At 35.0% G+C, this 127,225-nt stretch overlaps 2 protein-coding genes across 3 annotated transcripts; one reads left to right on the top strand and one right to left on the bottom strand.

Moving 5' to 3' along the window:
• The first annotated feature begins 352 nt into the window (after positions 1 to 352).
• LOC149803014 (uncharacterized) lies at positions 353 to 37,178 on the top strand. Its single transcript, XM_089952568.1, has 27 exons — positions 353 to 455; positions 666 to 1,126; positions 4,490 to 4,589; positions 6,250 to 6,707; positions 7,070 to 7,193; positions 9,567 to 9,988; positions 10,794 to 10,829; positions 11,259 to 11,285; positions 13,127 to 13,226; positions 13,632 to 14,077; positions 14,886 to 15,006; positions 15,426 to 15,841; positions 16,232 to 16,285; positions 17,634 to 17,736; positions 18,272 to 18,723; positions 19,663 to 19,828; positions 20,288 to 20,700; positions 21,052 to 21,169; positions 21,839 to 22,233; positions 24,150 to 24,173; positions 24,626 to 24,793; positions 30,410 to 30,622; positions 32,092 to 32,256; positions 32,616 to 32,968; positions 34,287 to 34,398; positions 36,552 to 36,631; positions 37,082 to 37,178. Exons 1-27 carry the CDS (start codon positions 364 to 366, stop codon positions 37,136 to 37,138), a joined length of 5,676 nt encoding a protein of 1,891 aa, XP_089808694.1. The 5' UTR covers positions 353 to 363; the 3' UTR covers positions 37,139 to 37,178.
• Positions 37,179 to 40,112: 2,934 nt separating this feature from the next.
• LOC149803015 (protein HID1-like) lies at positions 40,113 to 117,052 on the bottom strand. Of its 2 annotated transcripts, XM_089952569.1 has the most exons (22): positions 116,932 to 117,052; positions 112,561 to 112,774; positions 110,719 to 110,828; positions 105,553 to 105,597; positions 103,374 to 103,427; positions 102,533 to 102,547; positions 101,339 to 101,507; positions 95,039 to 95,096; positions 93,868 to 94,090; positions 92,448 to 92,504; positions 90,679 to 90,819; positions 89,722 to 89,812; positions 88,621 to 88,772; positions 87,504 to 87,582; positions 87,022 to 87,083; positions 77,461 to 77,563; positions 74,395 to 74,619; positions 61,097 to 61,272; positions 58,406 to 58,525; positions 56,961 to 57,052; positions 55,545 to 55,703; positions 40,113 to 51,070 (listed from the first exon to the last, which is right to left on the bottom strand). In XM_089952569.1, the coding sequence occupies exons 1-22, from the start codon at positions 116,995 to 116,997 to the stop codon at positions 51,007 to 51,009; spliced, it is 2,475 nt and encodes an 824-aa protein (XP_089808695.1). In that variant the 5' UTR covers positions 116,998 to 117,052; the 3' UTR covers positions 40,113 to 51,006. The 2 variants fall into 2 exon arrangements, with proteins under 2 accessions (XP_089808695.1, XP_089808696.1); XM_089952570.1 differs by lacking the exon at positions 102,533 to 102,547.
• Positions 117,053 to 127,225: the final 10,173 nt, after the last annotated feature.

The raw sequence follows: 127,225 nt of genomic DNA on the forward strand, positions 1-127,225 counted from the left end.
TCGCTCTTCCTTTACTTTGCTGTCCTCTTGTTTTCATACCGATGCAGTCAATATGGATCTATCTGGCTTACAATGTATTAAATTCAACATTTGCTTAAATATCAATCATACTGATTTATGTGTATGAGAAAGTAAATATGATATATCCCATTAAACAATAATGAAGTTGTCGTCGCATCTAAATAGCAGTGATAGTATCTAAGTTATTTCATAAACTATCCTTTCACAGCAATCCAATCATGTATGAATTATATACCCAATGTTTTTGCTTTCTAATTTTGGATAAATAAATGCCGTGCTTTTCTTGCATTTTGGATTCATGCTACCATGACACATTTTCTTTCAGAACAATGCGACATTGATATGGACATTGGAGTCATTGTTGATACCTCCAACAGCATAACTGAAAATGACTTCGAAAGAATGAAACAGTTTGTTCGAGATCTTATACACAGGTAAATGTGATTTGCATAATTCTTGAAAGAACACGAGTTTAAGGAAACGTTTAGAAACTATTTATTATATATAATGAATAAAAGTTATCAACTAGAGTATGTCAGCCTTTGTTTTTAAGCAAATGATTTTCCTGCAAGATTTAAAAGACATTTTACATTGACAATGAAGATTTTGTGCCTTATTCTTATTTCTTGTGTCTACTGTTTCAGTTTTGATATTGGTCAGTCCAAAACCAGAGTTGCTGTAGTACCGTATGGGAGCTATGTGGATGATGCAGTCGTAACAACTCTTCAGTCCTCTCTTTTTGTTGAGTACCTTGATAGTGTAGTGGCCAGTCGCCTTCAACAAAATCCACTGAATTTTGGAACTAATACAGCAGCGGCAATTGCAAAGGCAAGAGAAATTTTTCAGCAAGAGGGAAGACGAAATGTGCCAAAAGTTGGCATCCTTCTCACAGACGGAGTTTCAGATGACCGAGAACAGACTAAAGAAGAAAGCAGAATAGCCCGGACAGAAGGCATCCGAATGATTGTCGTCGGAGTTGGAAATCGAGTTCAGAAGGATGAACTGGATGCCATTGCGTTTGCTCCCGAATACTCTATTGGTCTAATGGATTTCGGCAAGTTGAAGGAGACGAATATTTTCAAGGATAGGATCTGTAGCGTTATAGGTAAATGATTTCATTGTTATCTTGCAGTAATATGTTTACTAATTATTAACTCACATAATGTTCCTTACTTCCTTTCAAAATATGGCGTGTTGATTAAATTGTCTGATTGGAGTCCTGTTATACATATGAAGAAAGCATGTTTATTGATATAGATGATGCAGCAGAGTTAGATATTAGACTTCTCTGGAAATTGTATTGTAAACAACATATTAGGGACAGAAACTCTAAAACCTGTTGCGAACTAAAATTTGACAGAAAAACAGCATCCAGTCTTTAAGAGATAGCTAACCTATTTGCCAGATACTTTAAACATCTATAGACACCAGTGAATGTTTCATTCAGTACATCATTCATTACTTTATTCAATAACCCTATGATGAGTAAAGAAACCAATCCTCAAGACTCCGTTCTAAATGAAGATTTTACAGTTGATGAAATAGCAGCATTTATAAAACAACTACGTAAAGCACTGGTGATAGATAGTGTACAGAATGATCATATAAGATATGGGGACCAAAAACTGATAGAAGCTATAACATATTTATTCAGTGCGATACTAAAACATTGCTAAATACCATTTGACTAGAAAGTACAAAGGGGGAGGAAAGTTTAAAAATGACAACTACATGGCTGTATCTTTATTACCTGCTTTGTATAAACTATTTGAAAAATGTGTATATATTAGACATGATTCATGGTACAAAACCAAAATGCTGAAAGTGTTAAAATTTCCCTGATTCTCAACAGCAGCGCTTACAAATGGGATTGAGGTGCATAATAGCATCTTTGATCTTACATGAAGCTATCTTCGCTAACCTGGAATTAAAATTGAAAATCTATGCCGCATTTTTGGACATAAGAAATGTGTTTGACACTGTATGGCACAATGGCCTTTTCATAAAGCTTTCCCTGTTGGGAATTTCTGGCAGACTTCTCACTGTAATTGTATAATCATACTCTAATATCTATAGCATTGTTACTATAAATAGAACTAAATCTGAACCTATACCAATTAGACAAGGTGTCCGACAAGGTGGATTACTTTCCAAGTTTCTATATCTGGTATATATTAATGATTTGTCAAATTTGTTATAAAATTCCAAATTAGGAATAACCGTAGGATCAATTTCTGCTGGAAACCCTGCATTGGCTGATAATATAACCTTTATAAGGACAACCCCTGCTCATTTGCAAGCAATGCTTGATATCGCTTACTTTTACTCGGTAAACTGGAATTTTAAAATCAATGAAAACAAGAGTTGCATTATCATCTTCAAATGAAACAGACAGAAGAGAGATTGCTACTTTAAGTGGAGAAGTGACCCACACATTGTTTTCATTTCCCAAACTATACCGAACACGTAGGTATCCCTATGAGCGCTAACATGAGCTGCGTAGCACAAGTGGAAAAGGCATGCACAAAAGGAAGAAAATCACTATATTTCCATATCAGGATTGGGAAAGCGGAATGTAAATTAAACTCCTTAACCACCACATGTCTATATAAGAACATTGTTATCCAACAGCATCAGTGTGTTAAGCACACACACACACACACACAAAATTTCTCGTGAGCAAAAGCATTCTTGGACTAAACTGAATTGTCCCCAAAATTGATAAAAGAAAACTATATTTCCTTTGCAACTTACGTCATATGCCTGAGAATATGTTATCTTAAAGAATATTTATAATAAGATTGTATACCTTTCTTGCCAGGAATGACCATATGAAACAAATGGGATTTATTCCCTATATATATGGAATTCTTCACAAAGATGACTTGATATAGTTTTGTACAAAATAAGACATTTCCGGCTAAGACGGAATGGAAGCACATTGTATGGAACACCATAAATGAATATGAGAATAATCGCTTTATGCACATGTGCTTTAATGATCCATCTTTTCAAAGATTAAAAAATATACATCATTGCATTAGATCCCCCATTTTTGGCAGATACCTAGGTCAAACAAAGAGCTTAAACTGGTTAATGTTTTGGCCAGGTTTCTGGTAACTCTGGACAATATGACACTTCATACCTGCCATTATTGCAATAATGCGTACACTTATGTTATTACTCATAGACATAATTTTTATATTGTTTACATTTAGAAACATTTGTTATACATCTTCTGAAATTGCTATTTTAAATGTAAATTTTCTGATTTCATCATTTTTGTTCCATATACTGTGTCCATTCAATGTTTGTTTCCGCGTTCTACCTGATACCACACCTTTAAACAATATGAATGGTGATGTGTTCTTTGATACTTTGGTTAATGATTTGTTTCAAACAGTATGATGAATAACAAATATTTTTCCTGACTCAAATGAAAACCATGACATTTCTATTTGAGTGATTCTAAAGTACTGTTTATGGATTAAATTGGATTCTTTCCATATGAAACTACCTACAGTGAATTAATTATTGCTGATTCTACCAGCAAATAGTGGATATCAAATATTTTGCCTGGCTTCGCTTTAGCTTATTTGCTAAAGAAATGATTTAAAATTATAAAATGTCACTTAAAGTATACAGTATTATGAACTGAATCCAAAAAAATCCTAAAATAAGTTATATTATTCAAGTCCAAAAGAATCAAGTATTCAGAATGAATTTCACATTCTCGAATGTACTGGTCTGACAAAAGTCAGGATGTATTGAAATGGCATTGTCCAGAACTCCTTTGAATAATTCACACTAGTTCTAGAATAATATTTTAGTCCAATGAGCACTTTGTGGTTCCAATTAATAATATGAACCAATGTTTTCTCTCGAATAATATCTAAACATAGTTTCAAGATTGATGTTACAACAAGAATTTAATAATGAACAAATATTGTACAGCTCCACATACTTATATACAAACATAAAGGATGAAAACTCATTTCGTTCATACTAGTTATGTGATTATTTACAAATATCCCACATCGTTGAAGAACCACCTGACCTACCTCATCCAGTGAGAAATAACAATTCTTTATAGATCCCACTTGACCCCACCAGCCAGTGTGTGTAAGAAAATGCAAATAGACAATATTGTGGTATGGGTTATTTATTTTCAGAAATTAAATTCTCCCCATCTAATCATGTGATTTTGATCAAACGGTTTTTATTTTGGGGGTGTAACTGCTTGTTTGGAAGAATTCCAAATGAAACAACATCAAAATGAAACCAGAACTCATAGAATGCATTTGCCGCAACTTTCAAAGGATTCAGTTGACTTTTCAACCTGGTATACATCAACGATGAATTTCCTGATGATTAAACAGGTACTTAATTGGTTTTGTATGAATGTGTATTAGTAATAGTAGTAGTAGTAAATGGAAATCTCTTCTGACTTGTTCCTATTTCTTTTCAGAAATATGTGCTGAAAATTTCGATATAATTTTCCTTGTTGATACGAAAAATTCAACAGTGATGCAGACATCAGAGTTATATCTGGAGAAGATTGCTCAAAGGTTTGAGTACAAGTCAGTCATTTGTTTTATGTTAAGTGTTACACAATGGTTTCTTTTAATCCATAAAATTATTTTAAAGTCTTGCTTGAGGAGTGTTTTCTCATTGATCCAGGTCCATGTTTCATTGGATCAGAAACAGTATGCATCGTAGTTGCAGTTGTGCTGTTGTTCCTCCTCCACTTCTGCTTCTTTTTCTTTAAGAGAATGTTTCAGAAAGGAGATAAAATTCTCCACCTGAAGAATAACATCAATTGTAATAACTCCCGAAACATGAAAATGAGATGATTTTTCCCCTTGTACATATGTTGAATTCTGAAGTTGAATTTTATTAATGTCTTTTCATTAACAGATAATTTTTATTTGTCACATATTAGCTCTTTCATAATTTCAGGAACACTCTGTTTCCTGACAATGATTACATTTTTGGTATTTTAGTACATGTACAATCCTATTCACATAGTAAGTTGTAACCTGAAAACATATCATACAATTTAGCATATTATTTATATTTCATTTGCTTTATTTGTTGTCCTAGAAGCCACAGTTGAGACATTTACATCAGAGAACCAATGACAGAAAATTATTTTAACATGAATATATGACAGGGTGTTGTTCACCAAATTCAAATTGTCCTCTACCCACTGGGAGGATGAAGGAGGAATTAACCAACTTTATAAAATGGACAAATAACTAAGCTAACTTAGTTCATGTAAAATGTCTCGGAGTTTGGACGAAGAAGAATTTTTATGCATATTTAATTTGCATTGTGACTTGGCTTTTCTCCGTGATTATATGTTATATATTTCAATATAGTGTGGTTAACCTTGGTCGGTAATAAAGTTTTGGGCCTACCTGATTACTCACATCTTTTTGGGATTTATTTGGTAAACAACATATTACGTAGATAATATTTCTCAATGATTTTAGAGTTAATGTTAAGATCATTATTAATTGCAGGTAAACATATTTACTCCTGTTGAGTTCAAAGTCTAATTTTATTTAGAAATCAAGAATGTTCTAGAAGCAAACTGTTTATGAATTTAATGGAAAATTCCATTAAGATGATGGTGTATTTCCAAGAAATGGTTATTTCAACATATTTCATGTGGGGAGGTATATAAAACTGTTTATATCAGAAACACTCATTTCTACCTTAACATTCGAAGTGGGATCAATTTTTTTAATGTGTTTTGTTATAGAGGATATATTTATGTCAATTATTCACTGGAATTACAAAGCTCTTATTAATACTTCTTGGACTATATAAACGTTTTGGGATTACTATGATTTCATTCAAGGATATTTTGGATTATATCACTGAAACATCAAAACTCTTAGCACATAGCCACCTTCTAGGTTATTGGTATATCAGTACATTCAGTATTGGAATCCATTCATAAAACCACTGGAATTCATTAGGTACTCTACATTTGGACTTGTGGTAGAACTTTTAGGACTATTTGGGATTTAATTCACAATATTGTAATTTTTTTTAAAAAGTATTCTACAGAAATAAGTTATTTGCTGAATTTTACAAAATTTGATGGCTTTCACTCTTTTTGCTACTTAGTTTAAGACTATTTGTTTGTTACAAAAGAATAACACATGTACATTTCTATGAAGCAAGGAGGGTGATTATGCTGTTCTACTTTGTTTTTAGTTTCAATATTGGACCTGATACCACCCGAGTTGGCGTCATACATGTACAGAGTTTGCCAGCCTTATGGAGTGGACTTCACCTTAAAGATACACAGAATTTTACATATCTTGCCACTCTGTTAGGAGAAGGATTACATTTAGCACCAACAAAAGACAACAGTCTCATAACCGGATTGCAGGCTGCCAGGAATATGTTTGATCCCCGTCCTGCTGGTGGATTTCTCCGTAATATCGTTAGGACTTTAGTTATTCTTTCAGACCGATTTCTAGTTAATACATTTGATGTGGAAAGTGAAGTCAATGCTCTGAAACTATCACTGCTAAAAAATGTCATCGTAGTCGACATGGCTAATTCTGATCCGTTTCTTTGGAGATCAATAGCAAGTCCTGGACAAGCGTATGGAAAAGCCAAACTGGACCCATCAGAGATTTCATCTATGCAAGATACGTTATGTAACCGTGAGTTCAAATTTGATACTACAAGATACTTTTGCTCGTGGGCTTTCTTAGATTTCCAGCTTAATTTGTAACGTTTTCTGAAGTGCTAGAAATGTTTTTGTGGAATTTCAGGTATAAGAAATCAAATGTTTCTGCAGTGTTACAACTTTTAATCATTTATGAATATGGCATGATGGAAGGTTTAATTCTAAACACAACACTCTAAACTGTCAAACAAAAGGTATAACATTTTGTAATTTATGGAACCGAAAGAATGGCCTTAACATGCATATATTTTAGTATATGGGTAAATGAATAAATGCAACATATGTTTTAACATAAAAATATAAAGTACTTCTGTCCTATAAAATAAATTTTCTCAGTTTCAGCAAAAGATGTTTGCAGTAGAGAAATAGATGTTCTGTACGTCCTGGATGTAATCAACATGACTAAGTCACCTCTAACAGCAGCTGAGATTAAGTTAATTCTGACCGACATTTCAAAGAGGTAATAAGATATCGTGAAATGCATCCTACCAAACTACATTTGTATCATTCTATGTTTTTGGCAAGTATTAGTGCAAAATTATCTTGGTGAAATTAAACAGCCATAAATGCACGGTCATAGGAATTACTTATACAAACAGTAACACATTTGCCAAATTAAATTGCTACACAGTTGTGTCATGTCTGGAAACCGAGAAACCGAGAAATATTGTTAACGGCGAGACATCTTTCGTAATATTGTTCATAATTTGAATCATCTAATTAGAATATATTGATCTCACCTACATTTTTATTTGCTACTTCTTCTCATACACAATAGAAGTTTTATTTGTGCAATGATGTTCTTTACGTCTTGGGTGTCTTTGAGAGGACAACATCTCTGCTAACAGCAGCTGAGATCAAAATACTTCTTACCGACCTAATCTACTTCGTGTTCTTTTTATTTTTGCATGAAAATCACCCAAGTATCACATAGCAAAATTAAATGAGCAAGAATATAGTCTTACATTTCTATTACACAAATGCAATCAACATCCATTCCAGAGGCAGAATTCACACATTTAATGTAATATTTTAGTTGCAGTATCGAAGAGTTGGTAACTCAATTTGAGCACGAAGCCTCTGTTATGACAAAAGATTGCTTACTATGTATGTGTAGAAAAGATATAAATAATTAGTACCATTAGAATGGTCTTTCGTTTGTCCATCTTCCAGTCAGTTGCTTCAATATAAGTGAGAAAGAAAGATTGACTATCAACATTGAATTCGCACTGCCTGTGAAGAGGACATCTGCAACTGTTCTAGGTTTAATGGATTAAGTCTAAATGCTGCAAAACTTACATTCATTGGATTATACATAATTCACTTGCGTAGGATTAATTTTCATATATATGAACATTTCACTTTCTTTAAAAAAAACTTGTATATTTTCAAGATCATAGAAAAATGATGGAATGACTTCCTGGCTTTATGTCTGCTACATACATTTTCTTTTGACCTGAAAGCTCTGAGTATTCTTTACTACAATAAAAGAAGTTATAGATGATCACTGAGAATGTTTTTTGCGTCACGAGTCTCTGTATTCAGTGGCTAAACTTAAAGAGAACAAGCATATTAGTTAAATCATTTTAATCAGTTATTCAGAATCCAGAATTTATTTATACTAAAAAAGTTGGGACGTTTGACATTTGTCATCACAAATTGACGACCATAATAATCCTTAAATTTTAACCGTATGTGACCTGCAGTAGCTCAGTTGGTAAAGCGTCTGAGTTGTAATCCAGGTGTCACAGGTTCGATACCCACCCTGGCCAGCCTGAGTCTTCATGATACAGTCATCAATGCGCTGAAAGTGCCTTAAGAAATTAATTATGCTACATTTGACATAAACATGTTACATTGATTTCTCATAAGAGAAAAATTTATCTCTTCAGATATTGGCATTGGAAAGTCAACCACCATATTCTGTTCTCCATTATAACTTAAGGAGATTAATGCAACCAGCCTGAGTCTTCATGATACAGTCATCAATGCGCTGAAAGTGCCTTAAGAAATTAATTATGCTACATTTGACATAAACATGTTACATTGATTTCTCATAAGAGAAAAATTTATCTCTTCAGATATTGGCATTGGAAAGTCAACCACCATGTTCTGTTCCCCATTATAACTTAAGGAGATTGTGTGTGTGTGTGTGTGTGTGTGTGTTGTGTGATTTCTAGCACTGAAGCATCATGCCACCAACATGTAGCATCATGTCCCACCCAGTCACATTATCCTGACACCAGGCTGACCAGTCATAACACTAACCTCTTAATGCTGAGTGCCTAGTGAGGATACTGTTAGTATCAGTTTTGATATTGCTCGGCCGGGGTTTGAACCCGTGACCTCCTGCATCCGAGGTGGACGCTTTAACCACAAGGCCACTGGAGTGCTCTTTCTGGAGCAGTAATCAAAAGAGTATTTTACCTTTCCTTACTCTTCGGGCATGTTGTGACAATGACTATTGTGAAAAGGAAGAGACTAATGTATATCATTCAGCCAAATCAAGGTCAATTAAACATCTGAAAGGTGATTTAGTGAACCGCATTTCTGGTCATAACTGACAGATGATGCCCCAGACCCACTTCTTCAATGGTGGGCAGGTAGGTAAAGTCTACTAGGGCAGAAATAAGGGTTTAAATCAAAGAATGACTTTGTTATTCATAATAAAATTTTAGATTTAAAAACATAAATAAGCACGTCATGTGTAGATGCATTTGACACATTAAAATGATTTTGTGTAAAGAAATTTGTATTTTGATTTTGAAATTCACTTTAGCATCCAGTTCATATCCAAACCTTGCTATAATGCTGCCGTTACTCTTTTCTTCAGCTTTGGTCCAGGAACAAGATTTGGCTTGCTCACGTCTAAAACAGATATAACCCAGGGTCCAGTTTTTTACAATGGCTTCAATCCGAACTCTGTCGATGCTGCCCTCGGCATAAGTTCCCCCACCATTGGACTACCTGATCTTCGCCTTGCTATTCAAATGGCCCGAACTGCAATCAAGAACGAGAGGCGGGTAAATGTTCAACCGGTTATTGTTTTAATAACCGATGAGAGTCGACTTAATTCTGCTGATACAGAGTCTGAATTCCTAGAAGCAAATTCTAACAACATATATTTCGTCATATACGCGCCTTGGCAAACAACATATTTTCAGCAGATAATCTTCCCTTCTCAACAAATATTTGATAATAGAAGAAGCTTGGATCTACGAAATCCTGGTGCAATTGGAGTCGCTGTCTGTAAAGGTGGGAAGATTTTCAGTTTTGTATTGTAGTAGCGGTAGTAGTAGTAGTAGCAGTATTCTGTTACATATCAATACCATGAGACCTTTAAGGATATTGATTATTAATTAATTTACCTATAAAGCTATTTTATTTTAATTGTTTTACTAATCAACATTTTGACATAATTCCTGCCCTTTACAAGTAAGCTATATATATGTGTATGTATGTATGTGTGTGTATTCATGTATGTATATATGTATGTGTGTGTATATATATATATATATATATATATGCTTGTGTGTGTGTGTGTGTGTTTTATTGACAGCAGAAGCTGACAAAAACTAGTGGAATAAGTAAAAACAGAAATCAGATTTTAAATAAGTTATAATATGTCAATGGTGTGTCTGTGTTGTGTTGGGTTAAAATAGCAAAAGTTAATGACAGGTAGTCAAAGACAGGGTGTTGGGTGTGACTTATTATGGTGAAGCAGATTGCGTTTTACTACGGGTTTGTTTCAACTAATAAAATTCCTTCGCACATTGTCACATTGCGCAAAAGTTTATTAACGTCATTTTAACGTATAAATAAGATACCTCTTGTTTATGAATCAGAATAGCAAATTCATGTATATGGAAATTATACACCTGGTAGCAGCATAATTTATTTGCTTTATTTTGCAACTTTTAGAGTAGTGTTAATAATCATGTTTGCTGAATATTAAAAGTCTAGCATTTAAAATATAAAAAGAGAAAGAAAAAACCCACTATATTTTAAGAGAAATGAATTAGCTGTTTTTTTAACTCCTTGGTCTTATTTTATCTTACAGCAACTGCAGCCCAGATACAGATAGCAACTACAACAGGTATGAGTCAGGCTTATCGAATCTACAATGTTTGGACATTTTTTTGCAGGTTAGAACACTAAAGGAACATGATAAAAATTCTCTTTACAAAGCCTCTTTGGTGAACGTTTCCTGATATGCTTGGAAAAATTAATGGTATTCTTTAAACAGAGAGCTGAAATAATGTGATTAATATAGCTTAGATGTTGCAGGAACGTTGTAAAATGATGTACTAAACTATGTTTGCAGTGTAAAATTCATTCACAGCTATCTCCTAAATTGCAATTGGCTGAAGCCTTCTGCATAATTCCTTAAAAATACAAGGTGGGAAATTGAAACCATCACAATGACAGACAAGAAACCCCTGCATAAAATATTTCACACAATGGCAACTGTTGTGAGAACAAGTGTAATCAGTCAGTTTTCAGTGAATTTTAATTCCGTTTTCAGTGGTAACGACAACAGTAAAGAATATAGGTATGTATTAAGAATTTTATGTTTCTTTCTCTTTTACAACTTACTGAAATTGCATTTTAGTCAGATCAAAACATTGTTGGTGTGCTATGAATAATATATAGAAGATAAATTATGCTTATATCGCCTTATCTTGGGATATTCTTTTAAATAACTACTGACGTCAATAATAATTCCAGGGAAGGTGACCAAAAGATGGTGGTTGACTATTTCTAAGGGAGATAATTCAGACTTGAATTGACTCTCTCTTTCTGTCTTTCTCTCTCTCTCTCTCTCTCTCTCTCTCTCTCTCTCTCTCTCTCTCTATATTTTGTTATATGCGAAGCATATTATGTTATGATGTTGATTGCCTGTCCATGATTATGCCTGTTTTTAATTTACATGATACCATGAGTTCTAGATCACAGACCTTAATACAAACTTTGAGGACTCACCTGTCTGCGTGAGTTCGAGTCTCGGATTCGGCCAATGTGGTTATGTGAGAAAGCTTGCCAGTAGCTTCTCGTGGGTCGGTGGTTCTTTCCGGGGGTTTCCCGGGTTCTTCCTCCACCATTTATACTGGCCGCCATGTATAGCCTAATTTGTGCTGAAAAATGGCGTTAAACCATACAACAACAACAACTTTGTGGAGAAAGTACCCAAATGATAATTGGGATCGAAGGGTTTAAAGTCAAGGTCACTGTAGCTGAAGAGGATGAATGGCTTCCACACAATTACTTTAGTTTTAGATCCTGTACTTAAATAAACTTTATTGATGGCTTGCAGTTATAATAAAAAAAGACAACTATAACATTTGAACACCCAAAAGTCAGGGTCATTGTGTTTGGAAGAAGATAAAAAATATTCTAATTAAAAACGATAGGTCCACAAGACATATCTTAGCCAAATGTTTGTGTACAGCTTGCACTTGGATAAGAAAAGCACACATTCCTTATTGGTTCAAGTTCAAAACATCAGAAGTCAAGGTCATAGTGGTTCGAAGAAGAAAAGTGGTGTCACACAGTAACCTTGTTCTTCATTAAGTTCCTCGACCAGGCTGTTGATGTCATGCACCATGGGTAAGACACACCAAGAGATTTTGGGATCAAGAAAGCAATTTCACGGTAGGTGAAATAACAACATGGTTTCCACGTTTCATTGAGTTCGAGATTACAAATATTGACCAGACAATGTGGACAGCTTGCACATGGGGGAATGAAATGTTGGCTTTGAAGTCAAAGGGTCCAAGGTTCAGGTCATTCTGGTTCAAGGAAGGTTAATGGTCACTGTACATCACTTTTATTACATACAACATAATGGCACTTAACTTTGAAGATGGTTTATTGATTTGCTGTTGAGAGAAGAAAATACAATACAGAGATTGGGTTAAATAAGGGAAAGGTTGAAATCGTTATTACCCAGACAAGGAGAGTCAGTTTCCTACACCCATATCTTTTGCTCTCCAGAGTCTCAAATACCCTATGAGTGCTCTTGGAGATACTAGGCTGCAGTGTCTGACATTTACATTTTCTGACAGCACCCATCTTTTTGATCTTCATTTCACTCAGCTTTTTGTGTGATTTCTATCCAGACACAATCTGATTATAATATGCATGATTTATATTAATCTTCTACATTGATTTTATCATTAGAGAATATTGTAAAGAAACATTTAAATAAAGTAGCTACATGAAAGATGACGATTAGGGACACTTTCTCCATGCTATTTTCAGCAAATTTGATGCAGATCTTGTATTTGTTTTAGGTGTTTTCATATATGGCTATTTGCCAATCTGCTGGTCACTAATTAAATTTTGTTATCTCATGTGAACATCTTAATAATGTCAAAATAATTGCATTTTTAGAAAGGTGCAGTCGAGATTTCGACGTCATTTTCATAATCGATACAAATACTGCTACCCCTGTGCCAGGGATACAACTTTACATCGAGCAAGTAGCAGAAAGGTTTGTAACATATGTTTAGTTTTACATGATATGTTTATCAAAATATTTGTTTCTTCCAATTAGTTGTAATATACATAATTTTGCATGTGGGCACGCTATATTCGCAGTGCAAGATATTTTACAATAAAACTAGAAGAAAAATGAATGCATTGAATAATATTTTGTCATTTTCTTGTATTAAAGTACTGAAATCAATATTATAGTTCGCAGACTAACAGTTATTGAAGGCATGTGTTATCAAATTTGTACAAATAACTTTATATCAATCTTGTAAATTTATTTTATATTCACATTAGAAGGAAAATGTACATTTATTTTTGTCCTAATACAAATTGATGGAGCATTAACCAGAGGGTGTTTTCAGTTATATATACTTGTAGACTAACATTTATACACACAACACAGTTTCAGCATCGGGGCAGGAAAAACTCGTGTGGGACTGATGAGTGTCAGAAGCATGCAGGTGGAGTGGATCCGTCTTGAGAATGCAACAGACTTTACAAATCTCTCATCTGATCTTAGAAAGACCTATCCCTTCTTGCTGAAAGAGACCAGCTTAGCTACTGGATTTGCATATGCAGTGAATATATTCACGAGAGCTGCACGAGATATTCCACGGATTGTGATGCTGTTTACAAACAGGCAGGCAACCGATGTCACAAAGGACCTACTTAATATTCAGAATGAAGTTAACAGGCTCAGGTCAGAATATGGAGCAAAGGTTGTTGTTCTTGACCTTGAGAACCAGAATGTTTCCGTGTGGAACACCATAGCCAGTCCTGGGCAGATTTATGGACAAAGTACACTGGCATTATCAGATGTATCTCACATGCGGAAAGTTATATGCGATTGTAAGTTATGAGTGGAGTTTGCGATGTTATGTCTGTATGTTGAATATCTTTGCAATAGTAAAGATAATGCATTCGTGCATTTTCATTTTTAAAATAAAATTAGGTCCACAAATGGTAGACTTAATCTGTCGTAGTGTTCTTGAAATTTATGTTGTATGGTTATATTACATTTTACCAGTATTAACATTTGACGAGGTTAATTATTTTTGAATCAACTGATGTCGAAAGTCAGATTCATTTCTTAGTATGTGACTATATTTCCTTGACATTCTTGTGCTTTAATAGCAGTAAAAAGACGATGAAGTTTCACCTGAAAAGAGACAATACATGACAATATTTCAACAAATAACAGACTTGTCTTCATTAGCTGCTTAATAACTTAATATAAATTTATATATTCAAAGACATAAGAAAAGAATTAACATTAATTGTTTTGAAACTATTTTTTATAATTATATGTTATAATGTCTAATTTTAAACCTTCAGATGAAAATTAAAAGTCACATGAGTGTACCTACTGACAGGCAACAGACAAACAAACTAAACACGGACATTTCATCACTTATCAATGATGTATGATGCTCAAAATTGAAAGACAGGATACCAACAATTAGCCGATAAGTGATCCCCTTTATATCACGTCACTGTGTCATTCTTGTGTAATCAAGTCTTGAGGGTCTGTGAAAGTGGCCACAAATGAGGGTGTAGTTTCAGTTACGTTCCTAGAACTAGTTTTCTCTGATTCTGAGTTGTTGTACAATATGCGATAAGTAACAAAAGACCATATATCCTATTTATTTTCTTTCAGTGACAATAACTAAATGTAGCAGGAACCTGGATATTGTATTCGTGCTGGATGTGTTAGACAAAACTGTCCCGACTCTTACAGCCAAATCAGTTAAACTTTTGCTCACTGCTGTAACAAATAGGTAACCAAAGCTGTCTAAACATCGATTTGCCAAGATATTTTGCTTACATAAAATAGTCATCACTCATTTTCAAGCAGAAAAAAATTAATCAAGGCTCTCACATTTCTGTTAAACATTTAAAGAAATCAAATATTAAATTTCTTTGTTTAAATTATAAAGTGGATCGTAGCCAACTTGTATTGCAATTTTATCCTGATAAATTTATACTTTCCAAGTAATTGAACATTTAGCATATAAATAAGGTTACATCGTAATCACATTGTATGTCATTTATGAGACAAACTCAAATAAATTTATCCAATTGCATTTACAAGGTTAAAGAAAGAGCTATTAAGTGATATTTTGAGATATTTCACTATGCAGTATTTGTTTTAATTCATTTTGCATCAATTTGTACTATTTTTTGGTTGCACTTACAGCTTTAACACCAGTTCCAGATTTGGAATCGTCACGGCTGATACAAATGTTCAACTCCCAATCCTATCAAATCTATTCGATTCAAATGCAGTAGATGTTGCCCTTGGCACTGGTTCACCAGTAATTACCTTACCTGATATCAGAATTGCAATTCAAAAAGCTCTACAAGTGATTCGTGCAGGAAACAGATACGGGATACCCGCTGTCGTCGTTCTCGTGACAGACTCAACATTTTTAAAGCAACCTGATGTACAATCAGCAATCACTGCCGCAAGTCAGGCTGGTATTTCATTCGTTGTTTATATTCCAACCCAGCAGTTAGAGTTTGCAAGCAACATCATTCCAAGCAAACAGATCTTCGACCAGAGAAATACATCTATGTCACTTCCAAATGCAATGAGTGATGCAATTTGTACAGGTAGAAAAAACCACACACACACATACACATAAGATGTTATTATATTATTTTTATAATTTGTAGTTTCTTTGAATGATGCAAAAATAAATGATATCCACAAAAGCATCGTTCAACTGAGGATGCATTGTTAAGAAAGCTGACCTTGTCCAAGAAATTAACCAAAAGCAAATGAAGTCGTACCATGTTTATCATGAGAATAATAATTCCAAATCACCCAAACAAACTATAACACACTGTTTTAACAGAATGCTCAAGTGCTTTATATTAAAAAACAGTTAACTTTGTTTAGATTTTTTTCCTCATCAGTTAATACTGGATGTTATAATACCATGTTTCAAGACATGCGGTCATTACATTATGTTATACTAAAGTACTTTTTGCCATCTTCAGCATCACCAGTAATCGCAATGACAACGACAACTCACACGACAACAATACATACAGGTAAATGTTTTGAAAATGTTTATAAACAGAGTAAAAATAAATTTATCAAATCACAGTGACCTTGAAAATCATTTCATTGCATAAGTGATAGGTTATCTCCTTATTGGAATTTCTGCATTTTGATCTGAAATGATCCGTGTCACATTCTTGTGAAAGTTCAACTCTCATATATATCATCAAAAATCTTTTCAGCTTGATCATCACAGATGAAAATCAAAATGTTTGTAAATACGAATGTTCCACTACTCTAAACTCCAGTTGTAGAAATATGGGCCTTAGCAAACCATCGTGTTTGGAGCAGCGAATTGAGCACTTCATATGTCCATTGATAACTGAGCACGTTTTTCTGCTTTTGTATTCTCTCTGCTACATCTAAGGTGGAACCATGGGGTGTTAGCAATGTCTGGACTTCATGTCCATTGTGGATGCCCTTTCCAGTCGTTAACGTTTAAAGGATTTTAAATCTGGTATATAGTTTAACATTATGAAGACCTAGATAAAGTTCGATTTTCACCTTTTTCAAAAACTTTATATTTTTTGTTAACAGCCCACTGTTTGATAAGGAATTATCAATTTTGTATGGAGACGTTTATTGTTTTGATTATGTATCATACTGATAAATGTTATAGTTTTCCGAGTAGCTGTTTGGGTTCTGTATCAACTAGCATTGTAATTGTTTTCTCAGCAAAATCCATATTAGATTCTCGAATGTTCCATAATTTCACTGCGACTAATCAAACAGCTACATTTCTTCCAGGGCAAGAAGTAAAACAATCCTTCATAATCAATACCTCCAAAGAATGTTATACGATCTCTTACCTTTACAGTTTATCATTGGATTCTCTTGCAGAAATTTTGGCTCCAGAGGCTTATGTAATGTATTTAGAGAGTGAACTGTCCAAATGAAACATTACTTGATTTAAACTTTATATTTTATGCCTAATGGTGATGAGATTCTCAAATTGATCCTTATGTTGGCTTTTCTCACAACTATTCACCTTTGACACCAAATGCAAATAAAAGCCATAATTTCAGTTAATTTAATTTAATTTATTCTAAAATACGTTCACATGAAAAGTGATCAGTGATCTTGACTTGTTCGTTTATTTTTCAATCTCACACAATACAAACAAAATAGTCTAAACGACTGTGAAAATTAAACAAAATCTAATATTCAATTATGCATGTCTCTCAAGTACTGTTAAAATCCACTGCAAGGCATGTTGTTGATTTTAGGCCAATCAGGACCATTTTGCATGAACATGCTTCTGACATGTAAAGGGATGGGGTATCACATAGAACTTGGATAAAACTTACCTACAGTACTAATTGAGTCTGTCCATTATAGATGTGAAATGTATGGGTAATTCTGATGTCGTTTTCATGATGGACACCACGGATAATCCGACTATACTTCGAGCTGAGGCATTCATCGTCGATGCTATAAAGAAGTAAGAAACTTCATAATCTATAGGAATAGATAATACTTTTGAGAGTTGGTACAATTTTGAGATAAAATAGTCAAAACCCAACAAATATACAAATAGAAAAAAATGGAGATTAAATACTTAAACAATATGCATTGCATGAACTCATGGTATTAATATTTTGATGTTTTTCTCTTCACAACATATATATTGTCTTCAATCCCCCCCAGGAGATAAAAAGGGGAGATGGCAAATGCACTTGATGTAAGAATATATCTATCTGTTAGCATATATTTATGATGAACAGTATATACATGTTATTGTTTAGGTTTCTAAACACCGTGAACATAGGGATTCATGCCCTAGCAAAATACTAGCTGATTTTTGACAAAATTTTATAGAGATTTTAAGCTTTAATTAAATTGTATTGATTATAGCAGGAAATAAATGAATATATGCGACTCTAATATAGATGTACTCACACAACTTACTTTAAAATAGTCAGGAATATATGTTATTGCCCTGGGATGCTTATTTAATTTTGTCAATCCTTTCATAGTTTAAGTATCAGTGCTACCAGTACAAGGGTGGCTGTGTACAACGTACATACACTCCCGCAGGATTGGAGAGGGCTAAACCTAAATGCTGTGCAAGATTACAACACATTTGTCAGACTAATACGTCAGCCTCTACCAACACCGACTCCTGGGGCACAAGGGACACTTCTGACTGGACTTAGAAAATTGCAAGCTATATTTTCCTCTCAAGGTCGGCCAAATATCCCGCAGACTGCTGTTATAATAACCAATGTACTTCTAGATTTCTTGGAAGTTTTTGAAATCAACACTGTTGCAGATGATCTGAAAGCCAATATGGGTGTGAGTATTATTGTGATAAATATAGGATCTCAGGACAACAGGGATTTTGTAAACATTGCTTCGCCAAGTAACATTTATGGATCTACGAATACTCTACCAGATGCTGGAACTATAGGAAATGCAATATGTGCATGTAAGTATATAACTAAGATATGTTAATCAATTTCACGTGTGGAATCGTACCATTTATAATTTACTATGCAGCTCTCAGTGAATCAAGTAAACATCTGCATTAACATAATGTCTGATGGCTGAGGCATTTGCTGTATTAAAGATGTGCGATTGTAATTGTTGTTTCAACTGCTTTAAAATATAAAGAATAGATATAGAAGAGTTCTTTTCATCACATAACGTTTAAATCCTAACGTTAGATCATAAATAACACAGTATGGCTTGAAAAATATTAGCAATGCCACGTAGCAGCTAGGGTGTCACTTAATTGAAATCGTGTACAATAATATGGTTATAACATTCATTATCAATGCCGTGGAGTAACTATGTTATTAAGTCACATTAGAAAAACGAGAAACGTAGCAACATTTAAGAACTATGCAAAGCTTGTAACGCGTCATGATAAATAGCATCTCTAACTCATATTCATTTCACCTGGTATGCATGAACCTCTTTGAAAAATACTTAGTTGTATAAATTTGAAAAATACTTAGTTGTATAAATTTCATATTATCATCTGCATATTATGTTGTATTATACGTTTATTAGCAATGTCATTGCTTAGTGAAATCCCATGTATAATGATTTACGTTCTTATTCTGGACAAATGATCAAATTATTAAATGCCACTTTTATTATCTATTCCAAAACTTTAATTATACTTGTTTTACAAAACTTTAAAGCGATCATCAATATCTTATTTCATGGCCATTTTTATTTCAACTGCACTATCTAGCTAATAGTAAGACACAAGTCTGATGCCACCAGCAGCAGTGTTATCAGTGATGTTAATACATTACATTTAAGTTGATATAACATAATCAAAACGCCGTTGTTTCACATAAACCTTGTTAAATATCTGTTCTACTGGTTCATTGTCTTCTTTCTTTTCACATCACAGTTTCTTCTAGTCCTGTTACTCCTACAACACCACCAACCATCACGACCCCATCACCGACAGCTTGTAATGAAAACGTCGACATTTGCTTCGTTGTGGAGATATCCATTGATAAACTTGTCGTGCACATTGATCCATTGTCCGTTTTTGTGTCCAATGTGGCCAAAACGTAAGTTATTACAAATATATTTATTTGGTCAGATACTAAAGAAGAAGAAAAAACTGAATTAAATGACACAATATGTAGCATTCATGTAAAAATCAATCAGCAAAATATATGTATGGTGTTGGGACAAATAAATAAGTAAGTGATTCACAAGATTATGTATATTTTATTATTGCTTCAGCAGTGTTAGATATTTTACATCATCATTTGTTTAACATTCAAAAAGATTTATGTTGGTTTTATGGTAATCGCTATGTTTCACTCGACTTGGCTCTTACCTTGGCTTCTGTAAGTGTCCGTCCATTTGTAGTACATCACCACTTTAGATTAACTTTTTTTTAAAGATAAAATTAATTGTTAAAGATTTTTACATTCTAACTTAATATGGGCTCGACAAAGGGTAGTCTTTTCATTTAAACATGTTGTATCTTAGCTAAAACTGGTCCGATTTATTTCACATAGATTTCCTGTGTCCACGATGTTCGGTGTAGTAGATTCAGATCCTTCGGTGTTTTCATTAACTCCTTTTCCTCTCGAGCCGTTTAATGTCGTCAGTTCTCTGATCGACCTCGCACCTGGTGTGGTGGACAGGGACCTTCCAGTGGCCATTCGTGTTGGTAGAGAACTTCTGGTTGCACAGAAGAGGTCCTCTTCCAAAGCCATCATGGTTGTTATGACTGAAAACAGTCTTGTCGACTCTCCAGGCGTTTCAGCAGAAATTGCTTTGGCACAGCAAGCAAACATTAAACTGGTTTTTATCACATTCGGACAAAATGTACCAGCTGTATCATTGATACCAGCCAACCAAGTATTCGCTCCTGGAAATATTGGAACCTTCCCTGGTGTGAATGAAGTATCCTTAAAAATCTGCACTAGTAAGTTTGATCTTTATGGAATAGGAGAGTCATGCATAACTATGTCTTTAAAGACAATGATACCAATCTCGCAATTTGTTGTAAACAAAAGATTGTAACATCAATGTATATCATATCATTTCAATATTCTTCTTGCAGCAAACATAGTATAAGTTAAAATAAATAAATAAATAAATATTTTTGCCTTCATTATTCACACTATAACGATTTATTCATTTCGACAGACAATATATGGAAAATTCATACTAACTTATTTCTCTGCAACTTCATCCAGGTTGTATTTGTGGGTATTTATCAAAACATTGGATGGACTTTTGATGCATTGTTTCAGCCATTTTTTTATATTGCCAGTGGCATTTTCAAGGTGTGACAACACCCTTGCCGTTGTATTCGTCCTCGAACCCAGTGCTCCTTTACCGAACACACAAATTCTTACTACAGAAGCTTTTGTGAAGAATATCTTAAAAAGGTTAGCTATTTAGTTTATATATATATATATATATATATATATATATATATATATATGGCAATACATTTTGGATTTCTGTCACCATAACATCACTGCGGTATGAACCATCCAGGACACAATAGATCCAAGTGCATATGAGTTTAGTCAAGTTTTGTGGTTATTACAATTTTTTGTCAAATTTGCCGGCAATGAGTATAAAAGTTGCAACAATAGTCTTTATCTGCGTTTGTTTTTAAATGCGTTACTTAATTGCACCATGCATAAAAATTCCATAAGCTGGTACTCGCCAATAAAACAGTACATAAAGCACAAGAGTTTGCACTCGCTACTATAAAGGTGATGCTACCCTTTTTTGAGTTTTATAATTGTTTTTGTTTGGGTAGAATGCAAACCACTTGAATCGTGTCATTTTCTGTTACTGAGTTTCACTGATGAAATAGAACATAGTTTGTGGTATATGTTTGTAACGAAAACAGTAGCAATTTACTTGTGTTGAATCTGATATGCAATTCGTAGTTTGTTTACCCAGTTCTATTCATTACGTAAATGTTCCATAAATTTGAGTAAATGCCTTGTAATATTCTTGTATTATAAGCCATGTAGTAATACGAGATATTATGTTATTGTACTTTATCAACTAGACGTACCATGCAATTCTATACATTTTAGTTTTAAACTGCCATCAAAAGTGGGATCAGTGAATTCGATCAAATCAACCGATTTGAAGGATGTAATCGATCTCACTGCAATTGATTTTTCTGTAACTGGAGGTACAGTTCCCAGCTCAGACCTTCAACTAGCCATCCGAAAAATGAGGACCGTGATCAACGCTGCCACTCCAGCTGACACGAAGAAAGTTGGTGTAATAATGACTGATTTATCCTTTAATTCCAAAGATATTCGCCTACAGCTGAATTTAACTGCTCAAGAAAAAATATCTGTGGTGATTATTAGTGTGGATAGGACGGTTCCTTATGTTGGAATTTCTCAAAAACAGATAATTGAAATTTCAAGTTTCGTCGAATTGCCAAGTATTCAAAGCTTGGAGCAAACTATCTGCACAGGTAAATATTAATTCCTTTTTCCAGAAAAAGTACCTTAAGCATTCGATATATATATATATATATATATATATATATATATATATATATATATATATATATATATATAAGAAATAGCAGCTTATTATATGCATTTAGCTGCTATCCTTTAATAGTTAAAACACATAATAATCATGGTCACTCTGATGAGCAAGCTGGTATCTAATCAGTTTTAACTTTTGCTAAAAAAGGATGGGACGATGGGTCCTTTTGATACTTTTTTTAGTAGGTGGTATAGTTTAATCAGCATTAGACGTATAAAAGCCCACAGTATTGTATAAAAAGTATGCAATCAAACCTTCAATTTTTGTGAACACTTGACAGTATAAGAATATTACCCTGCAAAAAAATCACCTAAGTCATTCAATCTATTACATCATTATGCATTTACTTGTAATTTAGTTAAGATAAGTAGAACTCCAAGTAAAAATATAGTCATACTTTGAAGTAATATAAATAATTTATTAGAGCATGATTGTTTTTCAACGTCTTCACAAGTAGTTGTCAAACTGACCACTGATTGAAAAGAAAGGAGTTCAGATTATACCCATACTTAACATTTTGCCTGAATAAAATAAAGATGTTAATATTGTTTTAAGGAGCAATTGGGCAAGCTAAACAAAATTGTTAGATAAAGACAATAGTTTACAGATATACACCATTTCATATTTCTATTATTATTAATAATATTATTATTATTATTTAAGTTACAGAATCGTTAATCCATCACTTACTTTTGAAGAATTGTGTATTTCTAGTACGATTCTTTATAGTTAGTTGAAAATGTGATCGACTACAAAGCCATTTCAGCTTTATAGAAGATCTATTGTCTTCAACAAAACAATAAAGAAAACTCTGCATCATAATATTTTATCAAAAATGTGATTTTTTTTATAACCATATGGAAAATGTTAGTCATGATGACTAAGCAAAGTTTCAAGAATTTTATTAGGTCATGGTCGTCATAATTTCTTTATACTCTTAACAGTGATTTATATTAAATGGGATGAATCAGTGCTGGTGTTCCTTACTGCCACAATATGAGATGTTATGCCATCTCTAGCTTGTTGGAATCTGCAGATTGTTACAGACACACTTCACTTACAAGGATCTATATCATTGGTCAAATTCGAGCTTGTGGGCAAAGTTGTCAAAAATTCAGAGGATGGAGCTGATTTTACTGATTGTATAAAAGTTAGGTTTCTCCTGTTTAATCATTTGATGTCAGCATTGTGGTTTCTGATTGGTCAGAAAGATATGGAATTACTTCCATGTCGAATATTATAACGGGATAGGAGTGCAATACGTACCCATGGACACGTTCATCTTTTGATCATGAAATGGTACTAGATCTTGCATTATGTAAGGGGTTTCTGAAGATTAAGCTATTATGAAAGAAGTTTCCTTCTGGATAAACCTTGTTTTGATCAATTTCAGAGAGCGGGTAAAACATTTTCTGCTTGTGTTTTTGTCAGGAAAACATTGTCATTTCTATAACCTCCTCCACATATCCAAATGCAGTATTTTTCTTGCACATTCACAATCCTTTCACCATCATCTGGTTTGTACATCAAGACAAGTTTATATTTGAGTTTAACTGTCAGCTAGTCATAAAGAAAATCGCAAAAGTAAAGTTTGTTGTGGTTGTTAAAGCAAGTCTTATTTTCAGTCTTTGGTGCTCGATTAATTATCACCAAGCCTAGTAACGTTGGGAATTCCCCTCTTGCATCAGCTGTCTGTGGATAGCAATCTGTCCAATATCAGTAAATTGTCTTTGCCCTTTACATGTGTAATGAGTTAAGGAGAGCTTTATGATATGAAATACGGAATCCTGCATTTAATTATGATTCTACTAATTAACTGCATTATATTTTGAACAGCACAAGTTGGAAATCCCGTGGGCGGTATACATCTCTATTTCTCTCTCTCCGTCTTTCTCTGTCTCTCTCTCCTAGAAATTTTGTTTCTCAAAGCTTCTTGCCATTCAGTGACTCGTGCTTGTAATCATTATTTTAATTTTCTTTAAATTATTCCCTTATTCTCTTATATTTCACTTTTATACGTCTATAAAGGAAGATAGATTGCAGAGAGATATATTTTAAAAAGGCAAATACCTTAGGATCATATGAAAGATATTTGTAAAGTAGGTACATAGTTCCGCAAGTAGAACGGTGCTGATGAAATGAGATTACTCTGTTACAAACGCTTCAGTAGATCTCTTAAAATGAAATGTCATATTCTAGACCAGGTCTTCAAAAACATATATGCGCAAACATTAAAAATTAATGTCTCTATAGTATTTTGAAACAGATAAAACCTGATCGAGGTTTCTGTACATTTCTACTTTTTATATCAGAGTGCGAGCCCGGGACACAGTTGTACAGAACCATGAACGGAGACTGTCGCCGATACGTGATCACCTATTGTGATGGCCGGGAAGAAATAAAGACTTGTGACTTCGGATTGTACTTTGATGAATCCAGAATGTCATGTCGCTTGGCAAAGGATGCACACTGCCATTATGGTAAGATGTCACCTCACACACAATACCGCGTCATAAAGCGTGCCAAGTTTAAAGATCATCAGAAGCAATATGTTAAATGCAAGAGTTGTACGGTGTTCAACGTGCTACTCATGGTATATTAAAGTATCTTTAAAGGAGAGAGTTGTGCAGTGTTCAAAGTGCTACTGATAATATATTAAGGTATCGTCAAAGGCGAGAGTTGTACTGTGTTCAAAATGCTACTGATAGTGTATTAGGGTATTGTTCAAGGTGAGAGTTGTATGGTGTTAAAAGTGTTACTGATAGTATATTAAGGTATTGTTCAAGGTGATAGTTGTACGGTGTTAAAAGTGCTACTGATAGTATAGTAAGGTATTGTTGAAAGTGAGAGTTGTGCGGTGTTCAAAGTGCTACTGATAGTATATTAAGGTATCGTTCAAGGCAAGGGTTGTACAGTGTTCAAAGTGCTACTGATAGTATGTTAAGGTATCGTTCAAGGTGAGAGTTGTGCGGTGTTCAAAGTGCTACTGATAGTATATTAAGGTATCGTTCAAGGCAAGGGTTGTACAGTGTTCAAAGTGCTACTGATAGTATGTTAAGGTATCGTTCAAGGTGAGAGTTGTGCGGTGTTCAAAGTGCTACTGATAGTATATTAAGGTATCGTTCAAGGCAAGGGTTGTACAGTGTTCAAAGTGTTACTGATAGTATATTAAGGTATTGTTCAAGGTGAGAGTTGTACGGTGTTCAAAATGCTACTGATAGTATATTAAGGTATCGTTCAAGGTGAGAGTTGTACGGTGTTCAAAGTGTTACTGATATTATATTAAGGTATTGTTCAGGGTGAGAGTTGTACGATGTTCAAAATGCTACTGATAGTGTATTAGGGTATTGTTAAAGGAGAGAGTTGTACAGTGTTAAAAGTGCTACTGATAGTATATTAAGGTATTGTTCAAGGTGAGAGTTGTACGGTGTTCAAAAGTGCTACCGATAGTATATTAAGGTATTGTTCAAGGTGAGAGTTGTACCATGTTCAAAGTGCTACTGATAGTATATTAAGGTATTGTTCAGGCAAGAGTTTTACGGTGTTCAAAGTGCTACTGATAGTATAAGGTATCGTTAAAGGTGAGAGTTGTACTGTGTTCAAAGTCCTACTGATAGTATATTAATGTATCATCAGAGGCAAGATCTGTATGATGTTCAAAGTGCTGTTGATAGTATATTAAGGTATCATTTTGTCAGAAGTTGCCTGCCAAATTTAAATGTATGAATAGTTCTTTTAAACTGACCGCTTACAATATTTTTCTCACTATCAAACATTAGAGTTGCAAACTAATCCAAAATTTTAAGACGGTGGCAATATGTTCAATCAGGAAAATATGTTAAATCAGCAAAGTTTAATTTTAATAGGTCTCTCCTGCTATTTTAAACAGATCTGGTGTTGCTTTCTTAAAACACATTTCTTGGTCATATGCACAGTTTCTTAGTTTATGTTTATTATTTCATTATCGTACAGAGCCTTCTCAGCACATATCATTTTGAAGAGCTTTATAGAATATGTAGAGAATGCTCTGTTTGATTTACAAGATAGAAAGTAGAACAATCTGGGAGTTCTAGAGAAGTATTTCTATTTTCATAATAACACAATCAGTGAGAATACAAAACACTAAATCAAACTTTGCCATTTACTAGAGATGTTAAACTAGGATGTATTACTTTGCCCAAAATTTAAAAAACTATTCCCAGCAAACACATCATAAATAATAGCACAATGCAACACAAGTTTAACATGAAAGCACCGTTGTTGGTATTAATATATCGTGCCTATTTATTTACGAGGTTGGATGGAAGTTACGTGTGCTCAGAGATAGTTGTATCTAAATGTATTTCAAAGGAATAAAAGTGTTAATGTCTTGATTTTAAACATGCATACAGATATACTCCAGTTTCTCAGAAAAGATACAGAGTTGCGTATTAATTCAATGATGATAACATTTAAATAGTCAACATCAGCCCAGATATGAATATGTTTAATACAATGCAAAGAAGGAATAAATTATGTATGATGTTGCTAAATACACAAATTTGGATTCAGTTAAATTTACAGTACAAACTGAAGACCTAGTTAATTATACAAGTTCAGTCAATGATTCAGCAAAAACAGGGATGGGATTTATGGAAAATAGACATTTACAATAACATCTAGCAACTTAGTACGATGTAAATTGCTGAAAATTGGAGTGCCTGTTTTAGACGTCCTTCCTGTTGCCTTGTTGATAACACCTAAGGAATATTTTTTATCATCCAAAAATTATCACATAAAAATGTTTTCATTTAATTTTAAATGAAGAAAACAGAATATTATACAAGACATCATGACAATGGTTATGTCAATCGAGCTGCTTCAATAAAAGTCTATACAGCAGCAACATATAAAGAAAAAAAAAAAGCAACAGAAACTGATATGGCAGAACGCTTAACAGAACAATGTATTGAACATTACATTAGCAAGCGAGAGAATAAATTCTACACAACGATCTGTGTTAGTCAAATGGATGACTAGTGACAAGCATATGTAGTTAATATGTTTGATTTTTATAACTGATCCAGAGATTTTTCTTTCTATCAACGGCTCGCATTGCAACTAGTTTGGTCATCGGTGCAACGCAACATTAGGCCCACAGAAACATTTGGTGTACCAGTGAACAATGCCAGGACAACACTGCCGAGTCCATTTCCATAATATTTTGTGTGAACGGGTTTTCTGGCATTGACAATACGAATGGGCTTTGCACGTACAAGTGAAATGTAGCATCCCACGAATGTCATTTCATAAAATAACAGATCGACTTTTAACATAAAGTTGTATTGTCAGAGTCTCCCTGTGCAGGTCTGTTTCCACCGTCCTAGTCTAAATTTAAGCATCAAATGGGGATTGTTGCATGGAAGAGATCACCCAGGGTTGCCTTTGCAGAGAACCCAAACAATATGTAAGCCTGTGTGGTCTTGCTTCCATCGGCAAAACATGAACGGTAACTGCAACTGATTGTGTCACATGTGGGATTGACCTGATTCGTTGAGGTGATCCTAACAATGCCCAGCATGATATTGCATCCCATGCGTAACATTTGTTTCACGTTAGGAATCTCAATCGCTTCATGCCAATCAAGAACAGTTCTCGTTGACGACTGTGCAGTTATCAACCTCATACTGTCAAGATTCAATCGAGTTGTATGGGGGCTTGTGTTCGCATATGAACATTTTTAAATCTTTGACAGGGTCGCGAACAGGATTTGTGGTTACTGGGAAAAATTCTCCAGTAGACCCAACCAATGAGTTACATATGGTCACGGAAGTGGGCCCCCAATCCTTTGTGAGCCCCCTGAAATTTTGTCCTAGTTTTCCTACCCTTTTCGTGGCCCTGGTATTGTGGATCACCAAAGAAATCCTTGGGGAGATTTGGTAATTTACTGAGTCAATTTAGTACACACCTGTGGGAAAATCAGAATTGACGAGAACATGTGCAAGCTTTTTCGTGACAATGCCCCAAAATGGCATTAGTTGTATGTTTTACCAACTATGACAAACGGTCAACAATGCTAGAGAGATCTCAATTGTGCTGAGAATTCTGGTTTCATTGACAAGACTGTCATCATCAAGGTGATGCTCGGGGTTGTATTTGTAATGACACACTGCATGGCAGAGTACTGGAAGAGCCTTATAACTCATCCCTGTTGATGTCTATCTCATCTTCCTACAACAACACGCAAATCATCTTCACCGCCATGGTGTGTTTGGTGAGCAAGTGTTGACATATTTTTGTAGGTCATTAGCCCATCTAGATTTCAACCAGTTGACTCTTGTCTCAACATTACCAGCTTTATAAATAGATTACAGTAGGATGAATTGTGTGAATCGGCTGAGACACTGATTTCATAAATGGCAACATTTGTCTTGTGAAAAGTAATTATGTACAGAAATATCTGCTGGCATTGTCCCTTTAGCATGACAATTTAATGTATCAATACAGCTTCAGTCATGAGAATGCCTGTGACCTACTTTGACATTGCCTGACTAGTTGCATTGTCACATAAATTACGACATTCTGTCTCTTAACTTCTCAGAGACCTCCCTCATAAAGATATGTGATGATCTGCTGAAAGAGAATCCTCTACCACATAAAAATAATTCCTAAACTACAGAAAGTGTAAATGTTGTTGTTGTTGTTGTAGGGTTTAACGCCAGTTTTCAGCACATGATAGGCTATAGAAAGTGGCCAGTATTAATGGTGGCGGAAGAATGTGGGAAAACCCTGGAAAGAACCACTGACCCATGAGAAGCTATTGGCAAGGTTTCTCACATACACACATTGGCCGAATCGGTGTGTGTGTGTGTGTGCATGTGTGTGATTTGGATTTTTAACGTAGCTTTATCAATTTTTCAGTCATATCACTACGATGTCTGGAGTGTGACAGTTTATAGTGATATCTAGCACTGGGGCATCATGCTGCAGACATGTAGCATGATGTCCTACCCAATCACATTATCCTGACACCAGGCCAACCAGCCCTAATAATAACCTCTTAATGCTGAGCGCCAAGTGAGGCAGCTGTTAGTACCATTTTTGTAAGTCTTTGGTATGACTTGGCCGGGGATCGAACCCACGACCTCCCGCATCTGAGGCGGATGCTCTAACCACTAGGCCACCGAAGCGGTGGCCAAATCGGAGACTCAAACCCATGCAGACAGAGGTGAGATGGCAATGATCCATAATGGAGAGCGCTTTAGACCACTCGGCCACTCGGGGCCCCCGAAAGTGTAAATGCAAACACCATTAAGAAAATGAGGGTTAAGTATAAAGCTCCATTGTAGGTATCAAGCTTACATCAAGTGTCTCTGTCAAAAAGTGTGTGTGTGTGTGATTTGGATTTTTAATATAGCTTTAACAATTTTTCAGTCATATTGCTATGATGTCTGCAGTGTGACAGTTTATAGTGATATCTAGCACTGGGGCATCATGCCAAAGACATGTAGCACAATGTCCCACCCAGTTACATTATCCTGACACCAGGTCGACCAGTCCTAACACTAACCTTTTTATTCCTGAGCACCGAGCAAGGGTGTCAAAAAGAAAAATTATTTGTAAGATGCTCTAGACTGACAGCAATCATTTGCCATCTAATTATGATATATAGCTAACTAAGTTTCATTAAAATATCTGTGGTTCAGAAGTTATTCTATGGAATATGATTCAAGTCACAGAATTACAGTTTCTATTGCCATAACGTTAACCTCAAGGAAGGATGCATGGCTATAGTATGTGACACATTATCTATCCATGATATATACTTGGGTAAAGGTTTAATTAAATCATTCTAACCACTGCAGAAGTACAATCCAGTCAAGTAATTATTATTAAAGAGATATCACCAATGTAATATGTGCAGTGATGATAACACCAACACTAGCAGCAGAATCAGAAGAGTTAACCAGCACTTGTTGTTATAGAACAGCTTTAGCATTAATACATTTTGCAATAACTTTCTTCCATTACCACAATTGTTTGGGGTGTGGTTGTTCTTGATGTAATTATCATTATTTTTAACAACATTGTTCTAATATTATCATATCATTGTTCAGATCCATGTATGGCGTACACATATGATCATGGGATCATGGCTCTGCCAGGTTCTTGTAATGGCTACATGAAGTGTTTCTCCAACTATACCAAGTACGTCCAATGCTGTTACAACAAGAACATGCGCTACATTAGTGGAATTGGCTGTGTGATTGACAGCAGCTGCACTGAACCATGCCCACCAGTATACCCAGATGTGACAACACAGCTGCAGCGTAAGCATTGTTAGCTAGCAAACCTCAAGAGCGGACAGAGGAGATCAGAGAAGATTTTTCAGTGTACATGAAATCAATGAAACAAAACAAATTTGATATCAACCTCTGCATGAATTTTGGCAAGCAACCAATAAAGTTTTTCAAAATTTTTAATAAATATCGTATTAAATGTGCACCCATTACAATTCTGTCTATAATAGGAAATATGTTGTATACGCTTTTTTACGTTGGTAAAATCCAACTAGTATGTAACATTGCAACACTTGAACCACACTTTGATGCTTTAGATATTGCCTGTATATAAATCTGTGACATCATACTGTGGTATATTTGCTTGTATCCTCTCTGTGACATCATGCTGTGGTATATAATGTAATGTTAAGAATATGAAATGGTATGTAACACTTTAAACCATTTCAAAGTGTCATATTTGGCTGTCATTAATCTAGAACAGTGAATAGATTTAAGTCTTTGAAATGGTTATAAAAAAACTGCATATATTTTGTGTGATGTGGAGTCGACATTGAATAAAACTCTATGCTTTTAAAAGTCATTTGTGTGAACATAAATTACTAAATGTGTCCTGAAGTATAAGCATATCTGATAAAACGTTGTTGTTGTTGTGGGGTTTAACGCCATTATTCAGCACATGATAGGCTATGTATGGTGGCCAGTATTAATGGTGGAGGAAGAACACGGGAAAACTCCTGGAAGAACCACCAACCCACGAGAAGCTACTGGCAAGCTTTCTCACATACCCACATTGGCTGAATCCTAGACTTGAACCCATGCAGACAGAGGTGAGATGGCAGTGATCCCTAACGAAGAGCGCTTCAGACCAATTGGCCACTCGGGGGCCCCGATAAAACATGTATTGATCTGCTAGTATCTATTTCTGAGTCATCTTTGGTAGTTATATTATACCATTCACTTTATTAATTTTAGGGTGACACAATTTTGAATTACTTTTCATATTATTACAGGATTGATAAATTCATGATGTTTGAAAATAAATTACTGTAGATTTTAAAACTTCATGACTTATAAATCATGTCAAATATAAGACTCGGTTATAATAAAGAGCTCTAAAATAATTACCAGTCTCAAGTAATAAATAACAAAACTATATTTTAGCTACTGTTTACAAACACTGTCAAGCACACAAGTAGGTGCATCAGTACATAAGTAGTTCCTTTCTGGTGTTATGAACTGATAACTTCTTGTTTTCTGTGTCGCAAAATATGTTCTTAAGCAGTGTAAATGATTGTTACAATGGTTTTTGAAATTGTTGATATTAATATTTATGTTATTACACAAGCAGTTTAAGCATTGCTGGTAGATTACAGATGACCTTCAGAATGAACTGTTACGTAGATAAATATTTACTTCCAAGTCCTTGTATATATATTTTTTTCTTTTGTAATTTTTACACTTGTTTATGTCTTAAAAGAATAAACTAACTATTGCAGGGGCCCAGTGTTTTAAAAGACCTGTAACAAATGAACTGAATAAATATGATGAAATTGTGAATATAGTTACCATGGAAACCACAAGAAAAACATGTCCAGGCATTCAAATATATCAGCCCAGGATCTGCAGTTGTGAAAATAGTACCACTTCCACACAAACTAAAGGTAAGCTTTGAGATGAGATTCATAATTTATAGGTACTTCAACAAATGGTTATATAATCTTAGCAGTTTTCCTAAATAGGGTGTAACAAAATATTGCATATCACCAACATTTAAGCATTCCCAAGATGGTGATTATAAACAGGTTGGATTGTGTTTAAAAATTGTCACCTGCATTGCTTATGTACATTGTAATTTGATCAAAACTTTAACTACAGTTGATGAAATGTTTAATCTTTGACAGTTTGAAATAATTAATGTGGTAACTAGAATACTGTCATTGCTAATATTTAAGTGCTAATTATGGAATACAAACTCAGTCTTCACATTTCTTACCATTGTTTAATATTTTTCATCCTTCAGACTGTAAGCCTCTCATTGACTGGAATTTCAACAGTGGGGCACCAGTGTTCAATCCTGGAGAACTTGAAATCAAAAATGTCAAATTTGCCAATGGTTTTGCTGAGTTTGTTGGCAACAGTTACATAAAGATAAAGAGCCTTTCAAGTGTGGACTTTGTGAACACCATTGTCATAGATCTCTCCTTCAAATCTGTCTCTGGTGGAGGCCTTGTAGATCTGGTTCTGCTATCAAATTGCCTTGGTGGAAGTGTTGATGATTCCAGTGTATCTATAAAATTATCACCATTTTCTAAAAACCTTACTATGAAGGTTGCTGGAAAGAGGCATGTTGAGTCATTGCAGTTTTCATTTCAGGTATATTTTGAACAATACACATTACTCTCTCATTATAACCATAGGAGGCGTAGAATATACTGCCTTAGAGTGAGACCACTTTATAATGAAGTACATGATACATATAATTTTACTACCAATTAATGAAATGAAACCCATGATGATACTCACCTTATAACAGGAACAATCATATAATGAACAGCCTCTATACTGAGGCAGAGCTCTACTCATGGTCTCAGACACCCATTTTGATGTCTTTGCATCGCACATAATTCATTTAGAAGCTTATTAAACTTAACTTTGATTAAAAATTCCCTTAAGAATTAGTTTTGCAGTTTTTACCAAAATACCCATAAGACACTAATATAATCTCGTAACCTTTCCTATCTCCTGCATCATGCACTGAGATAGATACTTTTAGTTCAGGCTTTTAATTGACATCTACTTGGCTTTTGTGTCTCAATATCAAATTTTTTATGTCAAATGTAACCATTAATTTAAGTCAGCCCATACACTTTTTGTGTAATCAATATTTGTGATAAATTGGAAATGAGATGAAAGAATTTTGCAACTACCTGAGCATTTGATGATCTCGATGATAAACCTAAGTGTAGGTAGATATATGGCTATGGATCAGTTTGAAAATTTTCCATATTTATATATAAAACACTGTTACAGTCTGATAATTTTCACTACTGTATAAACTGACTTGTATGTCAAGTCCAACTGCAAACTGCACAGACCCAGATCTGCAATCACATAATGCACCAGCAGATCAGGGTGTGTGTAGTTTGTAAGGAGTAATTAGTAGAACAACAAAGACCCTTATCTGCAACTATAATATGCTATGGCAGATCAGGATCTTTGTTGTTTGCAGTTTTCCTCAACATATAAGTGAGTATATATAGTATATTGTATTGGAATAATGTGACAACTTTCTTTTTTCATTCAACAATTAAGGATGAAATAGATAAAATACCTTATTTGAGTCAAACAACTGACTCTATCATCCACTATTTCTGCATCATCTTGATGCAGTCTTGGTAGTCCAAATCTCATGTTCAATCAATGGAGAGACTGACAGTTCATGTTGAACATAGTAATTATTACGAATGTGGCAAATTTAGGACAAAAAGTTAAACATAAGGAATGAATTGTTATAAAACTTTGCCTAAAGGTATTATTTAGGTGATTTGATTTGTTCTGGTGTATTAATCAAATATCATGCAAACTAATTTATGATATAACAAAGGCATATAGCACAACCAGAATGCCATCATTAAAATTATTATCGTTCTTTTGATAAAAAGATATAATGTCCGTTGTAAATATTTTGCAGGATTTGGTCTGGACAAAAGTATCAATTATATATGATGGGATGAATTTAATTGGCTTCATGAAAGATGAAAAGATGTTAAGGGGTGAGGAAAAAGGACGATCATGGCTTTCAGGTAAGACTTAAGGGGATGGAATGGAGTCGGTGTGCTCAAACTGAGTGAAGCAGACAATGTGTGTACTGTAATGTAATTTTATGTGCATTTCAAATTCAAACCTATCTTGTTATTTACACATGATTGCATACCTTTATTGTTTTTTCTGTTTTGTTGTACAAACAGTTATAGGGAACAAGTTTATCAAAATTTGTAGTTTTAACATTAAAAAAGTTATGTACAAAAGTTAAAGCCACAAAATAAATTGTGATTTGTATACCCTTTTGATAAAGCTACATGCAGTTATGTTATGACCGTGTCTGTTGCCAATTTCTTTTCTGCATAATGAGACAAGTTGTCCAGCCTCTACACAGTGTTACCAGACATTGTAGATGACTTGTACTTGGGGTCAGTAAGAACCGTATTAGTATAGGTCAAGGTCATTGTGACTGAAAGAAGAAAAACTGTTTCTGTACTGCAGCTCATGTTGACCATCAAAAGTTACCATGGTGGATAAATTGCATTTGAGATAAGGAAGAACCCTATCAATTTTGGGATCAAAGATCAATGTTACTGATTAGAAAGAACAAAAAAAAATCTGCACAATAACTAAACACAAAAGTAATTATACTTTGTCGATGCATTCCACTTCAGATAAAAAAGAAGCCTGTTGATTTGACAGTCAAAAGATCAATGATTGAGGTTGCCATGATGGAAAGAAAAATGGTTTATGCACAATAACTCTAGTTCTACAGTGCATACCTAAAACAAATTTTGTGGATGATTTGTACTATGGGTAATTGTTGTTGTTGTTGTAGGGTGTAATGCCATTTTTCAGCACAAGATAGGCTTTACATGGCAGCTAGTATAAATGGAGGAAGAACCCAGGAAAACCAAGGAAAAAACCACCGGCCCACAAGAAGCTACTGGCAAGCTTTCTCATGTACCCACATGACCAAGCTGGCACTTGAACCCATGCAGACAGAGGTGAGATGAAAGTGGTCCATAACGGTGAGCGCTTTAGACCTGTCAGCCACTTGGGCCCCGTACTTGGAGTAAGGAATGAGCCAATCACTATCAGTGTCAATGTGTCAAAGATCAAGGTGATTGTGAATGAAAGACTGGTTTCTGCACACAATTTTCAGTTACCGACCATGTACCTTCACAAACTTTTTGACTTGGATGTTGATTTTGGTGTCAAGGGTCAATGTTACTGTGACTGAAAGAAGAAAACTGGTTTTTGCATAATAACTTAAGTTTTGGACCAAAGCTAAATGTATAGAAATGACCTCTTGATTTTGGCATCAAAAGATCAAAGTCATTGTGGCTCAAGAAAAAATTAGTTTTGTAAAACAGCTTTTGTTTTTCAAGTTTTTCATTGTTTGTGAATGTTTGCACTCAAGGTGTTAAAAGAAACCTACAGACTCTGGGATTTAAACAATAGAGGTGACATCATTGCAACTTGCTGGTCATTAATCTCCACACAGAACCATGCCCTACTAGTGCCTCCACAAATAACTTTTGAACTGCAGGTGGGCATATGGTGCATTGTTGATTCTAGTTTTGTTATAGATTGATGTCATACGAAAGTTAGAGGGTGTAAAGAGGGTACAAAAATTTACAATTTGGAATTGGTGTATATTGCAATATGCAACTCATACGAGTTATTGTCAGAGAATGTATTCTGTTGTTTCATTGTATAAATGCACATCATGCATATATTATCCGGTTTCTCAATTAGTTTAATACAAATAATAAAAACATGAATTATTCTCAGATTACACATGAACTTAATAGGGAAAGAAGCTGTCTATAACTTAAACATATTTATGTCCCAGATAGGTATCCTTTATTTTATAAAAAGACTTTGTATAAAACCTTCAAAAAAATGTGAAATTTTTACAATTTTCAATATAACACCCAAAAGAAGCGAGTTTTATCATTTTCTAATTGAAGAGTATTGACAAAAATTTAGGATTTTTATTATTCTTTAAAGAAATGTAAGAGTAATCTTTTATTAATGTAAAATGCAAAAATAAATCAGATAAATTAGTTTACATTGGACAAACATCTTTGTTAAACTCTCATTTATTTTGTTCCCAAATAATTCATTCATCACTACTGGTTTATCATTGTGTTGTGCAAGACCGCTAATTGTACAACGTCTCCTTCAGGTGACATAATTCAACGAGCAGATGGAATTGTCATTGGAGCAGGGTGTGGTCTGGGTGGCTATGAAGGTTACATTGATAATGTAAGTAGAGTCCAGTGACTATTTACCAATTCCAGGTCTGAATAATTACAAGTATATAATATCTTGATTCAACTGGGAGATTATTCTGTGGCACAACTCCTTTAGGTCAAGGGGATGACATGGTACAAGTATTGATGTCAGTTAGTAATTATTACAGATTTTATTAATTCTAAACTAAGTATGTGTAATAAGCATTAATGTGTATAATTCAAACTGTTATTCAGGTCTTCTATAGAACAGTTGAAATTTAATGAAGCAATACAAATGAAATATTTACACTAGTATTTCTTAACAAAACGTTTTCAATTATTCTGCTTTTGTATGAGTAGAATAAGTTTTAACCTGGTTTCCATCATATTTATGGCAGACTGATGGATGGACTGTGCTGTTTATGAACCTAGAATTGCTTTAATCCTATAATAAATGCATTTTTTCTGTCTTGTTTTGCAGGTGAAGATCTACAACTGTTTACCTCCTAATGATCTGGAGCACAAAACTACAGATTGACAACTTGTATTCATAAAATTAAAACATCCTTTCCTTATAACTTTTGTTTTATTTTAAAATATCTGAAGACATGAGAATTTGATTTGCAACTTCGGATTACTTTTTACTATTCTCAGAGGCTGTATTGCATCATTTCAAAATTCAAGCTGGAAGGTGATTTAACTCTAATTTAAAAAAATGTCATAAAGCTTAAAAGATAACAAAACAGTAACTATCCAATCTAAACCTTGTGTCATAAGCTTGAATACAGTTCACTAATAACACTCATTTTTGCAACATTTTAATGGAATGCAGGTGGGATTTGCCCTGACAAATTATGGTGAGTTTTAATACATGTCAAGACCCAATTTTGTATGTCTTGGACCTCTTGTCTTCACAGAGGCCAATACAGTCAGCCATAGTGACACTAGCAGAGGTGGGGCTGACATCAGTTGTTCGGTATCATACAATCAATATTGGCATCTTCATTTGACATGGATCCCAATTATTTTGTTAAAAATCTCATTTTTTTTCCCCGGTGCCAATAAGCCCAAGTGTGCCTGTGTTTGCTCGGCTTGCTGACATTTGCCTAAAAACCAAGTACAAAAGCAGTGGCAAAGAAATCTGAGTTAGTGTGATGCTTCCTGTAAAATGTTATTCAGTGCTGTCAATTGAATATATTGAGAAAACAATTCCTTTAAGGCTTTTCTTTTTTGTCTTAACCCCCTTGCAAAAATCTTTGTGCATATCTGTCCATACTTCCTGACCATCACAATCTCAAACTCTCTTGCAAACACATCTAGACCTGCAGTTTTTGATGACCTGCCATAAACGTGGAAAATTTTATGTATATCATATGAAGATGACCATAGACAAATCACTTTGCTCATGCAGTTTTTACAAGAGTTATTGCCCATTTTGACTTGTAGCTGAATGCAGTGTAAATCACTGCTCCTTTGATTTTTTAGTTATTACCCCTTTTGACTTGATGCTGGATGTAGTGTATGACAGTCTTATAAACAGCACTGTAATGAGATTTCAGTGGATTGTCATGAGACTTTGTACATGTTATGGTATTCATCTAAAGATGCATATACTGACAAATCAATGTGCCCCTGCAAATATTTCTTTGTTACTGGCTTTTTGACTTAGAGACAACTTTGCCATAAATTTTATAAAAGTTATGGTACACATTTGATGATGTGTGTGTATATATATATATATACAAATTACTGTCCATCAGTAACTTTTGCTATATTTATTGCCCTTTTCTGTCATTCAGATGAATACAGTATATATGGCAAAATCTTGCGAGTGCAACTAGTCTTGCAGTTTATGATGGATCCCTGTGGATATTTTTTTTTTTACAGCATCAACATTTGATGTGTATAGGTGCTATCTGTACAAATTTTTAGCCCATTTGGCAGTGTGGATGCTGTCAGATTTCATCAAATTCTTTTGAGCAGCCTTTGAGAAGAAGTTATCTAAGTTCTTTCTGTTTTATTATTTTTTATAATTATTTGATAGCAGCTATGCATCATTTGTAAAAAAAATTTTTAAATCTCTTTATGCAATGATGTTTTTTGTCAATATTTGCTCAGATTCAGCTATGGGATTTTGAGATTAAGTAATTTTAAGTTTTTTCTATTGTTAGTAATGGTGGCTAGACATTCTTTTTAACATATATATATATGAAAGACTACATGCCAGCATGCTGCTCTGTCAAACTTGGTGAAGTTATGTTGAGCTGTTTGTCAAGTTGTTGATCAGTTTTGACTATTTAGTAATAGTAGCCTTTCTGAATGACTAATCTGTATCAAATAAAGAAGTTTTAAAGGCCTTTGATGCCAGGATATTTTTATTTAAATTATGTGCAAATTGGTCAAGTGGTTTTTATGAAGCTGTAAATGGATGACAGATGGTTCATATGGACAAAGGACTATAAATAAGCTCACTTTAATTTGAAATGTCAAATCTGGACATGTACAAAGTACCTGGATATACATATTTAAGTAATATATTTTTCTTTTCATTCCTCTAAACTAAAAATAGAAGCAAATCAGATTATATAAGAATAAATGGTGACCACATTTATCTGCTCATTTTCCCAAGAAACCCATCAAAACTCTAACCAGATTTTCCAGCAGTGTAGTGTCATTTCTGATGATCTGAAGGAACGATTTCAAGACTCTTCTGATTAAATTTCTCAATACCTTTTCAGATCAGCCCATTTAAAAGCAGTGCAACGAATTAATAAAAGGCATTTGAGGTAGTTGACAATTAATGCATTTACCATTGGTGAAGTTGTAACCTGATCAAGCCCCAATTTATGTCAAAAAGTCTTGACTTGAGACATTTGATTGGTCAGTTTTAGGCCAGGCATTAATTGTAGCCAATAAGACTGCTGGATTCTAGACCAAAGTTTTAGTCCTGGCTCAAGTTCTTTTGGTGAAATACTGATCAGGTGACGTAAATTGTGCATAGACAAAAGTGTAGTAATATCTTTCCTTCTTACTCTCTGCTGCTGAAGATGCAGTGGCCAGTAAATAATCATGGAAAATTAAAGTAGTCAACTTTCACGAACTTTATACATCAACCATGTTTAAACTGTCCAACCATCATGTGAATTTTGTTTGCCTTGTCAAGTTTTATGCTTTCTATGTCAAGGAACCTGGAATCCAAATGAAACAAATTGTGTTAGGACATTTCGAGCTTTTTTTTAGAAGACTAATGTAATCATGTGCAAAGGGAAAATATAAACTAAAAACTTTTAGAAAGAAAACCCCGAAAAGAATAGAAAATAAATTAAACAGTCCCTTTTCTTGTGTCATCACAAGGCTGGTGCAAGGCAATTAAAATTACTGTCCCAGACATGTCTTGGGGAGGAAAATATATTCTCAACAGTTTTCAATCAAGAAGGTAGTTTAAATTTAACCTCAGCTGGTCACATGATATGTATGCCTTTCATATGACAATACAAAGTTTAACAAGGTAGTGAAATTGCAACAAATACTTTATTTACACCTCAAGATAATAGAATGATGATTGTTACATGCAAATGCAGCTTTACTTCCCACACGATTACAACATACCAGCTAATATATATATATACACTATATCACAACTTCTCTGAAGTCAAAAATTACATATTTATCTCTCTCAAGTCTTTCTTCTAAAAACTACAAATACCCAGCAAAAAAACATGCCTCTCAAGTCGACTGAAACAATAAGCAGAAATTTTTTTACTAATTACAACGGAGCAATACTACAGGAATGAATCCAAAATTTACACACATTTTTGCAGATCTATGCGAAAGAAGTTATATTTACTTTTACAAATTTTATAAAATATACAGAAAATTGTTACTTTTATTTCTGCAAAACTCAATATCACATCAACTGATTTAGCTAATAAAGCAAAATCATACAATTATTGTACTCTTCATTATCCATTTTCTCAAAAACAAGATACGATGTAAGTGGGAACAATCAGTTCTCAATTTGATTCAATTTTTAGAAAAAGTTAAGTCTGAACAGCAACTAAAAAGCTTCTTGAAAGATTAGATTATGGATCACAGATGTTCAGCCATGAAATGCAAAACTTATAAAGGTTTTCAATGGATGGAGCTATTTTGCCAGATTTAAAACTAAACCTTGCCAAGGTTCATGAACAGATAGAAAAGAGTAGTAATACATGCCCCTTCCACATTCGTGCAGATCATGCAAGGTTTATGAGACTCCTTCACGAGTACTGTATTTGAAGATCATTCAACCAAAGTATAAAATGGGATCATGTAATCCATCTTATGTTTAATACTAGCAAGAATATGATGTTAGTATGCAGATCATGCAAGGTTTATGAGACTCCTTCACGAGTACTGTATTTGAAGATCATTCAACCAAAGTATAAAATGGGATCATGTAATCCATCTTATGTTTAATACTAGCAAGAATATGATGTTAGTATACGACCAAAGAAAAAGTGAAAACAGTGTCATAATCTCAGCTGCGAAAAATGGTGAGCCATTCAGTGTAACTTTGTATGCCTATCACGTACACTTCTGCAAAAAAGAACTAAAACAACTACACTGCTTGGCTGTAACAAATCTACCACACTTTCTGCTGCAGATTCCAACACCACCCCTACCATAACCAGGTACTCACTCCACTCTTCAGAGTGACCCAGGGGTGATAATGCAAAATCTGTTGCATAATTGTATCTTCCAGCATGCATATACTTGTCCTAAAATATGGAATTAAAATTTCTGTAAATATGACCAATGTAACCCCTGCCATGCTATCCCATGTCAAAGATAACACCCCTCTTGCAGATGGTCATCCTATGAGCAACAAAACAAAAGCATACATTTTCATTAATTTCCACAAAGTGGTAACAGATGACTGGATGGATGCACAGATGTAACAAAATACATTACACTTTTAGAAAAGCATGGGAATAATTATTCCATACACAGCCTTCTAAATCCTTCACACCTTACTTTCCTCGAATAAAACGTAACTATAAGGGTATTATCAGTCACATGCATGTTTCATTGTTATTTTAATGAAGCACAAAAATATCAGAGACTTGTATCATTCTAGAAAAACACCATCATGTTCCTCTAACCATTTCAGTTGTATTACAGACTGATGCCAAAAACATCCTTAGAAGTCCTGATACAACAAGTCAGTGAAGTCCTGATACAGCGTAAATCATTACAAACATAGACAAGAATATAATGCAATCATAGAGCGGCTCCTCAAATTTTACAACAATTTCACACATTTTTTGACTTGGCACAAAGCTATATTGCCAAAATACCCAAGAGTTTGATTCATAGTTTTGGATGATGTATTCTTTAAGAAAAATGTAATCTTATCATTATTTCTTGCTGAGTTTTGATTAGCTCTTTAAAGAATTGATATTATTTTCATAGGTAATGATGCCAAATAATAGTTTGCTGAGTAATGGTGCAAGATATTAGTTTGTCAAGTAATGATTCCAATATGCTGTCAAGTGGTGCCTAATGTCAAATTGTCAAGTAATGGTGACAAACTGCATGTATCTGAAGAACATGCATGAGGAGAAGCATACTACAAATTCAAGTTGTTGATCTACATGGACTACAATTTGCAACTTCTCTATCAAGATTACTAAATAAATCAAAGATGTAGATATTATCTCAAGAGAGTAATTAAAACATACAAACAACAAAAACCAATACTGTCCAAACAATATCTATATAATAGTAAAATAATTTTTGCATAACAAGGAAACATTTATAATAGCATAAAACTCTTGTGGAAAACCCACAAACATTATGAAGTGTAATGAATTCACATTAAGCCTTCCTTGTTCTACATAACAAAAGACAATATTTCCACTAATTTAGGGATAAAATTAAATCTTTTTAATTTCAATAAATTATGTTCATTAAGGATACTAAAATATAAGAATACAATAAAGATTATTTTGCCACATCATAAAGACAACCGTAAAAACAAAAATGTTAAAGTGACTGATTAATATATTTTCCTATATTCCATGTTTACTATTAGTTTACAACATTTATCGTGCTATAATATTTAAATTATACTTCAGTATGATCTAGAATAACAGTTCATCATAATAATAAATAACAGTAACATTGAATATATTCATGGAATGAATTACACTGAAGAATGAGCTAACACAAATGTAATAGAAATGGAAGAGATGAAAGAAATATACCATATATATACTTACCTTAAGTCTGGTCCAACTGCACATACTGAGATCTGCCATCACATAATGTATGTGCAGATCTGGGTCTATGCAGTTTGGAGTAATAAGTAGTACACCATAGACAATGATATGCTGGTGTATTATTCAATGGCAGATTATGGTCTATGTTGTTTGCAGTTGGTCTTGACTTACAGGTATATACGGTAGTGATGTGTGAGCTATGTAAAGCCATCTTCCATCAAACATTGCCATCACTATACACTGTTTGGGCCTGAAAAGTCTTGCACAAACCTTCCACTATGACTCTTTGTTAACAAGGGTTCTAAAGAACAGTCTTTCTAGCAACATAATGAAAAAGAGCTTGATTTCCAATCACACAGGTCAAACAGGAAATTCTGCCACATCCATGTACAAATTTAAGGTATGTATAGGAATATTAAAGTATCAGTTGAGTCCATTAACTGATAGAAATATATCATTCAAAACAAATCTAATATGGATTTACACTTTTTATGAACATAAAACCATAAGAAAAATGATTTGTATTTCTCTTTCATGGGCAAACACAAACGCTTAACCTAAGCCAGTCATATATGAAAAGTTGAACAATGACTTCTAAATAGGTGTGGTGCAAATGCATACAATCATCTGGTTTAATGTTTCAAACATGAAAAGTTAAAACACAAAATTTACCCCAAATCAGTGAAGCTTGAAAATTGGTCACAGTGACTTAATTTTGTACTAAGACTGTAAACCCCATTAGGATGCATCCCCTCAACAAAGTTTATGATTCTAGGAACAACAGTATGTAAATAAGGCACCAAAAATTTTAGTAATCAAGTGTATGCAAACACTTTGTATAATGCAAAATGTAGGTCACAGTGTGCTTCTTTTGTTGTATGGGTGTGGCACTAAATAACACTCATACAACAATCCAGTTTGATGAATCTAGCTTGAACAGTCTTTTAGAAATAAACCTATAACAAAGAATGTAACCAAAGTCAGTGAAGGATAAAATATGAGTCACAGTGAACTACTTTTTTTGCAGGTGTAGTACTCTTGAAGATTCTACAAGATTTATGAATCCAGTTATAACTACACAAACAGTGTGCAAAAATACCTGAGCAATTAGCAAAACCATAATCAGAATGCACAAGTTATGTACATGTATGTGCAAAGTTTGCCCCCTCCCCTAAGTCCCCTTCCCAGGGGTTAGTTACTAAGAATCCCACTCTAAATTGTTGCCTAAGACCAAGTAAAAAACGAACTGTGGAGATGAAATGAGGCTATAGTAAATGCTTTTATGTGTGGATGTCAACATTAGAAGCTCTCCTTTACTTTGCATAATTGTGGTAAATAGTGGATGTACTTCTTGTCAGATGAAGATACCATCAGTAAATATTTGCCAATTTTTTTTCTTTTAATGGCTGTGGGTGGATTAATAAGCATGGGCCTATCAAATAAGGTATGCAATTGTGGATGTAACTAGTTAAGAGTATACGATTGTATATTTTGAGCAATCATGAAACAAATATATCATTTTAAAAATAAAGAGTGCTACATTCAATTAAAAGAAAAAGAAAAACAACAAACAAATGTAAAACAGCTGACAATGGCAACAAACTGTGTATGTAAGAAATCAAAAAATGTGCACAGATCTGAATAAAAGATAAAAATAGAGAATGTAGAGAACAGTGACAATGAAATCTGAAATTTGTTTCAAATAAATCTTAATGAAAGAGTATGAGAAAATGGCATTGAGTAAACATTCATTTCCACAGGCAATAATATATTTTGTTCTTTCACAGGCAATAATGTATCATTCTTTCATCTCAGCCTTGATCCTCCCAAGATATTTAGAAATTTTAACAAGTGTCACCTGAAAAATTATCCACGAATTTTATGTTTCCAATTTATCTATTTTAAATCATCACCTTTTATTGGTTTATATCAGTACTTTGTCAATGAGAAGTGCCATTTTTAGAAAAAGATCTCAAGATTTCAGGTCAGTTCCAAAATGTTTACAGTTTGCCTATCAAGGTGAAATGTTTAATAAATTCATTATTTCTCTTTTTAAATGAAAATATTTTAGATATATCAATTTTTGATAAATACTTAAGTGCTTAAAGTCAAATTCTGAAAATTCATATTGATGTAAGTAAACATTATATAAACAATTTGTAAAATATCTATCCAAGACAGAATCAAGGATAAATTATTCAAATTCTGAATATTCAAGTATACAAAATCATTAAATATGTCTTATCTTGGTCCTTCTAAAGAGTTTTTTTTAAAGTTACTGTATCAATTTAGAAATCCGTGGGAGTCTCAAAAGAGGGAAGCATGTACATACTTGTGTGTCAAATACCCACAATCAAAACTACTGCTCTGTGCACAACAATATTAACCTTGAGCTCCCTTGATTTTTCCACCTCTAAATTTGTTGCCTTTCTTGCCTACCACAAATAAAGCCTGTTGTTTAATACATACTGCATACTTTACAAACACAATCAAATTTCTGACATTTTGTTACTGGCATGAAAGTGGGTATAAAATGATAGTGACCCCTGTATTTCTATGAACATCAAAAGTATTCAACTTAACACCTTCTAATGCCATCAATAAAATTACCCAGCATGGTATAAGACCAGTAAAGTGAATTTTTCCTTTGTCTTTTTGAATTGGATACCATGTACCGTATTTCATGTTATTTTCCGTACACAAAAAAATAATTATTTATTTCAGTGTACAAAATATTATAAGTAAAATAAATAAATATCTGGCGGTACTGACAATACTACGAAAAATAAAGGGATCGTACCTGAACAAGTTCTGAGGAACACACACTACTTGACAAACCAAATGGTACAAACATACAAAGTAAATGTATATTTTCTGTCTCATTCTACTCTCAACTCAAGAATCTAATTACAATAAAAATAAAAGTACTAAAGATTTTTGTTGTTATTAGTGAATGAGAGAGAGAGAAAGGATTATGTCTCAGTGTGCTTCATTTAAAGCATATGTAGCTGTTATGTTGTGTAATGTTGGCAGAATGATTAAAATGGTTTGAACATGTATTATGGTAGTTAATGGTATTATTTATTGGTAAGTTGTACGCCATGATATGAGAGCACATTGTCAAGAAATTAAGTGCAACTTGTACTTTTACAGCAACAATAATCTCATCAAATTGCAATAAAAACACCAACTTAAAATCATGTTTTAGTTAATGCACATGCATATGTGTGTGAGAGAGAGAGAGAGAGCGAGAGATGAAACAAAATTTTGTCAGTGTACAAGACTATTTATTCAGGGTGGTTTTTATCTGTAGCTTTTGCAAAGAGAAAAGTGACTGTTACCTGATGATTGTGATAATCCTCATGTATTACGACCCTACCATATTCCATTATCAATAAACACCACTAAATCAACAATTCATTCTTGTTTTAATTATGACGTACATTGTCACAACAACCACATGGCTATGAAGTGTTATTTACACGGTAATTAAACATGCTTAGCAGTCCTGCCAACCCTGATGAGTCCGTCTCAGTAAGGCAGCTGTATTTTTTCCATAAGACTGACCAGTTTTCAGTAAGGTGTAACAAAATAACAATAACTGCTATTGTAAACCTGGAAAACATAATTAAAAGTTTGACGCATCGACGATAAACATTATGTTCAAATAAAAAGTTTGTAAAGTACGTGTAGACTTTATTTACCACCAGTACAGTTGTACAAACTCTAGTTCCAAACCCTATGCAGCTCAATGGCTTGTTGCTATCTCTCAACTTGACATAATTCTTGAAAATTCTTTTCCATTTCACATGAACATGGCAATCGTATCTCCTGCCATGACATACTCAAATTGGAATGTGATGTTCAATAAACGTAATTGTGTCATTTCCAGCTTTTATTCACAAAAATCTGAATACTTTTTTTGTTCCTCTGTGTTGATTATTAACACTTTTCTAGAAGCTTATTTTCCCTTTTGTCTTTGCATGCATCACTTTCTGGACGCCATTTAAAATTTTTTTATAATCAACAGTTGGATCATGCAGACGCTTCTCAGAAACAAACAGGTGCAGTTTTGAGCATCGGGGGTGCCGCTGTAAAGTTAGTATGGTTCCCTGACTAATTTCACTAGTTCTAAGATGAAAACTGGATCCAAATAAAACATGGAAAAACCAATTATTTGGATTTTTCGGCAACCATCATTTTTCTGCAGTTTTTGCTACTATGCCAAAAGTCCGTATTTTAAGGGTAATTTTCGTAAGACTTAAGGCAAAATCATAAGAGTTGGCAGGTCTGACTTAGCGCTTTGGTTATTCCAGCTGAAACCAGATTGAGTGCAAAAATCGACAGAAGAGGTCAAATCAGCAAGGCTGCCATTAGGCTCTCTTTAGGGAAATGAAAATCTGTCAATGTGCTATTGAAGCCATTGTCCATACAGCAGATGTTATAAGGACAAGCGATCATAGGCATTACTTGTTATTCAAACTCCCCAATAAAAATACTAGTGGGTATCATAGAATAGATCTGCAATAAAATCTTAATTATATCCAAGTCAAAACTGAAAAAGCACTTAAAAGATAGTATATGTATATATACAAGAATTGATTTAAAGGAGTCCATGACTTTCATATTTATGATAGAAAATGACTAGGCTTTTATATTTTATGTTTGTATGACTATAATGAAACAATAAAAATATTTGACCAGTGGTCTGTGGTCTTCACTTTAGCATGTACTGCGATGTAAATTTTGTTGGATAAAAAATATCAAAGGTCTTCTGAACTCATTTTAAAATGCACGTGGTGTTTTGTTACGGTGATGGACTTAATAAGGAGAACTAATTAACGATAATATTTAAAGGCATGGTCTGTGAAGTCCTTTGTCCATTTGTTAATCAACACCAGTAGATATTATAATGGCAATAAGATAGCAGGATTTTTTGCGGGGGTGGGTAGTCAGTCACGGCCAGGAGAGTTAGTATAGCAAGCAGTCTGAAACTAAAACTAATATTTACTAAGCCTTTTGAACAGAATCTTGTGACGTATTTTCAGCTTCATTTGCACGATTAAACATGTTGGAATTTAAATACATATTTGCATTATGATTTCGGGGAGGGTCATGTGACCCCCCTAACCTATGTTGCGGGCGCCCACGCTTATGCATCAATCATTGCATTTTCTCACTAATTAATTAATTATTAATTTTTGTAAAAACAAAATGGCAATACACTATTTTCAATCTTTTTTGCAAGCCTAAATCTTTTTAGTAGATATTTTATGTTCAATAATTTAATGGATTTTTTTTTGAAAAATACAAAGTGATATGTACGAAAAATTATGATACATTTAAATATGTATTATTTGGATAACTGGATATGTATGAAAAATTAAAGGGTACAAAAAAATACATGAAATACGGTAAGTAAGATTCAAGTATAAAAAAATGATCAACTATAAGAAAGGTTAAGACACATCTGAACTAACCTACACCTCTAAGGTTATGGAATAAGGTACCTTTTCTGATCAATTTCCTTGGATGGTCATTTTGACTTCATTAGCTCTCAAATTATTCAAGGTAGTAACATATACACATTGCAAAGAAATTTAATACTCAAAATAACTGAATAATAAATAAATGCAACATCCATGCTATAGAATAATTAGGCTATAATGACTGTTTTGTAGAGTGCAGAATAGTGGAACACTGGAAAATGTGAGCTCAAGACCTTTGAATGATCTTACACCCATTCTCTTAAATTTTGATGTTTTTGACAAGACATAAAAATAGTTTTTGTGAATTTAAATTGTTCTCTACTCAGAGCTAATGTAATAAATATACATTAAATTGTTAAAGTTTTGTCTGATTTACATGTACATTGGTGTTCTCAGGTTAGATCCACATGAAATGCTTATCAAAAACAATAAAGGTGGCACAACCATAATATATATATAATGAACAATTAATGAACTTGACCTGCAATGAAATATGTTGTATAATGACATTAGATGACATGCTTCAGGTATCCTTTCAATATATACACCCAACAAATAACTTACACATTGCCATAATCAATTCTACAGGTAATTTAAATTTATGCAGCTAAACCCGACTTCACATTCTTCTGCCTTACTCTGACTGTACGTTTTTCATGCTGTGCAATTCAAATTTTTCATCCATACAAATCCATTTAAAAAGGTCTATGGGATTAGAATTAAAAATCAAACTTGCAGCTAGCAGCAATCAGAAAAAACTCATGAAAATACAGGATTTTGGTCTTTATCTTACACTTGAGTATTGCATGATCAAATAATATTTTCCAATGTTTTATTTGTCTTGTATTTTATAGCTAATGAGTGTTTCAATTAAATAAACATATGTATAAATTTCTTATACCTAAATTGTTATGCACTTGTCATCTCTTACCACAGAGGAGTTGCATGCCAATAAACCACACAACAACATGGAATGTGAAAACAGTGAAAATAATGAGCAGATCTAACTTAAACTTTTTTCAATTACTGTGATGAGGCTGACAATTGACTTAACATATTAACGTCGGTTTACACTATTGGGTTTGCTCACTTTTTTGTATTTTACATAAAATAATTATCAGTAAATTTTTAAATTATAACCATACTTGCATAGATGGTAATGCATTAGTAATTATAATAAATTAGTTCTACATTTGTTATAAGCATGGAGACATTGCATTTTGCTTTATTCAATTTACTCTCATGTAAACATTGTCAAGTAGATAAATAAAAATTGTACTTTTGGGGGGTTTGTACTGTGAAATCTTTTCAAGTACTGTTAGGTTATTCAAGCAAACCATGTGTCTCTCAAAGGAACTGATGTTCTACTGGCCAAAAAGAATTTCCAGGAATTCAAGATATGAATTTTTTTTCTTTCCTTTTAATGGCTGTGTACTGAAACTGATATTCATCAGCAATAACAAGTTGTTCAAATTATCAGCTGTGGTGGAGATACTCAGTTTTCATTGAGGACCAAGAAAACATCATTAGGGCCAGCAAGACATCATAAAATGTCTACTGATGGAAACTCCATGCTGATATTTCCTTTTTGGAGGAGTAACAATAACAAGATTTTCAATAAGCTAATGGTGGCCAAATCATTGGTACCATTTCTATTTAGGACCAATCAGACATCAAAATCATCTTCAGTGAAAACAACATGTGATATGACCATTCCTTCATGATGTCTGATAGCATTATTTTCTTTTAGAATGAACAAAACATAATGAGTTCTTGAGTTAAAAAACAACAACTTGGGTATGGCTATTCATTTAGGAGGAATACTGGTAAGATTTTCAAGATGGCTACTATATTGGCAACATTGGATGTGCACGTGGCACCATTTCATTTAGGACCAAACAGGCATAAAAAGTCTTCTGATGAAAACCTAATCGCAGTATTACTTTTCATTCAATAGGAGTAGCAATAACAAAATTTTCAAGATGGCCAGTGTAGGGACCATACTGAACATCAGATCTACATGATCTTTATTTACAATCAATCAAAAATCATAAGAATTCAATTAGTGAAAAACCCATGTTGATACGACCATCCATTCAGAAGGAGTAGTGAAAACAATATTTTCAAGATAGCCATTGTGACGGTCATACCAGACACCAGACTGGCACCATTTTCATTTAGGACTAACTATACATCCTAAGATGTCTTCTATTGAAAACCATGCGTCAATATGACTTTCTATTCAGAAGAAGTGGCTAGTGATATCAAGATTTTCAAGATGGCTTTTGTGGCAGCCCTGTTGGCTATCACAACTGCACCATTTTTACCTAGGATAAAATAGACATCAGTCATTTAGTGAAAATCCGAGTTTGATATGACCATCCATTCAGAAGGAGTAGAGATATTATGATTTTCAAGATGTCTGTGTATCACCATTTTCTTTTAAAACCAACTAGACCATAGGATGAAAGTGATTGCAAAGTTTCATTGCAATCCTCCAAATAGTTCTGGAGAAGTAGCAATAACAGACACATATGGACAAGGAACATATAGGTCATGGATGGTCACTAGGCAGGGTCTTCCTATACTACTATAAAACAATGATGTGAAACTGGTTCAAGAGACTTGCATCCTTAATGTAGCAGTTATGTTTGTTAAACCCTCTGGATCTCAAACAGCTTGACATTCGTGTCATACCAGACTGGTGGGTCCACATTTCTGTAAAACAAGAAAAATATCTGGTATTATGAAGCTAAAATATGATGTAATATAACAAATATTTTCAGAGCTCTGTAATTCTTCAAGATATAAAATGTAATTATTGAGATCTGAAAAGAAATGAATTATCAATAGAATTCCTGAAAGTAGCCTGTTTTTCTTGTAAAATGTAGTTTAAGCCAAGTAAAAGTAATTTTAATAATGTAATACTTACCTGCTACTATTGCACTGTTCTCTTTTTTTCATGGCACTAAGTCCCTAGTCCAAGCTAAATATTCTCTCTTCCAATTAGTAACTGGAGACCCAGAATAAGGGGAAAAAAACATGATCTCTGTCTGATTTCTTGGTCATAAGCAACATATGGAATATCTTCCTCTTTTGAGTTGGACAGTAACTACAGGATATCAGAGTGGGGTCAGAGAGGGAATTGTTGCAGTAGTAGCAACAAAGTATTACATAATTAAAAGTAGCTTTACTTGCCTCCACCCCTCTTTATTTTAATAACAGTGATAAATTACCTTCAACTATGCATTGCTGGTAGATGGCTTTGCTACATGTTTTGCTGTCACAACTGGATATAACAAGTAAATGCTTTCACTCTGGTGTACCAAAGATTGAGATCACCAGAAGGCATTCTCATGTGACATTATCCAAAGGAAAGTGATCCAAGTGAACCTAGGAAGCAGCACTAGTCTTTACATCATAGTAAGGACAATCCACCTGGAAATGGTGGCTACCAAAATATCAGAGAAACCTTTGAGAGGGAGAAAGAAAGGATTCCATCCTTTCATTCTCCTTTTACAGGAAGCAAAAAAAACTGTAACTCCCTAACTGGGCAAAGGAAGCTATCATGATCATCCTCAGCACAGATACACAAATTGTTAATTTCAATAGGAACTGAGACTGCTGAATACAGCTGATTCTTAGCCAGAAACCTGGCCTGACAAAGAAGAGAAATGAGTCATATTAACCACCAAATTGGGAAAACCTTTTTCCAGAGATAAGGTACAGATTTCCACTCATTCTCCTCATTGATGCAAAAGAAACCAAGAAAACCATCTTAAGAATAAGGTTCTCAAAAGAAGTGTCTCATTATCGAAAGAGCTTGAAAATGAGACACCTCCTGGTTGTGATAAAAACAAAGTATTTTCAATGAAATGGGAAGATGAGTATGTGGAGGTACACATCCTTCAGATCTATGGAGACTGCCTAGTTATAGGGCCTTATGACATTAATGAATGAGGCAGCAGTCCCCATTTGTTACTGCCAAACAAATTTAAATAAATCATGACTTGAAACGTTCTGTTTAATTTTTAACACCAAAGAGATCCAAGAATAGAAAGCTGGATGTTGGCCAAACTCTTGACCACACCCTTCTTTTGAAAAGTGTGGACCTTTTCCCATAGCTCAACCAGTTTGGACTGGTGAAAAAAGAAGTAGAGCTCTGTGAAAGGTGAGGTGGTTCCCAGAAATGAAGATGGTATCCATTCTTTAAAGTGGAAAGGAACCATGCATCATCCATGATGACCAACAAAGCCTCAGAAGAGCTAGTCAGGCTCCTATGAGGCCACTGGAAAGAGGAAGACAATGCAGAAGAGGGTACAACTCAACAAGGCTTGCTGCCTCCCTCTTGTGGGATCTGAAGACGTCTTCTCATGGGTTATACAATCAAACCATCTATTGAAGGATGGGTGCAAGAGAGTTTTGAATTATAATTGTTTGTGTGGCTGTTGATGTTAAGCCCATTTAGAAAAAACTTGGAAGGTAGTTCCAATGGTCAATTAGGGTGGGCAACCTTTTTTGCCAGTTCTGATGGGTCTGGAGTCAAGACCAGAACCAGTGTTGTGGGTTTCTGACCTGAGAGTGGGCTACAAAGCTTCTCCAGACTTGAGAAAATCCTGGTGTCCCAAGTCCCCAAAGGCATGAGGCACAGGTATGGTGAAGAAAACAGCAAATCTCATTTAATGCCTTAATAAAATCTGTACTTCGTTATCCTCCATCACCTGACCTAAGTAACAGGATGGAATAGGGAACACTAATGAAGAGAAGACCATTCCACAACAGTTCTGAACCAACAGAATGAACAGGGCATTTGTTGTCATCTCTCTCTCTCCAAAACATTTTGTACTTTTATAGCTATTCCTGCTCTGAAATACTATGTACTTTGCTAAAACTGGAGTAGAAAATCATCAAAATTCTTTGCTTATGTAATCTATTTAACCAAATTTCATTTCTATCCATAAAGTCTTTCAAACATTACTGAACAGAAACTGTTCAATGACAAACAAGCCCCAGAACTTTGCAAAATTTTGTTAGACATTGTCAAAATCAAACTTGACCTATGTCTTCATAATGTAAAACCTCATTACAAAATTTGACCTTTTAAGTGCATGAGGTCTTTCAAATGAAATGATGTGAAAACAACTTTCATAGGCAAACAGGGGATATAACTCTATAAATGTACCAGAAAACATCTAAAATTCAATGTTACCTAGGTATTTTTAATTAAAAGCCTCTTGCATTTAATCTCAGTCAATGAAATCCTTCAAAAATTATTTTGCTGCAAGGAAACAAAAGTGAAGAGCAATGTTTTAAGCCAAAAAGGGGTAATAATTCCATAAATTCTGCTGGAAACTGAAAACTTAATCTGAACTATACCTTTTCAAGGTGAAACATCATATCACAACTTATTTTCAATCCATCAAGTCCTTAAAAAATTAATGACTGGAAGCAAAATTGAAAGCAAAATTTTGCTGAAAAAATGTGAAAATCAAAGTTTACCTAGGTCTTCTGAATGTAAAGGTACATACCAAATCTTCTTAGTCCCAAACTGATTTTAATCCATGGAGTCCTTCAATATTTAATGAGTGCACACAACTGAAGGGCAAAGTTCTAAGTCAAGAGAAGCTCAAACCTCCATAAACGTTTTGCCAGAGAATGATGAAATTCGAAGTTTACATAGGACTTCTGAATGTAAAGGCATATACCAATCTAGTCTGAATCCAGTGATAATGGCATCTACAGTAAAGAAAAGGAAGAGATAGGATGGGATAGAATTTTTGTTGTTGTTGGGTTTAATGCCATTTTTCAGCATACAATAGGCTATACATGGCGTCTAGTATTAATGGTGGAGGAAGAACCCTGGGAAACCATGGAAAGGACCACCGACCCACAAGAAGCTACTGGCAAGCTTTCTCACATACCCACATTGACTGAATCCAAGACTCGAACCCACGGAGACAGAGGTGACATGGCAGTGATCCGTAACAGAGAGCGTTTGAGACCACTTGGCCACTTGGGGGCCCCAGGATGGGATAGGACAGAATAAGACAAAAGGACAATGGCAACAATATATGCTACTGCCATATATATGGTGTTGGCATAAAAAATCATTTTGAAAAGAAAATATCCATTGAAAATTTGGGGATTTTCTGATGCCACTAAATTCAGCATAAACTTAAAACTGATGTCATAACAAAGATAATTTAATTGCTGAAATGAAATCAACAGATATATGGCAGATGCTAGTGATGTCACAGACATGATTCCATCATGCAAACAAGACAAATTTAGTGATATTTATGCCATACAAGGTGGGGTAATAGTAAAAGTAAAAGTAGATAGTAAAGAAATATCCTGTGTTAGTGTTCTGTCCTAGAAAAAACTGCCTTTCAAAAGAAGTAATATGAATCAATTAATTACCGTCATATAGTCAATTATCAAACTATTGTTTTATTTGTTCTGAACCATTCATTTCTAGCTACCAAGAGTTTTCAATCTATTTGCCTTTACACATAATTATGGGCAATAGTTTCAAAGTTTGGAAAATTACCTACAAACTACTGCCTTGTGTGGTAGCACACTTGACAGGCATTTATAACCTTTCTCAGAAGAAATGAGCCTGATCACAAGTACCTCAGTCAAATTTATCTCATTACAAACAGACAATAATTCCTTCTTTTTTCCCCATGTAAACCTTAACAGAAAACTTGTTTTATGCTAGTGTAAGGAAAAATGTTTGGCCTTCATTACTTTTAATAATTGTGTGTTCTATCTATAGAACTCCTGCTTGTCCACAGCAGCTCAAGAGAGTTTGGTCTTTTCTCTGTACAGAAATGAAGTAACTGTATACTAATTATTCAAACATTTATCCAGCTATCATACATCTTTATAGAAAGCAAAAATGGAAACAATTTATTACAAATAATATTTTTATATGCTTTTGGTTAATCTGCCAATTTGATAAAGAAATGGACTAGATTACCACATGACTCACTGATAATCAAATACCAAACAATTCTGGAGAAATACAATGTGTGGGGCCAGTATTATAAGACTTTTGAGTCTATTACTGATAATAGACACATAATTTTGATATCAAATATGTGAGATACAATAACGGCATAAAATTTTAAAGTGTAGCTAGCACATAATTATATTTTAACCACACAGATCAAGTCTATCTTTCTATTACCTCAGGTATATTACTCCCCAGAGGTATGTCCTGAACCACATAGTTGTTCCACTGTTGGCCTGGTATTTCCGGATAAGGATTGGGTGTGGGACAGGCAACAAACCCACCAGAGTGCCATGTTGCAAAAACTTCAGGATCTCACTCTCATCTGTCAAGCCCCTTTATATGAGATATAAATATCAGGATTATCACTTGACTTAAATGCAATGAATATTATTGTTATGTAAACAGGAAAAAAAAGCATTTCAATTCCTATCCTTCTAAGTCCTGATTATGAAAACATTTCTTAATTTCAAGACTTCAATCAAATTTTCTCAATATTGATTTATACTATTTGGGAGGTATTAAATGCATGACATAAAATCTCTTCTTTAAAATATATCCTTACTGTACAACCTAAAATACATAAATTGTACAATGATTATTATGATTATTTTTGTATCAAGATTGTTTCATGTGCACTAGGTAGCAAAAAATAATTATGGGAATATGTTCTTCCCTCTCCAAACCATCCTAAAAATGAACTCAACAAATAAAAATATACATCAATCTAAGTTTTGTTCACACTATAAAACAATATCTGGATTAGTCAGTTGCTCAACTTGCCAAAATTAAAAGACAGTCGGTTTATGTGAAATGCTTGTGATGAAAAGAAATCAACAGAAGTAATAGATGGCTATTTATTGTGACCAATGCACCACAACTTCACATGCCTTCACAGACATATTTTAAATTCTGAATGATCCCTGACCCTAATGAAAAGGGATGTAACTCATATCTCTTCTCAAAGATGAACTGTTTTCTTCTGAGATAGCTTTAATTCACTGGCAAATAGATGAAGACACATATCTATACATGTCACACTGGTACAAAAGGTGATTTCCACTTCTGTTGCAATAACACAACTATTTTTTCCACTATCCAGCAAATGATATGGTTTGATTCCCACCTATAAGGATAAAAAGTACCTTGCTCTTGAAGCCAACATGTAGACACATTGTAGTTAAGACTGACGATATGACTGGAGTACAGTAAGTACAACCGAGATATGTAATGCTTGAACACCAATTCACATGATATGCATTCATCTAATCAATGCCTTCCTCACAAAACAAAACAAATGTTTAATTTGCATACTGCTGATACGCTCCAGTGACACTGTCTGACTAGGAAACATCTGGTTGCTGACCGCTGAAGATAGATGACCATTAAATACAGTCATTTATACAGTAAATTTGCCTGGGGGAAATTAAAATGACCACTGTGACCAAGAGACCACTGAACACAGGTGACCATTTGGACAAGTTTGATTGTATAATAATATAGTAACAGCTATCTCTCAAATATCTACCACCTCCACCCCAATCTTGCTTCTTAAAAAATTCAGCAAAAGGGATGATAATAAGTATAACTTACTTATCAATGCAGATCTTCTCGACCTGAGGCACCAGAACCTGTAACATCCTCATGATTGTCTGCAATGGTAGCTTCTGCTTCCATGAGTGCACCTGGCAGAGGAGAATAATTGATGTCACAGCAGACAAGTGGTAGGTAGATAGGTCGGTACATATGTATGTTATGTAGCATTTTATGTCATCTAAGCAAAATAGTGGCTATATCATACAAACTAAAGGCAACATTTTAGAAATGTAAATATGAAGAATTGCCCAAAAGCTTTCAGATGATAAACCCTTTTAAATAAAGGTAAACATGAAGTGCAACAAGATAAAATATAAAAGGTAAAGATGTTAAAAAATATGTAAAATAAATGATATTGGTACCATGTAAAATCCTTAAAACATATGGTCAACATTTTCATATAGAAACCACATTCCCTCAGAAGGTCCAAGATTTTCACAGGTGGTACATGACCTTACAGTTTGTTCATGTTTTTCACATCCAAATATTTTGGCTGCACTAGGTGGAATATGCAAATAAAGTGTGTGGGATTGAAAAAATATATATATCTGCATGGGTTTAAAGTAAGGATCTGCTCTACAGTTATGACATACTTGTGAAAGTATCTAGAAAGTGAAGCTGTTTGCATTTGCAAACATATCAGCCCAAAGTATACTAACTTTAGAAGTTATTTAAAAACAGAAAATGTTTTGATACACTAGATAATAACAGTTTCTCAAAATGCAATAAACAAATTATAAGATATCTAAACAGTTTAAAAAAAGAAGTTATTGGCTAGTTTTTTTCCAATTTACCTCTGAAGTCCAGCAAGTGAAGATGGTCAAGGAGAACTATCAGTCTTTTGATAAATGAACATGTAAAGAAACATACTCTCCAACCCAAATTACAACCATCAAGCATACACCAAAATAAAGTGAACTGAAAGTTCTTTAAACAATACCTAAGATATACAAAGTCATAAAATGAAAGTTTACAGAAATTTGGAATAATAACTAGGAATGATGGTATTAATGATGGGAGAAGATAGAAATGGGACATTGCTGCTTGTATGTATAGTATGTATAGGCAAATTTAGGATCCACTTATTTAATGAAAAAAAGACAAATATATGTTTAGCTCCTAAAAATATAACCACATTTCATGATCTAAACTCCTCATTACAATCATATTTTACTGTCTACCAATATTTTAAATGAGAAAATAGTTTGGATAACTGATCCTGTTCATTATAGTTTAGTTAGTCTTTTAAATTGGGACAAAACATGGAGTGTTATATAAAATCCAATTTTTGAACAACTAAATTACACAGAATTATTTCCATGATAGCATCATATATAAATAATAATTGTTTTAGAACCTGTCAGAAATAATGATGAAGTATATCTGGTTGCTTCTTTACCACTATGGGCAGTTAATATGACATAAACTGTGTCAGTACTTACCCATTCGGGACTAGCCACCCAGTTACCCCCAGAACTAGTGGAGCCAGCTCTCTTCAAGGGAGGCTTGCCTGCTGCATCTGTTGGGGAAGCAGATAGCGTAGGGCTGCTTGGAGGTGTGGGCTACAAGACAAAAGAAAACATACAATTCAACTCAAGTCTTTAATACAAACAAGGATAAATATTATTCTGCTGTTCATAACAATAATACTGCATTTAAATAGAAAGTTAAATCTTAAATGTATCAGAGCTCAGATATTTTTTCCATACACAGGCCCAAGATACAGTAGTAAACTGGCATTGTAACAGGCCCACCCCAACAATGAGTAACCAAGAAGCTGTAGAAACTTTCTTGCCTATACAATGTCCTGCTTGATGCTTTCTTGGACACACAAGTGATACCTTTAATATGTTTGGAAAAGATGCCAAGTAAATATGTATTAAGAGTTCCATATGTAGATGAACAAAATGATGGGAAGGGATAAGGTCAGGAATCTCTTCATTACCAGTCTTGAACTGCCAATGAGGGAAGTAAGATTATTACATGTGTGTGCCAATGAGCAATTATGTGTGACACATCTCTTGTACATCCTTCTTAATCATTTACACAGCTTGCACTTAGTTCTCACCTCTGTAATGAAGAAGAGGAGTAAGGAAACAAAGTGCATATAACAAATACATGTGCGTGTGTGTGTGTGTGAGAGAGAGATTGATTTGGATTTTTAATGCAACTTTTAACAATTTTTCAGTCGTATCACTACAATGTCTGCAGTCTGCAATGTAAACTCTATGACTGAAATAAACTAGAAATAATAAAGAAATAGAGCCCAAAATTTCACCATATTGAATGTTAATGATTTAAGTCAAGTGTGACAATAATGTTTGAAAATTTCAAAAATATCAGTAAATTCACTGGAATACACAAGAATGTTCTATTCACCATATAAAACAGCATTTTGACATCTATACCACTGAAAAAAGGAAAGTGGATGACTAAATTTAAGTTATAATATTTATCCTGCTGGAGGACACATGGGAATCAAAGTAAAAACTGGTTTAAACTGGATAAAATGGTAGTCACCCAGCAGGTAAAAAGGGAAGTCAACTTGTGTGAGTTGTTTCCCTCTGTGTGTGTGTGTGTGTGTGTGTATACACACACTAATATAGACAGAAAGACATTTTACAGTCTTTCCAGGAGGGCTGGATTCAAATGTATGCAATGTGTGTTCGACATTTGGTCCAAGACAGTAGATTCCATTTTTAGATAGAGCTATAAATAGGTGTTTACTAGTTTTAAGCTCAGCCTTGATAATAAACTTCCTGATAAGACTGGGGTACTTTTCTGATTGGATGGTTGAGCAATGCAATATACATCAGGTGGTCAGTATTTTAACGTTAAGTCTGGCATTGTGACATCATACGGATGAATTGTGAGATAGAGTCACAATGAAAACTTTACTGCCAACAGAACCAAGTTCACTTTTTTCTGTAAAGAAATTCATAATTGATCACTGCCTAGTCTTTCAGAATATTTGGGTGTTTAGTTTTTATTCCAGTTTCATGTGCATGTTGACCTCAAGATATCCAGTATGATCACTGGATTCCAGAAATTTTTGAGTCTTATTAATGCCAGTGTCATCGAGGGAAATTAGTTGATACATTTCTTCAATTTCTGTATTATTTTTACTGTCCACAACATAAATCTTTCTGACAGTCATTACAATCTTGGAATCCACCATTATCTCAAAAATCAGTCCTTGTCCACTGAAAGATTAAGCTGAACATCACTGTCCATATTTAGGCTGTAGCAACATCCCTAATGCAGTCTGTGAGTTCAATGTTCTAATTTGCTGGATGTCCAATCTATTGCTTCGGGATAGCTCCTGTCTGTAGCCAGTATTAACATATATTCTCAGGTGTAACACTGTCTCCACTTATAAAGCAATGATTTTATTCATCCTTATAACACCAATTTTTTACTTATCTAACTGCACTCACAGTGATCATTGCTATTTACAAGAAGTTATGTTGGCTAATATCATGAATGGTCTTAAAGGCCATCAGTCAAGACAGTGATTGGTATTATGCAATGTGTTGTGCATTACTGGAGTGTCTCTATGTAAGTAGAAACTATGATGAGATAATAATTATCATCTTTACTGAAGGCAGCTGATAACTTAAGTCAATAACTGAATCATTCCACATGAAAAAATTTAGTAGATGTTTAAGGTCTGTGACCATTATATACATATAATTTGCACATTTATTAGGTTTTGCCGATGGTAGATAGTCAAGGTGGCATAGGAAAAAGTGGCACTGGAAAAGGGATTTAAAGAACCAATATTCATATTTATCTGTGATAACTGAGGGTGGGAAGACACCAGGGAGTGAGAAAATTGGGGGAGCACTGTTCTTCCAATTTAAGATGTAGACTCTTTTCCAGACTATCTCCCCCCAGAATGCATGGAATAAACAAGACATGCCAACAATGATGTCAAATTATTAGGTAATCTGTAAGAAGCAGTTTCTAATGACATATTAAATCTCAACATTAACAACACTGTATCACTTACAAAAATAGTAATTCCATGGCATTTGAACCTGATATAATGAAGGAATCTACCTCAAAAGACTGTCACACTCTAGCTTTATTCAAAAAGGGAGAAAGTGATACTGTCATACTATCAGTCTTACCAAGCTTTGAGCTCTCTTTAGTTTTTCCTGTTCTATGCCCCTCTGGTCAGCCATTGGGTCCTGAATTTCATTAGGTGGTTGTACATTATGTGTACCTGTTGAGGAGGCCAACTCTTTTAGGGTGGGGTCCTCAAGGGTGTCATCAGGGGGACCCTTCTCTGTCATCTTATCCAAACCTGAAACATGACCAATAACTCTGTCTGAACTGAAGAACAATCTTGGAATTTCTTGAGTCAAAGTTTTATCTTTGCTCCTCTTAGGTATTAGGACAAATTCATCAAAATGGCACAATTCTTTATCTTCCCAACAACATGCATAAAATAAAAACTGCTTATTAAAAGTAAGAGCAACATAATCACAAAACTTAAGTACCACTCTTTATAGTAATCAGACAACATATGCTGACTGAATATCTTAATTTTTCCACATAGGGACATCAAAGTCAGAAGATATATACGAGTTCCTTTACCAATATAACACAATATGGCCTTATGTGGTAATATGGCTTGAAAAACTTAAATACCACATGATATGAATAGGCTGCTGCTGCTGCTGCAGTACATATAAGAATTACATTATTCAGGCAGAAAAAATAGGTTACATTCAATATTAAATGCACCTACTAGAAATATACAAAAAGATGTCATTAGCTTTTTATATGTTACAACACAAACTACAAACTTCTATTAAAAGAGATCCTTAAATGTCAAATTAATGTTAGATTACAATTTATTTTTAACCTTCTGAAAGGCCAAAACAGCAAGAGCTGCGGTTCACTTATTTCTGAATATTACAACAAACTCTATAAAAATAAAATTATAATAGTGATATTCATAAAAAGAAAATACAGATTGTTATATTTTTGTCTCAATGTTTAAACTATGAAGTATGACACTTTTTTATCTAAGTGCAGAATGAAGTTTTACAATCAGAGTTGCAAGTCTCAACTGCTTTTATGTGTGTGTGTGATTTGGATTTTTAACACAGCTTCAACAATTTTGCAGTCATATTGCTATGCTGTCTTCATTGTGGCAGTTTATATTGATGTCTAGCACTGGGGCATCATGCCGCAGACATGTAGCATCATGTCCCACCTAGTCACATTATCTTGACACAAGGTCAACCAGTCCTAACACTAACCTCTTAATGCTGAGTGCCAAATGAGGCAGCTGCTAGTACCATTTTTATCAGTCTATGGTATGACTTGGCCAGAATTTGAACCCATGACCTCCTGTGTCTGAGGCAGAGGCTCTAACCACTTTAGTCACCAGTGAGATTGCTTTATTAGTCCTTAGGCACGTGAAAGTCAAAGTGAAAGTTGCCGCACACTAGTCCTGCTGGATTTGACTGAATTTTATGACCCTGATTCTAGTTTTATTTTTTGCGAAACTGGTACTGTTACTGCTTCAAGAACAAAGGTAAAATAATATGTAATAAAGTACCAAAACATGAATTGTTCTCATAAATACAATGCAAAGAAAGAGGGAATAGCACTGCGGCAACATTGGAAAAACCAAACCTGTGGAATTTCAAAGATATTCTTGAACTTAAACATCCTCAGACTGCTATAAATTGCCTTGGATGGCCAACATACATGTTTGATACATGTTAACTGAAAAAAGCATCCACATACTGCTTTAACTGTCAAGCAAACTAATGTTGTATTATTAGTTCAATGCCTATACATGGATTGTAAATTCTTACCAAAATTATCTTTAGCTAAGATTGAAAATTACCAACAAAAAGAACATATATTTGTGTATACTGACTCGTCAGGTTGGAATTTTTTTCTCTTCTAGCATTTTGGAAAATAATGCAAACAAGAAAGCCTGCATGTTGAGCCTACAAATAAGCATTGATGAAAAAACTGTGACCTCTGCCCCAAGGTCAAAAGGTTGGTTGAGCATGTCACAGAATGAATTGACTCAGCTTCATAATGATTTATTCTAAATATGAACAAAATGAATTACAGAGCAAATGATAAAATTTTAACTACAATCTCAATGCAGATTTTGACAAATCTGCAGCCTTGACTTTAAGTCAAAAAGGGCATGTGATGGTCTGACAGAATAAATTTTTTAGTCCTACAATGAAACATTCCAAATATCAAAGGGTTTAGGAAATATAAGTAAATGTAAAATTCTTAATGACTGTGACTTTAATCCCAATGAAAAAGGAGAGAGCGAATAAGTCACAGAATCAATTATCATAGCTTAGTAATGGTTCATCCCAAATATATACAAATCCATAAAAAGAATTATGAAACATAAGCAATGAAAACATTTGAACAATAACCTTGATGCAAATTTTCTATGACTGTAGCCTTGGGAGATTGAATGTGTTACAGAACAAACTGTTTTAGCTTCACAATGGTTCATGCCAAGCACGATGACAACCTCTCGACAGCTTTAGAAAATATATATAAATGCCAATCTTGAACCAAAACCAAAATGATGAGAACTCCCATACCAGTGTCATAAAAAAACTGCTATATCTTGCAATGACATTAATGTGAGCTCAACAATAAAAATGAGACAAATCAGACACAGAGAAATGTGTCAAAATCTGTGGCAGCAGTAGACAGATTGTACGGAGTGCAATTTTGACATTTCTGCAGCAGGTGAACCTAAATTTAACAGAATTTCTCATGTAGCGTTTGATGGCAACCTTACACATGCTGAGACAAAATCAGAAGTTAAAAAATGAGGCCCAACAGATTACAGAGATATATCTTAATTGAGGGAGTCTTATACTGAGTAATGTTTTAACACAGATATATCATAACTATGCATAAATACATTAAAATAGGGCATACAATGGTTTTAAATCACAGTATAATTGGTTCTCATTAAGAAAAGAACTAAAATTAAAATAATTCAAGCAATGAAAAAACAAACAATTATATGGAATCCATTACCATAACTGTATTAAAGAAGGTTAATAGTATACTGTCAGGCTTTACAGTGAAGGACCACATTACAATGCAATAACAAATGTTTCAGTCTAGCCTCATTAATCCAACTCGAGCTCACTGAACCAGTTTTATCTAAGTTGACATCATATTGTTCCCACCCATAATCTGTGAAAATGAGAGTTGGAAATACAATGAATCAGATCAGTGACACTACACTGTAAGAAAGCAAAGCATTCCACTGTAAGTGTAGTTCAAGCAAACACCCTATGTGATTTGATGAGAAGTAATATAAAAGAAGCAAGCTTGATAAGAAAATTTAGTCACTGAGAGCTTGAATCAAAGTTAGCTGTTAGTTGCAGTATTTACTTTCTTGCACATGTAATTAAAGGCTGATTAAATATTAATGTACATTTGCATTTGTGAGTGTTTAAAATTTATTCTACCTGATAACCAACGGCCAATACTTAAATTATCCTAAGTGCACATTTGTGATGTACCATAATTTTTGCCAGATATGCCCATATTTTTTTTTAAAAGGGATAACAGGGTTTGGCATATGTACTGTGTATGTAGCCAATTTATTCTTTTCTTCCTACAATCCATGCTGAACTGAGTTGCATAAAATCTGTTAGTAATTTACCTAAAAAAATTTCCAAGAAACAATTACAGGGATGACATGAAATCAATCCATTCGTCTTGGATCCAAATCTAAGCAGTATGAAAAATTGCTGGTACTCAATGTATGTGCATTATTTTATGCCCAAAGCTGCACAAAGATATCTACTCACTTGCCACTTGATCGAAGTAACAGCGTTGGTTACATGCATTCTCTGACACTAAGCACTTGTCTGTCAATTATCATGAAATGTCTAATGACTAATATCTAACAAATGAATGTTCATATTTCAGTAAGTGATATGCCTTTTAGCATAGCAGATGCATTCTGATAAATTTACTCAAGTATGCCCTCATGAACTGCTGCCACTATCTTAGTGAAATCTGACTGCTTACAATTTAAAACTGACTGTGAGCAACAATTCCAAAGCTAACTTTTATGGGGCTTGTATTAGTCTCTAGTAGCCATTATAAACATTAAATATATTAATTGTGATCTTGACATCAAAATGTTAGCCCCTTTTATACATCTGTACATTAAAATTGAACATTTAAACTTTTAATCAACACAATATATGAATATACCATTGAATTATGTACATACCTACCATGAAAGTATATAAAAGACAAAACAATAAACAGTAACATTCTTTTCTAAGATATCAAAGTAAAGACATGCTAATGAGATGATAAAAAACAGAAATGTAATTTTGTTTTTGTATTTTTTTAAAAATAATTTTTGAAATCTTTTTGCTAAAGCTATTATCTTTGTCATCTACTAGAAATCAGTTTTGACTGGTTTTGAGTAACCTTGGATTTCAGCAAGTAGTTCAAGTATACTTCATGCATCAATAATTCCCCTGACTATCCACTACAACTCATGCCCCACATGAAAAGCATGCAGCATGTGGTCCACTCATCTAATTCTTATGCTTATTCACATCTACATTATGGAAAATACTAAGGGTAACCAATCACAAGACAAAATGCATAGTCAGTAATATGGAAAGCTTACCATTAAATAAACATATTTATCAGTGCTTCCAACTGCACTTGTCATAATTGGCTGTATACAGCATGGACAATTCTTTGTGATCATGTGCTAAAGACTGTCACTTAATCTATGTAAAGAATAAATTGTTTTCACCATGACCTCTTTTAGTTGTAACCGTGTAGAACTAAGAGAGATGAATCTAATTGAAAAGTTACATGATTATAACAAACAGCATCCATTAAACACAAAATGTCAACAAAGTCCTTGATACATGAAATATAGGTTAATGACACTTTTTTTCACAAAAAGTGTGGGATACTCATTAAGATGCATCCCTCACCAAAATTCATCATACCAAATATAGTAGTATGTATACAGGAGGTACAAAAATATATTTAACATAATCCAGTAAAATGTCAAATGTAGGCCACAGTTAACTTTTGTTATTAGGGTGTGGTACTAACAAAGATGCACACAATCTTGTTTAATGATTCTGGCATGATCAGTGCTCAAGACTGAACCGAAGTCAGTAAAGCACGAAAGCAAATTTTTAAGTAAATTATGTTTCTCCGATAATACTTACCCAATCACATTTACATGAGGAATATTAGCCTGCTATCTCGAAAAATCCAGCCCTACTAACGTTGTTGTTGTTGTGGGGTTTAATGCCATTTTTCAGCACACGATAGGCTATGCATGGCAGCCAGTATATTAATGGTGGAAGAAGAACCCAGGAAAACCCTGGGAAGAACCACCAACCCACAAGAAGCTACTGGCAAGCTTTCTCACATACCCACACTGGCCGAATCCTAGACTCAAACCCACGCAGACAGAGGTGAGATGGCAGTGATCCATAACGGAGAGCGCTTCAGAACACTCGGCCACTCAAGGGACCCCCAGTCCTACTAAAAGATGAAAATCATCTTTTCCTGCCTATTTTCAGTAGACAAAGGGCAATTACTCTTGCCCATTATCTCCCCTTGGCAACATCAGATGTTGCTATTCTTTTTAAAGATGAGTGAGATATTAACGAGGATGTTTGCATGGTGGTGTGGTTTGGAGGATTATTTAAGTATGAGATTGGGTAAGTATTCTTGGAGAAACATAATTTACTTAAAAATTTGCTTCCTCCTTTGAATACATTCCCTGATCACATTACCTTAGGAGAATAAGTAATAGGAGGAAAGGATGCTGAGCATTTGACCTCTACTTTGGGTATCCTTCTAGGGAAGGATAACTGGATTCACCATGTGAATAATAACCCATTCTACTAATTACAAAAGTAACACAGCCTGTAAAGAAAACGATTACTAAAATCTTCTTTCCAACAAAATTTCACTGGCAAATTCAGCGAAACTAATGGGCTGTGTTGATTGATCTAGTTCGGTCTAGTGACCATCTATGCTGCCGCCATCAGACCAACAAGGTAAGGTTTTCCTTTGCACAGATAAATCTTTGAGATAAAATTTGACGTTGACTCTGCATGCCAACCAACAGCTTCTATATTATACCAGATCAAAACATTATGTTTGAACACCAGACTCAGAGATACTGCTTGAAGTTTCTGAGCTGTAATTTTTGTGAGGCAACTCTGATCTAGTGAAATATCAGAGTACACCAAGTGTACATGCCACATCGGCCACAAAGCAAAGGCTTGAGGGGTGATTCCCCCCCCTCCCAAAAGGAAGAGGCTGCTCTTGCTCTTTGAATTCTCTCCACAAGCAATGATTTAAATTATCAGTCTTGCAAGGCTGCTCTGACAAGAGCCAAGCATGGAGAGCTGTATGGTCTAGGCACAAACGGACCATTGTTTATTGAGAAGATTAAGGTTGGCCATAATCATCCTGGGTAGATTTATCACTAGATCAAATAAATCGGTGGCCCAGGGCTTGCCTCATCTGAGAGGCTATCAGAATCATTTTGCAACTCTGACCCCATACATTTTGTATTATTTTGGTATCAGAACCATGTGAGGGTTAGCAAATATGCCCACAACCCTCCCATCTGATTGATAGTGCATCCAAAGCCCAAGCTTCTGGGTCTGGGACTGGAGAGACAAAGGTGGGTAACTTGTGAAGCCACTTTGTCACAAAAGTTCAATCATCAGATACCCCCAAAGTGCACAAATCTTAGTGAAGACCGACTAATGAAGAGACCATCATGTGAAGGACTGGGTTGGCTGGGAATGTGTCTGATTCATACACCGACATGGAGATTGTCACAACAATGTAGAAATTGCTAGATCAGTACACACAGGTCAGGTGATTTTGTTTCTCCCTGTTTGAGCAGACAGATCACCACCAGAGTTGTTGGACCCAATGAAGACTGTTTTTGCCTGAGAATCGATCTTTTCAGAAGTGAAAGGCATTGATGACAGCCTTCATTTCTAGGATGCTGGTGTGTAGAGGCTGTTCCACTGATGGTAGTTAACTCCAGCAACAGCTGGGCAACCCAACTGAGCGCAATGGCATCGGTATATACCATTATTTCTGCTTGGGGCTTCACCATTGGGATTCCCATGGTCAGCCAACCTGATTGCAGGAATTATTAAATCTTGAGTGTGATCATCATGACTGTTGATCATGGGGATTTGAAAAGTGGCACCATTGTACTCACATTGTTATTTCTAAGGGGTGCATAAAAGGACAGCCAAGAGCGATCAAGTCCAATGCCGAATCGAATAAACTGAGGAGTTGCAAAAACTCTCTTACTGAGATCCAAGTCCTACTGGTAATGGGCTCAATTCTAATTATGTGAAAACAAGGAAGTCATACCAGATTCCAGTTGCTTAAAAATTCTATGGTCAAATGAATGAAACTCTAGGATGGACAGAGGTCTGACTTGCCCAGTTCACTAGAAAGCCCAGATAATCTAAAAGGGAGAGAAGATCGTTCCTGCCTTGGGACAGGATAGAACATTGGAGATAAAGTCGATCATAACAGGGTGATTATGCAATCCATAATCTTGGTGAAAGTCCAAGGGCTGACCTTGAGGCTAATGGGAAAACTCTGAACTGACAAACTGTGTCAGGGTAAGCATAATGGAAATATTTTTGTGATACGCATAGGAAAGGGATGTGAAAATATGTGTCGGTCAGATTGAGACTGATGGCATACTCGTCTTGTTGAACAGAGAGGCAGATTTATCTCGCCATCAGATTCCTGAATATGGGAGACACAATCAGTTGAGTGTGGCAACTCAAGACAATTATGGGTCTCAATTTTCATTTGCTTTCCGAATAAGAAACAGCCTCATTAATACCCCAGGGATTGTGGTCTATGCACAAGCTCCACTGTCATTTGTTTTTAATGAGTGACCATATCTCCTGTTACATATATCTGATTTAATATATATATATATTTATTTTAATTTAATTTGTTTGTTTGTCAGTTTTAAATATTTTTATTTTTTTATTTTTCTTACATGCTACGGTATGTAAATTTATTCACTGAAGATGATATTTTTCCAGAAAATTGGTTAACCTGAATTATTCTTTTCATAAACACCAGGTGTTGATCTAAATTATGACCTTGATTCAAAATTAGTAAACAAAGTTCTATTTTATTTTAAAATGATTGGTTGTTTCCAAGGTCATGATGGGCATATATGGTTTAAGATGTAAACAATTTTTAATTTTTTTATTATTTTAGAGAACATTATTGGTCTAATCAAGGCCATATTCTGTGTACGTGATATAAACATGATAATGTAATTCCCCCCTCCCATTTGATTTCGCAGTTCTGGTTTTTCCATAACCCAATATTTTAAGAGTACTTACACAGATTTTGGAAAGACATTGTTTACAAGTTTAATTTGGATTTCCAGCACTGGAGTGCCATTATTTGTATTTCTACATGTAATTGTAGATAAGCACAGTACTGACTACAGCATACGTCATCGTCATCCATCTTGGATTTTCCATCAGGATTTGAACTTGAAATTATTAGAACATTTATTACTAGGACTTTTGTAATTTAATTCGTGGATTATTCTTTGATTATTTTTGGATTTGATTCTTGAAGCCGTAAGTTCTTCTCCTTTATTCATTTTCAAAGAATTATCCAGGAAAATAAATTATTTGTTAAATTATAAGAAGCTTGTTGTTTTCACTCTTTCTGTGTTACTGTTTATTCAAGTCTAAACATGTAACACTCCTGTTGTAGAAAGGCATACTTCTGATCTGATAGTGCATCTGTGAAGAGGGGAGAGGAAGTAGATGGGAGTTGTTGATGAATGAAACCCAAAGTCCCTCTGAAATGACCTGGATCACCCACCCACCTACTCGGTTCTGACAGAATAGGGAGATCCAGTGAGCTCAAAATTTGGTTTCTTACCTCCACTGTACAACTCTTCCTAGGGATAGAAATCTGCCAATGAGGACAAATCCAAAATTGAATAAGCAACGACATCCCAAACCAGCTCTGACTTGGCATGGAGCACATTTTCTCCACCTTATAAAACAGATGAGCTGATATATGAACAACTGCTATATTCTTGTCAAATGCCAGGAGATCAGCACTGAAGGTGTCTATCACCTTAAGTCTAGCCAATTGGGAAAAGAACCAGAAGGACAGCGTCTCTTCCTAATCAAGATCTACCAATTCTTTAGCATTAGATTCTTGAGCAGCAAAAGAGGGTGGAGGACATTCTGAAGTAGCCAACACCTTATAAATGTCCTCAACAGCATCCTGAAAGCTGAACTTCAGTCTGTTTCAAGGTCGCATCTGAGTATAATGTCAAAGATTTGAAGAAAGTGCATAGAGGTAAAATCTGGGTCTAACTGCAGCTTTGGCAAAGATATACAAGGCAGCATGAAGACTAAATTCAATCTCTATGAAAACATCACTAGCTCTCCCTGGTGGACAAGCAGTGAACACATGGAAGTTCAGTACTGCCAGAACTACCAGCTGGTTTGTATGGTGAAGGGTCGGCCTAAAGCTGGTGGCACAGAAGACGGTCTGGCTATTACCAGTACTGGCTGCTCCAACAGTCTGGTTGGACAGGCAGATTTCTCATTAGATAGATGGATCTGTCAATAAAATCCCTGTCCTAGTTGGCTGGACTGATTCAATGCAAAGGTCCCCATGTTGCATGTTGGAATGGCTGGACAGCTGCTGATGGCTGGATAGTCGGCGACGGTGCAGTTTTATTATGCTTTGGATCCAATGGTCTGGTACAAATCCCATGTATCCAGACTTATAGGCCATGCTCAGACATGCGGGGGGTGGGGACGACTTGTGCATACTGGGCTGTCTAAAATTGGGGAACAATGCCCCAAAAGGTCGGATATGCAAATGACAAACTAGCTGCTTGGCCGTCTTCTCAAAAGGTCTCCAGTGCTGGATGGTCAGTGATGACTGGACTGTTGATGACAGCTGTAGAGCTGCTGACAGCTTGAGGATGTTAACAGTGTGGTGGTATAAGGAGGTGGAACCAATGGATCTGGTATGAACCTCACATGCCCTAACTTGCAGACCCAAAGGCCATGCTCTGACATGTGGTGGGACTTATGCCCACTGGGCTGCCTAAAACTGGTGAACATTGCCCAATGAGTCAGAACTGCCAACAATAAATAGTAGGTTTTCTTCCTTGACTTATTTTGCTTTTTCTTCCCTCCAATGCCATGGTGACTATTGCTTTGAACATGCATTTCATGCATTTAGTAGACGTTTAGGCTTAAACGACACGAGAAAAGAAAACAATGCATAGATTTGTAAATTAGTATTTGACTAACTAGCTAATACTATAGTCAAGACTTTCTCTGACCATCAATTACATATGCTGCTGGTTATAAACGATGAACACATTATAGCATTTAGATGACATTCTGCTGAAACAACACAAGAATGCAAAGCATAAATTAGTAATCATCAGGTTACCAACTTTCTAATATATATATATTAGCAAGTTGGTAACCTGATGTATACTAATTTATGCTTTGCATTCTTGTGTTGTTTCAGCAGAATGTCATCTAAATGCTATATATATATATATATATATATATATATATATATATATATATATATATATATATATATATATATATATATATATATATATATATATATATATATATATATTCTGGTTACAATGGAGTAATCAAAAAAGTCATTGTCACATTAGAAACTTACAGCCTATCCTTTGAACTTATGCATTCATGTATTTAATTGACCTTTCTACAGAACCAGCACATAGAGGGAAAAAACAAGCATAAATTAGCAATGTAACATGTAAATAACTTGAAAAACCAACTACTTTACAAACAGAGCAAGTGAAAACAGTTAATGTTTCGCAAACTCATAATGAATTGCAGAGCTCAATGATAGCACAGGTGATGTGGTCTTAAAAGGATAAAGTCCCCAAAGGTGAAGAAAACATATTAGCAGAAGTTGTAAATAAAGAATGTATACAACTTGCAGCAGACCAATTAATCCACACAATAAATCCAAACGGAACATTGGACGAGTCAATTAGAATTAAAAAAATGGCTTTGACTGTCAGAAGATAAACTGTACAATGTTATCCAGTACAGCAGCAAAGCTAAAAACTATGGACACCTGGCAGTGCCAAGTGGAGGTAAGTAATGAAATAAACAAGAAAAGATGATTTTTGTCTTATAGTAGGGCTGAATTTGCAAGGTAGCAGGCAATTATTCCAAATGTAATGTGACTGGGTTACATATTCAAAGGGGAAATATGGTCACAGTGCCCTACATATGGAATGAGCATTTGGTACTCATCAAGATGCATCCCCACATCAAGTTTAATGATTCTAAGAAGAACAGCATATATACAAGGTGCAAAAAATATCTGGTCATGAACTAGGTGCAAAAACTTAACCTAAGCCAGTAAAATATTTAATGTAGGTCACAAATACCTTCTTTTCTTGTAAAAATGTGGTACTAACAGAGATGACTATAATCATCTAGGTTGAAAATCCTAGAATGAACTGAGCTTGAGAAATAAAAACAACATGTAACCAAATTCAGTGAAGCATGAAATATGGGTCGCAGTAACCTAGTTTTGTAATGTGGGTGTAGTACTCGTAAAGATGCACCCCATAACATGTTTTCTGAATATGCATATAACATTATACATAGAGGATGCAAAAAGAACTGTTTGGTTCCGAGCTAAATGCAATAATTAACCAATTGTGATATGTATGTCAGCAACATTCTTTTACTGTAATGGTGCAGTACTAATAAAGCTGCATTCAATCATCAAGTCTGATCAACCTATCATGAACAGAGCTTGAAAAAAAAACTTAAAATGCAAAATTGAACAAAGTCAGTTAAGTATGAAATATGGGTCACAATGTCCAAGTTTCAAGACGAAGGTGTAGTTTTCATCAAGATGCATTTCCTCATTCAGTTTCATTATTCCAGATATAAAAGTACGTATAAAATGTGCAACAAATTTAAGCTAAATGTAAGACCTTAACCAAGAATGAACAAGTAATTTTTTTTGTATGTACAATGTTAGCCCCTTAGCACCCTCCTCAGGAGGTAGGTACAATAAAATCCGCTCCAAATTGTTGCCTAGGACCTATGAAGAATGACCTATGATAAACCAGCTGTGTTTCAGACTCCAGGACAGTCAATAAAAAAGAAACACTTCTATCCACTTATTTCATGTTTATTATGAACTTTAACTGATGCACTGTACTTCTTAAAGAAACCTCAATATGTCAAAGGGAAATCACCTAGCAAATGACAAATAATTACATGTAAGGGGCTACATGGCTTTTGTGGCAACAAGTTTGTGAATATACAGACAGATGAACTAGTACAAAGATGGAAAAGGCAATTTAATCTAGGTTTTCTGCACCTCGATAGGGGACCCAAATCCTAGTGTATGCTAACCTAAACTCAAGCAAGATATGGTAAGAAAAAACCTGTGAGCTTGATATTTTATTGTGGGTATCACTTTTCATGATTTTGCTAAGAAACAATTGTGTTGGTAAATAAATGGATAACTTTGTTTCTGACGGGAAAAGGGGTCTGACTTCTTTATGGATAGATCTTTCTTCATTGGGTCCTTAGATTCATATTTTGTACTTGAAATCAATGAAAACTAATACCCAACAAACACCACTAAATTCACTTGTGATGTACATGCCTGTCTGATGTAAAGTACCCTGAATTCAGTCTTTATAGTGGTGGTATATGGTATATGAAATATTAAATAAAAATCCATTAGCAAAAAAGCTTCCCAAAAGAGTCATTACAAAGAGTGCACCCATTATTACTGTAGGTTACCTGACTTTTCTCTTTCATTTCCTGATACTGCTTGATAGACTTTTTTAGATTTTAAACCTGCCAAAAATATGATAAAATTCCTATGAAACAAATTTATACCAAATAAATAATACTAGTGACTCACATTTAAAGCACCTGATTTACTATGGTGATTATGATCTGACCTAATCTGTTATGGGCATACATTCAAGAATGCTAAATCAAGAATGTCTCATTTTAAAATGAGTAATTCTGAAGAGCAGGTTCTTTCTCTCCCGCCATCACTCTTCCCCTCTTTCTCTCTTTCTATCCCTCTCTCTCTCAGCAATCAGTCATTACTGTCTTGATTCTAAGTTTTTGAGCAAATGGATACTAAATGTGCAACACAAATGATGCATTATGCACATTTGTCTTCTAGACCCTTTGAGACTTACGACAGTGTCCAGTTATTTTGCAAGAGAGTAATATGTAAAGAAATGTTGGCCACATGAAGCACAACAAATTGACCAAAGTCAATTAGTACATTATGTGTAGCTTACGTGGTGTGGCTGCTAGGGATGCCTTGAGGGTACCAGGTTCTGCCTCTGCTGCAGGAATGGCTCCTTCCATGGTCTCTGGTTCCTTGTGATCTGGGGATGGCTGGGTCAGTTTCTTGCTTCGCTTTGTCAGTGCCTTGGCAATGGAGGAGTGATCAGTTGGAAGATTGGCCAGCTGATGGAAGACATTTCTCTTCCTGATGATGGTGTACACCAAGTTGGAGTTTCCTGATGGTAGAAAATATTTGAAAATGTGGAGATATCTGTCAATGTATACTAATTACCCATAACATTTATTTTAGTATTTTAGTCATTTCATAACAGATAGATATTTATTATGGTTTGCTGTCATTATAAATGGTCAAAAAGTTTATGGTAATCTTGTATTTTTCTTCAGATTTACAAGATCTTGGATAAAAGTATTAATAAATAGCACACATACAGACATTAGTTAGTAATTCCCTATGACAGCAACAGCCATAAAATTCTGTCAATACAATGTAAAATCTATACAATTACACTTAGCCCTCATAACAAACTTTTTTTTAGACTGTGTATAAAAGTAGATACATAACTAAAATAAAAAATATTCAGTGCTGATTGACAAACACTTAACAAACTTAATAAATCTGCCTTTTTTGAAATATGAATTATGGTACCATAATCTCTGTTAACTAAGGTACAGTATACCCAGGTCATTTGCAATGGTATTTGCCACCCAAAAAAATCACTTTAGTAATTACAGTTTACTATGATTTACTTGCAACTAAATATAATTGCAAATACATACAGATAAAGCAAAAAAAACACAATGCAAGCAAGTGAAAACTTTTGCCAATAAATATTTTTTTGAAACAACAGGTCCAAGCAGGGCTGATAGTTTACCTGCATTAAAAAAAAAATAGCTGACCACTTAACAAATCAGGCTTAAGTAGTAGTATAAGAACATATACTATATAAACTTTCTTTCAAGCTTTATATTATGTTGATTTTACCTATTTTACTATATCTGATAGCAAAAACTTTCAAAAAATGAAAGCAAAATTAATATGCACAGTTTCTTGCTCATAATCAAGATGTTGTTAATAATAAACCAAAAAGATCAAAAATATGGCTTCAAGAGTGGCAATAAACTCAGGCAGTTTGATGCAAGCTCATGTCATTAATATGCATCAATCTCACACATTACTGAAACACTCCAAGATCCTGATGCTAGACATATATACGTTATGTTTGATCTAAATCAGATCACAAATATGGCTTCCTGGTTGGTAACAAGCTCAGCCAATCAGATGCAAGATTACATCATAAAAAGTGTTGACCTTACTCATCAACTCATCCTAGATCTTGATCATGAGCCAACATTTTAAGTCAGATAAAAATCGGTTCATATATATGGCTTCCAGAATGGTAACAAATTCAACCAATTTGATGTGAGACTAACTCATTAATATTCATGCATCTGACTTGTTATCACACTTGTATAATATCCTGATGATATAATCTTATATTCAAATTTTGATCAAAATCAGATCAGAAGTATGACCTCTAGGGTGGTAACAAACAAAGCCAATCAAATACAAGATCACCTTACAAATATATATATGTATTTCACTCATTATAAAACCCATTCAAGATCACAATGATAAAAGCAGATATCCCAAACTTGAGCAAAGCAAGATAAGAAATCAGAGCTCCAAAGGGGTAACAACTTTCAGTAATCAGATGCAAGATTATCTCATTAATATGAGCATGTAATATCTTTATGATATAACCCACATTTCAAGTTTTATCAAAATGATATCAGAAACATGACTTATACAGAGAGTAACAAGCTCTATCAAGCAGATGCACATTTGTATATATGGATCATTATCATCATGTCCAAAAGCATGATATAAGCATATAATATAAGTCTGATCAAATCTAAATCAGAAATACAACTTCCAGAGTGTTAACAAACTCAGTCAGATGCAATATCACATGATTAATATGCACTGATTTCATTCATTACTGAACTCCTCCAGGATATTAATAAGCTTGAATTTCAAAACTGGATCAGAAAAACTGCCTCCAGAGTGATAACAAAGTTAGTTAAATGCACAATCACCTAAATAATATGAATGCTTCTTTTTCAAGACTGAAATTGTCCATGATATTGGTAATATAAATGCACTTTCCCAGTTTTGATGAAAACAGAAATCAGAGAGGTAACAAGCAATTTTAATGGAAGTAAAAGCACCAGACAGCCAGTGAGACAGAACAGACAGAGCTATACCATAAGCTCCCTTGGGCTAAAGGTCAGGTGAGCTGAAACTGGTCAGTGTGGCCTACAACACCTTGTCGTAATTTAAAATTTAGCAAAACACATATTTGTCCTCCTCGTTAAATGAAGACAATATTGATAATATAATTATTTACACTGTAGGCTATACATTGTGCTCTTATGGAACACAAAAGAGATAGATCAGAAATTCCTACATGTCAAACTATGGCATGTCCCATATGAACATATAGTACGTAACAGAATATTTCAAGAATACCTGTTTGAATACAAAACTTGCAGGGATTATATATATATATATATATATATATATATATATATATATATATATATATATATATATATATATATATATCAAAGAAGGTATTATTACAATGTCTAAATGCCATTACATTTCATTAGTCTGCAAGGTACCATAGAAATCATCTTCATATTGTCACACACTTCACTGAAGCTTCTATTCATGCTAATTTCATAAGAACTTAAAAATATTCAATTATTCTTGTCTATTCTAGGATGATTAATATTAGAATTCATACTAATTTCTCACAAATCATGCTCAAACTCAACTGAATGTGAAAACAATCATGCATCATATGCACAAGCTCTACCAATTTACTTCATTCATTTAATCTGTCCTATATTAAAAAAATTCCCCCTTCCTTTCATATGATGTGAGGGATTCTTCATTGCTAACCATGTCCTGCTATACCAAAATACTTCAGAACTTATTTTCCTGACCTCCATACAAAATGTATAATGATATAAGGTATTTTGTAAATTACCATCAAACTGGTACTGTATAATATTGTTGAAGACTTCCAGTAAGAAGAACACCAGATGGTGATTTGTGGGACTAGCATATAGGAACCATGATGTACTAAATGCCTGGTAAAAAAAAGAGAACAATATATACTTGCAATTAAGTCAAATCCAACTGCAAAGAGCACAGACCCTGACCTGCCTTCACGTAATGGGCTAGCAGATCTGTGCAGTTTTATAGGACTAATCAGTAAAATAAACAACACAGACCCCATTACAGACTAGTAAATTATGGCCCATGTTGTTTGCAGTAGTATCTTTTGCTATGTGAACCGTTTACAAATTCAATTGTTTTAAGAACATCCTTACTTTCATTCTGTATCAAAAGTATTTTGAAAAACCATAAGGAAAAACAATACAAGACTTGAGGGTTAATAACATTATTGCTTAACATGCATTGTGATAATAGAAGAAATAAATTTGAACCATGTAGCAGAATATTTGAATAAATAATTATTATAACTGAGAGTACGGTAAAGATATGGTAAACAAGACATATATTAAAATTTCTTTTTTTCTCATCACGCTGTCAACAAACCTTCTGTTTAAAAAACAAAAACCTTTGTTTTACACACCTTAAATCTTGAACTAAAAGAGTAATACAGCTATCCTAACACTGTAGTCAGGAGTCCGTAACTGCTGACTAAGCTAAGTACTGAACTGCAGTTATACTGAGAATTGTGATATTATCGAAGCATGATATATTGTTAATAGCACTTGTTTAATTGTGGTATACCCAACACTGTCAAATTTATTTTAAATAATGTTTTTTTGAAAGGAAATGAACATAAAAGTTTCAAATTGTTTTCTTTCAATATATGTTGCTATTTGGTCAATGGGTCTAAAATAGGACCATGTTATATCCAGAACCATGTTGTATAACAAGGCACATTATAATTGGGGAGAAATGTAGCAAGAAATTGTACTTGTATTTGTGAACCTTTGTCTTAACAATAAAGCTCTTTTTATAGTCCATCATTTTATGAAAAATATACATGTATATATTGTGCGTACATTGTAACTTCAAAATTTTGAATATCAACACTATAATGACAAGAGATACATATTAAAGTTTTCTACACTATTTTCATGCCAGCTATTACCCTGAATGGATTAATTTGGTTTTTTATAATGCATGAAGATTGTAATGTATGAAGGCAAACAGAGCAAAGTGCCTTGCCTAAGGACACACCATGGTAGCATGTATAGTCTGAAATGATGGGAATTGAACCTGCACTCTCTAGTCATGAGATAAATGACTCTGCCACTGAGCAATTGAGACTCATGGCACTGCAAATAAATGAAGGTCATAATTAACCAAAACTAGCATATAGTGCCTTGTCCAAGAACATGCTATGGTTGCAGATCTGAACTTAAATGATGGTTGGAATCAAACCTGCACCTTTCTGGTCCTGAGTCATATGCCTTAACCACAGAGCCATTGCAATTTATGTATTGAGGCAAGTAGAGTTAAATGCCTTACCCAAAGAGTCACCATTGTAACAGATCAAGGTTAATATGATGGTGAGAAATAAACCTATAACCTTCCAATGCATTAAATGCTGAGTACTGATGCTCCACACCTTGAATGGACTTGATTATACAACAAGGTTGTATCTGATTATACTATATCATGTGATCTGTCTTATTGTTGTAATTTGTTTCTGGAAAGATGTAAGAGTTGTCCATTTAATTTTGTTAACATGTTTATATTGCTGGCAAGAATGTAAAATTATGGAGTTTTTATTTATATGTTACAGACATGATTCTGGTCTTCCATAAAAAAAAGCTGAATTTTTTAAGGGGGGTTTGGGGGGAGCGCCACATGCTAACAACGCATTATACACTCATAAAAAACTGTTCCTGGTGAAACTTATGATCATAAAATAAACCAAAATAGTCATTGAAAAACAAATAAACTTACCAAAAATTTTCAACTTTACTTCAATAATTTCACAATATTTATTGTCACATGAATTTATTCTCCAATACTATTGATGCTGAAGTTATTTCATGTGCACATTAGTGTTCACATCATAATTAAGTCACAATAAGTTCTCAATTTTTGCAGCAAATATATTATACTTCTCTCTTTTCATAATAAATCTGTCTTTTCATAATAAATCTGTAAAATAGACACCCAAGTACATCAACTATATACAAATAATCCCATACATTCACTTGTCTTTTTCTCCAATGGGCACAACCTATTGATACACCAGTCGATCTCTTTTTGCGGCTTTGGCAAAGATTTCTTTAGCATTCCTTTTTGTCACCACTGACCTTTTTGGCTCAATGTGCAATCATTTCATTTCCTTCTCAATGAGAGTCTTTTTCCTTTCTAGCTGGTGCTTGTATTGGCAACATGCAGTATGCATATTCTGACAGAGGGCTACATCTGTTTAATTATGCATGAAAGCAAATTTTTAGTAAATTATGTTTCTCCGAGAATACTTACCCGATCACATTAACGTTAGGATATAAGCCTGCTACCCCTCGAATCCAGCCCTACCAAAAGACAAAAATTCGTCTTTTCTGTCTATCTCATATAGACCAAAGGGCAATAACTCTTGCCCCTTACCTCCCCTTGCCACCGCCAGGTGTCACTAGTTTTTTAAGCTGAGCGATATATATTATACGAGGATGCTCACATAGTGGGATGGTTGAGAGGGTTTTTAAGTAATGTGATCGGGTAAGTATTCATGGAGAAACATAATTTACTAAAAATTTGCTTTCTCCTTCAAATACGTTCCCTGATCACATTAACGTTAGGAGAATAGGTAATAGAAGGAGGGAATGATGAGCATCCTACCCCCACCCCAGGTACCTTCTAGGGAATGATGGCTGGATTCCCCATTTGAACGATAACCCGTTCTCCTAATTTCATCAGCAACACAGCCTAAGGTCCCGTGATATGTGACCCCTATATATGGTTAAGAAGATAGTTATTGAAATCTTCTTACCTACAAAATTTCACTGGCGAATCCAGCGAAGCTGATAGGCTGAGCTGATTGTTTTAAATGGGTTTGGGGTCATCTGGGCTGCCAACACCAGACCTACCAGATTCAAGGTTTGCCTCTGTGAAGCCAAATCTCTGAGATAAAAACTGGAGAAGGTTGACTCTGCATGCCAGCCAACAGCTTCTATTATATCTCGGATCGAAACATTGCGTTCGAATGCAAGGCTCGCTGAGATTGCTCTAATCTCATGAGCTGTAATCTTCATGAGGCGACTATGATCTTGTGAGACCACAGAGTACGATGAGCATATAACCCACTTGAGCCATGAAGCAAGGGCTTGAGGGGTGATATCCCTTTTACCAGCTTTGACCAGAAGAAAGAGGCGCTTACGTGTGTCCTGACATGCCTCTGCGCATTTTAAATAGTGCTTGAGTGCACGAACAGGATCTTGCATGGCTGTTGCTCTTGACTTATCTATGGAAGAGAGCGAGCAAATGACGATTCTTTGATTGCCAATGGATGGTAACCTATTTTTTGGCTACAAAGCCTGGTTGCGTCAGGAGGACCACCGAACCATCTGATCTGAACTGAAGAAAGTTCGGGTCACTGGAAAGGGCATGTAACTCGCTCACCCTGCATACTGAAGCTAAGGCTATCAAGAAACATGTTTTGTATGATAGTAGCTTTAATGAAGTGTGGGCTAAAGGTTCAAATTTGTCTGAATTGAGCCATGTTAAAACCCAGGACAGATTCCATTTTGGAAACAGGGTGAGGGATTTTGGTCGATTGAAATCAAAATTGGCTAAAAGATCTGATAGATCTTTGTTATGCCCAATATCACATCTACCATGATGGCGGAATGTGTCTGATATCATGGAGCGGTAGCCTATGATAGTAATTGGGGCCAACTGTTTCTCCTGGAAAAGCCAGAGAAAAAAGTCGGCCAGTTGAGGGATTGAGACACTCAAAGGGACGATGTTATTGATATGGCACCAGTCCCTGAAAACACGCCACTTTCCCTCATAAGCCTTCAGAGTGGAGGGCCTTCTTGCTCTTGAGATTCTCTCCACAGTCGAAGGTTTAAATTGTCTGTCTCGCAAGGCTGTCTGGACAAGAGCCAAGCGTGAAGAAGAAGACGGTCCGGGCAGGGGTGGAACACCCGTGACCGCGGTTGTTTGAGAAGATTTGGGCTGGTTGGAATCTTCCTGGGTAGATCTATCGCTAGATCGAGTAGCTCGGTGGCCCAGGACTTGGTCCATCTGAGAGTGGCAATCAGAATCATCCGACAGTTCTGACCCCTTAACCTCTGGATTATTTTCGGTACCAAAATCGTGGGAGGGTAGGCAAATGCCCACAACCCCTCCCAGCTGATTGACAAAGCATCCACGGCCCAAGCCTCTGGGTCTGGAACCGGAGAGACGAAGGTGGGCAACTTGCGATTCCACCTTGTCGCAAAATGATCGATCATCGGACACCCCCAAAGTGTGCAAATCCGAAGAAAGACTGATTGATGGAGTGACCATTCCGTGTGAATGACTTGACCTTTTCTGGATAGAGTGTCGGCCAAGACATTGAGTCTGCCGGGAATGTGTCTGATTTGTACGTTGATGTGGAGGTTGTTGCACCAATGTAGAAACTGCCAGATCAGAATGCCCAGGTCTGGTGATTTGGTGCCCCCTTGTTTGAAGAGGTAAGTCACCACCAGAGTTGTCTGACATAATGAGGACAGTTTTTCCTGAGAGCTGATCCTTCCAGAAATGAAAGGCATTGATGACAGCCCTCATTTCTAAAATGTTGATGTGGAGAGGCCTCTCCCCTGGCTCCCACGTGCCGCTGACTGCAGCGAAGTCCGGCAACAGGTGGGCACCCCAACCGTAGGTACTGGCGTCGGTATATACCGTTATCTCCGCTTAGGGCATCTCCAGAGGAATCCCCTTGGACAGCCAACTGGGATTGTGCCACTGATGCAGGAATGATCGTATCTTGGGAGTGATCATTATTGTTTGATTGAAGGGACTTGAAAAGGGGCACCATTGTCCCAGTAATGTCATTTGTAAGGGACGCATAAAAAGACGACCAAGCAGGATCAAGTCCGCCGCGGCATTGAATAATCCGAGGAGTTGCAAGAATTCTCTCGCTGAAATCCACGTCCTGTTGAAAACGGACTCGACGAGTTCGACGATCCGGATTACGCGAGCGCGAGGAAGCCATATCAGATTCAGATCGGTGAGAAACTCCATACCCAGATGGACAAAACAGTGGGATGGATGGAGATCAGACTTTTTCCAGTTCATGAGAAAGCCTAGATGATCTAAAAGTGCTAAAAGATCGTTTCTGCCTTTGAGCAGAATAGAACTTACCATATGTGTCTGGAGGATGTCGTCCAAGTACACTGCCGTCCCTGTAGATGAAGTCGAGCAGAACAGGGTGACAATGCAATCCATAACCTTGGTAAAAGCCCAAGGGCTGATGTTGAGGCCAAAGGGTAGGACCTGGAACTGATAAACCGCATCGCGGTAAGCGAATCAGAGAAATTTCCCTGACGCGGGGCGGATAGGGTTGTTGTTGTGATTTGGATTTTTAACATAGCTTTAACAATTTTTCAGTCATATCGCTACGATGTCTGCAATGTGGCAGTTTATAGTGATGTCTAGCACTGGGGCATCATGCCACAGACATGTAGCATGATGTCTCACCCAGTCACATTATCCTGACACCGGGCCGACCAGTCCTAACACTAACATCTTAATGCTGAGCGCCAAGGGAGGGAGCTGTTAGTACCATTTTTGTAAGTCTTTGGTATGACTCGGCTGGGGATTGAACCCACGACCTCCCGCATCCGAGGCGGATGCTCTAACCACTAGGCCACCGGAGCGGTAGGGTGGATAGGGACATGAAAATATGCGTCAGTCATATCTAAACTGACGGCATACTCGTCCCACCGAATGGAAAGACGTATTGATCTCGCCATTTCCATCTTGAATTTCAGTGGTAAAATGTATTGGTTGAAGCGACTCAGGTCGATGATCGGCCTCAACTTGCCGTTTGCCTTCTGGATAAGAAACATCCTGGAATAAAACCCTGGTGATTGCGGTTTTTTCACAATCTCCACCGCCTGTTTTTCTATGAGCGACCATATCTCCTGTTGTAGAAAGGTATCCTTCTCCAGATCGGATGGTACGTCCGTGAAGAGGGGAGAGGAGAACAGGGGAGGGGGTTAAATAAATGAAATCTGAAGCCCCTCCGAAATGACCTGGATCACCCAATCGTTCTGAGGAAAAAAGTTGGTCCAGTGGTCCTGAAATTGCAGGAGGCAGCCACCCACAGGTAGGCTGTCCGCAGGTGGTGGGGAGGGTATGTCAACTTTTAGAGTTAGGAGGCTTGAAGACGGAGAAACTTTGTTTCTTACCACCTCTGTATGGTTGCCTCCTAGCTTGATTAGACTGTCGTCTCCTGGCATTGGGTTGGGATCTATACTGCACATTTGATTGTAAGGACCCCTTGTCCCTGGTCCGCCAATCATCCCTCCGCTGTGGCAGGGGCTGATTTTTTCTAAATGCCTGCGAGGGTTGGGTGGTGAGTTGGAGGGGCAGTTCCTGAGCTGCCTGCTTCAGAACTTCAATTTTTTTTTTCCTCCAAAGAGTAAAGGCGACCCAAACGGAGTCATCCGTAAAGCCAGAGTATGATGGGGCTTGAGCGACGTGGACCGAGATATGCGTCACGTCATATCAGGTCTAAGTTGGCAGAAGCAGTCAACGCATTAGCCATGGAATGGTGAGCTGCCCTGTTAATAACTCTAGCAATCCGAGCCATCGCTTCCGAAGCGTGGTCACTGTCAAATTTTTCTGCAAATTGGAAAATGGCTAATGAAGCAAAGTCTAACTTTGAAGACATAGTGACTACGTTCCGGACTAGCTTTGACGTGGCATGGAACACATTTTTGCCCACTTTGTAAAACCATGGAGTGGACATGTGAACTGCTGCCATATTTTTGTCCAGAAGATCCGTACTGAAGGCGTCTGAATGAGTTTTGTACCAGCGACACGAGAACGTCACTGGTACTTGGCTTTCTGAAAAGAACGCCTTAGCATTCCCCGGATCACCTATTCATCCTGATAGACGATCACTGATCTCCTTAATTTTTTGCCGACTGGGGAAGGAGCCAGAAGGACGGCATCTCTTCCTCCCCATCAAGATCTACAGACGCCTTAACTTTGTAGTCTTGAGTGGTGGTAGGAGGTGGAGGGCATTCTGAAGTTGCCAACACCCTATACATTTCTTCCAATGCCGCCTTGAAGCCAAACTCAGTCCATTCCATGGTTGGATCTGTGTACGGCTGATTTGCAGGAGTTTCGTCACCCTCACTGTGTGCCGAGTCATGTTCTGGAATAGCTTGCATCTCTGGATAGAGCATACCAGGTGCCATAGATGACATGATTCCGTCATCCTTGACACTGTCACTAACTTTCCCTTGTGGATAAGCCGTGAACATATGGCCGGCTGGTTTGCCTGGCTTGTGGTTGGCCTGAATGTTGGCGATGGTCCTGCTATCACCAGTACCGGCTGCTCCAATGGCCTGGCTGGATGGGCAGATTTCTCACTAAAATCTCCGCCATAGTATTGGTATGTCACTGGCGGTACAGCTTGATGGACGGATTTATCACTAAGATCCCCGTAAATCATATTTGGTCAGACCGTTTTAGCAATAGGGTCCCCATGCTGGGACAGCTGGACGCCCAGTGACATAGAAGTTTTATAATGAAATGGATCCGATGGATCCAGTAAAAAACCCATGCGTCCTGACTTACAGGCCCGAAGACCATGCTCGGACATGCAGGGGGACTTACGCCCACTGGGCAGCCTAAAATTGGGGGAACATTCCCCCAAAGAGTCAGAGAAAGCTGTGTTAGCGAGCGAGGGAAACAAGGGTAATATCTGGCCTGATGTCAATAGCTGCGTCGTCGTTTCCTGGACCAAACGACGCATCTGTTCAAAGGTGGACTATTATACCCTGTCAACATTATTTTCCTCCATTGCCGCTGATGTTACTGTGGCTGACGGTTGCAAACAACAAACTTTAGGTGGAGGGGGGACCCCAACGTCCCCCACTCCCTTTTTCTGCCTTCTGGACTACATCAGCCCACATTTGCTCTGTCCAAGTATTAAACACGCTGCATGGTATAGATGATGTACACTTGGTACATACAATACAAGAGTCATGGTTGTCTTCTTTTGTTTTGAACTTTTTGCATTTCATGCATTTGGTTGACATTTCAACTGAAACGACACAAGAAAAGAAAACAAAGCACAAATTAGCAACTCAGCATGTTATTAATTCGCTAATACCACAACCGTTACTAACGGAGTAAGCGAAATTAGTCAGTGTCGCGTTATCTTAATTGACAACACGAGTTCAGCGATAGCATGTGTAACATGGTCTTCAGTAAATGAAATCCGTAAGGGTGACAAAGTCACTCAATTTTGAAAAAATTGTTAAAATAATGTATACAACCTGTAGAAGAATGAGTGTCCAATGCAATAAATCCAAATTTAACTTGGGATGGTCCAATTTAACGCTAAGATGGCTTGGATTGTTTGAAGGTATAATGTACGTGTTATCAGTACAAGCGAAGCTTTAAAACTAGTGACACCTGGCGGTGGCAAGGGGAGGTAAGGGGCAAGAGTTATTGCCCTTTGGTCTATGTGAGATAGACAGAAAAGACGAATTTTCGTCTTTTAGTAGGGCTGGATTCGAGAGGTAGCAGGCTTATATCCTAACGTTAATGTGATCGGGGAACGTATTTGAAGGAGAAATCTTTCTTCTTATAGTAATTAACTGCACTTTTCCAGATGCCTTCTGAGCTTCAATTTTTCCGTATTCAGCTTCTTTTGTAGGTGCTGTTCCAAACTTTTCCAAATGCAATTACCGTAATTCAGATCTTTCTTACAGAGGTCACAAAATGCCAGTCCTCTAGTGTTCTGTTTTCTTATAAACTGAAAAACTAAACTGCCATCAACATTTTGCTCCAACCATTCAAATTTCCATACATTTTGTAAACTTTTATCTAAACTTTTTGTGCCATGGACTCTCTCAACAACTTGGGATGCCATGTTTTGCATGCATGTTTCCATTACATGAAGATTCAGTGGATAAATTTAAACCTTTGATCAATCAGAATACTCTTTACAAGAGTCATGTGCTAACTAATATATGGAATGAATAATTTGCACGGGTCGTTGCGGAATGAGACTGGACAGACTGTTTTTTAAAAACCGGATTAGAGATGATTACCTACATGTATAAAAATTAATCAAATCAGCTGTGCATATACAAATACCCATTGGATGGTATATCTAACATCTTCACTTGTTTCAGTTCTTTCCAAATTGTAAGTTTTCTAATTTAGATACTACCAGTAACAAATATCACAGCTTTATTCAAAGAAAATTTGTTTCCCCACTTTTTTAACTGATGAAAAACTTCTAAATATATGCACTTTAAAATAAACAATCATGTTAATTGTATAAATTCCAATTATTTGACATATTGTTGCTCCCACTTACCTCTAGAAGATGTAGCAACTTAGTACTTGCAACCATGGATAATGTCTTCAGGTAAGGAGAAACTGACAACACAAAATAAATATATTTACTGAAATAGATTGTCGATCACTGATTATGACATGACAAAAATATTTTGTAATTGAAAATGATATATTTTTTAATAAAATATACTTGACTGTTTAGAAGAAAGAATATGAATTCTCTTTATCAGACCAAAAATGAACATTTCCAACAAGTGCAAGAATAAGATGAATTTTATCAGTAATAAAAAACATACATACATTTAACTGCAATAAAAACTGTATGGTAAATCTGAGTACATGTAAATTATTTCTATTTCAGAATGCCACATGTCCATCAGTTTCAAACATTTGGGATTACAGAGTATTAAATGACAATATTCTTAATGAGCAACTATGTACAAAAAACTATCAATAATATTTAAGTTCTAAAAGTTTATTCAAGCAAATTCTCAACCTTACCATTAACGATAATAGTTAACAAGCAATCAAACAGTGGCTGTAACCTCTGATGACCAGTGGTAATGATCTTGTGGAACACCTACAACAACAAAAACTACATACAGCTCATTTCATAAAACCAAAGTAACGCCTTATCATAATATCGCAGGAGTACAACCACTGCCTTGCAAATCCAGCCCTCCCAGGTAAATCTGTAGCTAAATGCCATCTAACTACGGCAGTCAAATTGTGTGATCTCTTTTAACAAAGGGAATGGTACCTAATTTCAGCCATATCTCAGTTACTACTGCATCAGAATGCATGCTCTCCTAGTAGGACATAACCGCAGGGAAGCACATATTGAAGTATCATCACTTTTCGTGGTTTTCGTTGTTGCCCTGAACCACAAATTTAAATCCACAACAATAAATGTGCCACGTATGATGATGCCCCCCCACCATTTTCTTACAGTGTTTCATTCCTAGAGATTAACACAGCTACAAATCAGTAAAATCATTCACAAAAAGGAAAAAAGAAATAACTGATGCAGCTGGTATGGGGAAAGAGATGATCCCTGCTTGTTGGCAGTATGACAAATGTTGCTTTTATACCGTGTGGAGTGGTCATGGGATAAGGAGTGAAACACAAACTGATGGATAGTCCTATGTGAAGATGCTGGTGTTTGAGCAGAAGATGCACTGAATTAAAGTACTGCACATGTAACATTTTGCTTCTCACAGATTGAGTTATTTTCAAAGTATATTTTTTAAAAATTTGTAAATGAATTCCAAATGCATTCATGGATAACAATAAAAGATAATGACTTGATTCTAGCTGAAACACAAATGCAACAGAAATTCATTTGAAATGTAATTCAAATGCATTCAATTGAAAATCCGTACAAATGAAATACATTACAAATGCATTTTGTGAGTACAGAAATGTTTCAAGGTCAGTATGAAATTAACATTTTTCCCCCATGAATTGCTAAAGAAAAGTTTTTGATTTCACTGTGACTTTATCAACTGGATTTGTATATTTTATCTCCTTCAATTATAATATCCTATTATAGTATATCACATGTTGCATAAAGCTACAATTCAAAATAATTTCAAGGAAAAGAGAAAGAAATACATACAATAATAAGAAAGTCTGCATGTGTCCCTGTGAATACAGGAATGTCCATGGGAACTCTGACAGAGTAGGGTTTGTTCAATCTTACACCAAAATTCCTCTCCCCACTCAGAAGTAGCAAGATGAATACACCTATGTGCATCAGACCAACCCGTGCTGAAATTTATAGAATGTTAGAATCAATGTTGTAGTATATATAAAGATAAAATTCAACACCCATTTCACAAAATATCAAATTCAACTGTGTTTGCAATTCTGAATTACAGTTTGCACACATAAGATGCTACTGTATGTGACTTAACAGGTCAAGTACCAGGTCAGAAAAACACCAACTTCATTAAATGTGAAAATATACACACATAATCCCAATAATGATTATCAATCCTGGACATTTTAACACATACAATTTCATGACTGTTATAGATGGATGTTCAAGATCATTAAGCGTCTTAAAGGATTCAGCAAGGCAATGCTGGGTCAATGTTACTTGTTCCACAGTCAAAGCTTAAATTATTGCCACCAAACAGAATGACGGGGAGGTAACTGGTAAGACTTTCTTCCCTTTGTCTACATGGTAGAGAGATGATGAAAGAGGGCACATTTGCTTTTCTTTGGCTGGATTTAAGAGGGAGTGAAGCTAATATTCAAAAGAGAATGTGATGCTTATGCTTTGCAAACAAAACAAATAATATCTCTGATCTTAATGATTTTACTGAAGATTAAAAATCTTCTTTGTGAAACAAATTTTGGTTTTTAGCAAACACTGCATTTTGTTTCATTGCAACTTTCCCTTTAGATTCAAATCAGGTGATGTTATAATTTTAAAAAAATACTTTCATCCATTCTGCAAAAGTTGTTCACATTCATCATTACCTTTCTTTACTAAGTAAGTGGCAGAAATACTGTCAACTTTCCAATGTCATCAAATTCCTTGAATGTCCTAAGAGTAGCATTTGCAAAAAGTATTACAAATAACCCTATTTTTCAAGGCCATAAGAATGATTACAAGGCTGACACAGGGACAATAATGCTAAATAAGGTCAAAGTACACTACATATACATTTTTAGCTTGAATTAATGAAGCTCATTATACTTGTTTACTTACACTGGTCTGCTCTGGCATCATTCAGAAAATACAGAATAGGAACCAAGATGTCCAGTACATCACTGCTCTTCAGCACATAGAACATGAATTTCTGCCAATCAGATCAAAAACTATTATTAACGTTCTCTCAAGAAAATGTTGAGAAGAAGAAGAAAAAAAATGCAGGTTAATACTAAAATAAATTCTTTAAAGTGATAAAAGATATAACTAATCAAGTGAATTTTTTAAAACTTTCTAATTTAAATCACTAATATGGAAAATGTTAATACAATAGCAAAGTCTCTATCAAATTTTCATCTGCTAATGTTCTTTATATGCTAAAGTTGTTGTTGTTGTTGTTGTTCTAGGCTTTAACGCCATTTTTCAGCACAAGATAGGCTATACATGGCGGCCAGTATAACTGGTGGAGGAAGAACCCTGGAAAACCCAGGGAAGAACCACCGACCCACGAGAAGCTACTGGCAGGCTTTCCCACATACCCACGCTAGCCGAGCCTTGGACTCGAACGCACGCAGACATAGGTGAGATGGCAGTGATCCGAAATGGTAAGTGCTTTAGACCACTCGGCCACTTGGGGGCCCCTAAATGCTAATGTAAATGACAATTCCAAGGTACAAATAAACCTATAACCGATCCATGAAAACTTCTGAAATTCTTCATGTACATTAATACTAGATTAAAACATTGTAAAATAAATTTCTAGCTGATTTTTAAAATCATTTGCTAGTGTGAACAAGAATGTTACAATAACAGAAATAATTTAGCTATTTACATGAGTTTTATCCACAAGAAATACTCAGTTTCAAGCAGAACATCTGAAAGAAGACTATAAGTCAGTAGCAATAACAAGGCAAAACTTTCACACATACTGCAGATGAACAACAAAACTGATCGCAGAAATGGTTTCAATAAACATTTACATTTTGATCAGTATCATTACTACAGACTCTCTCCTACCTTGTTGATGTCACACATTTTCCAGAAAAGCACAAGGAGCTCTTGGTGAAACTGGATCCTTTTGCATGACCCTGGCAAATATGTCTGCATTAGAGGATTATTCAGCAAACGTGTTATACCTTTCAGAATGAAATGAAAGTCCTGCAATATAGAGAAAAGTATTAAGCAAGCAACTTCACAACATGAGCAACTGTCCTTCTGGGTTTTCTTCTGGGATAATGTAAAAACTTAAATTTTTCTCACTGCAAATAAATTGTAAATATTTTAACTGCTCATGGTTTGATTAATTTATTGTTAACTTGAGCAGTAAAAAAAATGTATGGGATCCATGGTGTCATTTTGACTAATAACTATTACATATAAAGCAAAACATGTCTGATTCTAATTGGCTGGAAATTCTGAATCCGATGCTACACATATATTTCTTTAACCTTATATATGGGGGCTTTGATTGTTCTAATGTTCTTTTTTATGTTCATTTATCCACTTGACCTGTACCTGAAGACACAAAACAAATTCATGAGAAAAAATGGACTCTAATTATAATAAGAGTACCATCAACAACACATTATTACATCCAACTTGTGTTTAAAAGACCTCTATGAGGGTACTAATAGTGGCCATGGTTTACTAGAGATTACTGACCTATCAGTCTCCAATATTTAGTCAATGTATGTGGTCTTAACTGAACTTGCAGTGAAGAAACCATTATTTTATCAAATTTACCATGACCCTAACCTCTGACCTTTTGACCCTATAATCCCTAGTTTTTTTTATTACCTTAAGTGCAAGCCATTCAAAGTTTGGTCAAGGATCTTACTCAAGAACAAAAGTTAATTTGCAAAACCAAGTTTTCATTGATCCACAATGACCCTGACCTTTAGACCACAAAATCAATATGCCTCTTTAATATCTAAAGTGCAAGCCCTCCACAAATTTTGGTCAAGGCACATGGTCTAAAACTAAAGTTACAATGCAGAAACCATTTTCCTTCTTTCAGTCACAGTGACCTTGACTTTTGACTGCTGAATTCAATAAGTTTCTTGTTTACCCAACATTTAAATCAACAAATGTTAGTGAAGGTGTATAGTGATGGCATTTTTGTGCAAAACTTTATCTTCTTTCAGTCAAAATAACCATGATGTTGATCTTTTCACCCCAAAATGATAGACTTCTTCTATAGCCCACATGCAAGCCATTCACAAACTTTTGACCAGGTCTGTGAAGTAGAATTAATGTTGTCTGCAGAAACCAGTTTTTTCTTCTTTCAGCAATATGATATGACTTTGAGTTCAATCCATTTACAAAGTTTGATCCAGGTGTGAAATGTATAACTAAAGGTTATTGTGCAGAAACCATTTTTCATGTTTGTCACAAAGGCCATTACCTTTGGACTGCAGAATCATTATCATTCTTTCCTTCACTAAGAAAAACTTATTTGTAACATTGGTCAAAGGCATGTGCTGTGAAGCTTAAGTTGTCATGCAAAAAACAAAACATTAACAGACAGTCAGATGAATGGGGAGATAGCATAATACACTCAGCCAACTGGCAGATATATACAGATTGAAGGTTAAAGCAAAATCTATCAATAATATTACTAATAATAAAGGTAGAATTAAGAGAATGTTTGGAAAATCCTAATATTGTCTTCTCTCCATCTCTGAGTACTTTTATCAGTGCTCAAAGAATTGGTTTGGTTTCTGATTTTGAAGTTAATTTCATGCTTGTATTCAATTTCTGGACTACAGAGTCCATAGATAACTCACCTCTTCCCTGTGTATTCGGGACAGGTAATTTACAAACAGGTTATCTGGGCCACTACTCTGCAAAATGAAAGATTTTCATTTTAGACAAGAAAGGTTCAATGCTCAATTATTTTGTAATTACATATATTCTGACATTTTTTTACTCCAACACTTAACTTTCCATATGAAATCCTTGCTACTTTCTCCAGCTGACACCCACATATGGACAAAACCACCCTTCAGTTATTCACACTGAGGTCCATGTCAGCCTGAAACTGCTCACCTCTCACATGGCTGACATATGCCTAATGGCCAAATGCAAGACAGCTGGCCAAGATATCTTGATTAGAAGGATGCTCTAATTGCATATGTTATGAAAACAACTGTTTCAAGGTCTCTCTGTTTTTATATTTTTTTAAATTTCATCCATAGATGATTGCACATCATGATCATTTGTCAAATACTGAAAGTCATGCCAATACATTTTGCGACAATGTTGGTGAAATTATGTTCAGCAGTGTTTTTAGATTAAGTTTTGTATTTTAAATAATTTTGAACTTTTAGTAATGGCACCCATATCTGATGGCACAATATAATCATTTGTATAAATCTGATAGGCATTCAAGCCAAGACACACACACACACTCTCTCTCTCTCATGTGCTTTGATTCTGATAAACATTTATTTAGAAAACTTTAACTATTTTCCTATTTTATTTTAAACAGCTGCCATATTTCATGACAAAATGATGCAATTTGTAAAAGATTTTAAAGCACTTCATGCCAGAATGCTTCCTCTAAAAATTGGTCAAATTTTGTCATTTAACAGTGTTTTTATTAACAGTAAAGGCAGCCAGTTCTGAAGATGAATCCTCATCATTTGCAAAAATCCAAAACCTCTAATACCAGAGTACTTTCCTTTTAGTAATGACAGCCATATCTGTTAGCAGACCAACATCTTTTGCAGAAACTTAAAAACACTTTATGACAACACAATTTGGTCAAATGCTACTGTGCAGTTTTTCAGAAGAAGCTGTGTAAATGTTTTTCTATTTGTTCGTAATAGTGGTCACATCTGATAGCAGATTAGCAGTATCTATAAAAAAAAAATCTGAAAGCTCTCTAGGATTGGAGGCTTTGTATCAAATTTGGTACAAAAAATTATGTTGTATGGATTTTGTAAAATTGTCAAAGCATTCTGTGACTTTTAGCAATGATGGCCATTTTTGGCATGGGATCAAGCAGTTTTTTAGAAGGTGAAAATAGCAACTACTGAAGGATGGTGGACAGATTTTTATGTTTTTAGTAATGGTGGCCATATATTGCTACAGAGTGACAGTGTATTCCTTATGTCATGCAACTCACTTTTGTATATAAAAAAAATTGGCACATGAAGTAGACTTGAGATAACACCTTTCATCAGGTCATAAATTTTGACTCACATCTCCCTGTTGATCCATGGCTGTGCTACCTGCGGTGCCATCAACTGAGACATTTTGATTGGCTGTCTCATGCTCCATGGTAACACAGAGGACCTGCAGTGCTACTTCGACAAGTGGTTCCCTGGAATCTGTGAACATCAGGTGGTTGTATGGTACTCCATAGCCAATGGGGTCATAGGCGCAAACAATGTTCAGAAGAGATGTAAACAGTGGCAAGGCATGCCTGGAATGTCAATAATGCAGAAAAATACATCATAATTTTTCATAGGAACTATCTATAAATAGGAGGGAACTTTTTTAAATATTAGAAAACTGAACTGCCAGAATTGATAATTTGAAATGAAGTGAAAAAGTAAAAATATGCCTGAAATAATTAGTCAAGTTTCATACTGAAATTAATAGATGTTCAAGCGTTATCTGTCATCAGTTTTTGTACAGCTTAGTTGCACTTGTTAAGATGCATCCACACAGCAATCTTTATTAATCAAGGTAAAATAGAGTCCAAGATATTGAGGGTAACTGCTAAAAATTCAAAGGTCAGTAAAGAGTGAAATTCATGCCACACCAACCTAGTTTGGTATGGTTATTTTTTAAAAAAAATGGAATTACACACTACTTTCATGAGCATTGGTGAAATAATGTACAAAATATTTTGGGTGAAACAAATGGAAATTTAAAACTACAACATTACTGATAGTGACCTAGTTTTGTTATCATTCAAATAAAATATTTACAGGTGTTGGTAAAATAAGGTTCAATATGGAAGGTGTAATGAACAGCTGAAAATATAACAGCAAAAACTGAGTCAAAATGACATGGATAGAGTTTGGTTGAGTTATTTTTAAAAATATGTACTCATATACCAAGTTTCCTAAGTTGAAACAGAGTCTAAGATATTGATGTGGTAATGAAATATGAATTTGCTCAGGGTAACAAATAAATAAGTAAACATAATTAACTATGTGAAGAAACAATCACATGAACAAACCACTAAAATGTAACATTCCATCCCAACTTTGTTGGTGGGGGGATAAATATACAAGTTACTTTGCAGAAACTAAAGTGAGACAGGCAGACTGAAGGCTGGATGGATAAAAAAGACAATTTAATGTCCCTTCTTTTTCTATGAAAAGTGCACAAAAAACCAGTGCAATGCCATTTTGTAATTTACCTGTTTTCTGTAGATGTGAAAAAATGAATCCATTGATTAGGTTGTGCATGGGCGTCAGCTGAAAAAAATGTAAATGACAACAATAAAAATCATTCCGATAAAGGACACAAAATATCTATGATACTGATGTTGCTCTCAATAGAAAGTTGTGTTTGCTTATATGTTTTTATCACAGTCCCCAATCTAACCCTTTCACAAATTCCCTTCGGGTACTGATGGATTCAGGGTAATGTTTGCTTTATATTTTGTCTTTTCATTTCTAGTAGAAGAATCAGAGATTCTGAAATTCTGCTTGATCATGTCTGACATTTTCCAACACCTAACTCATGGGCATTTCTGGTAAAGTCCAAATATGAAGTTTTATTTATCAGGTCTCCAAACAAGCCTTGGAGTATGATAACAAAAGTTACTTGCTGTTGCTAGTATCTTTATTTGTTTTAAATTTGGGCCTAGGCTACTCATAATTTACTCTAAAAATCTGAGGTGCTTAAATACTATGACACAATATAGTTAAAACACACATGATGTGAGAGACTGGTGTAATGTCTACAAAGCAGACCCTTGAACAATTATTCAATCAAAGGATTTTTTATAAGTCCAGGAGACAAGCTACCAAACCTCTTTCATTTTATTTTTTGTGACTTCTTAGTGTTCAAACAATTGGGAAAACATAATGACCAAGCAAATGCATGGCCTAATTATAGGCATCTTATGAACTGTGTCCAACATGTCAAGCCTGCAAACAGTCATCTGATATTTGTGAGCTCATCAGTCAGACCTGGCCAGTAAATATGTCAATCTCTGATCTGAATTTGAAAGTTTCCAAGTAATGACTCAGCAACTAAATCCTTGCTTAGGTGGTAGTGGTGGCTTATTCATTCATGCCTGAAAAATCCTGTTCAACTGTCTATTCCATTCACAAAATTTAATTCAAAGACAGTGTGGCAGTAACTGCATTTTGATCTTCTGACTCCTCCCTAGGACACAATATCAAAGAGGTCTTGAGTTAAAATTGGAAACTATGTGTCACACCACCTTACATCATTGGGAAACTACTGCACTAGATTTTGTTGTTGTTGTTGTGGGGTTTAACGCCATTTTTCAGCAGACAATAGTCTATGCATGGCAGCCAGTATTAATGGTGGAGGAAGAACCCGGGAAAACCCCGGGAAGAACCACCTACCCACAAGAAGCTACTGGCAAGCTTTCTCACATACCCACATTGGCCGAATCCTAGACTTGAACCCATGCAGACAGAGGTGAGATGGCAGTGATCCTTAAGACCACTTGGCCACTCGGTTCCCCCCTAGATTTTGTAAATGTCTATCTATAACTGTAGCAGGCAGTGTGATTGACTGATAGATGGATGGTGGCAATCACAGTATTCCTGAAAATATTTGGAAAAGTGTGAGATATAAAAGTTCTTTAATGAATTTCAGAACTATCCAAATGACCTTACAAATACTGCCATATATGACATCTCTTAATATTAAACTAGTTTCAGCACAACTAACAAAGGTCTGCACATTTATTACTTCTTCAGCTTCTACAACTACAAGTTTCTTATATTATTAATTACAGCAGCATTGTTACTTCCATGAATTAGTGTTTATACCATGTCATAAGTAAGGTACTTTGAAACTACCAAGTGAGTAGTAACACAGCCCAGTGACCTCTTCGATATTCACTACCAGAGGAGGCTGAGAAGAGCACAACAGAGTTTCATCAATTACAGACACTGTGGAGAGGAGCATATTAGCACAGAATACCAGTTATTCATTGGAGTGATGTTGGCAGAGACAGACATGCTGATAATGTCAATTAAAAGTTAACAGAATTTACAAATATATTAGCTGTTAATGTAAATGATTTAAAATTCTGAGATTACTTTACATGCTACCTGTCCATCAGAATTAGAATGCTGTTACTTGATTTTGTCATATCAACATAACTGATTTGTTTCTAGCAGTCCGTTGAGAAAGTTTCACTATTTAGTAGCGCAAACAAATGATTCATTTAGTACTAGATGTTAGGCTAGGGGATTAACTGTACTGCTTTCAAAGAAAATGTGAATGCTCAGCTCAGGATTTAGAGTCACCAGAAACTTAATAATTACATGCATTTCATGATTTTCCATCTTTAAAAATTAAATATCTACACCAGAAGAATGAGGTTGGTAACACTTAATTTTAGAAGCTAAATGCAGGCCTAACTTATAAATGTAGAGCACCACTGAAAAACAATGTAAACAGCTATTACAAAATATAACCATGCAAAATGGTACATTTAAAAATGATTCCACAATCCATCATTAACTGCCTCCAATGATGAAAAAATTTTCTTCAAGAGAAATATATTGAATATTAAACATGTTGAGCTTAAAAGTCTACCATTTACTACTCTTAGTGAAAGCTAGAGATTCTGAATATTTTTATAACAGTTTCTATTTTCCACAATACCACAACTTTCACAACTGCAGGACATTTACATATCAATATGCCAACATGTTAACTTTCAGTAGCTTTTTCTCAGCATTCTTTCTCCAATCACCTTTAGATTTGTTAAATTACTCTGCAGAGCTCATAATTTTTCTGTCTGAACTTGAATTCTAAGGTCCAAAGCCAACACTACAGTAACATATGTTGATGACAGTAATTTTCAAGCACTTGAGAGCTACAACAGCCAACAATCTATAAAATACCATCACTTGTATGTAAATGTTTTCAATGTTAAAGGTTTCCTGCCTCCATAGAGAAAGAAGCAAAATGATTAAGAACACTACTTAATAAACTTTATTCCAATTAACATGGTGTATTTTCTCCTCAGAAATTTATGAAGGCCATGTCCCATCATGTAAAGTAATACAATATGGCATTTCAAAGGTATTGAAATAATTACCTATGAAATGTAATTTATCTAAAGGGAAAAAACAAATCAATAATGGAACAAAGATACCCCACTACAGTACTTTGAAAACTTATCTAAACACTAAAAAACACAACATTTAACCACAGTAACTGAAACATGAAGTACAGTTCACAGTAACCCACTTTAAAGATGAGGAAAAGAAATAATAACAACAGATCGTCTATACTATTTATCTCTAGCAGCCACTGTAAACATTATCATGCAGAAAATAAATTCAGACTAAAGTGATCTTGAAAACAAAACAAGAGTCCCCTTAAAACAAGTTGTTTTTGCAAGTTTTATCTCCTTACATTTTAACTTTTAATCTTTTTCAAATTTGTACATGTTAACTTTTTAATGTTTTTACAATTTAACATTTTAATCAGCACTACAGAGTCAATGTTGTGCTGATATACCATTAAAACTATTGATCTACTTACCAACATACCATTCACATTCCTACTGACATACCTATCCACTAACCTACCTACCTAATGTGACATCACATAAAAGACATAAAAACAATTAAAAATGAACATTCTTTCCAAAAATATCAAAGAAAAGGTACTTTAATGAGTTGATAAAATGCTGAGATTACTGTTGCATCTGTATTAACTCTTGTTTCTTAAAATCTGCTTGCAATCCTATATCACTGTCTGCAAGAAGAAGCCAAATTTTAACAGGTGAAAATCACTGCATTTCAATAATCTTAGAGTGACAGTCAGTAGAACAAGCACAGTTCATGGATCATTAATTACCTTGATCAGCCACTACAGTTTAGGTCTCACACGAATAACATGCATTCCAATAATCCAATTCCAATACTCATTCACATTTACAATACACATCTGACCAACTGGGGGTAACCTATCACAATATACATTGTATAGTTAATAACACTGGAACTTTATTGCTGAATAAACATTTCTCTTTATTACCACTTCCAACTGCACTGGTCAAAAATATATATTTAAAGGAAGAATCTATGTAGTCATAAGCACAAATACTTAACCCATGTTAGTAAAACATAAAAAGTACATCACATTTCACCTTCTTTGGCTGTAAAGATGTAGATCTAGAAGAGATGCATCCAATAATCAAGTTCAAATCGGAACATAAGCAGAATCCAAGTAAATAAACAAAACAAATTTAAATAAAGTCAATGAATCCTAAAATACTGGTCATAGAGACTTCGTTTTGCAGTAAGGATGCAGAATTTATCCAGATGCATTTATACACAAAGCTTGAAAATTCGAGGTAAGATAGCATGCATAAAGCATACCAAAATATCAGGTGGTCATGAGCTGAAAGCAAACACTTAATTAAACCAGAAATTATGAAATTAAGGTCATGAATTTCATGATTCCAGCCAGCATGAATAGCGCTTTCAAAAATGAACATCAAACAAAATTGAACCCAAGTCAGTAAAATACAAAATATGAACCATAATGAACAAGAACTGATATAATATAATAGCGGTTCTCATCCATATATTTCACCACCAAGATTTTATGATTCTAGATAACACAGTATTGGCATGCCAAAATGTACTAAGCTGACAAAAGCTAAATGCAGAAACTTCTGTTGGTAAATTGTGAAATGAAGGTCACAGTAACATTAATTTATTTAGCTGTGGTACAAGAGTGATGTATGCAATCATGTGGTTTAACAATTCAAGCATGAACAATAAAAACACAACATTTAACCACACTAACTGAAACATGAAGTATAGTTCACAGTAACCCACTTTAAAGATGAGGGTATAGTACTCATCAAGATGCAATCCCTCACCAAGTTTCATTATTTTAGGTATAACAGTATTATTCTGGAGGTAAAAAAACTATTTGGTCATGAGCAAAACAAAAAAAGCTTAACATAATCCAGAAAAATGTGAAATAGAAGTCATAGCGATCTTTTCTTTTTGGTGAGGTATTCATAGATACAGCTGGACGATTCTTATATGAGCAGTGCCCATATCAGCATGGAAAATGAAACTATTGTTGATGGGGGTGTAACATGAATAAAGATGCATGCAAGAACTAGTTCCATGATTCCATGTTCAATAGTATTTATGGAGAGTGCCAAACCCATCTGGTCATGAGCTAAACACCAAAACTTTACCAAAGGCAGTAAAATACGAAATTTAGGTTGCAGGGAAGAGTGTGGTACTAGCAGAGAAATTTTGATTCATCTAGGTTAGATCATTCTTGCATGAACATAGATTAAGAAATAAAACATGAAATTCAATCAAAGTCACTGAAGCATGAATTATGGGTCATTGTCAGCTACTTCTGCAATGTGGATGAGCACTAATGAAGATGCATCACCTCAACAAGTTTACTAAATATAACAGTATACATACATGGTGCAGGTTGATCTATGCCAGTAAAATGTGAAATGTAGGTCATCACGACTTTCTTTTATTGCAGAGATGTGGTACTAGCAGAGATAAATACAATCATCTAGTTTAATGATTCTTGCATGAAGAGGAATAGAGAAATAAACATAACACAATATATATAAGAAAAGTCAGTGAAGCGTGAAATATGGATCACAAGAACATAATTTGTAAAGAGAGTTTAACTCCTAAATTTACATCCCCTCGCTAAGTGTCATTCTTCATAGTATTTATAAGTGTCAAAACAAAAACATGGGCTAATGCAATAATGGTACAAGTGGGCATGATATCACCCTGTTTGGCCATCTCTCGAAGCAGGCTTTTGTAGTGCTGTATGAATACATCCTATGTAAACTATCTCCCAAACTTTATATCAAGTTGATTTTACTTACTTTTATTTGAGGTCTTAATGATACAGGCACAAATTCCAAGTCTGATCTAAACAGGGTCATAAATATAACCACTGGAGTGATAACAAGGTTTACTAACCAGATGCAAGATCACATAATTAATATTTATGGCTCTAGTTCATTGTCAAACTTGCCCAAGATTCTGATGATATAAACCCCATATTCCAAGTCTGATTGAAATGAGATCAGAAATATGGACTCCCAAGTGGTAGCATGCATTTGTTGACTGCCTAATGAACGATGAAAAAGGAGCAACACAATATGGACACATAGCCATGCTGCTCCATGCCATACTATAAATTAATGCCTAGGATCTAGAAGATCTAGAGATTTATCATGACTGCATATACTTTCATTTGTGTGTTACCAATGCTGGGGTAGTGGTAAGCTAAACCTTGTCTCTGATTTCCTATGGAGTATAAGGGCTGATCTGGAGTAACATATTTTTTATGGAGAAAGTACACCGTATTTAAAAATTGTATGCATGGTCTAGATGAAATTTGCCCTCTGATAATGGTACTTTATTTTGGAAAAGCTGTTACAGTACCTGAGCAAAAAACATGAATAAAAATTCAGTAAGCTCACCAACTGGGGGGAGGTACATCGTCTCAGAAAAACATGTCGTCAACAATTTGAGGATCTCTGTCCTGTGCAAATCATGACCGACATTGTGTGGTGGTGAATGGGCAAAACCCACACCTGCCTCCCATATGTATTCACAGCTGTCTATTGAGCCCATGTCTTCAGGATTATCCTACAAGTAATGTAAAACAGTTAATGACTAAAGTGTGCTAAAACCACTTGATAAAAGATACAAAAAGAAAAAAGACTGAACAATACAGTTACATGAAAACACTGCCTTTACCTCGAACATTTTAAACAAGCAATATACATCTACATTTTTTAATTTTTTGTATAAAATGATATATTCTTGTATTCATCTTTCACTAGAGTAGCAATCATGGAGTCTTTCAATTTAAAAAAAATGCAAGTTGTTCTTTTTCACAGATTATTCAGTTAAATTTGTTATATCTGTACTTTCTAGAGAAGTTTAAACAGATCATATGTTATTGTTTTATTTCTACAACAAAGAAAAATCTGCCAGATTAATGCAACTCCTTCAAAGACTATCACTTCATTTCTACATCAGATTTTAAAAGTCATTTTAGTCTTTTTTTTTCATCTTTAAAAACATTCCTAAACATAATTTCCTTAATAGGAAACAATAAATACAAAGAAATCAACAATGGTGATATACCTCTACTGAGAAACTTTATTGTATTATTTGTATCTCTGAATAAGGTACATTTACTCAACAATACTGAAAAGAACAGCTGCTTCTAAACCAAATGTTTTAGCCATGTAATATTGAAATATCTGAGGAAACAATTTCTGAATGTGCTGTTACAAACTTTTTCATTATATGGACTAAAATCATCAAGAAATGAAAGCCTGGGTCTTAAAACTTTGTAAATGCAATCCCAATAAAAGAATAGATATGTGTAGTACTGTCTAAACTTTTTATATCACAGATGTATTCTCTCTCACTCATTCTTTTTCTCAAATTCAGGCAAATGGGTGCATATACGAGCGAATAGGGGAGCTTTCATTGCATGGCAATATGTAACTAGCAGTTAAAAAGAATTTTTTTTTGCTTTTGTTATGTAGCTTGCAAATGTTCCGTTCAAAGCAGATGCCCCGAAAACATATTCAAGAAAGCAAAAGCCCCATTATAAATTCAGTAACTGAAATCATTCCTGCAGCATTAAACATACTTACTTTCTCTCCACTCCTCTGAAGAAAATGGCATATTTTATTCATGTACAACATATATTCTTGACATAGTATGAAAGACCAGACCTGTTTTAACAAATATTCACTGACACAAGAAAATTATATTCTTTAAACTTAAGGGCCACATGAAAAAATCATCAGTGTATGTCAATTATTTTATTTTCATCCTTTGTTTAATCTTTTATTTTTCATCTGAATATACATTTAGAAAAGTGATTTAAATTCTTTGCAAGAAAAACCTATGAGCAGTTACTTGTTCTAACTTTCAAGAAAGTGAAGAATTAATTAACAGTACTACTTATCTGAAATGTGGCTATGATTGATGATATACATGAAAGTTTGCTCTCTGCAATATTTTATTGTTACCAACTTCACTGATCCAATATAGAGACACTTTATTTTGCCATAATCGAATGTTTATTTCAAACAAAATAATCTGTAATGAGAGCCTGAAAAGTAACAACATTTGTCACAGAACATTAAATTGAAAAAAGCTACCATACAGTATATCCCTAATTACAAGTAGAGTCCAACTACAAATAACAGACCCTGATCTTCTGCCTATTATTACATTTGCAGATCCCATTCCAAGCTATGTTGTTTGTTCTACTGATCTCTCCTAACAAACTGCACACACCTAGATCTGCAGGCACATTATGTGACAGGAGATCTATATCTAAACTGTCTGCAGTTGAACTCAACTTATAAGCTAGTATATATGGTACTCATTAAGCATGTTCTACATTATGTCAATCTAATGATAAGTAAAATAAAATTATAGCCTAAAGAAAAAGACATGTAATAATTTTACATAAAAATGACTCACTGGTCCTGACTTTCTGCTAGATGCAACTGTAAAATCTGGACAGAACAGCAAGTCCTGAAATGAAAATAAAAGAATTACCAAAATGTTTTAGTAAGCACAAGTGCTTCATACTTACTAGGTAGTTATTTAGTACATATATAATGATGTACATGCTTGGAAATGATACAGACCATGAAGCACGGTTCACTGTCAATGATGCAATTATGGTGAAAGAACATTTCTTTTCTAATACAGAGTTTCCAAATTTGCCTTCCTTGGATAAATTTCCTAGCAACATCTTAGCATTTTTCATCACAAAAGTAAGCACAACTGTCTGCATTACAAGTCTTAAGTGGCTTGTAGCTGTCCTGTAATCATTGTGATAACTGTTCATAATTCATCTGAAACCTAAATTGTAACTTTATTATTTATTTAAAAAACACAAAGGGACAGTTGCTACTGTATCCTATTAATAGAAGAAGAGAGAAGGCTGCTAACAATTTTAGTTTTCCATAAATGAGAACATGCAAATACTATATTTTTGTAAAAACTGAATAAATATCCTTTTAATTTGGTATACCAACATGTCTACCATCATAAAATATAAACTCTGTAGAATTCTGTGTTGCTTGTTTTGCCAAGGCATATTCAGCAATGTTGCTGGAGCATGAAAATAAGCACACTGTAACATCCTTTTGTTTGTGCCTTCAATGATGAATATAAACTATCAAGCTTCATGACTGTACATACAACACGCATGAGAAAATAAGCTAAATGTACAACCACAGATGTCTATACTATCAATGATGAGATAAAAAGTGACATATCTAGCTTATCATTTGTAGGTAAGACAAAATTTGTCTCAAATCTGTGTAGTATATGTGTGCACAACTGCCTTTCAATTAGTGAAAGAACAAACACTGAAAAGGTGCATAAGAAAATTAATCTGACATTGTTTAGCAATTTTTAAAATAGCTAATCAAAGCCAAGAATTAAAAAGTAGTGTATATAAATAAAAATGTGATTTTCATAATAACATAGAGAAGAAAGACTACTGACATAATGTGGATTCCATCACTTGTAAAATACATACTATTAAAATGCAACTGTCAGATAAGAGACATAACTGTATATTTCAAATACCATAGTTATTCTAATAGACACCCTGGGAGCAGTGCTATTTCCAAACAGGGAGGACTGAATACTGTACATCACTGTTTGACTTAAAACATTTGTAAATTAAGTTGTTTTGCTTTTTCTAACAGTCACTGGATTATTCATGTTCTGTTTTAATTATCTGGACATATCATAATGGATATATATATATGGCTCTATAAGCCTCGATAAGGAAGGAATTTCTTTTTCTGTGGAAAAATAGATGTAGGCATTTATTCGAGGCAGGCTTCTATTAGAATAACTAAGGTACTCTTGTTATAAACAACATCCAAGGGCAGCATATTCTCTACATTTTTCTCCTTCACATTGGATTTTCACAACTGCGTCTCTCAAGCAGATCTTGAATGATGCAAAGACTATAAGAAAAGCAAAACTGCATGCTATATTTCAGAGAAAAAAAGATCACTATTGAACAGAAAAGGTACAATCAAGCCTCGTCTAGCAACTACCTGCATAGGGTAAACACCATCCAATAGCAGTCATGATTTTTCTACCACCTCAAAAGTTCTTACACACGTTTCCTGCATATAGCAATCACCTGCTCTATGAGACAAGTGACTGCTACTTGTCAACACTGTAGACCCTGGCACATCACAGCTGTGATTATTAGGTGATTGTCAGCTTAATCCATTATCCAACTTAATCACTTTCATTGCAAAGGACATATTCTCACCTGGTACAAGATTTGTTTTTTTCTGCTTCTCTCTATCCATCCATCTCTCTATGCTTCACTACTTCTTTCCAACTTACATGACACTTATCTGAGTATAAAGAACATCTATCAATAAAGATCACTCAAGTATGACCTCCTGAGCAGTTGCTATGCACAGGTTTTAACTCCCTCTTTCTCAAACATTCTTGTGGGTCGGTGGTTTTTCCCCGGTTCTTCCTCCACCATTAATACTGGCCGACATGCATAGCCTATCGTGTGCTGAAAAATGGTGTTAAACCCCACAACAACTCTCTCTCAAACACACATCAAATTAACCAGAAAAGAGGCATGATAACAAATGTCTCAACCTACCCCTACGGCATTCAACAAAGACTGTGCCAATGGTGGGCTTTCATCCTGAAAGAGAAAAGTTCATGAGATACTTATTAAGATATATCAAAGAAGAAGTTACCATTGATATGGCCATTGTACACCATAGTCCAAAGGCTGTAAAATGAATGAATTATGTAAGTATACTAAGTTAATTCTGCATAATTACTCAAGTAAAGCATGGGCAAAATTTTACTTATAATTAATATCAGCTATAATCTTAATAATATCAAGCTTTAGGCTAATTTGAAAGTGGTAAAAAACAGTCTAAATGCTTGAGTGCATACAAGGCATTACAATCAAAGACCATAAATCTTTAAGATGTGGTCAAAATTTGGTCATCATCAAACTTATTTGACACCAGATGAGGGGAAGCTTCATAGCAAATTTAGGCAAATTCTGTTGTAATCAAACAAACAGGTCCCAAGTGGGTCTGAGATCACTTAGCTGTATCTACCCAAAAACTAAATGCAAGTGGAGTTTTAAAAATTTGGGTCTGCATGATACTTTGTTAAAATTTCTCTTATGATGTTGATTCTGTATCTTATAAAAACGAATGTTTCAAAGTTTCTCTAATATTTTTGTATCTCATACTTGACTGCATCAGCATCATTTGTGAAGACTGAATGGCATCAATATCAGGATACTTTAGGTCAAAATCTGTTCAGTATTTGTTTCACATAAAGCTCAGCTGTCCATATTTTTCTGTATTTAGTAATGGTAGATATATTTGATGCAAGAATTGCATCTTTTGTTACATTCTGAAAGGTGTTCAAACACTTTCTGACAAATTTAGTCAAGTTCTGTTCAGCATATATTGAAGATGTTACTTACATTATATTTTTAGTAACAGCAGCCATATTTGTATCAACTTTAAAGGTCTTGATACTAAGATGATTTCTGTTACATTTATTTAAAATCTGTTCAGCAGGTTTGGCAAAAAAGGCATTGAAAAGTTCTTCTATATTTAGTAATAAGGACATATTTTGGTAGCAGATCAACATCATTTGTATAAACCTGAAATTAATTGATGCCAGGATACTATGTTTCAAGTTTCGATGAAATTGGTCTGGCAGAATTTGAAAAGAAATTGAAAATAGCAACGGATGATGGATACATGTACCAGAGTAAGGGACATGCCAAAACTCACTTGGTCTTACTGCAGGGTGAACTAACAAGAGCCCCAAGTGGACTTAATACAGTTCATCTGGGTGTTAACATGTCATCTTGTGAATGCAAATTCAAAAACCTATTTGAAACTGTTGAGAGGAAAGAATGCCTTGGATATAATGTTTGCTGCCACATACTGTCCATCAATGTTGGTGTGATTTATCTTCTTTGCTGGACCATATAGACAGAAGCACTTTCTCTGGATAAAAAGGATAACTCAGTTATATAATGGACTTTGTACCCTCACTTGCTCCCGCTAATGTATTTGTTGCAGAGATGGCTAAGATCTATCACTGGTCTAAGTTTGTAATTGGTTTTTGACACCAGCCAGAGATCTCGGAAACGCTTAATTACGTGTATTTGGACGCCAATTTTTGATCTGGGACGCAGAAAATCAGTGAGGCGGGAGTCCTGCGTACGCATGTAATAGGTGTGTGGCAAAATTCAAAGACTTGCCAGTCCTGCTTCAGCTACCTGCTTTGTGGGAAAACGTGTTGATCAATTAGCTGTGCTGATATTTACAATGACAGAATTCAGTGACTGAAAGACCCCTTGATGTACATACATGTTGCCATTATAAGAGTACATCAAAAAGAACATGATGCAATAGCTGGGCGGCCAGTTCAAAGGCTTTGACTGGCGGCCGGGTGGGAAAATGTACTGATATTTACAGTGATTAAATTTAGAGTCAGAAAGACCCAGAGATGTACATGTGGTCATCTATAAAAGTAAAAAACTTTAGCTTTTGTTATTGTGTTCATTTCCGAATGTATCGGAATAAGTAGTACACGAGAATCAAGACATGTTGAGACTTAGACAAAATGCCATTCGTAATTTGGATAAGTATTTTGGGGTTAAACGACAAACTTAACGAAGATTGTAACGAGATTCAGAAGAGTGCTAAAGCTGCTAGAATTGATAGTTCTGATAGGACAGTAGCTAAGTGTAAGAAAGTGTGTGATGCCTAGCTTAGTGTTTGGAATAAATCCTTACTTGGATTGACAAAATTCAGTATCACTCTGATGGATGAACAAGAGCAATTTAAGAGGGACATTGACTGACCATACTTTCTTTTTAAATGCCCCTCGCCTTAGCCCGATTAGTTCTAGTGTTTTTAGCGAAATGTATTCGTCAATAGATCAGTAGCTAGGCCAAGTTTTGATATCAATTACGTTGACAAACAAACTCCTGCCCATTCACAAGCATATGCTTTGATAGCTGATTGACCATTAACCCTTTTTCAAGTAAGGTAGCAACTATCAATTTCCTGCATGATATCATTTGATGATAAAACATACAAACATGTTTTTTAAGATCAGAATCGGTGATCTGGATATATATTAACTGCCTATTGTACACTATTTCGTCATAAAATTAGTTTGAAACTGTAAGTGAACCAGTAGGCCTAACGGGAAATAATGGCGGATTTCCTAAGTCCGGGATGTACCAGTTTATTAGATTGGCTGTTTTCGTACATCATCGGGCAAATATTTTCAGAAAAATATACAAATCATTGAAAGCAAAACCAAGGTATTATTTTATTAAAGATTTAACTTTAAACTGCAAATTATGTAGGTCAGAAACTTAGAGGACAATGCTATGTTGTGGAATTCGCAAGATGCGCTTTAAGGTCTAAGCTGTTTTCCGACTTGACACGTATTTTCACAAATACGAGAAAAAAACGCAAATCGGTTACTATTTAACCGTTGCCTAAAATTACTACAAGGATGTAGACAAATAAATAAACCATAAATTTGCAATCCTGTCAATGGACTGTTGTAATGAAGCTATATTAAAGTGAGTGATTACATTAAAGAAACCTCTCCATCTAAAATTAAATGCACTCATGTCTGTGTTGATTCTGTAGGAAAGAAGGGACTGCAACTTTTGATGGTGGGACTCCTATTTTTACCAATCTGGGAGTCCTGTACTCCTTGTTTTAAAATCCTAGCGAGATCTCTGCCAGCAAAAGCCTTGAATACAACTCCAATGAGCCTGCACATACATGTTTGGGGAGCAGAGAATCTCCTTTGGTACAATGTCCATCTTCCCAGGATCTGCAGGAATCTCCATCATGGAATGGGAACACACGAGCGGAGAGATTGGATAAACAAAATTCAAACCCCATCCAACAATAACATTGATTAGTTATTTGTTTTACACACAAAAAACTGATCCAATATTGACAAATATGCAGAAGTCTGGTGGCTACAGATCGATTTAAGGCAGATAGTTGAGGTGACAAGTCCAAAGCAGTTGTTTGGAGCCATGGGAAAGAGAAACTTGGTTTCCTTTCCCTTTATCATACTGCCTCCAAGACTGAGGAGTCGGTTGCTGTCTGGAATTGCATTCTAGTCAAGACTGTCACTGTTGAGCAGGTTTCAGCCAGTGTATACCACAGGGGTAAAAGACTGAGTCAAAAATTGCCTTGGTATCAAAACTGGGGTCAAATGACAAATTAGAGGGTCTATGAAACATAAACAAGGGTAAAGGAAAACGCTATTTTAGTCATCAATCCCTCTGGTCAGAATCATTTCTCACTTGTAGCTGAGACTGATGTGGGCAAAAAAGCTGGAGTGGGTAAGGAGTGCTAGTAGGCCAGTTCTTGCACGACCTGCTTCCATATATCCTCTATAACATGCATGTGCAACCTATGGCTCACAACCTGGTTTTATCTATTTATTTACATCATAGGTTGTGGCTTAAAATAATATTGCTTAATTGGCCCATAACCTGGAGGAAGTTGCATATACCTGCTCTATCTGACCATTAAACAGAACTGACAAACCAATAGTCGAAAAGCATTGGACCAAAGAGAGATGCAGCTACAGTGGCAACAAAAACCAGGCATCTTGTCTTGCAAAATCAAGCTTTAAAAATGCTATAAGATGAAATAACCCAAAAAGGTGTCAACAAAATCAATAACCAAATTTATGGTAAATAAAAATGTTCATATTTAGAATGTACAGACACTGGTATCAATATAACCACTTGTGATATAACAGGTCTGAAAACAGAAATCCACAATATGCAAAGGAATATGCATAAAAATCAATGAAAATTCACAGCTGGATGGAATCTCTTTGGTTAGCCTTGACACTGGGTCAATTAAGAAGCCCTACCATTAGCATGATTTCCAGAACAATTTATGAAACTTTTTACAACCATGAATGCAGAAAGCACCCCACACACATTCACATTTTCTGAAAAACTGGTACAATGGTGCACATTACAGCATTTTCTGGATCAGACTTCAGCTATTTGTATGCTTTTTCTAATCATTTCTGGTACTTTCTTACTTTTTTCTCTTGATCATATTTATGACCAGGCTCTCTGTTGTCATCATCTAAATTTGGACATTTCTGTGGTGGTTGCACACCCTGAAAAATCTTCCACATCTTTATGATTGTAAACACACAATTTGCTGTTTGTCTAACACAAGACTACTTGTTAAATGTTATGACAGCATCTGGTTGAAATTTTCACTGCTCCAACACATTAGTGATGGCTGGGTTTTAGTGATCTGTTGGCAATGTCAATGACCACACATTAACTGACTAGCATTAATTTCAAGCCCTGTGCCTATAGTATGCTCAAGATTTGATTGGTGAAGTTCTTGTTTATTGCTTAGACATTACCATGTGAATGTAATTTTCATGGAAAAAATGCACATATTTTCTTAATCTATGCATACTATGGGTATCATGCCATCATCCACCTTTCTTAAATGTTTTAATATTAGCAATATACACAATATACTACTAAGTTTGGGTTTTATTCTCTACCGGATATGATGCAGAATGAAACAGAAAGCATAAATTATGCATGGATGGATGGATACATGGACAAATTACAGGCATGCAAAATAGAACTACATAGTCTTTGACAATTTCCAGAAGCACAAGAAATTAAATTTTATTACTGTTCAACAATTTTGAAAAATAGAAAGAAAATGTGATAGTTTGAAAGAAAGAATACCTCTGTTTCCTCAGACTGTCCAGGCAACTTAGACCAGAAAAACCCTCTCCAATCTGGATCTTCAAATATGTATGGCAGAACCCTAGTCAGAAGACGTATACAATTCAAGGCTGCAAAACAATATTAGTTGCATATTAATGTTAAACACAGTATAATCTCCTAGATATTACCTCAGATCAGACTTAGGAAAAGTGGTATCAATGGAGAAATGACCTCATTTCTTATTTCATGTTTCCTCTTCTTGTAAAGTAAATTGTACTGACAAAATATGGCTGCTGTTTGAAAACGGTTTTATTTCAGGGGTAGTCCCAATTGGAGTTCTTACTGTTGTACCTAATACAAATATCCATGGATTACATTTTTAATGTTCCATTTAAGTATACAAGGGATTTGGATAAGGAAGTTTGGAATTTAGGTAACCACCCTAATATATGATCAAGGCCTTTCTGGATCTACCCTCATAACTTTTACCAACAGATGATAAATTCTTGTCACTGGAAATCTAATTCATTCACACTTGAGATCTAACAAATTTTATGTGTGTAGCTTTAAAAAAAATTCCTTATGTCACCAGTGTGGCAGCTTATAGTGATGTCTAGCACATATGTCCCACCTAGTTTCATTATCCTGACACCAGGCTGACCAATCCTAACCCTAACCTCTTTATACTGACTGCCAAGTGAGGCAGCTGCTAGTACCATAAGTCTTTCGTATGACTCAACTGGGGTTCAAACCTGTGACCTCCTGCATACAAGGTGGATGCTCAAACCACTTAGGCCACCAGTGCAGAGCAATTTTTAGGTAAAGAAAGATATTCTAATGCAAAGTAAAAACTTATATTTCTACCAGAATTTTTTTATTATTTTTATGTCTTTCTGTACTTTAAAAATTTAGGTTTTGTTTGGATTTGTTGGGTTTAACACCATCTGTCTGTAAATGACAGGTTATGCACAAAAGCCAGTATATGATCTATGCTACTCTCACATGTTACTTTATTGACATTCATAAACTGAATATAAACAGAGATACTGCACTTCTTGATATCCTTAACAATGCCCGAACTAGGTTTACATAGTAATGGTAATTTGGCAGGGAATGACATACAAATTGGCAATGTTTTCTTTACTGAGCATCCTAAATTGATTAATGTGCACAAATGTACTTACCATGACACCTGAAATAAATTGTATTTCAGAATATTTGGGGCTTGTGAGGTTTTTTATCTGGTGCAAGGGTAGAAAAAAAAGAAGACCCTAGGCTGTCCAGTGGTAAAATTCTCAACATTCTGGAGAAGAAATCGGCTATATAAAACACACAGAGTATCTATTAACTGAATCCTTGCATATGTATGATAGAAATGTTGTCATCTGCCTCAACTCAGTCTTGGAGTTCTAAATGTTTTTGATTTGGATAGATACTTGCAGTCACCATTTCATAAATGTAATGAAACGATCTTATTGAATCATGTCTCTGCTTTTACCATCCCTCATTTCTGACAGCACTTCCATGTTATGTACAGTTTGATAATAATGCACGTCGCAAAAAAAAAACACCACATTTTTTCCTGTGCTAAGATATATAAAGTGTAGCACACAAGAACATATCGCTCTTTGTATGACAGAAGAAAACCCCCCATTAGAACTATTTTTGCCAATGGGAAATTCACATACAATTTTTTTCACAAATATACTAAATTAATGATTTGCTAAAATTTAATGTTAATAAAATATTGTGATCTGAAGTATTGTCTTGAAACTAGTGCATATGAAAAACGACTGTATTTAAAGTTATGATATCAAAGAAACATGTTGGTCATAGACACATGTGGTTAAAATAAAGCACCTGTCTGCTGTTCTTTTTGTGCGTGACAGCCACTTTCTGCTGCAGCTACAAGTTGTTCTACAGCTTTGTAACATAATGTTGCTAGATTTGAGGGAGATTCTTCCCGCAGCGCTCGTATTTCTGCAGCAGGTATAAGAGTAAATACATCCTGGACACATGTCACACTGTCTGACCAAAACTGCTCCCAGAATGCTTCATCACTTGCCTCAATGGGCTGAAAAATAAAATTTTGCTAAAACATTTGTACAAAATACAGCATATATAAATGCATTTTTAGATTTTCACACATTTGTTTTTATAAACATTATACATGGGACCATTGCCATCTAAAAGAGAAACCCATAAGAAATGCCTAGTGCCTCCAGTTTGGTAAACTTGAGGTAATATCTAAGGTGAACAGAAGCATAAGGCACTAAGCAATCATAATTTAACTTAGATTTTTTTATATATGAATGTAACGAACCAAAGGCAGAATTGTACAGAATCAGAGCATGTGGGCTGGACATCTTACTAGGAGTTACATAATTTAGGATCTCTAAATTGGCTTCAAAGGTATTTAATCCTTCTGCAAGCGGGGCTTCTGCCAAAGGGCACATTCAGGCCGGATCCCCCGTAGTGTGCCAAGATGATGTGAAGAAACCTGGACCCATGCAGAAAGAACATCAAACGGTAGGCGTGTCGACTAATTAGGGATAAGAGAAGCTAGATCTTTGCCTGGAGGGGCTAACACTTTAGGCGGGAAAATGCTTCATTCCTGTTAGTAATGCGCACAGACCCATCAGTGAGCTGCTAATTCTTGAGGGAGAGAGACATATTGTCTAGCAAAGCAGGAAGCTTATGTTGAGGAGGGAATTTTAGCTAAAAGCCATTCCGAGACTTAACTTGTAAAAAGAAGGGAATTGAACTAGGTAAACAAGCTTTTCAAAGGTAAGATGGTATCTTGGCCGAGTCTTTGTGCATGATTTGAGTAGATAGTTGAATATATTAGAATATTGAATCCTCATGTATAATTGCATTTATTAGAATATTTAATCGCATCATATTGTTGAATTTATTAAATACTTGAATTATGACATGTACATTAGCATCTATCAGAATGTAGATTGAGCACTATGCGAAATTAGATGGAGTTGGATTTATGTGCATATGTATTTATATGTTAATTCTGTAATTCTTAGGACGCATGCAATAGGAATGACTACATAGTAACGATGGGTAGATAGTGTGAGTGTGTTACAAAAATTCACTGATTAATGCTATTCATGCATAGAGCTCAAGGCATGACTCCGATAAGTGGAAATTTATATGTACATAGGGCCTGGTAAAATTATTCACCCATTAGTCTGATGGAAGGTCCATGAGAGTGGTTAATTTCAAAGAGTAGAGTAGGAAGACAAAGGTGTACGTCCCTTATATTTCTTCAGGAAGTTCCCAGGGTGTTGTGAGAGTCAGTGCTGAGATATTCCAGAGTGTATGAAGTGATGACACCAAGAGAATAAGAAGGAAGCCATGGAGACTTCCAGTGTGTACACAAGAGGCACAGTGTACAGAAGGAGGAAGAGGAAGGAAGTAGGGAAGAAGAGAAATTAGACAAGTACTTGGGAAAACTCACTGAACAGAGACTCTCTCACAATAAGACAGTAATTTCTATGTGACGAAGTAAAGAGTAAAGGGCATTTGGTCAACCCGGCCATTATTGAATTATGATATATTGAGCTGAAGATTTATGTCCATGAAATTCTTGCATTCATATATTTGATAAAATTATTATTTAGTCAACCTTGAGTTGTTATCTGTATTTAGAGAGTCAAAACTGTTCACTGGGGGCTTGTGAGTCATTAAATTTTAATGCACACCTTCTGAAGTATTATCTATAATACCGTAGTGGATCAGTCATTATTTATAATACAGTAGCAGGGTTGTGACAATGAATGTAAATGCATGCAGCATGAGCTGTTGTTTAAAAGTCCGAGTAAAAAAGCTTACTCAATATTTCTTATAATTATTTTTTGTTTGACTGTCATTTTTAACACATTAACCCATGGATATTTTTGTCATTTTTACCTGAAATTCGAGTAGGAAATACATTTTGAAAGCTATTTCTGAATACAACCTAAGACTCAACTTCCAGGTGATTTTCCAATAACCTAATGCCTAGTTGTGTTAGAAACATCATTTTTCATTGGCTATTTGGCTCACACATGAGCAGAAGGGTAAAAGTTGGATTTTTTCAAGTTTTATTTTTTGCTTAACGGACCCATTATTTTCGTATCAAGACCACTCTTTATTCCAAATGCTCATCTTATCCTACTTTTTGCAAAGGTTCATCAGTCTGTTTGCAGTTCACACCAGTCTGCCTTAGATGTGAGACCAAAAAGTCTAAAATCGGCACACAAAATTGGATTCCAACCATTGGCGACTTTTGGGTGGAAAAAAAATCAGGTCCGAAAAATGAGGGTTTTCCCTCTGTGTTTTGTAGTGCAACTAAAACTTCCAAATTATCTGGTATCATTGCAGAGCTACATCTGTCTACCTTTCTATAATACCACCCATTTTAGTGTATCATGCATGACCTTGACGTTACAGAGCTCGGCAGTAGGCTACTACCTCCTGCCACATTAACTCATCACCAGGGGTTAATGTGTTAAAACAAGTCATCTAAATACAAGATAACCACCACAAACCCAGCTTATGCAAAGTCACCTATAGAAAATTTTATATGGTACAGTCCTCCCAATCTGTACACTACTCATGGTCCAACAATCTCAAAATATGTACAACTTGAGCTAAACATTGTTGCCATGGTATCACAAAAAATATCAAATGTGTGTTTCGAACCTATTGTCTTTAACTAAGTAACAGAAATAATGAAAACCATCACCTTTGGTAAAATTCAACAAATAATTTATTTCCTATAATACAAAGTGAAAAATTAAGAAGAACTTACAGTACTGTAATTTAAATCCCAATTAGTCCTACAAGTTCTATCACAAGACCAAAAGTATAGAAGATTCTGAATGAATTCCAGTGGTGTTCCAAATGAATTCCAATTTAATGTGCTGATGTGCCAATAGCCTGGAATAGTATTTATGTGCTAACAGTTTTGATGTATCACAATTATATAACCCTACATAATGATATAACCCTACATGTCCTTGAATGAATCACAATAACTCCAAAATAGTAAATTAGTCCTAATGTCCAACAGCACTTTGTAATTCCAGTGAATAGTTTAAATAAATCAATCCTCACAAATAAAAACTAAACACAACAATAAGACTGATCCCACTTGGATGTTAAGATAAAAATTTGAACAATGTTCCAGAATTCCTACACCATGCTGTATTAATTTAATTATAAATATGTGCCTAACAAATTTTCTGATTTTATTTCTTCCAAATAATTATTATTATGATTGCCATTAATAATCTAATTATCTAGTTTTCGATTTCACCAGCCAGTGTTATAATTAAAAGGAATGTACAATGAAACTAATGTAAGGTAGGTGCATTAAGTTGGCAAGTAAAAATGTAGACACAGGAAAAAAATGAATGATATATCTACTTGGACCAATGAGAAGCCAACACACTTCAATAATGCATACACCTTTCATCAAACTGGAATGAAATTCACAAAGCAAAAATGCCAGATGCTTGTTAGTAATACACCTCTTCAGATGAAACATAACTGCAATAGATTTCATAGCCTGTATTAAACTGGTTTATAAAACCATATAGCTGCAACTATGTAAGCCTTCTGCAAACAAAAATCTTCTTGCCCAGTCGCTGTGAAAAATCAAGTTTCATGACTGTATATACACCAGTATAAAAGAAACTGAGCTAAATGTAGAAAAATAATGTAATCAGTAGAGTGTGAAATACATGACACTTATCTGCCTGAATAAATATACAACAAATGATTAGTAAATTTATATAGTTAATAAAGGTTCATGAAGTGGAAAACACACATGGTAACAATCATTTAATATATGATATATTACAGATGGGTGCGACTTGATTATATATTAAGGTGAGGCATAACTTAAATAGTGTGCGCTTTAGCGGGTGCGAGATGGAGAGGACTGTGACTCACTCAATTAAAGATTCCTGCATTGTTAATTCGAATAGAACTAAAAGATGCGAAAGTCTCGTGTCGTTTTGGAGGACTAGACTATTATAAATTTTAAATGACTGAGGTATTTATTCATCTGTTCTCTTTATTTGTTGTCCATCTGACGCATATTACAATTTGCTCCCTATTATCGACAATGCCGGCTCACATGAAAATACAGTGTGGGAGACAGCCATCTTCTGTATTTGTCTTTTTCATGCCTAAAATTAAGTAATCAAAGGCCCTGCATCGGTTAGATACCTGCGTCTTTGTTGTAAGCTGGATGACAGCTTTTCTAAAATTTAATTTGGTGTCTGCGTTTCCCATTTCACGGGTTTGTTGGCATAATGCTCACAGATGTCTGTGGTGTTTTCCGATTGGTAAATTACTTATTTTTTTTTTTCTTCAATCCGGAAGTTGATGGAACATTTTGTTTTTACGTTACAAGAACTCCGATACAAACACGGATCTAATCACATTTAGGAACAACGTCCGACTTGTTTTACACACTGTTTTAATGCTGTACATTTCCTTAAACCATTTTTAAGCAGAAGCGGTAATGTGATCGACTTTCTGGTAATTACTACTTTTATGAAATGATCACATTAATATATTAATATTATTTCACCTCATGACAACAAAATTAAGACATATACACTGTATATATATATATATATATATATATATATATATATATATATATATGTGTGTGTGCTTTTAATTATCATATGTGGAGGACTATTATTGATGACTAATTAAAAATTAACAAACAAAACTATTTTTAATTTTAAAGCTAGACAAACTCCAGTAACATTGTAGATTACCAAGTCAAGAATAGGTGGGGCCCCAAGTGGCCAAGTGGTCTTAAGTGCTCACCATTACGGATCACTGCCACCTCACCTTTGTCTGTGTGGGTTTGAGTCTCAGATTCAGGCAATGTGGGTACATGAGAAAGCTTGTCAGTAGCTTCTCATGGGGTTTCCAGGGTTCTTCCACCACCGTTTTATACTGGCTACCATATATAGCCTATCTTGTGCTGAAAAATGGCATTAAACCCTGCAACAACAACAATAGGTAATTTTGACTTTTTGCTTGATACTACATATTGCTTCCCCTTATTATCAAATGGTTTGCTACATTTTATACAACATCTGTGGACCATTGTTTAAATTTCAGTCATGTTTTTTTCATATTACTAAAACTTTTAGTTTACTTCCCTGATATCACTGTATTGCCAATATTTAAACTTAAATTTCTATTACAGAAAAGTTGTGTTGCTGTTAATCTCAGGTTTGTTAATCTCTTATCAGACAACAGTGTGTGTGTGATGTGGATTTTTTTTATATAGTTTTAATAATTTTTAAGTCATATTGCTATGATGTCTGCAGTGTGATAGTTTTTATAGTGATGTCTAGCACTGGGGCATCATGCCACCAACATGTACCATAATGTCCCACCCAATCACATTATTCTGATACCGGGCTGACCAGTCCTAACACTAACCTCTTAATGCTGAGTGCCTAGTGAGGCAGCTGTTAGTACCATTTTTATAAGTCTTTGGTATGACTCAGCCTGGGTTCAAAACCCACAACCTCCTGCATCTGAGGTGGACACTCTAACCACTATGCCACTGGAGCAGTCTATCATACAATAGAAATGTTGACTAAAAGATGGTGAAGAAAAAGGGAGTTAGCAGGAATTATATACTTGTTGGTTCATTTTTTGTCATCTGCTACATCAAAAAATTGTGAACATTAATATTTATGGAAAATTAAATGTGCAAACCTCAGGCCACTTGTCAATTGCAGCCTTGAACTTAGCTCTCTTGCTCAATAGCTCTCTTGCTCAATAGCTCTCTAGTCAGAAAAATAGGAGTTATAGTCATTTGGAACAAAAGATTTTTTAAAAACAACATCAGTATTAAATTTATTAGGAAAAAAGTTATGCTTGATGGAAAATTACAGTTAAATAATGCATTATTCATGAAATTTACCTGATAAATATAACTATATTTGTGTTTGTACAATGTGTATGCCCCTCACAGACCAAAAAGTCCAATCCCAAAAAGGTTCAGAAACATAACAATTTTAAAAATTGCTGCAACAGAATGAAAATTGTGTCATATCAAAGCATATACATACTAAAGTCTTATTTATTTACCTCAAGCAGTGTTGGTTTATTTGTGCTAACAATGTTTTGTAAAAATAATATCAAAGTTCCCAAAAAGTTTAAAATTGTACAAACAATTGAAGAATTATTGTAATGGCCATAAACTAGGTTTTGTACACATGAATACAAAACAGGCCTATGAAATTTCATTTGTCTACTCCAAGTTCTTTCTTGCTTAATCATGTTAGCAAGGTATTTGGCAACAAAAAAATTCAAAGTACAAAAGGTTTATTAATGTATGAAAAAGTGAAACAAATAATGACCAGAAAAATAACCAGATCGTCTATATATGTATACAAATAATTTCATTTCTCTACCATGTGTGTGGTTGTTGTAAAAGCATGCAAACAAGCTTCTTGAGACAGAAAGGTGTACAGACAGGCATGACCAAATCAAGATGTCCCCACTGCCAACAGAAAAAAATTTGGAAGCCATTATTTGAAATAAAATGTCACTGAGAAAGTCATAATTTGTTGAAACCAGATTTACTTCCTGGTGAAATATCTACAACAGGAAATCCACATCTTTTGATGTGACATAATATAAAACCACTACAGCCTGAACAGATCCCTCTGATCTTACAAGTAGATCACTGAGGTGATTAATATCCCCAATATAAACACACCCATAAAATTTCAGGAATGTACATACAACAGTATCTAACAAAATGAGGTAAATTAAAAAACAAAAAAACATACCAGTAGCCTAATTGCTGGAGTGTGAAAAATAGGTCACTATGTCATGCCTTTGCCCATCTCGAGTTACCTTCCAAGATTTATCAAGTTTTATGAATCTACATACAAAAATGTCAGAGAAATTGAGCATATTTACAAGCCTAATGGAATAATATTGCTTGGGAATTAAATGTTAGTCAATATGATCTACTTTGCCATGTGGTGACTAGTACCCTCCAAGATGAATACAACCATTACTTAAGCAGGTAGTGCCCCCCAAGACAAATACCCCCAAAAAGTTGAATTACTGTACACAATGGTTAAGAGAAACTGAGCTAAATTCAAAAACTCAATGGATTTGCTGAAACTTGAAAAGTAGGTCACTGTAACTTACCTTCTCCCATTGTGACTAGTACACTCCAAGATGAATAGATGTATGCCCATAAAGTTATTTGATTCTTTTTTAAACAGTGTAAGAGTTATTATGCTGAATGCAAAACTGAATGTAATCACTGTTGACTAGTACCCTCTAAGTCAAACACATCCATTAAAATTTAATGACTGTACACACAATGGTATTGGAGAAACTAGACTAAATGCAAAAAATTCTGGAATGTAAAAGTTCACCATGACCTACTTTTATTGGGTGTGACTAGTAATCTCCAAAGATGAATGTATCCATCGAGTTTCATTGCAAAACACGTAGCCATATGTGAGAAATTAACTGAATCCACATCTTAATGGAATTGATGGAATGAATGAAGGTCACCATCACCTACTTTGTTGTTGTTGTTCTAGGGTTTAACGCCATTTTTCAGCACAAGATAGGCTATACAGTATAACTGGCAGAGGAAGAACCCTGGAAAACCCAGGGAAGAACCACTGACCCACGAGAAGCTACTGGCAGGCTTTCCCACGAACCCATGCTAGCCGAGCCTTGGACTCAAACCCACGCAGACAGAGGTGAGATGGCAGTGATCCAGAATGGCGAGCACTTTAGACCACTCGGCCACTCAGGGCCCCCACATACTTTGTGCAGTGTTGACTAGATTCTTCCAAGATGAATATACATATCAAGTTTCATGAGTTAGCATAAAGCAGTATCATACTAAGTGCAAAAACTGAATGTAATCACTGGAATATGAAAAATAGGTCCCCATAAGCTATTTTTGACCATGGTGAGTAGAATCCACTCGGATGAATGCATTGATCAAATTTCATGACTGTATGGTACAATTTGTAAAGCTTATCACTTTGACCAGCTTTTGCCTACGGTGAGTAGTTACTCCAAGAGGAATACACCAGTTGAGTTTCATAACTCTGTATACCATAGTGTTTGAGCAACTGAGATATAAACAGAACCTTAATGCAATCTTTGGAGGATGAAAAATAGGTCACCATGGCATCTTTTTGCTGATGGTGCATAGTACCCTCCACAGTGAATATATCCATTAAGATTGATGACTATGTAAAATGATGTCAGAGTAACCATGCTAATGGTTTTGGGGTTTGGTATTTATGGCACAGCAAAAACGAATACATTATTTAGTCAGTAACACTGGACAACAAATTTTTACAAAAGTCATGTTACTGAAATAAAATTAGTCAATTCTTATCAATTTTTATGTGCTGAACACGAATATGACAGTCAAATTGCAAAATTGGCTCTAGTTTTTTTGTAATCTGCAAGAAATTAATGTTTACATAACGAAATGCATTCCAATAGTAAAAGGTCAACTGTAATAGCCTACCTATAAAAAATCAAGTCATTGACTACATCTTAGATTTCTTCGCCTGTCTCTTGTACAGCTGTTCGGGAGCATCTCTGAGGAGTGTCCAGCAGTAGTCAGCCAGCATTGTAGTGGACCATTTTCCCTGGTATCTTTGTTCCATTGTTGCGATATCTTGATGAAAACGTTCGCCGTGTTCATCACTAACAATACCACAGTTGCTAGGAAAGAAATCCAAATGGGAATGAAGGAAGTGAATCTTTAGAGACATATTGCAGCCAAGTTTCTTATACTTCATCAACATGTCTTCTACTAGTTCCTTATAGTTTTCTGCCCTAACATTTCCGAGGAAGTTTGTAGAAACTAGGCGAAAAGCATTCCATGCTTGTTTCGCGTCACCTTCCAGCAAGTTGTTGAACCGGTCATCTTTGAAAAGCTCTCGAATCTGAGGACCCACAAAAACTCCCTCTTTAATCTTTGCTTCGCTGAGTCGAGGGAATTTTTCATGCAGGTATCGGAATGCTGGCAAAGTCCGGTCAATGGCTTTCACGAAGTTCTTCATCAAACCTAGTTTGATGTGAAGGGGTGGTAGCAAGATTTTCTGAGCCTCAACCAGAGCTGGGTGTTGGATATTCTTCTCTCCAATGGCTACATTCTGCCTGTGAGTCCATTCCTTCCTCATGTAGTGCATTTCCCTTGCTCGGCTATCCCACTCGCATAAGAAACACATGTATTTTGTATATCCTTGCTGCAGTCCCATTAAAAGGGCAACTACCTTCAAATCACCACAGAGGTGCCAGCTGTACTTGTTATACTCAATGGAATTCAGTAGCTGCCTTAAGTTATCGTATGTCTCTTTCATGTGGACAGCATACGCTACTGGAATAGATGGAAGAATGTTTCCATTGTGCAAAAGCACAGCCTTGAGACTCAGTTTCGAAGAGTCCACAAATAGTCTCCATTCTTGTGGGTCATGAGTGATTTTTAAAGCATTCATGAGGCCCTCAATATCGGAACAGAATATCAGATTACTTTCCTTTCTGAAGAAAGGCTCCAATTGCTGGTGGCGCTTTCGATATGCAGTAATTGTGACATCTTCTTCTAGAAGATTCCATTGTTGGAGTCTTGATCCTAGCAATTCTGCCTTGTTCTTTGATAAGTCCAAATCACGAATCAGGTCATTTAGTTCTTCCTGTGTTATTCTGTGTGGGGTTGATGATGCACCACAGTGAAAATCTGGATCACTGCATGCTGATGGACCAGGAGAAGAACAGGTCGACTCACCTTTGTCTTCGTCAGATGAATCAAGAGAATATTCTGCTGGAGGTTCTGGAATAGGAAGTCCCTCACCATGTGGAACTGGTCTCAATGCAGACGGAATGTTTGGGTAGACTATTCTCGACTTCTTTCGCTTCGTTATTCTGCCGGAAAGAGGAGGAACCAAGCAGAAGTAACAGTCATTTAGGTGGTTGCTTGGCTCTCTCCACACCATTGGGACTGCAAACGGCATTGATGACCTTTTGCAATTCAACCACTGTGAAAGCTGTGTTGTACATGTAGCACAGCATATATGCGGAGCCCAAGGCTTGTCTTGGTCACCAACCTTGCATCCGAAGTAAAGATGATATGCCTTCTTCACTTGAGAATTGATACTTTTCTTCTGGTTGGCAAATGTCACTTCCCCACAAATATAGCAAAAATTGTCCGCGGTATTAACACACTTTCGAGGCATTACTGTTCTTTATTGTACGTAAATGGATAAAATAATAAGTTTTATGTAACAGTAGCTTGAACTGTCTCGCACAACGTCTAAAATATTTTAAATGCTGAACCTATCTGATTGGGCTTTATATAGTACACTGCTTACGTCAGCTTCAGCAGCCGCCTGGCATTAGTATAATAGGCCTACACATGTATAGTACACTGCTGACGTCAACTTACTTCAGCAGCCGCATGGCATTAGTATTGCATTGCATCAGAAAATGATGCAATCAACTGTGGATGATGTGAGCATGATGGTATTATGCAATGTTACATCATTATTCCGGATGTTGCTGCAGTCCTACTGGAGAAATTTACACAGTGAAACATAGAAAATGAGGTATATGAATATCTTCAAAACGAGAGCCAATACAAATTTTTCACGGTTATATTCGTGTTCGGCACACCAAAATACTACAGATTAGGGCCTTTTCAAGTCAGTAATGATTTCACTGTTGACCAGTGTAAGCAAATGAAGTAAAATATCTTGCCCAAGTACACACTATGATAGCAAGCCGAGGCTGAATCAGTGTTAGGATTGTAACCCACTTCAGTCTAAGTCTAACCAAACATTAGATACACGTTTAAAATATGTAAACAAATAATGGTGGTTGCTAAAAGGATGTACAATCAAACAAATGATGGAAGTGACTATTGATGAATTTGCAGCATTTAAAAAAAGTCTTAATAAACCCAATTATTGTTCTTTCACTTCTGATAATGAATTTATAATGAACATGTGAGGAAGGATCTTGAATTATTTCTGAATTCTTGAATGTAGATATTGCAGAATGAGTGTTAAAACCATCAGAGAATTAAAAGATGGTAAGAGTAACAGACCAGTGAAGTAATAAATTAATTTGTTATTTATGATAGTAATGTATTGCAGTCACATTTGTTTAAAATGTTTACTATATTTTTGAAATAAGATATTTTCCTTAAAGCTGGCATTAACAGAATCATCTCTCTTTGTAAAATGTGCTAAACACAAACATAAACTAAGTTTTTAATGAAAAGGGAAACATGTGTCAAAGGTGGTCAACCACAATGAACAGATATATCCACATGATTTCCAAAACAAAAGGCGAGTTTTATGGAACTATCATTGACTATTATACATTTTGTGCAGTTCCCCCACTGACCTCCCAGGCTCATACATGCATATTATGCTGTTTACAAGAGGTCACTCAGCTGCTCCATTAGATGTTACATTAATTAAATTGCAATATCCCCAGGTCTACATGTGTGTCAAGTCTTTGCAGTACCCTTGAAATGTGTAACAAATTATGATTCCCGATTGTAGCACTTATATACTGCATTCCAGCCTATCTTTCAATTGACATTCTTCCTTCTTTGCTCAAGTTATTTTTCTCCAGCTGCTTGCAAGGACAAATCATAGCTGCTGTCATGGATCTAACCCAGTACTTTTGCTACACCAATACATAATAAAGGATCCACACAGCCAGGTTAGTAATACTAAGTGACCTCGCATACCCTTGACACACACAAGTATCTCTGTGTATGTGCATATAGAACCTAGTATAAATCCAAGAGACCTTTGGACACAATGTAAATAATGCATTCCTTCATGCATTTAATTTTTTGACACTTAGTTACCACACTTGGTGATCTTAGTTTATATATTGTAAGAACAATAACTAAAAATGAAATGATTTATTAGGATTCGTCTGTTTGTAAAGCCCACCTAAATGGTATCTTTTAAAGTGATTAAGATGTACAAACTTGAGTACTGTGACCTCTGTAAAGAATACAAAGCTCCAAAAAAGTATTTTGTGCAAAGAAGAAAATAACCTCTCTTATGCAGTTCTAATACTGTATTAGGCTTCATTTCTTGATGGCAACAGTGTTGAACAAAAACAAAATATATTCAAACCATATGTATATAATTTCCACTTGGGAGACTATCTACAAATTATTACAATATTACAATACTAATTAATTTCCTTATAAAATTAATGTCTTTTTCTACATTTTGTTATGAAGTCCAATTATTAACTATAAGTTCATGTGCACTATTTTACTTATCATAAGTACTAACTGGGACACAACATTTAAGAAACAATTAGCATAAGTTATGTTGCATTTTCTAAAGACTGCTCCAGTAGCCTAGTGGTTAGAGCATCTGCCTCAAATGCGGGAGGTTGTGGGTTTGAATCCTGGCAGAGTCATACCAAAGACTTATAAAAATTAGTACAAACAGCTACCTCACTAGGCACTCAGCATTAAGAGGTTAGTGTTAGGACTAGCTGACCTGGTGTCAGGTTAATGTGAATGGGTGAGACATGATGCTACATGTCTGCGGCATGATGTCCCAGTGCTAGACATCATTATAAATTGCCACACTACAGACATTGCAACATTATGCCTGAAAAATTGTTAAAGCTAAGTTAAAAATAAAAATAAAATAACACATGCATTTTCAAAAAAAAAGACGCATTTAAATAAAATAAAAGGAAACATTGGTGGAAGTGACTTTTTCAGAACTGCCTAAATTACACCCAATTACATTGTCATCCCAAACAAAAGCCACAAAACTTAAATCAATAAACGTTTGTTTCTGTTTTGTCTTTATTGCTGCTTTCTACTGAGTGCAAGTTACATTTTTGACTGGTTGCATACTATCCATGAAAAATCCAAGAGTACAATATCAGTGATTTTCTAAAGGACACAATAAGAATAAATGATATGCCCAATTAGTAAAGTGATAGCTTAAACAGATGAGAAAATTCACATCTATTTAAACAAATTTAATTTTCTTTGACTGTAGGAACATTAAACATAGCTGACATGTTTGGCAGTATTTGCTCCAGTGTGGTTTGTTCCAAAGCTAAATTTATGTTGCAAGAAAATGGTGTTAGGTGTAGGGTCATGTCTTACTAAAAGGTTACAAATGGGTCACTCGGTTATTACACTCCTCAAAGAATGACACTTCTTTGATATGTATGAGCTAATAATGAGAAATATTTACCAATAAATCACTATTTCACACCATAGCAGTACTTCAAGGGTGAAGAAAACACACTACAGTAACAATTATACAAACAAATTTTGTCTGTATCCACACAAAGCTATGCAATCATGTGATAAATTAATGCCTGTTATATGTGCACAGGCAAGAAAAAAATCTAGTCTAAATCTAAAATGTTTCTCACCTTTCAAAAGGAAAGTTTTGTTTTTCAGCAAGGCATTTTTAGAATATGGATATAAAATATTTGAATTACCTGTTTCATTTTGATGCAGAAAATAATTTTAATCTATGACGCTTTATCAAAAGATGCATTTGCCATTTATCACTCTATTTATGCAATTCAAAGTATTACTACACTAATTAGTGGCCTAGTGGTTACAGCATTCGCCTTGGATGCGGGAGGTTGTGGGTTCGATCCCTGGCCGACTCATAACAAAGACTTACAAAAATGGTACTAACAGCTTCCTCGCTTGACGCTCAGCATTAAGAGGTTAGTGTTAGGACTGGTCGGCATGGTGTCAAGATAATGTGACTGGGTGGGACATCATGCTACATGTCTGCTAAACAATACTATAAACTGCCACACTGCAGACATCATAGCGATATGACTGAAAAATTATTAAAGCTATGTTAAAAATCTAAGTCACACACACTAATTAAGTTTTTTGTAATAACTTTAATCATATTTCTACACTTTCAATGAAATTCTAGGTATTAGTTTAAAGTTCAGAAGCACCAAGACTGTCTTGTATATGCACTAACCTGGATTCAATAAATAACAAATCAGTATAAGTTTATGTCGCACTTGCAAGTGGTATTCCCAAAAACCAGCAGAATCACAGCTGTTGCTTTGTCATCCTATACAAAAGACAAGAGTCAAATTCAGTAAATATTTTTTTCTGTTTGGACTTTATTGCTGCTTTCTGCTGGATATTTATTCAAGTAACATTCTTCACTGATTATAATCTATCCATGAACAAGAAGTCCCTTAACAGTTCTTGAACATGGTTCTTGGCAGCAGAGCAAGAAAATTGTTCTCATGCTTTGCCCAACAACAGCAATCTTCCTCTGTTACTAAATGGACATTTAATGTAAAAAGGTTATTTTTTATCCATGAGATACAAAACTGACAACAAATTACATCAACTAACATGACACATGATCTTCATACTGGCAATTAAAAAGAGTAATCTATTTCGTTTTAATGCAAGATTGTTGCTTTTTGTTCCTGT

Source organism: Sinohyriopsis cumingii, chromosome 3, assembly GCF_028554795.1.
Source record: "Sinohyriopsis cumingii isolate HCF-2022 chromosome 3, ASM2855479v2, whole genome shotgun sequence".
In the NCBI taxonomy this organism is placed as follows: Eukaryota; Metazoa; Mollusca; class Bivalvia; order Unionida; family Unionidae; genus Sinohyriopsis; species Sinohyriopsis cumingii.

Excerpts from the sequence above, each read along its gene's own strand:
- LOC149803015 (XM_089952569.1), bottom strand. The coding sequence starts at position 116,997 with ATGGGAAACGCAGACACCAAATTAAATTTTAGAAAAGCTGTCATCCAG. Across the intron at positions 110,829-112,560 it reads ACAAAAAGAACAGCAGACAG|CCTTGAATTGTATACGTCTT; the intron begins GTGCTTTATTTT and ends ATTGTTTTGCAG. Across the intron at positions 77,564-87,021 it reads AGTTGCTACATCTTCTAGAG|GCATTTAGTACATCATGGTT; the intron begins GTAAGTGGGAGC and ends TTTTTTTACCAG.
- LOC149803014 (XM_089952568.1), top strand. The coding sequence starts at position 364 with ATGGACATTGGAGTCATTGTTGATACCTCCAACAGCATAACTGAAAAT. Across the intron at positions 21,170-21,838 it reads GTGAAGAATATCTTAAAAAG|TTTTAAACTGCCATCAAAAG; the intron begins GTTAGCTATTTA and ends TATACATTTTAG. Across the intron at positions 24,174-24,625 it reads AGTTGGAAATCCCGTGGGCG|AGTGCGAGCCCGGGACACAG; the intron begins GTATACATCTCT and ends TTTTTATATCAG.